The 144,179-nt window shown below is 46.2% G+C and overlaps 1 protein-coding gene across 1 annotated transcript; it reads right to left on the reverse strand.

Annotated features, from left to right (window-relative positions):
• Nucleotides 1-5,543: 5,543 nt before the first annotated feature.
• On the reverse strand, nt 5,544-89,988 carry RCOR1 (REST corepressor 1; the record flags this gene model as incomplete). The annotated part of the gene is made up of 12 exons (XM_082001057.1): nt 5,544-6,114; nt 8,681-8,910; nt 9,460-9,517; nt 10,227-10,304; nt 11,289-11,483; nt 16,164-16,242; nt 19,882-20,000; nt 22,615-22,776; nt 26,901-26,953; nt 48,096-48,179; nt 89,627-89,686; nt 89,805-89,988. 12 exons carry the CDS (start codon nt 89,986-89,988, stop codon nt 6,073-6,075), a joined length of 1,344 nt encoding a protein of 447 aa, XP_081857183.1. The 3' UTR covers nt 5,544-6,072.
• Nucleotides 89,989-144,179: the final 54,191 nt, after the last annotated feature.

Raw genomic sequence — 144,179 nt, forward strand, 5'->3', positions numbered from 1 at the left:
TCACACTCTGCAGCTTGCAGAGGTGGGAAAGGCCCGGAAGACACATGCATGTGTTCTGGAAACTAAGGTTTCCCCATATACACGTATTCCCATTCTTAGTTAAGGTCCAAAGCTTAATTAGAGGTCAGACCTTAAAGTCTAAACCATAGTAGCTGCTGGAGTGCTGATGCCTTAAGACTTCAACACTGGAAGTTATCAGATACGAATTTGCCTATGTAGGAAACAGGCTATCAGGAATATTAAGCACAGCATTTTTACTCAATTCAGCATTAACTCAACACTGCATTCCCATTTACAAATACATACCATTACTAGGCAGAAATGCAGCACCTGTGTTTTTAAAAACAGCATTGCCACTACTTTACCTGGGCTTCTGGACTCCTCAGGAGATTCCTCAGGTATGTGTTTGGGCAGATGAAGTTTCCTCACCTGCTTATGCTCCTCCACTGAAAGGAGGGGAAGTTCCTCCTTCTTTATTTGTTTTTCTTTTACTTTGGCTTGGGGGGCACATGGGCAGGAGGGATTGGTTCATGTTGAAGGTTAAGGGCTGAAAGATCTTCCAGTGAAAAAACTCCACTAAAAAAGTGGATCACTACCTTACAATACTGGTACCATGCTCTCCACCACCAGGGAAACTACAAAGATGCTTTCCAGTAAGGAAACACCCTCAACTCTTAAAAATGCCCTCTGTGCTTCCAAAACCCAAGCCCATCTCCTTCCCCACCCCCCTTGCTTTACAATACATGACTAATTCCTGCCCTCCGTACACCGCAGCACTGGAAACCACCACAGTATCTTGCTGTATTAGTTCTGCTGCATTTAACGCATGCGAGCAAAGCGGAAAACTACTCCTCATTTGTCCTGTGCTCACACTGAGACGCACACAGCACTGCCAGTACCCTACCTGTTGAATTTTAGAAGACAACACAAAGCAGTTTCCACCAAACTGTCCTATAATGTCTCATCTGTGCTTCTGCATTTAGTGCTTAGTTGCATCCAGCACACGAAGACAGAAAATATCCCAAAGTTCAACCCCAGCACAAAATTTCCTGCTGTTTTGTGCATCTGTGATAGCAACATCTACACACTGCTAAGCTTCAAGGGTGAGAGTTGCCTTTTCCTATATATTTTAAATTCACTTTCATTTGCAGGCCAAAGATGACGATCCTGGTAACTTGTGCAGCCAAGTGCTAGCTCTTTACAGGCAGCAGACAGCAGTTTATTCTTCAGGTCCTCACGATAACAGCGATGACTCTGTTGGCTAATCTCCCACCGCCTCCCAAACACGAGAGCGGTCTGCGACAGCGCTGCCGTTGGCTGAAGATTATGTCCATGCCGGCCGGGCTGCAGAGCGTGTGGCTGCACGGCCGGGGGACAGAATACGCCGCACCATCAAAAAAAGGAGCAGCGGTCCCTCCAGGGCCACTGGCACGAATTGCACCAGGCAGCCCCAGCTGGCAGCATCGTACTAGAGGCTGCTCCAGACCAGGGCTCTGCCAAACTGGCCCCAGCAGCAGACTGGAGACCTGCGCTCCCACGACACATACATGCAGACAACGCAATGCGGGAAGGAGCAAAACCCAGATGGGTCTCCTGACCAAAATCTGAAAAGTAGGGGATCAGTTACATATCAGAACCACATTTTAGATCAATAACATTTTACTACTTTTTTTTTTTTACATCAATGGCTTGAAAAAATTTTATTTGATGTCAGCAAACATTGGAAATCATAGAAAAATGAACTATGTAGAATTTCACAAAGGAATTTACCCCACTATAATTCCTCATACAGTAAAATAATTCAAAACCAAATGTTACTTTTCAGTGGCTAAGCAATTTTATAATGCTATGAACATTCATCACAGTAAGTGTGCTGAATAATAGAAAACAGGCAAAAAAGACATTTAAAATATTACTTACAACAGCATTATTACAACATACTTTCTTTAAAATCCCAACGAGTATTTTATCACTTCAAAAGCTATACAGCATTTCCATTATATTTGCAAACTTAACCTTATACATCTTTTAAAATCTTGAAAAAACTTCTTTTAAGCAATCTATAAGCAGTTAACAAAATTGATAAAATCTACATAATGGAATACTATACACTCCAGTATAAATTTTATTTTAGGAGAATATGAATGTAAACACTCATTATTATACAACATGCATAGACTATACTGACCTTCCATCTTCTGAACTGTAACTTTCACTGCAATTGTGCTTTACTATCAACAGGAAAAGCTGCATTAATCCAGGGAGTGGCAGAAAGTATTTGCTTTAGGGGCATTGCACAAGATCACTAGATTTTGACTTGCTGAATACAAGCTGGAGCTAATAAAAATAATTTTTCTTTTTTTTTCTGTAGAAGAGTAAATATCAGGCCACTCATCGCTGAATGGGCTATGCATAATTTTATACAGATTTGAAAAAAACACGCATTATCAGAAAAATCTTCTATGACATTTTTGCGCTTCATTGACTTGGAGATTTGTGTTCACAAATCCAGTGATCAAGTTAGTGTAATGCACTGTTTGGCTCATATTTGGTGTGCAAGAATACCAACAGTATATTAGCGATTTAGAGAATAAAAACTGAAATTTAAAGTGACAATGAGCATATTTTAATACATAATGTTTCAGATGTATTTGTACAGGAAAAAAATGTTTGTCAGGGCATTGCTTTAAGGGAATAAGAGTTTCACTCTTATATTAACTATTAAAAAAGTGTTCTAGTGGATACTTATGGGGTCTTCCTGGTTGCAAACTTGTAAAAATATATTAAGAATTCATTATCCCCATTGGTATTAAATATATCAAGACACAACCATTGTGGTTGCACTACCAGTTATGGCTACTATGGTCTTAAGCATCTGATTGTACATTGTTGCTATATTGTTAAGCACAACTGAGGCATGTATTTTTTTTCCCTTGGTTATAAGATTATATTACAAAAATTGATCACTGTTTCAAACCAGTTAAACACGAATATTCAAGTAACAAGGTTGTTTTAATGGATAAGCGAAAAAAGAAGTTACCTAGCACTTTACACAACTACATAAAAATTAAATAGAACAAATGAAATTTGTTTATGCATATGCAATACACTTTTATATCTTTAAGATTTCTAAAACTAAAACTTAAACTATCATTTTCTTTAACGATACCATATTTTGCACAATAACTTATACTTAGGAGAAATAATTTCCCATTTTCCACGAAATATATATAATTATGACATTCACATTGATAGTTTAAGAAACAAAATTTGAGTGAATATTCTATCTTATGCAGTTATCTTTGTGGACCCTTCTATTCAGAATGCAACCAGTTGATGTATCTAATGCTTGACCCATTTAAAAAAGAAAAAGAGGGTCTTCACCTAAACAAGACCAAACCATTTAAACTTTCAAAAGCTAAAATGATTTCATCGCATTTAAAAAGATAGTTAAAGAGAACGTAAAAAACTAAACGTTTAAAATACAGTGCTATTATATTGTATGTATCATCTACAATAAGATAGCAGTCAACTGAAAAGTAATTAAACAACTTTTTTCTTCCTAATATCATGAATTCTACATGTTTCCCCCTACCCCTTAGGGATGAAGCCAAAACACAACTTTTCTGATCATAAAGTGGATAGATTTGAGGGCAAAAACCAATGAGAAGTCCTCACAGGTAACTTCACTGGCCAGCAGAAGCCTCTCCTGCTGAGTTTCACCAGCTGGGATGGCAAGCTCACACAACCCCCTCACACTGGCGAGGATCTGTCTCCATGCATTGGTACTGGCAGGAGGCTTAATACTAGAGTATTTCTAATGAGCGGCATTGCTTTACACCAGAACCATCAGCTGAATTCACAGTGCTATTTGCCCATCTTTAATCCTAATTCACACTGGCTAACAACTAGTGTCCTTTCCCACAAGAGACTCCCAACTCCAACTGGCACAGGACTGAAGGGACATCTGCAGGGCCACCATCAGAGTTGCCAGTTCACATGAACAGCTGTAGAGATGCTGCCACAAAATTGGGATTACAAGTTTCCTATACAGAGGACAGGGAATAGCTCCCTTCCATCCTCCCATCACCTCAAAGGATCTCTCTGGAGCTACCAGAATGAAACTGCTCAGAAACAGTTTCAAAGTGTCTGAAACAGGCCCATTTGGGGCTCCACACTCTAGCTTGCCCTAAGAAATGCCCATCTGCTCCTTCGTCTGTGTGTTGTTGCTTGATTTCTGATGCTGAATTACCTCCCTCACACAAGGCCCAAGGAGAAGACCAACCTCACCAGTATGTGAGGCCACCTCCCCTGCCTTTCTTTGGGTTGTGTCTACACTGCAGGAGGTGCAGTCACAGCTGGCTCTGTTAGCCAGCTGGCATTAGCCTACCTCATTTAGCTGCAGAGAACAGAGCCATCACAACACACAACATGGCACAGCCCAGCAGCTCAAACATCAGCACCAAGTTCCAGGCTAAACTCCGAGCTACAGCACCTTAGCTGCAGGCCAGGACATGGACTAGCTCGTTTCAGGTTGTGTTAAGAGAGGCTGGTGCCATACATTGCTGTGAGCCATCTTGGCTTGAACCCTCTGTAGAGGAAGTGAGGCAAGGAAGGTCTTTTTTCCCACCTGCAAAGACACCTGGTGGTTTCTTCCAACATCATGAAATTAACCATTTTTAAATGCTTTGTGACTAGTGTTATTTTGCAGCTTTCCACTGGACAAGAAGTAATACTGCTGCTTCTAGCTTCTCTGAACACTGTGCTCAGCAGTCAGCAACTACCTTCTTCAAGGTGCAAAGTCCTCATACAGGACTTTCAAGAACAGCTCAAGTTCAAGCCAGCTAGATAGGCCACTGCACAGGTCATCTGAGCAGAGGGCTGGGGATCTGAAAGCTGCATGCACCAAGTATTTGGAAAAGCACCTCTTAGATTTTAAATTGCATATTTTGGTTCAAAACATGAAAGCAATGTGTGCTTCAGAAGGGTTAAAATGGCCAATGAAACTAACCCAGTTCTTCTCCATTAAACTTCTAAGAGACCAAACTACACGAAGGTTGAATTTTGTCCTCCAACCCTCATCCAGACATCCAGCGGGAGAATAGTTTGATGTCTTTGGCAAACAGAGCTCTGAAAAGGAATGAGACACTGGGACAGAAAGGGACCTATGATAGCCAAATGTAAAAAGGCACATATTCCAAAAGGAGAGGCACCAGATAAAGTTGTTTTGACTTAATCCCGCAGAGGATCAGGAAAAAGAAAGTTGTGTAGCACTCATTTAACAAGTTACAATGCAAATGCTGAATGCGAGGGGTTAAATAGCGTATCAAACAGTTTCAGGTTACGTATTCCCTTTTGCACTAAATAAAAGCCATTAAAATATACAGGAATAAAATGCTCAATTAGGGAGCTTTCTATGAAGCAAGAACACACAAATACAGTGGAAAGAATTGCACAAACCAGAAGTGTAATGAGTTACGTTTACAACCTTGGACTAACCAAACCTTAGAAATAACATTTCCTATCACTTTGCATTACTCAAGATTGCTTGTTAACATGCCCTGTCATTTCAGAACAAACCTGACACCACTGGCATGTGCACAGGCCTCTCCTTTATAGAAAGCTCACTAGTAATAGTGTCATCGTAAGAATACACAGGAAGCGGAGACCACAAGGCCATGCAGCAATACGTACTCATACCCTACGGACCAAGTATTATAAGAACTCCTAATGTGTAGAGTTACTGTGGGGCTGCTAAGGAGCTCCTTGTTTTGCAGGTTGGTCAAAATTTACAGACAGGTGTTACTGGTTCTAGAAATCCTCATGCTTAGCAGGACATTGATGAAATGGAGAGCTCAGCTACCTGGGTGCTTTTGAACGAAAGTGGAGGCAGTATGGAGGAATGAGGGGAGATTAAGGCAGATGTAGCACAGGACTGGAAGCGTTTGCCTTTTTTTGGTAATAGCTGCTTGTCCACAGATATGATGCAGATGGCTGTCTGAGGTTTGCTAATACCTGATATCCTGGATAACACAGTAGTCAACACAAATTGTTCTAGGCTACAGCACCTTCTCACGAAGCAGATGCATATCTGACATCAAGAACAGAAGTAGCCTGGAGGGAAGGGGGAAAGGGGAGAAAAAGGAGACATTTAGTTTAAAAATGAATACACACAGGCTTTCTTGCATCTCCAGACTTCACCCCAGATCCACAGTACTGAAACAGACAAGACAGACAACTCTGGAACATGGGAGGAATCGCAGCAGCTTTCCTTATTCTGAGCCACACTGGGGAAAAAAACCAAACAAACAAAACAAAAACAAACAAAAAAAAAAACACACACCAAAAAAAAAAACCAACCCAACTGCAGCCACTTGCTATGAAAACACACTGAAGGGGAAAGTCCAGAGCAGTGAGAGGGCTGATCAAGCTTTTACTAGGCTGGCAGCCAGATAGGCAAGGCATAGCAGGAAAGAGAGCACCCAGGGGACTTCAGTGTTAGGCCAACAAAGTCTTCTCCTGGTTACTGCTGACTGAGTCCACCTGATGACCAGTCACCTGTGCAAGTGCTCTCAAGAGCAGGCACCAGCTGCATGGTACTGAACAGCTCAGGAGGGACTAGGATCACCGCCTCCTAGCCCTTACAGATCACTTATGTGATAAGCCCAACAACATTTCACTTTACTCCCAGAACTGCTCAGACAAGCAAGTGCTGACTGGGTGCCCATGTTACATCTGAAGGCAGGAGCATCGCATTTACAGCCAATCTGATGTGCTCAGAGAGCATGGTGGCCATTAGATGTCCACTGTGTGACACTCCTGTGTCCCTTCCTTGTGCATTTTTATAAAAAGCTGCAGGCCTGATAGTTAAAAACCCCTCGATGCTGCCAGCACCCTCTTCCTCCCACCCATGACATATCAGTTCCTACTGTCCAGAATAGGCTTCATCAAGAACCACAAGCTAGTGTAAGGCATACATGGTATGTCATGGCTGGCAGCTCGCTGCCACCCTGCCTGGCTCCTGCCTGTGTCAGCCTGGTACAGGCAGGCTCTGCCCTCATCCCTTACTGTACTGCAGGGCGCAGTGAACCGCCTGATTCTCACAATAGCTGCCTTTTCTCTAGGCTCTGCAACTATTCCCAGCGGCCTATTGTTTTGGTCCCCTTTCCACCACTCAGCACTTGCTCAGTTCCAGCCTGGGCGCTTTCCAACACTACTTTGGGGATCACGACTGCTGCTCCACCAGCCATTTCACCAGACCTTGCTGTCATGCCTCCACTCTCCCTCCTCCTCTTCCTTTGCTAACTTGGCTGGGATCCTTATTGCTCCAGTATGCGCACACTTGGCCACATCAGAACACTCCAGTTCCTCCTGCAACCCAACATATTTTCTTCCTATCTTGAGAAGTGAGGGTGCATTTGAAGCCAGGAAGAATCTCAGAGGGCTCACAGAAAAAACGCTCTGCATTGCCAGCAGATACAACTCTACTGGTCAGAGGAAAAGACAGCGACATGAGCCACCTGTCTTTCAAATGGGTGGCTGTGTACTAGTACCACTGCTGCTTTGTTCTACCTCTCAATTCTGGAAGAATGGGACAATTTCATTCACACCCTTCTGAGAAGGCAAGTTTTTTGAGTTTGGTTTTGTTCATCTGTCATATGTTTGGACTTAGTCCCCAAATACCAGCATCTTTGATTAACACATTAGGATTTGCGAAGGAATGGTGTTCTGCTTTCTGAATGCCTGAACAGCGACGTACAAGTGAGCCAACCATAATCACGGCAACAAAAACATACAATACACTGAGAAGTCTTCACTCCATGCGAGACCAAAATTTGCCTTACACTGTTGACTGTGCTTGCATTGAGAAGATAGGGCTTTTGTGCCACACTGTCTTATAAAATTAGGCCAAAGGGAGCCCTAGATCAGACATTTTTAACAGGCAAATCTCTAGCGGGGTTTTCTTTTGCAAGACTCTGTTAATACTACATTTTTGTAACTAGCTTTCATATTTAAACACTCTACAGTCTCTTAGTTAACTTTAAACACACATTGTCTTTGGAGAAGTGTTATCTCCATGAAGCTCCATCAAGGAGATGCTGTTTCTAAAATTTTTGACTTCACAGAAACTGCTGTAAAATTAAGGAAACTTTGTCTCTAGGTAATTCCAGAGTGAACAGTTTCACACACTCGCCTTGTTTATAGCTTTCTTCCCCAAGTGAAACCACTCAGTTGTCAAAAATAAAAGAGCAAGCTTTGCCTCGGAAGACTGTACAGTCCTACAGAGCCAAACCTAGAACAGCTTGGAGAACTGAGTGCAGGGAAAACATCCAAGTGAGATAAAGGTGTATGGGATTTTGGCAGCAAGAGGCATTAAAACATCCATGTGCTGATGAGATACAGATACTGTCAGAGGGCTGCAAGTTAACTGTTCTCTTTCCACTTTCATATATGTCTGGAATTCCCAGTTCCCAATATCAGTACTGGAATCTGTATATCCAGAGGAAGTAAAATATGCTCAGATTGAAGATTGTCAAAAACGGCTTTTGCAAAGAGTGTGTGTGTGTGTGTATATATATCTGTGTGTGTGTGTGTATACACACACACACCCCCCCACACCCTCCCCCCCATTTGAATTGAGCTCAGATTGGGAATTTTGTGACTTTTAAATTGGATTTACCTCATCTTCCTCTTCAGACATTTTAGTGGAATTATCAGGGGATTTTACAGGCTTCTGGCTATTGGTTCCATTTGCCTCCTCTTTGCCATGCTCTGCCTCCCACTCCTGTAGAACTTCATCTATGTTGAAACGACGTCGATAATTTACAAAAAAGTTTTTCACTTGCACCACAGATTTGTTTCCAATCACATCAGAGATTGCCTGAAAGTCTCGGCCGTATTTCCGGATTGCTAAAAGCAATAAAAAGACAAACAAGAGCAATGTGTTACTTCCACAAAGACCACAAATCAGGCTCAAGTCATGGCATAAGGATCCAAAGCTGAACTTCTGTCAAGGTTTCAAGCCTTTCTCAGATTAATCCAGGAAGAAAAAAAGTCTAAATTGGGCAAGAGACACAGTTAAGACTAGCCCTGGAGAAGAAAATAGAGGTGTAGTAGAGATGGGCAGAGCCAAATCTAGAAGACCTGGGTAAATCTGCTTGTACTACTTGAGACATTACACAAGCAAAGAGCATAGCAGTAACTCAAGTGGAGTTTCACTTTCTGAAAAGCTTGGACAAGCAGAGATTATTTGCAAACATTGATATGGTGAAATTTATACTGCCCAGGGAGGGGAAAGAGGCAGGGGGAGTATTACTTCCTTGTTCAATTCTGTTCTTTGTGCATTAATACACAGCAATGTCAAAATCCTTCATTAGCCACTAAAGGGAAACACAGCTCTGAAATGCAGCAGTTTTGATTATCACTAGGTGAAGTACAGACAGACTTGTAGTGCCATACCTTGCACAGCAAGAAGCTGCTCATCTGTGGTCCAACGAGCATTAAATTTCTGAACGACCTAGACAAAAAAAAATTATATAAGCAAATATTTTCACTTGTATCTGAGCTCATAAAAGCCTCACAAAAACACAACACTGAATTAACTGCTAGTCAAACTCTGTAATTCCTTTTAGTAGCAACAATGCTTTCAACAAAAAATTGCATATGGCATCCATTCAGTTAACTGTGACATATGCTGCGCCTGTAAGTCACAGTAATACAGAAAGATAAGGAATGGTCCAAGCAGATAACCAACACCCACACTCTTCCAAAGCACCTACTTATTTTTATCACAGACACCCTCTGTAATCTCAGTCAAATTATTTCCAGCATGAGGTGCCAGAGTTGGAAGGAAAACAGCAAAAGCACCAAGTGCCAAGAGAAAGATGGGCCATTAACATCCTCTCCTACGTTTCTCAGTATTTAGAGCAAAGCAACTACCTGTCTCACAGGGGCATACAGATACACCACTGACAAAACATGGTATATCTGGGATATCTGTACTTCTGTTAGAAACCACTTTCACATGTTAAACACTGCTCTTTCTTCTTATCTCCCATCTGCCATTTCCATTACACAACAACAGTGAATATGGTAATGGCCTTGATTCACACAGACAACAGTGTAGGACATTGGTCCTAGTTGACTGGCAACAGGAATAGCCCTGGTATGTAAACACAGATTAGCATTTATCCCCACAAAAAACAAGGGTCAGAAAATGATCCTACCTCTGGAAGTCTGTATTGTTCTATACCACCTTCAAGTTTTTCTTTGAGTGCGCTGTTTGTCTGTTTGATATTCTGAATCTGAAAAGAAAGTTTCATCCCTTTACCAAGGACAAAAAGACTTCTTTGGACAAGCCTTCTTCCAGCAGCTCTGGCTGGAACCCCATAAGCTCAGAATTCCAGTTTTCCTCACAACCTCCCTTTTCCAAAAAGAAAGTTTCTTATATTGGAATAAAGGAATGCAGGAGCAGCTGGCACATCAGGAGACTCCACTTAATTTTATTCTATCCTGTCTGCAAGTTATTTGGAACAAGAACTGCCCCAACTTCCAGGTCTGTATAAAGCCCAGCATAAGCAGAAAGGCCCTGTTCACAGCAAGTAATGAATCAAAGACTGCTAGAGAGCTCTGCTTCTCCCAGAGTGCCAAGCAAAAGGCTTTAGGCCAAAATACCAATTCTATTAAGTTTAATAAAGGTCTCGAGCCAGATCTCTGCTTTAAAAAACAGTGAAAATGTTCAGATCTAGGAAAGAAACTCATGTAGTAAATCTGTCTTTACTAACAGATATTTGAAAAACGTTTAAAAGACAGATCCATCAGGGAAGCAGAAGGTATGTAGGGAAGTTTCTATGGTGCCTGAGAAAGAATGAACCAAACATATTTGCCTGTTTCAAAAGTAACATAGGAAAAAGCAAAGGAAACTGACTGCTGCAGATGGAAATCAGATACTGCTGAAACCAGTGTCTTCTGAGGGAAGTTCATAGTTAAAACAGGGAACGCTGAACTGCAGGAAACACTAAACACCAACAAATGTTCTTTCAAGCCAATGTTATGGACTTTTCCTTGCTTCCATTTAGGTAGAAAGTAGGCTTGCCCATAGAACTAAAGCATAAGAGATGCAAAACACAGGGCTGCATTAGTTTATAGCACAAGGCTAGCAGCTTGTCAATTCACCCACATAATGATGCGCATCATCACTCTCAAGCTACAAATTCCTGTAAACTCTGCAGACAGGACAGGCACTACCACCAAAAATAGCAGTTATTCTTGAACTATCCCATCCATACCTGTCGTTTGATTGAGACTAATTCCATGTCCAGTTGTCTGAGTACAGTGGTAGCAGCTGTTGCGTTGGCAGAAACGGCCTCCACATCTTCTTGGGAAAGGAACATTCCTTTGGGAGGTTTCCTCTTCGCTCTGTTCTTGGCCTGCGTACTGTGCTTCTCCTTCTTCACCTGAGGAACGGTTTCAGCGGGTGGCACCTGGCAAACAGCCATCATTTTACAAAACTAGATGATCTTTAAAGGTCCCTTCCAACCCAAACCGTTTTGCGATTCTATGACTTTTAGCCATCCTCAAAGCTTGGAGAATGAAAAAGGTAGCTTGCAAACAAGTAGACAGTTTTGCTTTAAGTGGCATGTCATACAAATACAGTCTTATACAAATCCCTCCTTTCTTCTAGGCAGCTTTCAATGTTTACGGAGATACTGGTTGTCTTCTCTGTCCATTCTCATTTTGGGAAACAAATGCCCAATTTTTCAGCAGTTATTCTGGTTATTTTCAAACGCTCCAAAACCTTTCTTCCGGCTTTCATCACCAGGCCTGAACATGCCAGTTTAACTGAGCACCAGAAGGAAACAAAGTGGAGTTTGGAGACAGGGGAAGAACACAACTAGAAGAGTTTACAGAGACTTGTTTTTCCTACATGCCAGACAGGAGAAGGAATAAACCAAATTTATTTAAAGGCTAAGGATAAAGGAGCGAAGTGACTACAAAGTAATTCTTAGATCGTTACACAGTTTCTTGGAAGCCAAGCTTTCTTGCATAGCACCAATATATCAACTGTTCTGTTAAACTAATGCAGTTTTGCCCACAAATAGAATTTAAGTCTCCTTTGGAAAAGGGAGTATTTCACACACCACTAATTATATTTATGCCTCCTCTCTAGAGCAAAGAATTAGGTGCACACCTCTAACAGGTAGATTAGCTAGGACACTATAGTACAGATTCTTCAAGAGCACATCTGATTCTCTAATACCAAAACAATTTCTTCCAGAAGTTATTTTCAACAAGCAACTCATACCCAAGATTTATTACCCAGTGGCTGGAGCCTGGCCAAGCACACAGAACAGAAGGGTGGCAGGGAGAGAAAAAGCAGAGAGGAGGCCGCACATATGAAATCCTCTACTTGATCACTGCCAGCTTTAAACATATTGGCTTCACTTAGCCCTATTGTTTCCCTCCTAATTTGCAGCTACATGTAGTTTCTACACAGTTTGCAGCACTTGCTCATTACTGAGCACTAAAACGCTCTCATTCAAACCCACACAAGGCTGAGCACAAAGCCCCATGTAAGCATGAGGTTCTGCCTCCCAAAGACTGGAGGACCCCAGCACAGCTGCTAGCAGATAAAAGTTTGCACCTTCTTCATGAGCTCAACAGCCAGAGCCACACAGAAGCAGTAATGTGGAAAATGACCTGCTCCCAATTTCTTTCTTCCTCCCTTTAGTGCAAAGGACTCCATGAGAGACAATGCCCAAGGCAAGCCTAGGGGCAAGAGATAACTACTGCAGGATGGATACTCTATCTCTTTTTGCAGAAGGGAGCGGGGAGGAAAAAACAGACTGGTTTAGCTATGAAAGTGTGAGGTAAGCTCTACACTCTGCTTCAGAAGTGAGCACTCTGGTAACTGAGCTGGGCAAATTATTCAACATGGATAGACATTGGAGATTTATTCATATTTCATCTACATACAAAATTTCACAGGATCATGCAGTAAAGTCTCACAACAGGTTCAGGCTGTAGGTTGACCAACATGCAATGCCGACGGTGCAAATATCCCAGAAACCTCAGTATTAAGGGAAAATGAAAGCAGTTTCAAATGGTTGTTTTACACAGTTCAAAGAATGTGAACTTTTTTTGTGTTGCGGACAAGCAGCCAGAGCTCCAGCAGAATGGCTTCTGACAGCTCCAAATGTCTCTAGGCCCCGGTGGTATTGCACAGGCTCTGAAAATCTGAACGTCTACCCTAGCTTGGAAACTCTTGCTTTCCTGGCCACACACATCTCTCTGTAGAATTAAATAAATTCATGAAAACCAGAGAGAATTAAAATGCAGGGATTTAGCAGTGTTTCTCAGTTTATTTAGATATTGCCACTGCTATCCAGCATACTTCAGTCTTACAAACCCTTTAATACAAAAAAGGTTCCCTTCCCTACACACTTCATGATGTAAAAAGAAAAGACCAAGCTATATCAAGACATGTAAAAGCAGAGGATGAAACGGGAGACATTTCCAGGAACAGGGAAGCTGTGGAGAAAGCAGCTCTAGTTCATGACCTCAGCGTTATGGAGTCACTATCTGAGGAAACCTGAACAGCTGCACTAACACTGAAAGTACCAAAAAAAAGGGAAGATTCCCCCTCCAATGATCCCCAAAAGAGGAAACAGACGAGAGATTTCAGATACTCTGAGAAACCCCAGTATTACTCGGCAAGTCATACAGTAACTGACATGTCTCAGAGCTGGAAAAACCACCTCTGCAGAACTGGGACAGGGAGGTTCTTTACGGTAAGAGTCCTGGGCTGGTGGTTATCCCCAACCCTGGCATGTCTGACCACATCATTAAAAGAAACGTTAACGATCAAGAAAGAACATATCCCCCTCCTGGATACCTGCTCGCTCTCTCAAGGTATTTTCAACCAGTCCCAGGCTCAGGTACTGCAAAATCAAATCAAATTAACTCTGAACAGGCTATGCAGCTTGTCAGCTTCATTTCAATCAGCAGTACAACCCCTGTCCACAAGAGCCCACACAAGGCTGCCCACCAATGCATGCACAGACAGACTGCACACGCTCCATGAGTTTTGGTGTCCCCTTTCAGATCGGTTAGTGTGCCATGGCCTGTATTAGTGTGACAGGGAGGGCAGGCAGCCTCCTCCCATACCAGATAATCTACAAAAATGTCTTGATGGTAGCTATCAGCCATCTGCTCTGGTTTGGCCTTACAACAGAGGAAGCCAATTTGGCGAAGAACTATCTTTCCCTCTTCTGCAGCAGGTTCAGAGCATGCCAGCATGGTAGGGAAGGAAGCAATAAGGGGGACTGAAGGGAGGTCTCTTACAGATGCAAGCTTTCAAAGAGCTTATGGAGAAATCCAAACTTGGAAATTTATTAAAATAATGGGAAATGAGATAATAGTATTAATTATTCACAAGACACACTGGAGAGCTGCGGTATGCAGCTCTAACTTAGCCAAGCGAGAACACTTCGAGTTTGTATGTTGCTGAGGCTTTTGAGAACTCAGCTTCTTGTAAGGGTGAACATGAATGGCCTCACATCCACTCTGCTCCTAGGAAGTCATCAGGGATGTCAGTTCCTTTGGTGGAAGTAACAGCTAGGCTTTTCTGTAAAGTCAAGAGAGCACCTTGGCGTGGCTGAAGAACAGACTAGAATGCTGTGATTCTTCAATTATTTCCACTCAAAAAAATTTATTAGAAGAATCAATCTCACTGACAGTGACTGACAAAGCAGCTGCTCTAGGCCCTTGTTTTTGCTCGTGTGCAATTGTGGTTTTACATAATTTGAGGTTTTTTTCCCCCTACGTATGTTCTTTAAAAAATTTTTTTTGAAAAATTGAAAGAGAATGACTGTGGGACAGAAATCAGGCTACGAGAAATCAGGAAAGGGAGCTCCTTCAAGGAAAGGCAACCTTCAGGTAAACATCTTCCTGTAGCACTCACACATACAATCCATGCTGCTGCTGAATGGCAAGGCTTTTTTATTTAGTAACAGACAACCAGCAGGTTATACACATGAAAATAAAGTATGCGCTTTCCTGTTAAGCATCACAGACTAGGTTTTCAAAATTGTTATATTTGTGTGGCTCTATTTTAATCTAAAATTGTATGCCCACTTAAAATGAAGTATTTGAAATGAGGTGCAAGTACTACGTTTTAAGTAGAGAAAATATTCTGTGCTTAACAGCAGATGAAGGCCCCTCTGCCAGACAAAATGAAATGGCCACACAAAAGCTTTCTCCTCTACTGTTCACCTCTGTAGTTGCAATCCTCGTGCCACATCAGAAATTTACCTTAGATTCTTATCTACACCTTAAATTCTAAGGTGTAGATAAAGATGCTCTTGCTAGTCTACCTACAACAGATTAAAGGATGTATTTCCCCTCCACCAAGCCATCTTAGTGGGGACAGAGAATCATAGAATAGTTTGGGTTGGAGGGGACCTTTAAAGCTCATCTAGTCCACCCCTCCTGCAATAAGCAGGGACACCTTCAACTACAGCAGGTTGCTCAGAGCCTCGTCCAACCCGATCTTGAATGTTTCCAGGGATGGGGCATCTATCACCTCTCTGGGCAACCTGGGCCAGTGTTTCACCACCCTCATTGGGAAAAATTTCTTCCTTCTATCTAATCGAAATCTGCTCTTTTAGTTTAAAAACATCACCCCTTGTCCTATTGCAACAGGGCCTGCTAAAAAGTCTGTCCCCATCTTTCTTAAGTACTGAAAGGCTGCAATAAGGTCTCCCCGGAGCTTTCTCTTCTCCAGGCTGAATAACCCCAACTCTCTCAGCCTTTAAGTGCAGATATAAGTGCTTTTACTCCATATGCACACAGTTAGGTTGATTTAAACCATCACTGAAGGTGATTCAAGCTAGCACAGACAACCTTGAATCAAAGGGACTAGAAACATTCACACAGTACATTATCATGGGATGGCAAAGTCTTAAATTTTCCCAGCTCCATCTATAACAACTTATTTGTCTATACTTGTCTTCATCTATGAGTAAATCTGAAGACAATTCTTCTTTTCTTGTATGACAACTATACAAAGCACAAATAAAGAAAATTAGATACTGTCAGCTTCTACATGAAGTAGCTGGTAAGTAAACACTTTTATTTGTACAGTAGTAAGAAAAGAATTATACCTCCTTTTTGCTCTCTTTGTTTTGTTCAACTTCAATATCAATAGGGTTATTTCCATTTGCTTCCTCCATTTCATCCTCACTGGAAGACAAAAGCAAACAGTACTGTATTAGTTTGTGAGGCTCTCTATAAATAACATGCTAAAAGAAATGCTTGGATGCAATAGCAAATCCAACAGCCTTCCTTAGTTTTATTCCCAGGGTGTTTTTTTTACAGGGTTGAGGTGATGTTTTTTTGGTTTGGGTTTTTCGTTTATTTTTGTTTTAAGTCAAGAAATTCTTAATTGTAAAGATATTGAGGACGACGTATTGGAAAGACAAACTTCTCATTAGTGTACTTAGGCAAAATAAGCCTGCTCAGATGAAGGCAAGATACAGGAAATTGATTACAAAGTTATCTTTTGAAGAACATGGAACATTGAGCATTTTAACTTTAGGCAAACTGAGACAGAAACAAAGACTTAGAATTACAGAAAGTAGCTAAAACACAGATTTCATACAATTCCTTAACATTTAGCAAAACAGACATGCACAAGATGAACTCTCTCAAGAACAAGCATAAAAAAGTTTGGTGTTTGGCGTTTTGGTTTTTGTGTGGGATTGTTTTTGTGGGTTTTTTTGTTTGTTGGGGTCTTTTTGTTTTTGTTTTTGCTTTTTGGGGTTTTTTCAGTGACAGCCTCACATTTCATTCTTCCCTGGAAAAGAAAAAGAGGTTATCAGTTACAGAATAGTAATAGGCATGAAATGGGGCCACACTGAAAGTGACCTTGACACACCTGGCCAGTTTGGCTTCATTGACATTTTAATCAGACATTGTATCGAATATATTTTCACCACTTAGAATTTTTGTACTGTACACAACTAAAGTTAATTGCACCATTTGGGATGATGTCCAGAAACAGAGAAATAAGCTGACCTAATCAAACCGCTTTTTTTTTTTCCTTTTTTTTTTTTTTTAAATAAAAAAAAAAAACTATTTTGTCACATCACACTTTATAGCTTGGGACGAGGAACTTCAGCAAGTGCAGGTACATAACAGTGCCAGCACACAGCAGGGCTGTGCAGAGAAACCCCAGCAGAAGCTGCGCTACGCTGCTGGGGTGCTGGAGCCAGCCAGGGTGCATCTGCACAGGAGCAGGGGATAGCAGGCACAGAGGGTGCTAGTGGGTGCTAGTGAATATGGCTGCAGTACCGGCACTCACTCACAGCTGTCTCCCTGCTGCAGCAACCTCCCGTGCAGACACAGTCTAAGGAGGAATGTACTGCTGGGTGGCTTGAGCTGGCATCCATCTCCACAACAGCAGTCACTTACACGCCATTCCTACTCTCCCAAGCCGCCTGGATCATGAGCCGATTCACAAGATATTTAGTTTGTGTAATCATGATTCCAGGGAATAAACTCACAATCACCCCTTCCCAGAGCTGCATACACAAAGCCCCTTGCATACAACTAAGGACAGCTACTGAAAACCTAGTCCCAAATGCACTGGGAGCTACAGTCTGAGGGGTTGGGGAATTTCCCTGTCTAGCCATAGAAGTGATATAGCAGTATTCAAGTGAGGTAACTCAGATTGCCTCACCTCTTAACCCCATCTCCAAAAGACCTTCCTTGTGTTCTCACCTAGGTTCATATTTCAGCCCTTCTACAAAGGCCAAAACCCCACAGGCTTCGCTGTGCTCGTAGTTTGTTCTTCTATTCCAGCAAGTTCCCTAGACATGAGCTAGATCAAAACTCACCCACTCATTTCTACAGTTTTAGACATTGATCACTATTAACTGAAGAACATTTCTGAAGTTCTGCCAACACCCATTGGCACAGTACAACCTCAAAATCTGGGCACCCCAGCATCACCCAGCTTTGCTTCCACACCTTGCATGGCTGCACTGACAAATCCTTTGGGGCTGTAGGGGTTTGACTATTTTACATAATGGAGGGGAAGAAGGGAAATAAACACCAAGCTCATGGCCTGGTGCTTAGCTTGCTGCAGATATAAACCAAAGTACGCATTTCCAACCCAGCTGCCTTTCTCAAAGGTTACAAAATTACAGCACATGGCAGCCCATACAGTTGTTTCGCATCGCCAGATGGTCTGGGGTGCTGCTTTTTCCAGCAAACAGGCATAAGTACCAGAGAGGTGTATTTGCAAATAGCAGTAATTTAATTTATGAGCACAGAACAAAAACAGAGAGGTAGTATTAAAAGATCCCAAACAACATAGTACAAGACAAACACATACCCCTTATAACAGATCTTTTCCTCCCTCATAACTTAGTAGGAAAATTAAAATAAATTTAAAAAAGCAGGACAGGGAGAAGAAAAACCAAGACAGCCTTTGCAGACAAGGGAAAAGAACAGAACGGAAAAAGCGACTCAGGTCAGAGAAAGCCAACCAAATACTGGACAAGTTGCCTGGTAGTATTCTCCCTGGCCCTGCCTGTTAAGCAAGCATGGTTGATCTAGTGGAGAGATGGGACAGGTTAAGTGAGTCAGTGGCATACTACAGCTTAACCCTGGAAAGACATTTCTTCCCTCTTCCCAAGCAGGGCTTGCTCACATGCACTGGAGCCACACAGCTCCCTGGGAAGTGCTAGAGCAGCAACTCCTTTCAGGGTAAAGCTTTTGCAGAATTTTGCCCAATTACGTTAGGAATCTTCTAAAGCCAGACACACCTCAAGTTTGGTCTGCAAAGACATTAACTGCATTTTAGAGCAGGTTGACAATGCACCTGCGTCAAGCAGATGGAGTTGCTGCTGTTCAGAGGGGTTTTATCACCACACACACCTGAGGGCACCACATCTCTGAGGCCATCACCTCCAGATCTAGGCAAAGTCACCAAGTGGCAGTTCTAACTGTACAGATAGTTCTAGCAACACACACAAGGCCACTGGCTGACCTATCTTCAAGCACTTGCATAAGTATCCAGGAGGGTGAACTTGCAAACAAAGCCAGACAAGCAGAGCCAAGCTCATCTGCTTAAGTTCAGTGGCTAGTGACCTCCCAAACACCACCACCCTCACCCAAATCCCAATGCACCCAGCACTCCTTGGGATACCTCTGCCAGAAAACTCATCCTAAGTTCCCCTATACTACCCTCTTCTCAGTCACTCAAAACCACAGCCTTCCCTTCATCCTTCTCAGGGAATAGAGCCTAGCCTGACAAGTCTTATAACAGTTTTCTAAGTAAAAGGCAGGGGAAGGGTCTGTGTGTGCATATGCACAGGCTGAGAGGTGCTGCACTGGATCCTGTTCCCCACCAGGTGCATGTTCTCACTCTACTGAGCATCACATGAAGGAAATAAAGGCAGATTTCTAGCTCTTTCATTACTTCCTTTTACTGTCCTGCTTATCAGCTTTTCTGGCTCTGCTGACAACAGTGCCAATCAGCTTGTAAACAGTTTTAATTTCATTTTCTCCACCCTCAAGCAGTATCAGAGAAAAAGCTTCTAGAGTGATGGGATGGTGACCACTGCACTAGAGGGCAATCAGGAATTGCACAGTGTTGAAAAAAGGAGCACACCTAATTGCCAACAGATTCCTTTTGGTTTTAAGCAAAGCAAAACATGCACAGCAGGGAAGAGGGGTGGGGAAAGAAAGTGTGGTACCAGGAAAGATTTTGGGGAAAATCCTACATCTAGTTTCTTACAAGCTGACAGGAATCTCTGGAATAGTCTGAAGAAATCAGTGTGCATCAATACACAGCCTTTCTGCTTGCAAACCTACCTTTCCTCACGTTCCCTTTTTTGTTTACGAGCATGACGGTCCATCACACTAGTTTTAGTCCTTGTCTTCTTCCAGGAGTAGTAAAATTTCACCAGGCTGGCTATTGATTTGTCAGGAAGCTGTAAATTAAACATGTATCCTTTTATATGTTTATATGTAAAGTATCCCCAGGAGTTCATATGCAATTGGTCTGTTTTTGTCAAGGAACATCTGACCTCTCTACATTGGATTCTCTCAAAGGCTCAAGCAAGGCAGTTCTGCAGCCTTTCAAAAAATTAGCTATGGGGGAGTGTTTCAGGTTAGTACCTACTATTTAGAACATCAAAATCTTAAAAGAACATCTCAGCAAGCCTCCACTCGCCAGCCAGGTAGCTGGTTTCCTTTAGAATAGGGGAATATAGCAGGAGCAAATCCAAAATGGGGTCTTGAAACTGAGATAACAGTTTTAAAAAGCCAACAGAGGCATGTGTAAGGAACCGCAGGAACTGCTGAATTGCAGGCTATATCCCAAGCATATCTTTGATGTTTGGTTAAAAAGGCTTATTCGCACCATTCACACGATGAAGTCTATTCAAAGGTCTCAACAAAATTGTTTTCAAAAGGTGAAACACTACTGCATGGTGAACTGAGGATATAGGAAAACATGAGTCTCAGATTTTTTTTTTTTTTTTTGTCCTATTCCACTAATGTCATTGCCCTGTAGCTATGAACGAAAAGACTGTCTCCAAAAAGTGTAAAACTCCATTAAGACTAACTCTCTACTTCCGAGGTACCCTGTATGGATTTTCTTACACAAGACTTCTACAACACAAAAGAGTCCAACCTTTCTTGCTGAATAAAACATGTTTTAGGTAAGTGTCTGATTCAGCTTGGAGGGCAGGATGGATGGGGAATAAAGCAAAACTGTGAGCAAGAGCCAGATCTCTCTTATTAAGATACTGCAGTTTAAGTCTTCACTTGAGATAAGCCTGGTTATCAGACTGCAGGTTGACTTTAAGGTCCTAATAATGGATCGCACCAGAACTACCACCCTGGCCCACAGCTGCACACAGGCATAAATCCATTTGTGCTGGCAAAGCACAGGTGCTAAGTCAATGTTGTGCTGCCAACAGCCATGCAGCAGGCTGGTATGATGGAATTGGAGAGTTCCACTGAACAAACTCAGTTCGTGACAAAGATCCACTTGGCTACGAACACATGCCAAGAGCACCAAAATATCAGAATCAGCTCTGGTAAATAACACAACTCACTTTTCATTCTCTGGCTTCGATGATTTCTCCCCTCAGTTCCAAGCTGCACTGGTGCTAATGGGGCAGCACATATAAACTAACAACTAATGTGCTCCTGAGCCATTGATTCCTGTCCCCTGCTAAACACAAAGCTTCATGCCATTTAATTCCTTTCATGCAGGATGGCTTTTCTGGGAGCAACAGTAAAAAAATATCATTACCTAGGGAACAGTGCATGAGCTTGGCATGCCTGTATTGGAATGCACTTCGGTGACAGAGTCATGCTTCTGCACATGAACAAAATAGAGAATTTCTTGCTTCAGTGTTTAACCAAGCAACAGGACAGGGTTTATATTCCCTTTTTTGCCAGGACATTGTCCACCCCCTTTTTTCCCCCCTATCTAAGAACAGAGAAATAAAGAAGAAAACAGCTTCACCCTTCAAGGGTCCACAACTTTCCAGTCTGTATCAGCTGTCCATAGGATGTGCAAGCCCTGTCATCTGACCCAAGCCAGTGGGAGACCCTAGGACTCCAAGAACATTTGGAAACGAACACCAGTGAAAGAACATTCAAGGAGGACATGAGGAGAACGAGCCTCTTCCTGCCACCCTTTTGAAAAGGGACCTGGCAGTTTTCCTGCACACTTGGAAGGCAAATTGCCTTTTGCTTTTCAGCAGGATCAGCACCACAGACCTTCACATGTGCTTTAAAGAGGCTGAACAGACTGCAACAGCCTAGGCTCACTTCAAAAAGGTCACAACCAACGTAACCAGGTCCTGCTGGAACTCTCGAGAGGCACTTTACTGAAGGAGAGCAAAGAACAAAGTCTGGTTCCCACCCAGATGAACCACTTGAAGAAACTCTCAAGATATAATTAATAACAATTTTTTACATCACATCCCCTCCCTCTTTCGCAAGAAAATTTATACACACCCCAGCAGTTCCCCTTCAGGCAGAAACCTACCCTGAAAGTTTTCAATCACAGTTTAAAAAAAATATATCACTACCAACCAAAAGCAAAGGACTGAATGCTTGCAATGATGTATAAACCTCCACCACAGCATGCACTGACCATCCCAAATTAAGCACAGACTTCATAGTCAAATAAAATGAGTTCCGAAAAAGCAGGCTGTAAGGAAATCAACTTTGCGCAGAGATATCTTTACTGGGTGGGTGGGTGGGCACGTGTGTATAGACCATGCCTGAACTCCAGCTGAGACAAACACTACCATAACACACAGGGGACTGAAAACTTTTAATTTCCAAGCAAAAAAATTGCACAGTCAAAGTTTATCCTGAACCAGTAACGCACTTCAAGGAAAACCCTTCTACACAGATTCTAGAAACAATGTTGTTTCTTTCTATTCATGGTAGTATTTTTCCTCTAACACCCCCTTGGCCTGTTCTCTCCCAAAAGCATTAGACAGGAGTTCAGCACAATCAGCACTGGAGACGACAGTCCAACCTCCTGTTCTATTTTTCCATTCTTCTGATACCACTTACCATCTGCTGGATCCTGTGAAAGGTTTTCCCATGGAAACTGAAGGCCTGTTCAAACAAGACCTTGTCTTCCACTGTCCACTCATCTGGGAATGGAGTGAAGTTTGGCAGATCTGCCAAAGACTTCTCAATGTTGTGCTTGTGCCAAAACAGCATCCCAAGGGCCTAGAAATAACAAAGACACCAAGGGGACAATTGTAATCTCAAGAAATATTATTATACACATGCAAAGGGAGAGACACAGCTTTTTTCTCACGCAACACATTAGACATAATTTTAACTCTCAGCTACATCAGACACTTTTCTGTGTGCAAGAAACCTGGAAACTAACCCTCACCCTGCTAGGTTTTGAAGACCAATTTGAAATTTATCCAAACCACACAGGTAGTAATGTAATAAGAGGGTAGCAACAGAAAGGGAAGAGAAGAAAATTGAAGAAATTACTCCAACTCTACTGATCATGGTATGCACAGGAAAGCTAAGCAAAGAATTGGGAAGACTACCTAAAAAACAAGCTGGACTAAAAGGAAGCTTCTTGACAGTGCTAAACTACCATCACTTCCCATGCAATTAGGAGGATAGTTTAGCTGATTGGGGGTTTTTATGGTTGTTTAGGGGCTCTTTTTGAGGGGAAGAGGAAGAGAGGGGGAAAGAGGGAGAGATGAGGGAAGAACTGGAAGAAGGAAAGGCAGAGAATATGCACAACTTTGACTTGCTGCTAAGATGTCCCTGGCCCAAAGGAGGAACAAATCTCACTCATTTTGGGGGCTGCTGATTTGCTCCCTTCAGAGATTCCTTGTTTCACTGTTGCAGTCTCCAGTTCTCAGTCCCACAGTCAAAGTGCATGCGCTGTGCTTCACCACCTGCAAACCGTCCTCCTCCCACCATCTGAGACGCATGCTTACAGCCACCCCTCTCCCAGGGGTGCGCAGCCCCTGTGCGTTATGACACTTCACTACACCTGCCATGCCAGAGACCACCACAAGTCATTTTGGGAAGGCCTGACTACGCAGAGCTAGAATCAGCCTTTTTCAAAGGCTGTAAAGTAAAAACAATCCCTAACATGCTGCATAAAACATCAGAATAACCTGCTCATCATATGCAAACTCAGCTCGGATTTTGCAGCCACAGTTACCCCCATCTAGTAGTTTTGCACTGGCTGCTCAGAGCTACAAAGTCTCTCAAAATTTGGGGGTTTCCTCATTGCGCTTTGCAAAAAGCAGTTCCTTTATAGGATCTTGCTCCCCTGAGATTCTGCCGAAAGTATGTCTATAAATATTAGTGTTATCCAAGATCTTGTCCTGACCCTACTGGTCTCTCAGTGCTGCCCAGGCACCCTCTCCTCCCTTTTGCCACCAAGCAACAATCTTGGTTGCAATCGAGGTGTCACAAGAGCCACACAGCCACTTATCTCCAGCCTCTCTGGCAAGCATGAGGCCAAAGAAACTATTTCGCAGTCATGAAGGAACAAGTTTTTTCTCCTGCTATCCCTTTTAGCTTCAGATACAAGTTCTACCAAATACGCCTGTGAGAAAGCAAGGGAAAAGCAAGGAGGGAGACATTTTGGGAGGGCAGGGTAGTGTTAAATATACCACTAAGGTGCTAGCAAGGGCTGAGGGGACAGCTGCTTACACAAAGCAAGAGGTAAACAAAAAGGTTTTCCTTATAGGCTTGTTTTAACAGGAGCGCAGTATTCCTCCTCCACCCACGCTGCCCTAGGAAAGCTCTGCACTCATACACAGGCGAATACACAACTTTTCCAGCCTCGCTTGTCCCAGGGCATCTGACCCAGCCTGGCAGAACAGCACAGCCCATGGCCAGACTTGCTGTAGTGCTCCCAAAAGCCTGTGACTGCTCCGGCTCAGCACAACCACCTACCGCAGTCTGCCAACGCCAGCTGAAGTGGGCTTGCCCTCCCAAGAGCTCACTCACCTGCCAGAGCCTGCCCTTTGCCTGCTCTCAAGCTGGCAAGGCTGCGGGGACTCTCACCAGCACAGTCCTGATCCTCCAGCCATCATCCCACAGCAGCACAGCCAACAACGGGGCACTAGGCCACAGGCAAGGGGAGAGAAAGGACAGACATACAGGAGCTGTACACAGCACAGATGCAGTCAGCTGGATGGGAAAGCCGCTGGGCAGAGGAGTGCTGGTGCACGCCCAGCCGTCCTGCCAGACAGCTCGCTACTCCCTTCAACAAACCGGCACGTCTTAGTCTGCAAAGGTAGGTTTTGGGCAGGGGACACAGATGGAAGAACAGGAATCTCTGTGCAATGACTGTCAGCCAAGCCATCTGCACAGAGGTCCAAAGAGACCGGTTGTCAGGGGGATACACACATGGGAAAGGGCTGCCTCGGCCAGCAAAGTCCAGAGACAGTGGCGAAATGCTAAAGCAAGCTCTGACTGGCTTCCAGGGAGTCTGTATCAGCTTGTCCACAGTTACGCAGCCAACAGCAGCTCTGACAATACCTGCTGAAGAGAGAGTGTCCCTTGGTGACATAAAAATCATACTGATTTGAAAGCCTTGACAGTTGTCCCTGTAAGACAAAATGAGTACGTGCCTTCCAGAGCAATGCAAGCTAGATCATCTCGTTATTACCTGGAAATGCCTAGCATAGCTGTCTAGGAAATCCCAAAGGACCTGGGAAACATATTTAACTCCAGAGTATTATGCAAGAGTGCTAGGGAAGGAATGAGAAAGTTTTTAGAAGGAGGGACATTTTTACAAGTTGCTCAGCCACTTTACATCCTGGTGTGGCAAGTCCTGTAACTTCTGCTTCCGTAAACGGAGGAAGGGAGAAAAACGGGGAGAAAGACTTCAAGGAATGGGTGGGAGGTCTCTGTTTCCAACATTTAAAATGAATGCAAATCTCTGTTAGCCAAATTTAAGTTTTGAAAAACACAAGAATTCACTGTTTTTTTAAAAATTGCAAGCTTCATTTTGATCAGTCTTCCAGATCAGTCTATAATCTCCAAGCAACACTTCTCCAATAAAATAATGAAACCCATTTTTATTACCATCCTTCTTGGCAAATAGTACCCATGCATCATTAGTACCCACAGTACCAATAGTACCCACAATATCCTACTATTGTAGGATATACCCATCTCAACTGAAGTAAGCTACCATCCTTATTTTCATTTAAGTTCTCAGCCTTTTGGTGCCTTTGTGTTCCTTCTGCTCTTAGAAACGATAATTATCAAGTCTGATCATTCCTGGGTTTGCTGGAAATTTTGCTGGTTATCTCAACTTCAGTGTTCTTGTTCCACATGAAGTCTTTTTGCGCACGAGTACCAACAACTGAAAGTCTGACTCAAAGATGACAGCAGAGTTATTTAAATGGAAACCCTTGCCCATGCAAATAATAATTGGTTTCTATGCTCATGTCCTTTGCCTGAACAATTTCATAAACTTTCAAGTTTTCATACTATCCTTTTGTAGATGCAGTACGTAATTTGCCAATACAGTAAATCATGAGATTCCTCACCTTCCCTTTCCAGGCAAGTATTAGTGCATAAGGAAACTCCATAGAATTCAGAAAAGCTTCCCAGGCACAGGTCTACTCGTCTCCTCAGATGAGTGTTGAAATCAATGTTAGTCAACCCAGGGAAGGTTAGTACACAATCCTATATCACATGGAGTAAGAGAGAGGTGTGCTCCTCAGAGCAGCTCCTCCTCCTCACAACACACTCCTAGGATTTCCATCTCTAGGCTAGAAGCACTGGCTAACCTCAGGTACAGCTGGTGAAGTTGTCCACCACTACTGCACCAACATCCAAGGTGCTCATCTATGAAATGCAAAATGATTTGCAGCACAACTTTGAGGTAAATAACTGTGGATATTGTTTGCTTCAGAAAAGCACACAAGGGTTCAATAGCTCGTTAATAACTGCCAAGAAATCCATGAAGCAAAGATGGAGCAGTCAACTGGAAACTGCAATGCAATCAGGCAGCTTCCCAAAGACAAGCCAATCTTTTTAACATTGTTTAGGGGTTCTGAAAATGTTCAAGAGGTAGTCGCCATAGGAAGCATAATACTCATGGCCAAACTCTGTTAAGTCACAATGGTTTTGTTTTTCTTCTTTTGACTCTTGATGTAAAACTAGAGGTGAACTCCGTATCCCCAAAGGACAGGTTACTTTTAGGAACAGTCAGTTCGGGAGAAATAGGAGGGGAGAAAGCATAGGTGGTACAGAAGGGAAGAAGCAGTTCTAGGCAGTCACTTTAAGTCATGTTTTAATATCTGATGAAAAAGATTTCAAAATAAAGTAAGTATTCAAAAAGTTGTTACCTGCTCCATATTGTATCCATGCTTCTCTTTAGCAATGGCAATATATTCGTCCACTGAAAAACAAAGAGAAGGCATAAGAGCATTCCATATAATGATCTCATCTTCCCTTCCTCTTTCCAGTCTAAAACTCAGTCCTGCAGCTCTGACTTCAGTCATGGTCATTGCATCCTCCTCAGAGAACTCTCATGAATAGCTGCAGTTTCCAACAATTCAGGAAAGGAAGGAAACGAAAGAAAAACAGTCACCAGACAAACTACTACACATTTTCCTTAACAAGCCTAAATGATGCATGATATCCAATCCAGTTCCAGTACTTCTGAAGCACAGCTTATAATATTTCAAAACTTGTTCACCAAAACTAAAGACATGACTGTCTCAGCTACTTTTTGGTTTGGTTTTTTGTTTCTTTTTGTTTGTTTGTTTGGGGTTTTTTTTAAATCCCCCAAAGTAGTTGTTTTCTTAAGAACAAAAATCCCCAGACACAATCCATACATTCCAATACAGCCAAGCTCCTACTGTTGCACAACCACTGCAGATATCCTGGCAAATTTTTCCACTCTTACGCCTCAGCAATTTTCATCTTGGACCAAACACCACCTCTATGTATTATTAGGCCCCCACAAGCTTTTAACCTTTACAATGTGAAGATGCCCTGAGGAGTTATATTTTGTATAGTCGGGACTAAAACCCAAATGTCTCTTTCAGTATGAGTGACTGAGCTTACATTACATCCAACAGCACTCATTTGAGAGGACTGGATCAAAGTCAGTAGCAGTGGTGGTGTTCTAAAGTCTGTGCCCTCGTGCTTGGTCATTATTAAACATAATGTAATGATAACAACACCCTTGAAAAACATACAAGCTAAAAGGTGAGACTCCTACTTCACCTAATAGAGTGGAAGATGCTGCAAGCATTAGTTGTCTGTAGGATCCCCAACAGGCTGGTATCCCAAACGACTTAGAAATGGTACGCACAGCCACAATTCTCATTCTTCTACGAATTTTGGACTTCAAAACAAGTCACTTAGCAATGAACTCAAAAATCATTCCCCTTTCTTTCTCTGCTAATACCCAGGGAAGGCTGTAAGCAAATTCCTGTGCTGAGTCCTCAACTCACGCAGAACGTGCACAGCACCTCCAGAAGGAAACAGTTCTGTGTGCACTGCAGCTAAGGAAGCCACATTTCACGTGGTTTTGGCCTCACAATTAATTTCAGCTCTCAAATATGCTTCTCCCATGCTTTCTGCCTTTATGTGGAGTCTTGCATGGAAGCTCTGGTGCCTTAAGGGCTTTCCTTTAAGCTGGGACACTTAACAATTCTTTCTTCAGCTGAGCAAACTAAGCAATGAACTCAAAAGGTATTGGGAAAACAGGATAGATCAGAAAATGCACAGCAGGAGAGCACCATCCTCTTATTTGCAGCTTGTCATCAATACAAAGAAATTAAATCTAGGTACTTAAAGTAGACATCCCATCTTACTAGACAATATGACATGATATCAATGCCAGCCCTTCATTTGGAAAGGAGATGCATTAATTAATTTTCACATTTGCAAAAGGATGTTGCAAAAAAGGGCTTTGTTAAGCGCTATGGAAAAGTCCATGAGAATATTAATACAGCCACATGTTGTGGCAAGAAAAGAGCATGCAGTAGATACAGGCACTGTTCCATGTTATCAAGGATTCTCCATGAGGTTCTTGCTCTTCCAAGCTCCCATCTGCATACAATGGGGACTCCCAAGGGGCTGACAAACCTGTTTGTTGGACCATGTTCTGGATACATTTGGTACAAGTTCTATTAGCTCTTTGGAGGAAGGCATAGCCACAACCATCCATTTGTACCCCTGCGGCACAAACACATCTGCCTCTCCAAGTCAACAAATTGTTTCTAAGGACCACACTGAACTGGGATGAAAACTATCCTTTCTTGCAAACAACCTTTTCTTGCACAAGGCAAACAAAATAGCTGCACAGACAGTGGAGGTGACTGGGACAGTGATAGAAACTTCTTAGGCTGAAATTCCTGCATTGCCTAATAGAACATCCTAAGGGTTGCCAAAGGCTAGGAACCTCGGAAATCAGCTTGCCATGGAAAAAAAACCCAACTTGCAAAACCACACCTAAAGGGGAGAACATGATCCAGGAGGACCACACAGGGGAAATGGGGACAGAGAAGTGAACTGCCGCCTCCCTACACACCATCCCTTCCCTCCACATGCCAAACAGGGCAGGGAACATCAGTAGGATGTGGACAGAAGAAGGCTTAGACGCTTCCAGACTTTAACACCATACCAAAAACAAAGGCTGCCAGGAAACCCCAAGTGCAGCATTTCCCTGTACTTCAGCTAAATGCTCTCAGCTTCCTTAGGACAGGTATAGCACATGCAGTGCTGTATTTTGTCTAAGGCAGAGGTAAAGGAAGGGGGAGAGAAAGGAGTTGAATTCTCTGAAGTCCAAGGCAGAATTAAGCTCTTGAATGCTAAGTACTGCTGCATTAACTAGCTTGCTTTCACTGTGGAAAGATCTACAGTTCCTGATTTGACTTCAGCATCTTATCATTTAATATATACAGAGAAGAGATGAGGTCGCTCTCCCTTCCAGCATATTACCTTTTTTATGCCAGATGCTATAAGCAATAAAAATATACTTCCTCTCCCTTGCTCCTCATCCAGCAAAAAAAAAAAAATCATTACAGCATTTTCTCTGATGAAGAAGAACATTAACAAGCCCCCCCCCCAATATCAGTAGGATTTCTCTTGAAGTCAATATACCACAGAGCCAAACAGTAGACTATGAGTGATCGAACACCATGAAAGGAAGCAGGATGCTTTTCTTGTCACAGTGGGGTCTGCAACACCTCAGTGTTACACCTCATATTACAGCGGAGGAAGAGAAAAGAAAAATAAGAAAAAGGCAATAAGGCAGTAAACTGACCATGAGCACACAGCAATGCTCCTTCTATACATTAAAAGAGCATTTGTGGATGAAGGAAGGACAAGGAGTACACCGTCGTAACTCTACTCTTGGCTTGTTCCCTGCCTGCTTACTGACAATCTAGCCCATTCTGCTTGTCATTTCTTGGCTAATTGCGGGCTCACTTGCTTTGATGCTTGCACCATAGGAGAGGTATGACAGTCCCTTGAGCAATCCTTCTGATTGCTCTCTCTTTACCATCCCCCTCCATATGAAGTGAGCAAGAAAGAGCATGGCACCAGCTGAGTCACAGGATCCCTTTAGTCTTCCATACCAGTAGATCCTGGAATTGCCACAAGTTTAGTGCTTCAAATGCCACACCAGATAAATAAGTGCCCTCTTCCATCTCTGACTTCCCTGCGCACCTCTAGCAAGCCTAGGGCAGCAGGCACGTGAAATTCTGCTCCACTGCGTTTCAGTGGCATTCAGTCACGCTCAGCGTGTAACCCAGCGATCTGTTTAGACATCAGAGTTCAGAGCCAGAGGAGCCTGGGGCAGAGCTCTGCTTACACCAGAGAAGAGAGTTTGCCAGCACGGCTCTTAGCAGCTTCCCAAAACAGAATAAGCAAGAGCTGCAAAGCAATGCCATCCCATTTCCCCCAGCATAAGCTGCGTCACCATGTGCTCTTTCCACCAGCATAACTTTTCCCTAAACAGGGCAGACAAGAGCATCCTCCCCTCCCATCCAATTCATTTCTCTATGCCGGAAAGATACTTCGTCACAGACCAGGCCAAAAAGACAACAATACTTGAATAGAGACAGTCGTGTGACACAGGAGATGTATTGCTCCTGTGAAGGCTCTTGTTGCTACTAGAAACCAGATGGGGGGAGGGTCAGAGAAGAGAATCATAAACTGGTATTTCTTTACCTATTTGGCTACATTTCTTCTCTTGCTTGCATTTTAGCTGTGTGGGTGAGCAGGACCCCCTGTCCACCCCAAACCCAAAATGGAGTGAGCACTGGCCCAAAGAGCCCCTTCCTATAGTTAGTCATGCTCAGGAAGGCAGAAATAGCACAAAAGGTAGGGACACAAAGGGAACAGAGCCCCACATACACATACAAACCCACATACACCAGCAAACAGGAGCACAGAGTGTTCAGATGCTGAAAAACACCTCTCCCTAATACAAGAAGTGAGGTCTGCAGTCAGATGACCAAAGGACCCCAGGTGTAGCACTAACACAGTCAAAAAGACAAGGAAGAAGGGAGTGGGACAGGAGTAAAGATGCTTCCCTTCCTGCCACATAGAGAGGAGTTTCTGACCAAAATGGTGCTGTCAAACCCCTCAATTTTGTGGTCTTGTTGCCAGCTGTCTTTCTCATACACCCTTTTCTTCTGCTAACCATCCTCCTGCAAGAAGAAGAAAAGGGACCCTCTTGCCTGACAGAGGGAGAGAGAGACAAGAGCAAACAACTGCATTGCTGATTTTCGGTCCTGCATCCTAGAACAACGAATTGAGATGTAAAACAGGAGCATTAATTTCAGGGGGGTGGGAGAACTCTGAAAAGAGAAATGTCTGAAAGCAGTGACTCCCCTCATCACCATTTGATCAGATTAAAACGATCTCTCTGAGCGGGTCTTTCGTGAGAATTTCTCCCCCCCTATCCAAATTGCTTCTTAATGACCCCACAAGCATCACATCATGTTTAGTGGACTCAGTGACTCTAAGGAGGGTTTGCAGCAGAAGTGAGTGTGCTAGAGCCTGTAGAAAGCAACAGGAATGCAGAGGTAGAGCTGTTGCTGCAACCTCAGTTCACCCCTATTACTGGGGTACTGCAGGAGCTCTGAACACTTTGCATATTACGTGATGCAATACCCTGACAGAACAGGGTGAAATGAGGACAAAAACAGCAGCCTTCACAGCCTCAGTAATGTGCTTCACAGGGTTTGATCAATGTTGGAACCTGTGAGGAATTCTGGATGTTGCTGTACATGTCCCCCTCCCCCACATTTCCCTTGAGAACAGGAGAGGGAAAAAAAGGTCAAGACCCAAAATGAATCAACATTATATAAAGAAAATAAGGAGCATGGATTAGACACATACATGTGAAATTCTTCCAAATTTCAAAACACAATTATGATGGTAACAAACAACTAAGCACAGTTTTTGCCTTGGCTATAAAAATGAGCAGCTGCATCGCTGTCCTGCCACCCTCGCAGCATCGGTGGAACAATCCTGCCACCTCGTGGTCCCAGCACAGGAGAGGACGCCGTAAAAAGCGCAAGAGGTTGGACAAGTGTCTCACTAAAGCCAGCTGCAACAGGAGGCAGGGGGGAGCAGGCAGAGATCAAAGCAAGGTGACCACTTCTTCTGGGCAGAAATCACTTAAAAGAAAATAAACCCCACCTATTTAAAAGTGTCTTCTGCCTTGGAAAAGCTATTTCTTCTTCCTGGCAAGATGTGATGTGTGTCACAGACAGGGGAGGAACAGAGAGCCAGAGCGCAGCCATGTTTTGTGCCCTGTGCTGCATCCACCTGGGCAGGCATACAGTCTCCTTCAACACTGTTTCTAGGAACAGAGCATGCTAGTTACACAAACACAAAGGCTATGTCACTTCATGCAACTGAAGACACGAAGGGATTTAGGCCTCAACTCCATTGCATCTGTAGCAGTTGAGGGAAAAGTCTGGATGTGACTGCAAGGCAAAGGAAAACCAACATTATCTGAAGAAGCTTACTTGAACAAGAGCAAGAGAAAACACCCTGCAGCAGGGCAGGGTATCTTGAGTCATGGGACTCCACAGTATATCTCAGCCTCCCACCCACTTACCTCCCTGTAGCTCAGATTTTACTTGTATACCGTCTTTTGTCCACGTACCAAGGACCGTAGGATACCATTGCATCAGAAGTCTCCTTTGTCAGCAGGGCCAGGTTAAGCACCCCTAGCCTCCAGCCACCTCTTCCCACCTGGGAGCACAACATTTGCCTGGATCCCCAGGGAACAGGACTGGGAAACTGTTCCGCATGAAAAACCACCTCCCTCACCCACGCGGCAGTGAAACCATAAAAGCACCAAGTGGTGGTGGTTGAAAGCATGGAAATGCTCTCGCCTGCCAGGAGGGGTATTCCCAGACTCTCCTATCACCAGCCCTAGCAAGGCAGGTTGCCCCCTTCTCTTGCACTAGCTCTGGAGCCACTCAAGGCACTGAACAGTTGACCACCACCAAAGCAGCATGCTATTCATAAAACAAGCAGTTTTACACTTTTTATATGGTTGCATACCATACAAAAATCACTTTACTGGGTGGTTACACAAGCCTGAGAAGAGATGAACCCACCTAGTTTCAGCGAAGGATAAGACTGGTTCAGCCAAAAGTACAACTCATTTCTTGCCCCAGCACAGCACAGTGACAGGGATGAGCAAGTGGGCAGGAACTGGCATGGCTACATAAACTTCACTGGTGAGGAAAGAGTTGCTCACAGAACCACACCTGGAGCCTGGAAACTGCAGCCTCAGAGAGCAGAAAACAAGGAATAAAATGGAGTGCCCCATTGCTGGGAGATTCATCCCTTTTATGGAGCAGATCATCTTGAGTGTCATTGTGTGGCACATACAGGACAAACAGGTGATCAGGCTCAGTCAGCATGGGTTTATGGAAGGCAGGTCCTGCTTGATCAACCTGGTCTCCTTCTATAACCAGGTGACCCACCTAGTAGATGAGTGAAAGGCTGTGAATGCTGTTTACCTGGACTTTAGTAAAGCCTTGGATGCTGTTTCCTACAGCATTCTCGTGGAGAAACTGGCTGCTCATGGCTTGGACAAGCATACTCTTCGCTGGGTAAAAACTGGCTGGGTAGCCAGGCCCAAAGAGTTGTGGGGAATGGAGTTAAATCCAGTTGGCAGCCAGTCACAAGTGGTGTCCCCCAGGGCTCAGTACTGGGGCCAGCTCAGTTTAATATCTTTATCAATGACCTGGACCGAGGGGATCAAGTGCACCCTCAGTAAGTTTGTAGACAACACCAAGCTGGACAGCAGTGCTGATCTGCTCGAGGGCAGGAAGGCTCTACAGAGGGATCTGGACAGGCTGGATCGATGGGCCAAGAGCAACTGTATGAGGTTCAACAAGGCTCAGTGCTGGGTCCTGCAATTGGGTCACAATGACCCCATGCAACACTACGGGCTTGGGGACGAGTAGCTGGAAAGCTGCCCAGCAGAAAAGGACCTGGGGCTGTTGGTCAACAGATAGCTGAACATGAGCCAGCAGTGTGCCCAGGTGGCCAGCAGCATCCTGGCTTGTCTCAGAAATAGTGTGGCTAGCAGCACTAGGGAAGTGATCGTGCCCCTGTACTCAGCACTGGTGAGGCCACACCTGGAATACTGTGTTCAGTTTTGGGCCCCTCAATACAAGAAAGGTGCTGGAGCACATCCAGAGAAGGGCAACAAAGCTGGTGAAGAGTCTAGAGCACAAGTCTTATGAGGAGCAGCTGAGGGAACTAGGATTGTTTAGCCTGGAGAAAAGGAGGCTGAGGGGAGACCTTATCACTCTCTACAAACTACCTGAAAGGAGGTTGTAGTGAGGTGACTGTCAGTCTCTCTTCCCAAGTAGCAAGTGCTAGGACAAGAGGAAATGGCCTCAGATTGCACTGAGGAGGTTTAGGTTGGATATTAGGAAAAATTTCTTCACCAAAAGTGTTGGCAGCCTATTCCAAAGCTTGACCAGTGAAGTGGTTGAGTGACCATCCCTGGAGGTATTTAAAAGACATGGTGCTTAGGGACATGGTTTAGTGGTAGCCTTGGCAGTGCTAGGTTAACAGTTGGACTTCATCACCCTAAAGGTCTTTTCCAACCTACGTAATTCTATGATTAAAAGCCCTGATACCTACCAAAAGCTTCCTTTCTCACACTTAAGCAACCAGTCCCCACCCAAGTAGTGCACACTAATAAGCTAGAGAACAGACACCCTATACCCCTCTCTTTTTTTTTATCATTATTATTTTTAATACTGCTCTTTACACAGCCTGCATCTAAGAGCAAGTCCAAAGTTGGAACTCCAGTGATGGTTAAAGACCTAAGTCTTCTGCCATTAGATTTTGCCATACTAGCAAGAAGGCTGCACTGCAGACACAGGTGTACTGACAAATCTAGCATAGGTTTCGTAGCTTGTCAAAACTATTTTAAACTGTTTACCAGGAAGGGCCTTTTGCTAGTAGACATGTGTTACTCCAAAAGTTTTTACCAACATATGCTCGTTCCTGAAGTTGCACCCTCAAGCTGACCCTTTCACATCAAAAGGCTCAACACGGTGTGTATATGTGTGGGGTGGCGTATCAGTCAGGATTACCGTAAGGAAAGCCAGCCGGCTGATTCTCTCTTGCCTCTCTTGCTCTCTGATGCTGCTGCTGCTCTCTCTCAGAAAGGCCATGTGGATGCCCAGTATAGGGACATCCAGAGAGGATGCTCTGGGAAGAAAGACTGCTTCTTACACATTCATCACATTTAACCTTCAGCCAGAAATTTCCTCTGCCATAGCACTGAATGCCACTTTACTGGAGGAGTGGCACAGCCTTCAGTATCTACAGAGCCCTGGCTACCACGAGTGCACATGTCTCCATACGTACCACAGAAGAGAAGGGGACAAGGGAGATCTGACAGGGCAGTAACAAAGAGGAAACACAGGGACCTAGCACAAAATAGGCAGAATCATATCAGATCACCTGGGGACCTGATCTGTGACCATACAGGATCTGAGCATGGCTGGATCATTCATCAGTGCAAACCTGATCTTAAACCAGACATGACACTGGACTGTATCAAATGTAGTTAGCCAGAGCACTTGATATTGGGTTTAAAGCCTGTGTGCTAATGTAAAACCAGCACACAGAGGCTTCTGACAGTGAAGGAATATTTGTTCCCACGTATGACCTTCCAAGACAGAGGGGAAGTTACAGACAGGATAAATGCACAAAGCACGTGCCCAAACAGAGTGAGTTTATAGCAGAACAGCTCTTTGCGTTATTCAGCACAGTGCTCTCAATTCAGTCCGAGGAGCCCTAAAGGCAGATTTATTCTGCTGTCAAACCGTGGCTTAAGTTTACTGACAGGTTATAGCCTTGGATTGTGTACTTCAACTACAGGCAGCACCATGCCCAAGCAATGCAAGTAGCAACATTATCAACACAGTTGTGACAAGGGGTAGAATACTAAAAAAATTATTTGAATCAGATGGTTCACTGCAGGAGATTGTAACTTGGATTAGAAGAAGCCTCCCTTGTGCAGATTTTCTTATGGAAATTATTTTTTGCACTCCTTGAGAATGTCTGATCCAGTGCATCCTTTCCAAAAGCCAGGTTCACTAATTCGAAAAAATAGTTTGACACACACTGATGACAGACTCAGTAATGGGAGACCACAGATTCAGACTACTAGCAGTCTGATACAAGGCTTTGGTACTCTACCTAGAAGCGTTCTCAGCTCTTCAATCACATCATGCTATATATGATGAAATTCTTGGTCTGTAAAATAGTGCAGACTACCATAAAGCTTGGTCAAACAACCTGCTATCAGCCAGCTTCAGAAGCCACCAGGGAATATCCAGATTGAAAGCCCTCTAAAGAGGGTGACACCTTCCACAAGGTCCATTTTCCACTCTCCACAAGATTTTGAAAGCTCCTGTCTAAAACCAGAACTGTTATATTCCCTGTTGTAGTAGCAATACAAACTAGTAAAAGTGCTGTATCAGAGCCAGGCTTCCTAAACAGCACGGGTAACTCCATTACTCCACAACAGAGCGTCTGTGTGCAGGATGAGGGTACACACACAAGGGGTGTGTGGGAGCAGAATAGCCATCAGGTTAAATTACAGCTCATTATTATTGTTACCAATAATAAAGCCTGTGACAAGAGAGTAGAGGCCTTGCTGACCGCCTTTATAATGAATACAAAAGCAAAAGAAGTGATCAATTTGTCCCCTAGCTACCTCCTGGAAAGATGTCACTTGGACAGAAAGGAAGTACTGGGCAAGACAGCAGGCAGCAAAAGGAAGGAGACAAGTCAGTCACACAGAGGAGCTTCCCTCAGCAGATGTGCCAAGAGCCAGAAGCTGCTCGCAGAGGGGAGAGAGCCTCCAGCTCTAATTGCCCACATCCAGCTCCTCAGCAGCTGGAATAGGAGAACCCTGTGATCCTGAATGGCAACTGGTCAGGTCACAAACACACCACTTCACTACTTCAGTTATTTTTTGCAACCAGCTCACTCACTTTCAAGCCCAGCTATATGAGTAACATAATAGTCTCAGCAACCCAGGCAGCCTCTGCACTCATGAACAAGTTGCACGAAGCTTGCTTCCAGCAAAATTAGATGAAGAATGATATGGACTAAATGAAGGCAGCTTGACATTGGAGGGGAACTAATACTTCAGTTGTATTTTCTTAAGTATTACTGAGATGCTTTTGTTCCTTCTACATCTACGGTTAAAAACCTGGTTTCAGATGTTTGGGGCTGGCCCCTTCTGAGAAGGCAAGGGCCTTCCCACAACTCTACTCATTGCACTGCTGCACCTGGGTGCCAAGAATGAAAAAATTAGGTCTCAAACTTGCTTTGAAAGACTCCATTTTCCTCACTTTCACATCAGCTGGATGTGAGCAAGGTAGTAGAACAACGGAGACAAGACAAACACTTCCAATGCACAAAGTGCTGCACAACCTAAAGCAAACAGCCTTGACTGCTCTCTTGACAGAGATAAGCTCTGCCCCAGCTGTCTGCCCCAGCCCTCTCCTGAAAGTTCCTATTCCTGCTTCCTGCAAGAACAGTTCAGCTGCTTGATTAAGCAGCTGCTTAATCACTTAATAAGGCAGGCCATGAACTAAGGCAACATAAACAGGCACCCACTGCAGGTTAAGGCACAGTGGTTCATGAAATTCCTGGTACCTTACCCCACACAAGATGAGAACCTGGGCAATAAACAGAGGTTTGGGTGAAGAGCCCTTTCTCTACCAGAGATCAGAAGCTACCTATGGACAAACTCATACGGATTGCCCTGCTGTAGGCAGGCCAGCCGTCGGGAGACACTAACACTCACTACATCCATTCTTGCACTTGTTTATTTACTATAGGTCTGAAACCAAATAGATGCCAAGAAATGTTTTTTACCCCTCCAAGAAGTCCATGCAGAAAGACGGCATGCTTACACATCCAGATCTTGGGCAACAATCTTTCTAGTAGCCTCTAAACCAAAGTATTAGTATTATGTTGACAGATATTAAGGTATTCAAAAATACATAAAATTAAGTCAATTTAGAAAGAGTCAAGTTGCAGATCCACACAGCACATGCTGAAACATGGATTACATACAGGCCCTCAGCCTTCAAGGTTGATCCTAAGAGACTGAGCAGAAAAGCCTACAATAAACCAATGTCACTAACTAGATCCTGGAGCATCAGTGGTAGGTGGTCACGCCTTTTAGCTAGGATTTAGAAGCCCAGTCCTTACTGAGAAGTTATTACGCATTACTACTGATGTTTGCAGTGCTAGAAAATTCACTCCGAGTCCATCATTAACATGAATCTGCATGAAAACAACATGATCAGGAAAGTAACTTAACATGGAGTGCAAAAGTAAGAGTACAGGAAAAATAACTAGTGGGAGTGGTTCCTAATTAGAGCAAATAATGCCACAGCAAACATATTACGGTGAGGGAAGCTCTGGCACACGTCCTTGAGAAAGCCTAGCTGTGCTGCCTCCTGCACTAGTACCTCTGTGAAGGTCACACTCAGCAGCATATGAACTCACCACAGCAAGCGGTTATGACCTTGACCTCTTCAAGCATTCCTCAGTGGAGGATATAGCCCACAAGAGCTCCTCCCTGCCTGTGCACAGCTCCCATCACATCCCTATAAACAGGCCCAAGTTGGTGCATTTGCTGACTAACCTTGCGCCAGCAGGGGGTAACCCTCCAGTTCCCTGACCCTTATTTTTCACTCACTGCTACAGTACGAGACAAGAGGTCAGGAAAAAAAGGCTTGGAGCCTTTCACAGGGCCAGGTCTTCTGTTCCCACCAAGATCAGCAAGACTGGAGCACACTCAGCCCGTCCCAGGGCTGGGTCCAAGCAGTGCCATGTAGCTGCAGCCTGCTAGTTCTTGTCATACTGGTCCTACAACTCACACAGTGCCTATCAGGCTGGCTAAGACTACTCCCAAACACGTTTCAGATCAAGGCTCACTGCCAGGGTAACTCTTAACACAGCTATCATCACTCTATTACATCCACATCACCTTGTCTCTAAACTTCTCTTAAGAAAAAAGCTTCTTCCTAGTGCCAGCACTACTTCAATCCCTGCAGCAGCAACAGTAGTGGCAGCCAGCATTTTCAAACTGGGTCATCTCGACACGTTCAGAGAAGGCCTGTTTCACGCTGCAGTAAAAGGAGGAACAAACAGGTGGCAGGAGAGAACAAGGCACATGAAACTGGTGACTGTCCCTCCCTGTGGTGGGTTGATGCTGGCTGGATGCCAGGTGCCCAAAGCTGCTCTATCACTCCCCTCCTCAGTTGGATGGGGAAGAGAAAATACAACAAGAAGCTTGTGGGTCAAGATAAGGACAGGAAGAGATCAATCAGCAGTTACTGTCATGGGCAAAACAGACTCAACCTGGGAAAAAATTAATTTGTTACAAATCAAATCAGAGTAGGGTAATGAGAAATAAAACCAAATCTTAAAAACACCCCCCCACACACTTTTTCCCAGGCTCAACTTCATTCACAAACTATCTCCTCCCTCCCCAGAGGTGCAGGAGGACAGGGGATGGGGGCTGAAGTGACTTCATCACACACTGTCTCTGCTGCTCCTTCCTCCTCAGGGGCAGGACTCCTCACATTGCCCCTGCTCCAGGCCTGGGGTGCCTCCCATTGGGAGACAGTCCTCCATGGACTTCTCCAACGGAGTCCTTCCCACGGGCTGCAGTTCTTCATGAACTGCACCAGCCTGGGTCCCCCCACGGGTGCCGTCCTTCAGAAACAGGCTGCTCCAGCCTGGGTCCCCCACAGGGTCACAAGTCCTGCCAGCAAACCTGCTCCAGCCGGGGCTCCTCTCCCCACGGGGCCACAGGCCCTCCCAGGAGCCTGCTCCAGCGTGGGCTGCCCATGGGGTCACGGCCTCCTTCGGGCATCCCCCTGCTCCGGCATGGGGTCCTCCCTGGGTGCAGGTGGAGATCTGCTCCCCCATGGAGCTCCATGGCTGCAGGGGCACAGCTGGCCTCACCATGGGCTTCCCCAGGGGCTGCTGGGGAATCTCTGCTCCGATGCCTGGAGCTCTCCTGCCCCTCCTTCTGCTCTGACCTGGGGGTCTGCAGCGCTCTTTCATATTTTCACTCCTCTTCCCAGCTGAAGTTGCCATTGCACCAGTTTTTTTCCCCCGCTTAAATATGTTATTCCAGAGGTGCTACCACCATCGCTGGTGGCCCCGGCCTTGGCCAGCAGTGGGTGCCTCTTGGAGCCAGCTGGCATTGGCTCTATTGGACACAGGGGAAGCTTCTATCAGCTTCTCACAGAAGCCACCCCTGCAAGCACACCCCCCACACCCCCAATCTTGCCACACAAACACAATACACTCCCCACCTCCCAGCAAAAAATCCTCCAGGATAACACAGCTACCTTAAAGACGACATCCTTTTCCTCGATACTCTCCAACATACCCTCTCCTTCAGATTTTTTGTTTGTGGGTTGTTTTATTGTTGTTTAAAAAAAACAAAAATAAAAACCACACACACCACAATCTACTGTGCCTTGGGTGAAATCCATCCCAAACACACATCCTAGTCCTTTCAAACTAAATTGCTTTCATAGCTCCAATACAAACCACTGCTGTGAAAGGGTTAAAACCTCATCTTAATTTAAATATGCATCCAGGATCCAGAAATATCAACCTGCAGCAATAATGATGAAAGAGTTGCTCTGAGATTTCCACACAGCATTGCAACAGCAACTAGCACAGCAGATGACAAACAAAGGGGAAACTGCAGCTAACTTTGAGGCAACTCAGCCATTTCTGGGATACACCCATAGCCTTTGAAGCCTGGTATGTTCTTTTTGCTGTTTGCAATATTGCTACTATAAGCATTAAAAATTGCTTCAGCTAAAATGAAAAACTGCATCCCTTCACCTTCATCTTTTGAGCATTTTCTGAAGTGCAGCAACTGCAGCTGCTTGGAGAAGTGGCCATGACTATTATTTCAACAGCTAAACTCAAGCAGAATCTTAAATTAAACACCAGTTCTCTCATTTCTGAATTCATGGAGTTGTATTCTTCAGCTACTGTATTTGCATCCAAGCTTCACAGCTGCCACGTTCACTGCATAATATGGAATTTGGATTAGGGAATAAACATAAACCCAATGCTGCTTTTCCATTAATCCTTTTTGCTGTTACTGGGGCAGCCAACAAACTGGTATTTCTAGGGCATACAAACAGCAAGATCATAAGTTTGGGTTTTTTTGCTATCTTGACTTGAGTGACAAAAAGGTAAGCACTTAGTTTCAGGTAAGAATTATAACCCCTGAAGTCCACCCCTCAGGGAGGTGGAAGTCTTGGCTCTACCTGGCAACTATTTTTTAAGGCTAACACTTTTCCTACTACCAAAATAAAAAATCACCTCAACAAAAAAGAAACTCAGATAAAAACAAGCAGAAAAATGCCAAACAAGGAAAGCACAATACATACACTCCATCTTTCAAAACCTCCCACAGCACTTCAGCCACAAAAAGGTATAAGCTAAGAGTTCAACAATACTTTTCTCTCTGGTGGCAAAGCCTAAGCAGCTCCCACCCTCCCATCCCTGACCAAGGTGGCTGCACTCTCACTGAGTACCAACGTAGCCTCTCGTGGGGCTGTGTTATAAACCAGGTCACAGAAACAATAGGGGTTGGAAGGGAGAGGGGACCAAAAATTAAACCACAACTCCAACTGTTTCAAAGATCCTGTTTACAGCGGGATGGAGAAGAGGGATTTAAAAAGCAGCTTTGTTGATGCTGAATACACACCGGACTACATCCTCTCCCTCACTGGTACTCCCCAGGGCAAGGGTGCCTGTACACCAGGGAGGGAGTGGCTCTTGGGTACCTCTGAAGCATTAATCCCTTCCATTGTAAATGCACCCTGTTAAATAGCGGCTTCATTTTCTGAAAGGGAGATTTTAAGATCAGCACTTTCCCACTCTCATTTATTTATTGCTAGGGCACCCTACACCCCAAGGAAAATGAGAACTGATGATGACAGTTGACGGAGTCGTATGTTCACAGAATTTACAGGCTGAAATAAGTGAGCTGAGGGGGAAAGGACATGTCCAGGCAGAAGTCCTTCTTAGAGGCTTCATGGCTTTTTCAAGCCCTTCATGGCTCTGCTACACACTGAAAACAGGCACTTGCCACACAAAGCATGATCAGACAAACTCAGCAACCTGAGATGAAGAACATTTTCCTGTCCTCTACTCTGGCAGTCATTTTAAGTTAGAAAATTCACACAAAGGCCATTTCCAAGCTTATTTAACATCCCCTTTAGAAGAGAAACTGAAGAATAATCATAGAATAGGCTATGCAAAGATTACGCCTTGAACTACAGCTGGAGACAGACTCTGGCCACTTAAAACTGCACCCTGCCCTCAGACATTTTGGCATTCACCCCACCTTCACAAGAGAGGACAGCTACCAAAACTCATTCTCATCCAAAGGCGGCTGTTGACACACTAATGACCAGGACACACTTAAAGACTTGGTTAGGACACAGGCTTCTGAGATCCTGAATGCCAACTCACAGCTTCTTAGGGTGGAACACTGCTGCTCCTCTCTCCCAAACCGTTACCCAGCCTGTGGCACAGTTAACTAAACCTTGCCTGTTCAGACACCACAGGGTTAATATCCTTAGTAACCATAGCAACCAGCACTTCTTCCTCCATCAGAGCCTCAGCTGGCACATTGCTGTCTTCCCAGCATCAGGTTTTGCTCTGGACCCCTCCCTTTCCCCCTAGCCATGGGATTTGGCCAAGCACATCAGGAGGATGTTGGAGCATTCACCGCTTCACCTACTTCTGGCATTCCTCTGTCCCCTGGGCACTTCTACCTTTGCTCTGCAGTGGGAAGAAGGCTGTCTAAATTCTCTCCAAGTGCACCAAGGCAGGCATAATACAAAGCAGGGAGGCAGCTGCAGCCTTGCACAGAGATATACCACAGGGTAAAGGAGGGAGTGACTGGTAAGCATCCAAAGCCGGCATGCCTATCAACCATCAAGTCAAACAGAAGCAGCACCGCAAGACCAGGGGACTCAGATGCCATCCACAACCCACTGCCCCGTGGGTATTAGGGATGGCACCTGCCTCTTCAGTGACACCCTATAAATCCACTGGCGACACCCACCAAGACATCAATAAGAAACCAAAACTCCCATCTAGCAGCACACGTATTCTGTCAGGAAGACAGCAGCAAAATGATTTTTAAAACAGAGCTTATCACTAGCAAAACAATACATCTTTCTCTTCTTGCAGTTCACCTTTGAACTGCAGATGCATAAAAACAATCATCACATCCTATCCTCCCCGCCTGGTTTCCATCCCTTGCTCCTGGCAGCTGCAGCATGCCAGCACTTGCTCATTTCTAAACCAACCCAGTATCATTTTTATGGTTCCACCCATTGGCGTACTTGGCACAGAGACACACACTGCTGTTTTATTAATAGCTTCATGCTGGCCCAGCTCTATCCTGTGCAGGATTTCCACAGCATCATTACAATGCATTTTTCACTTGTTTCCCCTGCTCCTTCCCCACATGCCACTCAAGGAGAACAGATGCCTGTCTTCCACCTGGCTGTTCCTGTTCCTCAATGTCACCTTGCTCAAGGCCTCGCTCCTCCTTCTCGCCCTCTGTCTCCTCTGCCCTCCATGACAGCATCCCAGCACAGCCAGAATAGTTGCCCTCAGTGGCACCAAGTCCTCAGAGAACCTCTCAGGAGTCTTATTCTGAAAGCAAGCTCTTTGTAAGAGGTGCGACACCAGCCACAGCACACAGGGTATTTGGAGCAGAGCTGGAAGGGGCGCACAGTTATTTTAAGTCCAAACATTCAGTTACTGTACAATGACAATTCTTTCTTTCCTTCTTCAAAAGAGACAGGACAACATTCTAGCTTTGGGCTAACTTTGCGAACTACTCACTAATGGTGGCAACTGCTATACAAGTGACCCCTCAAAGGCAAAAGTCTGGCAGTAGATGTGGAATATACTGGCAGCTTTCCACTTTGGTATTAGTATGGGCAAGGCAGTAAGAGGTCTGTACCCAGGATTAATGGCTAACAGGGCACAGAATAAAAAAGTGATCAATGTGCCACCACACACTTTTGTTTGTCTTAATCTTCTTTACAATATCCATCATTTCATGGCATCCAGGCAAAAGGCTTCTCCAACATGATTAAAACATTGCTTCAGCATATAGGGAGCATGGGACCCAACCAAGCTTTAACTAATTGTACGAGCCTGGAACATCAGGTATGCAGAAATCCACCAGGTCTTGGCTGACACACTGGTCTTTCCAGGATTCATTCCAGCAGCTCACAGAGGACCCAACCACCACCAGTGTGGCCAGCCCTCTGCCAAACCCACCAGCATGCCTTGCTCTGAGCATTGTCACATATCTGCTCACAGTGTTTTGTAACACACATCCACCTTTAACAGCAGTGGCTTCCAAGAGTTTCATTGATTGCACAGAACCATCCTGCTCACAAGAGCTACCAGTTCACTCCAAGCTGACAGCTAATGCGTGGTGCACTTAACTTCTGTCTTCACGTTGAGCCCCATCCACAGCAACAGAGAAGAGTCCTATGACTTTTAAAGAGTTCACCACAAGAACAGGCACAGGATGGATTAAAGTTTTTGGAGTACAAACGAAAGTAACTAGACACAGGTACCAACGTGCTGCTGATTGGAAGGATTTGTTCACCCACACTTCAACCTGAACAGCAATATTAAGAAGGGACATGCTAGCTAGGATTCACAGTTCTTAAAGCCCAAGGGGCTACACCAACTTCCTGGAGATCACAGCTCCTTCCACTTGCCATTTCACACTGACAATGACTCCTCCCACCAAAGTTAACACATACATCCCAAAAATCCATGGTTTCAAAAAAGGCATCAAGAAATTGACAGCCCATCACTTCCCTTGGTAATTTCCAATAGTCAATCACAAAAAAAAAAATCACACACACTCAAGGCATTTCATTCCAGTCCATGTGGACTTATTTTGTAGCCACTTATTTGTATTATTCACATCTCTCACTATGTCAAAATTTCCCTTTGAGAAAGTAATTGACAATAGTTACCTTACTGAAAAGAGACTGAAAGGTGAACAGATGGAGTTTGCTTCATCTTCAGTTTCCAAAATGTTTCAGCAGGTCCTGTCTCCATCCTTTTCTGAGTTTTTCAAAACTAAAGCCACTATTTGAGGTTCATTTTCCTGAATGCTGCTGGGTGCAGAGGCAGCAAACTGTTCCAGTGACTACCTCACTCTCTTTACATCCACACCATCCACTGGGTCAAGCAGGATACCAGGAAGCTTTGTCAAATTATCTGCCCACTGTGTCCCCAAAATCACTCTCCAAGCAACTTTTTTCCAAACATCAACCTTTATGCAGAAGATAAGGCCAGAGCTTTCAGTACTGAGATTCATAACCCTGCAGTTGGGTCATTAAGAGCCCATTGTGTTGGCATCAGTCCAGGTTAGGAGAAGACCCACAGCGCTCTACAAGACTATTGGTAACATTCATTTTATTTACTATCCTGTCAGTCTACAGCTAATCCTCAATTTCTCTCCAGAGCAATTCCGTATCAATTCTCATATCACTGAGGGAAATGTTGATCATCATCAGTCCTCTTACACATCCCCACAGATCCCATTTAATTAGGATTCACTATCAATGCCAAGACTCAGTGAACTCAAGAGTAGCTAGAGACCTCCTGTCCTCTGATGTTCTTTCTTCATAAACCATAAAACAGATTAGAGAATTCTGCTTGTAATACCTTTAGCAAGTGCTCTACAGCCATTGCAGAGCACTGGTGCTTTGGAGGGGGTTCCCATCCTTTGAGAGGAAGGGGGATTGAATCAGACTCATGCAGTAGCAAATCAATGCCTAACAGCTGGCTGAATACATTAGCACTATAAAGTTATTTCTACCGATCAATCCATTTCTAGTCTCAAAAAGAACAAAAGCAGCTACCTTCAGCAGGATTTGTTTTTCACAGTTTGTTTTTTTTTAAGTAATGCCAGGTAGAGACAGGAATAAGTGATATCTTTCAGTAGTGTCTCCTCAAAAACCAGCCCACTCTTACCCTGTTTTGTCATTCCCTGCACAGCTGCCCTCTCCCCATCTGCTGGAGTTTTCCTGCCACCCCAAGGTCCCCTCAGCCACTTCTCCCATGCTCCTTTGGGGTTTTTTATTACTACTAGATGTTGTATTTCACAACTCCATTCCTCTATATCGATTAGGTGCCTGGGAGATATTTTGTGCGTCATGTATGGTGCAAGAGCATCATACTTCTCTCCCCCAAACACCGCATGAAATATTTATTAAATTTTTTCTGTGTCTTTCTTGGAAGGTGAAATCACTGATGAGCCCACACTCTTACTAAAATTTTGAGTCTTTTGAGAAATTACTTCTTGCCCTCTTCTTATATTCGTATTATTTTCCCCAACTTTTTAATTGTACCAGCAACAGTCAACTGCCACCTAGTTTTTATTCATAATGTCATACTACATTTTCACAATTACCTCTTAGGTTCATGTCATCTTCTCAGCAGATATTATATCCTTTTTATGCTCTATCATATCCTTACATATTTTTGTGCCAATTGCCACAGAATACTCAGTCACAGGTTATTTTATGCAATTCCACATATCTTCACTCTCTTTCCTCCTCCATTCTCTCTTCCCTCTCCAAGAAACCTGTTTGCTATCAGGCAGAAGTTAAATGTTCCAAAGCTGAGCTGAGATTCAAAAGACTCTCAGACTTGAGAGGCAGCTACAGGAATCCTCTGTCACAGACTACCCATGAACAGTCATTCCTTTTGATGGAGCCAACAATTTCTTGCTGTTACACCTTTTTAGAGGTTTCTAGCTGTAGATAACTGTGAAATATATTCCTCTCCTCATCAGTCTTATTTAGTTCAGCACACAATAGCCAGCAGAGAGCAGACAAGACATCACTGGTAGGCGAGAAAGCAGACATGATCCTTGCAAAGTCCTTTTTATCTGTAGATCACAGTGCCATCATCCTTCTGTAATTTAAGGGATAGCTTGCTCAGTGGAACAAATGCCCCAAGGCAGAGCCCAGCCCTTTCATGACAGAGCCAGTTTGTACACAATCTCTGCTGCCTTAATTTGCAAATGCCACTACATCCTCACAAGTGTCTTGTAATGCATCTTAGCCCTTGGGACTAGGAAAAAAAACAGGTATCAACTTAATAGTGCCACACAAACAGCTGCAGAAGAACAGGAATGCAAGATTTTTATTCTTTGTGCCAGAATCAGAAAGGAGAAGAAAAAAAATAGGTATGAGCACAAAGTCAAAAATAGCTCCTTTCAGCTCCCTCCCCCAAAAGCACTTAGGTTTAGTTACTGCATTCAAACAGCAGCCCTTTAATCAAGGAGTCCTACTTATTCATGAGTAGAACTGTAGCTAGACAAACCTTTCAAACACTAGTTCTGCCATCTGGCAGCAGTACTGAGACTTGTTCCCAGACACACACAGAGCACTGGTAATTGCCCTCACGTGGAATTCCAAGGCACTGCAATTGTTCTGGCATTTAAACCTCCATGGGCTCCAGATGTGAATTTTATTTGTGTCTTTGTGGGAAAAAGGTACTACTGATTACCATATATTCCATACTCCACCCCAAATACTTTTCATTTTGCTCTCCCCAGTTATTTCTGTCATCTTCTTACAGTACCAGCAGCAAAAGAGCAGATCATGTTTGTCCCATGGATAAGTACCTTAAAGAATTCATACCAAGGAAGAAAGTGTGTCACATTTCTCCTGCTTTCCCTGCCTCTGTGGATTTGATGCTCTGAGCAGCTGCTCAGTGGGAAAGGAAGCTCTTCTGGGGGATTGCTTTGTAGGCTTTTCTTTTTTCAAGTTAATTTCAAATCATAATGGAAAGGTCACAGACATAACCTCTCTACTGAAAGTGGCAACTTTGCGTTCTTGAAGTGATATATGTAAGGGGAGGGGGGAATAAAAGTATTTTAAGAGACTTACATTTTGCTTCAGACAGATTCTGGTTAGGTGACCAGACCAGCATGCCGAGATTCTCTCTCTCCTGACTTCGCCGTGCGAGTTTGGCTTAAGAGAAAACAGATACAAACCAAGTTACAGAGAAAGTAATTTCAGATGCAAAACGGATACAAAAGTGACTTATCACACATCTGCAGCTTTTAATCAAGACACAAAACCCATCTGCAGAGTTAAAACCCCATCTTCCCATTCAGACCTGAGGCTTTTCCTTGTTTCTTCGATGCATCACCCCTATATAACATGACAGATACCGCACACTCACTCTTTCATGCAGTACACTAAGAAGCATACGTTAGATCTAAATTAAAAGTTAATTAATGTTTCTCTTACAGCATACTTGATTATTTTTCTTCCAGCCATCGTTAAATGAAAAAAGGTGGAGCTAGGCTCAGGCAGCAGGCTCCCAGCCCTTGACATCATGAGACTGCACTACTGTGCAGCTAGATGAATGCTTCAGGGTAGACACAGGCATGAACCTACCAGATTTCACTCCCGAGCACTTCCTCCACTGCCCTAGCAGCCCTTCTATGACTCCATCCCCCATACAGACAGGAATGCCCACCAAGTCGACACTGGGTCCCCCAGGTCAGAATCAGGCCCTCTGCTCAATTGCTCCAGAGAAATTCTTGTGCATTCACACCCACGCTGTGTACATGCACCCACGCTCAGAAAGCAACTCCAGTTTTAACCAACTTAACACCTGGCTGGCATGAGAGCTCTGAAAGTCTCAAGTGAAGAACCACAGCTGCACACAGTTTGAAAGAGCAACCTCAAGCTAAGGTGCATCTCAACAGTGAGTTCTTGTGAATCTGCTGTTGTTCAGTCAAAAGAGGAGGAGGACCAGAAGAGAAAGAAACTTGCTCTGTTGAGTCAGCACACACACAGCCAGCTCAACTATCCACCCTGGCCAAGAGGAACTTGCAGGTCTTGTTATGAACGAGTGCCTACAGTACTACTTCCACTACAAAACATCATATAACGCTGAAGTTTTATGCAATATTTCAACACAGCTATTTTCTCTGTGCTGTGCAATTAGACCTATAACCACCACTTCATGATGCATTAAACAAACAGGTCAGAAAAAGATCTAGTAACACGAAAGATGCAATGCCAGGACACTGTCTCATGGCACAGGGTATGGAATCAGAACATTATCTGCTCACATGTCTCCCTCGCAGCAGAAAGAGGCCTGCCAATATCCAACTCCTCCTCATCTGAACACATCAGAAAGCTACCTCCTTCCAGCCCCACATCCCCTCCCTATGAGCCGGGGTAAACCACTCCCTGGGCCTCACACCTAGAACAAGAACCCCCTAACAGATGCCAGGCTTCATGCAATTCTCAGGACCCCCCTCTGCACAGTTCCCACAGCCCAGCTTGTCCTCTGCCCCCCTCCAGCCTCTTCGGTAGCAACAACCACCAAAGTTACACTGCACTTGTGAACAGGTGTGAAGTAGCACCTCTGGTATTTCCACAACATCCCTCCCACCCTGCCTCTCCACCCAAGCCCACGCCTGTCCACCCTCAGCCCTCATTCCTCGACAGAGGTAGAGTCCAGCACAACACATGCAGTAGCGCTAAGTTAAAACTCACACTTCCCTGCAAAGGACAGAAGCACCTAAAGGCCAACACACATAGAAGGGTGGAGGGGTGGGGGGGCGTAGGTGGGTGCGTTCCTCAAACACCCACAGAGGCCAAGACTCCCTCCCTAAAATCCGAGGTGACTTAGCCTGCCACACAGCTCCTTCACCTTCCATCACCACATCCTCCCCATCAACCCTTCTCAAGCCTACAGCCCCCATGTTTACCATTCCCCACACGCAAGTCAGACATGACAGGCATTGTTCCGAGTCCAGTGTTGACTCCAACATAAATACATGCAGCACAAGTACTCTTGCTACACAGCAAGGAAGAGCTTAAAAGCTCTTGGAATTTGGAAGCACGTCGAAATGGTTATTTCAGAGCAACAGTCATGAGAGGAGAAAAGGAGGCTTACAGCAGTGGTTATTGCATCCCTTTCCTGCATCTTTCCAAGCACAGCTGCAAGGCTCACCAACATCAGGGACTTCCTTCCCCTGTCCCCTGCTTCTGGACAAAGGATACCAGGGTGAATACAAACACTCTACACTTCACTGACTAAGCTAAAAAGCTAATTCAATTTAATCCATTATATATTTCATATAATAGCAGCCACATAAGGAGGGCAAGGGTTACTCTTTTTTAGGGGAATGGAACAATTTAGGATCAATGGGGTTTGCTTGTTTAAGCAACTGCAGTTAAACCAGTGCAACCTGTGTTTAGAGAAGCTGTATATTGGCAGATGAGATCATCTGACATTTCAGTTAATCCTGCACTTTCATCTAGGCTACCTACCAGGTATTTGTAAAGTCTCTGCCATAGCCATTAGCTCCCTCTCACAGCTGCTGTGGGAGCAAACAGTCAGTAATCACTTTCCCACTGCTGGCTTTCCCATTTGTCCCAACTCTGGGAGGAATCATGGATGCTTCTTCCATCCCCAAGGGGAAGACCTTCTACTACAAGCAGCACTCCCTAAATTTTGCTCCACTGTCAGAATTCACAGGGGATGCAAGCTCCCATTGCCTTTACCCAAGCAGAGATGTACAGCCCCAACCAGGCACAGTATCGTGTTGTTTTCTCCACAGCAGTTCCCACCCCTCACTCTTCCCTTGTTCCCAGAACACACCCCTACCCTATGGACTATGTGCTGAAACACAGGAAGGAACTGATCCAGGTTAAAACTCACTTTGCGAATACAATGTTATTTTTAAAGTTGGTCCCGTTTACATATGCGGTTTACTGTATGAGCCCATACAGTTCAACTGTGCAAGGGAGGAGATGAGGCAGGGCAGAATACCTATATATCAGCATTATTCTAAAAAGAAGTTGTGGAGTCTTTGGTTTGTTTTGGTTTTTTTTCCCCTGGAGCTGTGTGGACACATCCCGACACCAGCACACAGCTGACCACACAGTGTGTAGGAATAGAGTGATTTGCACAGCAGAGAGACAACACCGCCACTGGAGTTCCTATCAGTCCTGGCCATAGGCTGAGGCTCTCCGTCCCTGGGGGCTCCCTGGGCTGCCCGTGCAAAGGCACAGGCCTGGCACATGCAAGAGCAGCATGATGCAAGATGTAAAACCCCAACCCGCAGCAGCTACAGTTCTTCCCCAACTTTTGGAAAGCTGTTGCAAGACTGCCCCACAGGAAAACAGGTAAGTTTCAATCAGCAGCAACAGTCGTTCAGACTCCCAAGAGGTATTAGGCTGATTGAAAAAAAAAAGTTAAAAAGTATCTTGACTGAGTCTCTAAAGCACATCTTTTCCCTGCTGTGAAGATTACTCACTCCCAAACATTTATCTGTCCAATTTTCACTTGCATACAGAAAGATGTCAGTCCTGCTCTCCCACTACCACCCACAAAGTTTAAAGCCTCTGGGGTAAATCCACCTTAGACCCCATACCTGAGTGATCCCAGCTCACACAGTAGGAGAACAAAGAATAAAGTGAGAGCAAAGAGATTTTTTTTTTGTCAATACAAAAAAAACCCCTCCCAAACCAAACCCCTTAAAACCCACTCCTTCCTCCTCAGAGCAACACTCCTCTGCTGCATTTACTTCAAGTCAGAGAGCAGAAGATCAACCCTGCCAGAACCCACTGCAGAAACAGAGGAGAAAGGTGGAACTTGCAAGTTCCTTGGCAAGGAACTTCTTAAAGGACACCAAGCCCTAAATACCCTTGTAAGTCCTCTGATGTATCTATTATCTTAAACCCCGGGCCTGGACCCCCTCTCTACACCAAGAAACTCACATTTACGTCTTCGCATCCAAGGGGTTCTTCTGCAGATATTGCAACTTATCTTAGGCAAACCAAAGTTGTACCAGTGCTGGAATCAGAACTGTATGAATAAGCTCAGTGTTGAATGTGCTGCAGAGTTTGTTATCACGAATACATTTGTGTTGACATGAAACCACAGACCTTTGTTCACGCTCACTCCAGAACGTCGCGAGAGTGCTGAGATACGCGCACATGCCCTGCAGGCTCCTCAGCCACCACGCTTGGCAGAGTTGCTGCCAAGCGACAACAAAGCAGGGCTGAAAGCAACAAGTGTGCTTCTCTCCCCTCCTCTGCCAGGGTACTGCGAAGTCAGGGACACCTGACAGGGAGAGGGAAAGGGGCACAGCCCCAAACAGAAACCACTAAAGGCCCCTGTACCACACACATGAAGTCCTCCCCTACAGAGGGACGGTCAGAGCATACCTTCCCCATCCTTTTTGACCCCTGCCCCCAATTTCAAGTTAGCCATGGAGCAGCTGGCATCAGTACAGAAGGAAAGCTGTGCCTGTCTAATACCACTCCCTTCACTCCACCTGAATATTGCCTTTTGGTGAGATGAACCAAGAGCCTCTGAAGAGCTGTGTCAAAAGGTCAAAGGGTGAAGCTTGCAATTCACAGCTTGAATGCGTCCAACACCCCACCACTTCTGAAGGGAGAGGACATCCTGCTCAGCCAGCACTTCTCTGCTCTCCTGACACATGCTCCCTGCCTCTCTCCCCCAGCCCTGTGTTGACTCTGGCATTTATCCCTCCAAGCCAAGCACATTCACTAAAAGTAACCTGGCAAAATAGAAAGTAAACAGCATTTTCCCCAGTTATCAAATCAAATCAAGTGGCTGCAAGATGAGACAAACAGCTGAGCGGGTGCACAGGGAGCAGCAAGCCCATGTGGACAGGGGCCTCTCTGCCTTCACCCTGCAGAGCTTCACCCCAACGCGATGGTTCAGCAGCACCATGGCAAAGAGAGGGAGAAAAGGAGGGAGGCTGTTTGCCTTTCCACCAGCACCAACACCTACTTGACAAACCGAAGCAGGGGATCTACCCAAGCTTTAAAAAAAAAAACAAAACCCTAAACCAACCAAAAAAGCAGTTAGCTTTTACTCATACAAATACCTAGTTTTCTACCACATATTCTAAGATATAAGGAAGGGGAATGAAGAAGCAGGGACAGGCAGGACACCTCCCTCAATCACAGCACCAGTTTAGGCTGTCTTAGGGACCACTGGTGGAATGACTATGTACATGAAGAGCACACAGGAAGGCAGCGGAGCCTGCTAGTGAGCAGGAGCCCAGCACTGCGCAGCTCCAGCCTGACGCATCCCATTTTATTTTTCTCTCCAAGTTAGAGAAGAAACGTGCCAGAATAAACTCAGTGGCAACCGAAGCTTCTCAAAGAGCCACCGATCACTGTCACCTATTATTTTGCTTCTGTGCAAGGCAGCGGTGCCAGCTCCCACTTGAGTTCTTGCACTTGAGGGAGCTGCTCCGTCTCACAGTTCTCCCCAAGGATGCCGCATGTTCCAGCCACGGCTGCAAGCCGTTCAAGAGTGCTTTACGCTTTGCTTTTGGCACCCGTACTGAACCCTCAGAGAGATGATCCTTGCCTCCTGCAGATGCCAAGACACACTTTGCCCCCAGATCCATCCCGCCCAAGTCAGGGTGAAGCTCTGCCAGGAGGCCTGCAGCATTTTTCCTTCTCCATGACCCTTTCAGTAGTTTCTGATGCGAGTTTTTGCCATTGCTGTTTGCACAAGGCATTTCAAAGCTATTGAAGCCTCTGAATTTCTAACACATGACTATGTGAGAGCACTGGAACACACACCATGAAGAGCTGGAACTTGCTGCGAATCAGTTCCTCTGTTATTTAGAGATGGCAAAAGGTAATATATGGGCAAATCAGAGTTGAAAAAGCACTTGCCATAGAAGTACAGGGAGTTCTTAAGGTAGTGATCTTTTTGCAAGGTAACAGGTAAGAAAAGATTTCCAGATCTAAACAACGTATTTCATGAAGTTATTAAAGTTTACACAACAACTCAAATCCCCAAGGTACAGGAGGGCAAGATTCCCATCTACAACAGCTACGGCATTACTAATAGCACTTACCGATCCCCCATAACTGGTACTAACTCATTTTCAAATCACATATTGGAGGTTTAAAAAGAAAGACTAAGAAACACCTCTTCCTTTTAATATGTAACCCTCAGCATTATATACAAAACATGCATTGTATAATACCCAAAGGTGAATAGATGTTTTTATTGTTTGGGGAAGAGCTGGAGCTGACATATAACAACTTAGCTGCTGAATGCTGCTTAAAGCAGTTTTGGACCAAGTGTAAATGTATTTACACCTAATGAAGTGAGATTAAACAAGTGCTCCCATTCCCAACCCTGCATTTTCTTTATCAATGCAGACCTTGTATTTATTGCACAGGATTAAAATCCCCTGTTTACAGTACCCATGATGACTGTTAACCAATATAAGACGAGGGAGGCACTGGCTCCCATAGTTTAAAAAACTCACTCTCACTGGTTCATTGATATTACTCAGGCTCACAGTGTAATTGTAAATGCACAGCTGCGATACAACAACAAAATACCTATGTGGCACAAGAGAATTCAAACAAAATTGAGAATCGGAAGAAAAGCTTTTTCCACCTTCCTTCCCCACTGCCAGCACTAGTTTCTCAAGCACCAACTCAAAGACATTTGAAGAACTTTGCTGCCCATCTCCACTTCCTTCTGCATGTGACTTCTCCCCGAGCCAGCAGATAATGCTTGTGTTCCCCTTTCATTCATGTTTTCTGAAGACTGCCTAAATATACTAGCTGGTACCTCATAGAAATACCATCTTTGTACACCCTATAGCAGCATTAAATGCAGCAGAACATTTTAGACTGGAATCCTGCAAGTTGAGGAATGTTTTTTAATTAAAAAGTTATAAATTAAGCAGCAGTTAGCTCTTCCCATACATGACTACACCCAGCTGGCACTATAATCTATATGCAAATAAAGTTCTGAGGGCATTTTTGTATCTGCCTAGGGAAACAAAGGCAACTATTTGTGTTTTTATACAGAGCAGCAGCACTGGAAACAGGCTGAAGGGCCTTACTGCCTCAGAATAACTGTAGGTGCTATGCTACAAAAACCCACGGTATCCCACATTACAACAGGTGTGGAAAATATTGCTTTTAAAATTACCCAGTTAAAGATTAATCATCCAGCAATGATTACAAAGGTCACTTTGCAGTGATAAAAATTATTACCATTAGAAGAACTGGAAAAGAAAATTAGAAAAAGCATGGCTAGCAATACAGTTTCCTTTTCTTTAAAGTAATTGAGTTCAACCCATACTAAGTCTGAACTTCACATCTTTGTATTTTTTGTATTTTATTTTAAACTTTTAAAAACATATCTGATCCAAAATGCCTTTCCAGTTTAGTGAAGCAAAAGCTGTGGCCTACATTTTGCCTACAGTCCAGGCCAGAACGAACAATGAAGCCAGAACAGATGCTGAGGCCTCGCCTTAATTTTTTTTTTTCCCCCTGAATAATAGGAGTCCACTCATTCTTTCCTACAAGCAGGTGGCACCAATGTGCAGCCATAGATGAGGTCTGAATAACTATATAAGCAAACAGCCTTTCAATATACACTTTAAGTGTGTAAAATTATTTTTTCTACATGCATGCAATTCCAATCTGAGCTCTGAACCGAGTTCTGCATACACAAACCCTGCAACCCGTACAGCAGGAAATACATTAACATAAAATCAGAAACATGAATATACACACACACTCAGTATTGAGAAGCACACCTCTGCTAATCACAACGGGCTTTTGTCTAGACATGGCTGGGGTTTTGTACTGAAACGTGAAAGGCTTGGAGTTTGTTTAAAGAAAAAGTTAAGTATAAAATTAAGAGGAGAAATAGAAATATGCATTTGATTAAGATTTTACCATAGATCTCTTGCAAGTCTTTGATAGAATATAAAAATTTGCACCATCCACTTTTTTTTTTTTTAAACAAGGAGGGCTAGTAACTACACTACAGTGATCCTGAATGCACAACCAAAAACAGGCAACCAGAACAAAGCAAAAGCCTGCAGTGCACACATCAGGTTGGAACTACAAGGCTCACCTCCCCTCTCCAGTGCACTTCTCCCCATTCAACATCACCAAGAGAATCCCTGGCCTCCCCAGGCTGTGGTTCAGAGTCACAGCAGCTCCAGAGCTCCATCATGAGAACTGGGATAGGACTGGACTGGATCCATGCTGCCCCAGTAGTCAGTAGCAACAAAAGTAAGCACCACACACATGGCCTCACAGGCCCCACACACCCTACGGCTACCACCCCACAACCCACGGCTGCCACGCTGGGCCCTACATCCTGCCACTGATCCTGGGAACCCCTGCACACTCACAGCTCTACAAAAAAAGACATCAGTGCAGGACATCCACAGAGCCCACAGTGAACCATTTTAAAGTTTGTTAAAAATAGGTAAATGCATGCACACGATTAGTTCTAAGAGCCAAGCTACAAGCTGAGCCAAGCTACAGTGAGCCAACTACTGTTGGTTTCTGTTCAAACCTCCATGATGCTGCTGCCCAACAAGAAGAGATTTCCTTCCCTCCATGCTATTTCCCTTCTGCTTTCATTAGGTGACCAAGTCGCCACACAAACATGCCTACATGTACACAAGATCCATATATAGAATTTAATACACAAAAAGTGACGAACAATAACATAGTACAGTTTCCTCAAGCGCCAACAAATGTCTAGGCACTGCCAAATCTATTTGAAGCCAAACAGTCTACTGACAGGGAAGCAAAGACAAGGCAAACACATCTTCCTCTCCTTCCATCATACGTCTTGATTCTGCTACCTCCCCTGTTCCTTGACAATCAGCAACTCCTACACATTCATACGGTCTCCCATTTCTTTACTAAGACAGCCAGCCCTCAGCTCTTCCCACCCACTGAATGGGATCCTCTGTTGTGTTCCCTTAACCCCAGCAAGAAGAGCCGTTTGGGCTCAGTCCTGCCCATTATTCACAGGTAACGCTTATGAATAACAAGACCAGGACCAGCAGAGACTTCCTGAGCCTGGCACTGGATCTGCATCATTCATGGGCAGCGGGGGGAAAGTCCATCAAATCATGTAATCCTTTCTGAACCATTTGTAATTTTGGCATCTACAACATCCTGTGGCAGAGTGCTACAATTTAATTATATGTTTGTTGTCTGAAGGAGAACAAAGAAAGCCCATGCACACACTCCCTTCTCAGCTCAGAAGCTGCTACCCAGTCAATGCATTTGGTGGCCCCCTTTCCTGCCTTATGAGAAGCAGAGAATAACTGCGCCCTGCTTACCTCCTCAGTGTCTTTTGCTGTTTTACAGACCCTCTACCATGCTCCTCTTGGTCATCTGTTTTCCAAGCTAGACAGTCTGGGCTTTTCTGCTTCTCCCTCATATGGAGACAAGCAACAAGAACAATTCCTGTACTTTATGTCATTGTCTTACAGCTCTGAGAAGCATATATGCATGGCGGAGGGATGGAAACGGGGCACAACCAGAACTGTACACAGTGTTCAAAATTAGGGTATGCCACAGGATTTACAAAACATGCTATAATGAGGTTCTGTTTTTTTCTCAGACGCTTTCATAACAGCTTTTAACAATACATTTGCCTTTTCACTATTACCACTGAGTTGATAAAAAACCACTATGACTCCCAAAATCTTAATCTGGAAAGGCAACAGCTAATTTAGAGACCACTACCATACGCATAGAGTTAAGGGCTCTTCCACCCTACCCTACAACCCTCTCCAAATATTACTTAGCACACAACAACTGTCACCTACCATTTTTATAGCCATGCTGTCACAGAACTGAACAGGTTGCCCATTCCCCCCCATCCAGCAGATACCCACGCTCCCCCTGTCTCTTTCTCCTGTTCACATACAGCCTTTACACACCAACAATGGGACAATCCAGCTCTTAGTAGTAAAAGTCAAAAGTGAGAAACAACAAGATACGTATGTCATTCGAAACGGCAAATACACAAGTGTCACTTTATTTGGAGAGTGAGGAGTGCACAGTGGCTCCTCTCCAGCCCCTGGCTCCAGAACACCTCTGGCTTCCCAAGGCTTCTTCCCCCAGGAGACATGACACAAGGAGCAAGAACCCAGTGTAGGATTTGTCAGACCTCACGGCTCCCCCTCCAGTCCCTTTCCCGTTAAAAAACAATGCTGTTTAGACCACCAACCCAAGTACGCCCACTCCCTGGCTCTAGCCACCCTTTCCCATTCCCCAGCACCCTTTGGGGAATGAGGAGAGGAACAAAAAGCGGGAAAGAAGGACCAGCGCTTTTGCCTCTGCTCAGAAGAGCCACTCCTACCACCCCAGCTTTAGAAAGCACTTAACCTTCTTACTTATAGAGCAGACCTCATTTCCCCTGCAAAGCTTCAAACTTATCTTCATAGGCCTGCACAAGCACTGGCAACCCAAACAAGCAGCATTTTACTCGTCTTTCCCACACACTAAGGACCAGCTGGCCTGTTTCTATTGCCCACAATGCAAGGAGGAAGGGGGAAAAAAAAGTGTCTCAAGTGTTCACAAAGCAGAGAGATTACTTTTCGATATATTTATCAATACCTCTTCCCTTCCCACAAATCCAAAGTTCACATGACAGCATCCTTTTAAGATCACTTACACTGATTAGTGGAAATAAGGAATGCCTCAAAAGCACCAGTGATATAAAAATGTAGATTCTTTGTTAACAAAAGTAACTGCCTTATTTTTTTCCACCACGCTTCAAAAACCCTTGCGAAGAGGTAGTCAAGAACAGATCTGACTAACTAGAACCTGGTTTCCAATGAGTATGGGGTATGGGTACTTCTCACCCTACATCTCTGGAGTTCAGAAAAAAAAAGATTCACAGAAAACCAGCTATGCTCAATGGTTTATGAACTAAGGCAGTGACCACATCACTGCTTGCTGATACAGTACTGAGAGGCATGCAGATAGGACACACTGGTGTCTCCATCCAGACCAAAAGTCCACTCAAAAGGTCAAATGAGAGGAAAATTCCATTTTACTGTACTCTTGCAGTAACAAATCATTTTACACAGAAGAATGAATCAATCAGCAACAGCTAAGCACAGTCAGCTCTCAACGACAGTAAAGATTTCTCACATTATTCTTTAAGCCTGGGTCAAACACGAACACTTTTCAAGGCTGTAAGCAGACAAGCCCATCACATTACAGCAGCAGACACACATCTTCCAAACCCAGCTGGATGCTGTGGAGAGGCTGGACATCCAGGAACGTTCCAGCACTGCACCTCCCTGCTGGAGGTGGTCCTCCAACAGCAGCAGAATCAGGCTCTGCCAGCACACTGTTCGACTTCTGCGCTGAAGTTACCTAAACTAACCCACTCACTACTACCCAAAGATGGTTTTGTAGAGGTTATGTGAGCAGCCCAGCTGGCAGAGCAGCAGAGATAGCAACCTCCGAAAAGAGGGCACAGCTTCCTCTCCCGATGCAGCCATCTCCAGCAGCAGACACCTGTCCTCAGGCCAACATGAGCATATGAGAAGCTTATATATCAAATCCCACCCAGCACTGAGTCATGCACCAATGTGGTGTGCAACTGCAATCAACAGGCTGCGAGCATGCCCAGTTTAACCCACACAAATCCGACTTCTAAACGTCTGCAACGGTTGCATATCCTCCTCTCACCCCCATCCATGACAGCCTTCCAGGTCCTTATCCTCACAGCACCCCTACCAGCAGCTGAGAGCTTTTATCAACACACACACGCAAAGCAATGAGTGCCAGGCTCACAGTTAAGCCAGGTTTCCCAGGCCCCATGTTACAGCCCCAACTGTGGGTCATCCTTCCCCATCATCCCACTCTCAGAAATGCTGAAACCAAATAGGAGCCCATAAATAACACATCTGTAATATTTCAAAGCAGATCTTGAAAACTCAGTCTACTTCCAGCTCTCCTTGGAGCTGACTGCTGTATTCATTAGACCACAAGCTCCCCAAGACAACAGAGTCCCTCTCCTCCTGTCTGCACGGGGCTTCGCTTAACAGCGTGCTCTAGGGATAATATTCATACCCAAAAACATAAAGTCAGATTTAACATGCCCTTGAAATGCAGGCAGCTCCTGGATACATTTTTCTGACAGATTTCACAAGTCAGTTTGGTTTTTTCCATTTTTGCCAAACTCGGGGGCACAGTAAGAACTATATTTAAAATGTAACTAACAATCACGGTAAATCTTAAAATTTTGTTTTTAACATTCAACTTTTAGTAAAAGACTATCCAAAACAAGTTATCTGGTTCCTCTCCTTCCTCTGCCTTCAAAAGAGTCTCAGAACTAGTTTGTCTTGCATCTACAGTAATAATTTCAGAGCAAGAAAGCAGTATAACTATGAGAGGCTAAACTTAATTCAACATTGCTCCACACCAAGCACTTCCATGCACTCATTCTGCACTACTGTTCTGCCCATACTCCCACTTTACACTAAAGGTAACCGACCCTAAAAGGTGCCAAGTAACAGCAAACCAAACCTGGAGAGACAGGCTGTCAGCAATAAGCAGCAGCAAATACACTTGCAGCCCAGAGGAACAAAACAGGGGCACAGTGCTGCAAAGATGTTGGATTTTCCTGAGCTGCCTCCGCTTTGGGATTACAAATGCTCCTTCTGCAGCGCCAGCATTTGCATACCACAGCATATTTACAAAGAAATCAATCGGGACACAAGCACAAAGGTGAACACAGAGAAGAGGCTCGTAGTGCTTGGGGCACCCCACAGAAAAGCACACAGCTTTCTGCTCTCCTTAGATGCTTCAGAGAAAACCAAACCCGTTATGACCTATCCATGTCTAAAGCACAATCGCTTTCCCCACCTCGTTTAACAAAGAGAAGTTTGCAGGCGCAAGGCCTTACAAGCTCTCTAAAACGCAACCACCACGTGGCAAGCATCAGGAGCGGAGCTCACACAAAGAGCAGAGAGGCAGCAGGAGACAGAGGGGAGAGGGCTGGGAACGGGAAAGCCTCCGCAGCCAGGAGACGGGGAGAGGGGAGACTGAGCCATGTTCCCCAGCCATCACCACAAGGAAGTGAGCACAAAGGGGACGGTGAGGCTAAGCAGATAAGGAGAAGCCAGCCGAACGCCAGCCTGGCAGCATAGATAAATGGAAAAGCCAAGACCCTGCTGGAAGGAGAAGAGTGTAGTTTGGTAGAGCGCTGAGGGAGGAACTTGGTGCTGCCCCGGGAGGGGAAGGAGGAGATGCTTCCCGGCAAGGCAGAGGCAGGCAGTCTGCCCTGTAGCACGTCCCTCGTACCACACACACTGGCACGGTCCTCCTCTCACACACAGATACACAGCTACAAAACTAACTTAATTTGACTGTGTTCAGGGCCATTAGTCTTTCCAATCTGAGGACCAAGATCCTATTCAGCACATAAATGCCTCTTTATTTAGAGGCTGAAAATTCTTCTGTTTTCTCAAATTTAAAAAAAAGTAAAAAAAAAAAATCCCTTTTAGATATCATTAATGCTCAGGGCAAAACATCCCCTTTCTCCCTTCCTCCCAAAAACCACCATCACAGTGAAAGCAGACAGAACATCTCTGCCCATGTTGAGCCCAGAGGTCTCATTTTTTCCTTCCCACAAATTATATAGTGGAAAAAAAATGCAGTGGCCAGACCTCCCAGCTGTTTGATAGGAATACAGCTGTGTCTCCTCACACCTTGATTACGCTGCCCCAGCACTGCACTGGACAAATTCAAAATGTGGCTGCCAAACTAATTTTCTTTACCCAGTGATCACTGGATATCTCCTTAAAAGCAACCAGCAGCTCTCTGCAGGGCACCATACCACATCCCAGCCTCATAAGGAGGCATTAAGCAATCATCCCGTCCTCCTACATCCAGTGCTACCACCCTAGCCACTCTGGAGCACTGTCTCCACACTATCATCTTCTGAGCATCAGTGACCCAATGCAGCCTCTTGTTCTGCCACCAGGTTGCTTCAAATCCAAACCTCAGCTCCCCAGCTTGTGGGAAAGTGCTTAATGGGGCTTATACACATCTGTACAGGAGGAAAAAAAAAGAGCAGCAACAAGAACAAGGCAGCAAGGGAAACAAAACAGACAAGGACATAAGAAGGACAGAGAGCCTCAGGGAAGGGGCAGTATTTAGAAGAGCAAAGTTATTAGAAACTGAGAAGCTAAACCATGCTAAGGCTGCTGGGCCTTCAAAAGAAAAAAAAAGTCTGTGCAGACCATCAGAGCATCTTGGAGAACACAACAGCCTTACAGGTGCATATGTGGGCCAGAGCAGAGAAAAGCTGAGACACACTGGCACCACAGAGGAAAGCAGACTGTCAAAGAAAACTACAAGGCAAGGCAGGCCTGGGAATCCACACCATTTACCCATAGCAAGGGGCTCTGCCAAGCATTCTGAGACACTTGCAACTTCCTCAGCAGAAAAGCTGCGTGTCCTCTTCATTTCTACCCTGGCCTGCACTTTCTCTGTAACTTTCCCAGCACTATTTATTGCATTTACTGAAAGATGACCATTTTTCCAGGTTGCCATTTTATAAAAGTTTGCTACCTTAAAGGACCACCAATGCCCATTCTTAGGGCAACTGAGCTCTGATCTGCAACTGGGAGCTGTAGGTACTGCTGCAACACTGATTTCACCCTGTGCATTTGAAAGTCTTGAGTCTTCTGCTCTGTGCCACCACTCAAATACAAATTGCTACAAGTCCAGATCTATCTACCTAGAAGGGAAAGAACGAGTGTCAAAATAATTCAGGGTAAGCTGACTCCACAGACCTCTCTCTTCTACTATTCCTCCTACCCCAGAAAAGCCCTCAGCATCACCTCCCCCTCCTTGCATGCACACAGCCCCTCAGAAAAAGCTCTGCACACACTAAACTTGTTAGCACAGCCAGGGACCCTGCTGAAAGTCTCAGCTCCCTTTGAGACATGCTCAGATTGGTCCAACTTTCTAACAATAAAACTATTTGTAGGCCGATACTCATAATACTGGCAGTAATTCTCAGTATAATTCCATTCATTAATACCTAGCCTGAATGTACAACAGCAAAGGAGGGAGAGTCCACAGCCTGTAGAAGACACGAAGCAATAATCAAAAAAATAAAGTAAAATAAAAAAAACACTTAAACTTTAATCAGCATCAAACAAGACTACTAAGGCTCTTTTCCTATGGCAGTTTTCTGCAGCATGCATTTACTGTGCAGAGTGACAAGAACATCTTATTCTACTTGTTCATAAGATGCCATCCAAGCGATGCCTACAGAAGGCACTGGCTGTCTGTACTGGGCCCAAATGCAAGCAAGACTCCAAGCTCACTCCCATCAACGCTTCCAGTCTCCCCGCGCCCTGTGTGAGGGCATCCAGCTGCAGCACTGACACGCTCGCCCTCCCACACCTCTGCAGACAGCTCTCCACAATGCGACAGCTGTGGCAGCTTCCTGCAGGAGCAGTCCTGACATGTGTCACTGCACAAGACAGAAGCAGCAGGGAAACGGGGCTCTCTGAAACCCCAGAAAAACCCCATCTTCAAAAATTGTCGCTCAGCAAGAATATGGCCCAGGCTTTCTCAACAGCTGGATGCTAGATCTTTGCACGGGTATTTTTTTATGGTATAACCAGCATAAGCTACAAACACCAGCTCTTCTGCTCCAGCAAGGCCTGAATACCAGCAATGCTTGTGACACCTTGGCACAAGGCAGGGAGACAGAGACATCCCTGACAAGCTCCAAGAAATCTGGGATGTTAATTTCCTCAAGGTCCTGTTTATCACAGGTACCAGCATTGTGTCCAGGCTGGTAAACCACATGCTACACCAGCTCATATGGCCTCCAGGAACACAGTCCTAACAACATCAGTCTTAGACCTGTAGCTGCCTTCTGCACAGTAGTTCAGACTGCCAAGCTGCTGACTGCTTGGCCTTACTTGTCTCTGGGCCTCCACAGAGAAAGGAAGAATGAAGCTGCTTACAAAACTCCTTAAAAGACCACTTTCTCATAGCGATGTTCCAGATCCGTTGCCAGCTGTTCCAAGCTTGCAGAACAAGATGACACCATCACATCTGGTGGTGCCCTGAACCAGAGGCATCAATTTACATGTAGGACAGTTTAGATGCCTGTTGCTGCAAGTCTGAACTTGCAAATGGAGTATCCTTCAAAAGACGCCATTCTCCCCCTCTCACAGAACACAGCTCAGCCACAAGTATGAACAGGTTCATCAAAAGACATTATCAGTCCACTAGCAGTTCAATGATGAGTCCCAGAGCCCTGGCATGTCCCCCCACAACCTCAGCACCTCCCAATGCAACTGCCCAGTCAGTATGTAGAAGAGTCATATGAGACTATCACAGATGCTGGGAGAGCAGGTTTTAAGTTATTCCTGCACAAGAAAGAGGAGTAATAATCAAGCAATGCCTAATAAGATGCCTGGGCTCTACCTGATTGAGAATCCTTGCACACTTGACTACAGCAACACATCAAGAAAACAGCACTCCTTCGACGCAGTTTGTTTAAATACCTGTGCTGTCTCTAGTAGAGAAGTCTGCAGCAATTTCTAGGAAAGATGACACCAGAGCACGGCAGTTTCCATATCTTTGGCTTACTGCCCTTGGATAGTTCTTTTTGTGCAGAGTCAGTAAGGCTGGAAAACTTGTTTCCATCTGACACCAGCTGGTGATGCAACATGACATCCTAACTGTGAGCAAAGCCCTTCTGAAGAAGCCACCCAGTGGTCTACAGGAACAGACTACCCAGACCTTTTTCTTCCAAGCCCCACTTTGCCAGGGTGATGCTACCAGAAAGCTAAAGCTTTCACAATGAGCTTCTAGGTTGCTTCTTGATTCCTAAAACTGAAGGTGTGACCAGCAGGCTCAGCAAGTGCCCTGCAGTAATGCTTCACGTAAGGCAAGGGCACCATGCCTTTGCTCTACTGCACCACCTGCACAAAAGAATGTCCCCTGTAGGAAGAGGGGAAGAGACAAAAGGGACAGGGAACACACCAGGCTCTGGTATGTAGAAACAAAATGTAAGCATTTGTTTCTTACAGCCATCTCCTGACAGAAGGATACTGCAGAGTAGATCCTCCCCACAAGCTGTATGCACATAGGCTAGGTGGTCAGCAGTTGTTGTCTCATCAAGTTTAATATTGGTCATGTCCAAGTGATGCTGGCACCTTACTGAACAGAGGTTTCAATTCAAATGTACAGGGCAAAGTCATGCTACCAACACCACTAGGAAAGTGGATTTTTCTGCTTCCAGAAGCCCTTCCTCTGCTGTTCCTACAGAATCAATTTTGGCCACTAGAAACCATGCTACAAGGAAAAAAATTCTTTTTTTTTTTTTTAATAGAAGCAGCAATTATCATCCCTGGGTTTGCCATTTAGCTATACTAACAATCTCTTCCCTGTCTCCCTCGGCTCTTCCATAGAAAACTCACTTGAAACCACACAACCCTACCACTTCTGCTGTTGTTCAAAAAACATGGCGAGTTTCCCTTGTTCCTCCTGTTTCTTCATTCAGGTGATTTCAAGGCCATCTACAATAGCATCATTCTCAGCACTGCCACTGAAAGCAACACTTGAGTTAGAATGGTAACTTCCCCAGCCACCTAAATCCTTGGTAGAACAAGGCACACAAGCAGAGGACAGAGGGAAAGGTCTGTGCCGTGCCCTGTGTTCTTACTGGTTGTACACTGTCCTGTCTCATTACATCCTAACGTAAAGATGATCAGTCTTGTTCACCTCATGCATTACCCGGAGATACAGTGTTTCCTGAAGTTTTGAAACACAGGGAGTGAAAACTAGTTCTCTTTTCTTTCTACCTGCCCTTTCCCAGAAGTTTTCTTCTGGGAAAAGAAGTCAACTGTAGGAACTTGGAACTTCATTTGCTCATCTAGGAATGAGAAACACGTCATGCCTAATTGACTTAGCCCATAAATTTCCATCAGCTATGCTTTCACATCAGCTCTTTAATACAAGGTACATTTATCACCATTCAGAAGTGAGGCTAGAACGTCACAGCACACTACAGTAACAAGCGTATTTGTTGCCTGTTGGCTTATCTCTAAAATGAGACAAAGGAGGGAGGAAAAGTGTCAGAAATAGAAAGTATCAATATTGTTAACTCAAACAGAAGGTTATATATCCTGGGGGCTCTGAAATGGTACATAAATAAAGACCTAGTCATAATGCAAATGTAAAGAAAAAAGTACAACAGCCCAGTCTACCTGAAAGTGTCCTTCATTGTGACATGGAAACAGCAAGGACAAAAAGTAAATCTGATCCCACGTTACCACTAACTAAATTAATACATACCAATTTTTTTTAAGTGAAGCAAACATATCTGAATTCATTAGTGACAGAAAACATTCTGAATAACTTAAGTGCAGCAGTCATCTCCATTCCAAACTTGCCACTTTTAATTCTAAATGTTTCTTAAGAATATCCCTTTTGATTTTTCCACGTTGGACTTGGAGAGGAGAAAGCAGATTCTGAGAGTTAATGACTTACTCTTTTTCCCTATCGAGTCCTCACATCCTGTACATCGCATCCGTGGCCTTTGCATAGAGATTAAGTGTTGTTTCATGTACTGAATCTTGCCCTAGAGAACAATCTAGCCTTCATGAGACACGCTATCATCCATGAACCAGTCACAGGTATCATTTGCTTCTGGTTATGAGGATCTGTGTTCGTCTGACCTTCTGACTTTTAGCCCAGAGTTCACAAGACACCCATAAAACCACTTTATTAATTTATTAAAACAAACAAAAAACCCGAGGAAACTATTTTCTTCTCATAGACCTAAAAGATCTGTTCCTTGGAATGGACTCTCTGCACTGCATTACTGATTCATGAAGACCTTACCCTGCTAATCTGCTTTGCAGCCAGAAGCCCTACGTTTTCTCCTCTCAAGCACTGTTACAACAAAAGCTTAGATCGTCTGCTAGGATGCTTATGCACTGCAGTTCTCAAGAAAGGCTGTATGAAAATGGATTTATTTCTGACTACCACAGAAAGTGACGGAACATGGAACAGGGATACTATGTGGGAAATCAGGTTTTGTTCCCTGGAGCAGAAGCAAGTCATTTTACCTCAGGACCTTGATTTCCTCCCGCCTTCAACTCACAGCAATACTTAGCGCTTTGCAGACACACATGCAGAGGACTAGAAAGTCTGAAGGCCATTATCAGGACAGTGTTCTGGGCTCCATGGCTGAAAGCATTGCCACACATGCGCAAGCCAGGCAAAGACAGACTTTGGGGGAATTTTTACCACAGTGCATTTCAAAGTGAGAAGACCACAAAAGTCAATTCAAGTTACCTCCTGGAGGTAATGGTGGCCATAGGAGGCTTCTATCCATCACATCCAAAGAATGAATCTCCCAGTACTAACAGCTTACCAACACAGGCAGATCACCATGCCTGCTGAAAAACAACTTCCACAACAGACTGAACTACAAAAATGACTTTTCTGAGGGGGTTGGGGGGAAAGTAGAGTGCTGCAGGAGAGCTACTGTGCTTTGCAGTCATACCCTCAACTATTTAGTAACTTTTCCAGTGTAGACACCAGGAGCACTTGCACACCTGGTTCCAGTGCCAATGGGAGCAGACACCAGCATCAGGCCAGTAACCTGCACAAGTCTCTTGGCAGCTGTCCCCCTTTTGCTTCAGGCACAGGCCTTTCAGGGATCTAGATATCAGAGATCTCCATGAAATGGTTCTTGGCCTGAGGAGGCAAAGCAAGAGCAAAAACCAATCACTCCAGCAGGACAAAAGGAAGATGTCCTTGGGCTGACAGCCTCAGAGTGGTGTCTAGTAGGATATGAGATGCCTTGTCTACCTAGGAAAGTCTGCAGCTTCCCAAATACCATTTAAGGTTTCACAAACCCCCTTTCTAAATAGGAGACCCCACTGGGAAGGAGAAGAAAGGAAGGAGAAAGCAAGCTATTCACAACTGACTGGAGTTCCTCCATAAGGGTTATACAGCCTTAACTACAGCAGATTAAGTTCGTACCCTAGCTCAGCTCATACAGGAAAAGCTTTTTAGTACAGACAAAGAGTAAGTCAGAACCCTACATTTCTGCAGATCTGTAGCCAGCATTGTGCTACACAGCTTAAGCCTTACTTAAACTAGTAAAAGAACATAGCAGGAGTATGGTACCCATAAACCTGAGCTATCAAAAGGAGTTCCTGAAGTTCTTACACCCAGGAATCTCACTGCAGAGTACAGTTAGCCTACCTATAGCTGCTACGCCAAGCAGGGACAGTCATGACATAACCCAAATCTCTGTACAGACATGGAAGACGAGAGCAAGTTAAACTGAGCAGTTATCAGTGAAAAAGTAGTTACACCACACTATGTTCAACCCTTGCAGTGGAAGGAGGCTTCTCCACGGTTATACTGGTACGACTGAATCAATTCAGCAGCAGAACTTCACCAGGAAATCAAAATCCTCTGTGTCCATCTGGTGTGCCCCTCCTCAGAGGTTGCCGAACTAAGCCTCCTTTTCCTACAGTCAGGCTAAGACAGACAGCAACCTTCAGGCCAAGTCCAAGGACACTCTGACATTCTGCAGTGTCTTCACGTACGGTACCTTTGCAGGGAATATTGCCAAAATGCAACAGAAGGGCAAGGTAGGACCAACCCCACTCTCCCTCAAATCCCACATGTTACTCCATAATGAAACTTGATAGGTTATTATGTGCTGAGAGAAAGTCTAGCCCTAGCTCAGGATAACTGATGCCAATAAAAAGAAATTTTATCTCTGATTGGTAAAATGTCGGATGGAAAAAAAAAAAAATCAGACTGAACCACCCAGTTATTTACAGCACTGCAGACTTCCTGTTTTGATGCAAGTCAGCAAGATCTTCTGGAAAACCCAGGAACAAAAAGCAGTAGTTAAGAAGGGTAAGTTAGTAACAGAGAAGCTTATGATCCCTCCCTGTTAGACTTCAGAACAGAGGAAATTGCATCTATGCTTATCCTTTTCTAGCAGTATTTCCAAGACTAATGCACAGGAAAATGAAGGAATAAATTAGTGATCTAGAAAGAAAAGCAAGCTACTAGCAATAAGAAAGGAGGTTATGTATGCCTTTGCAGTTTCAGATACAAGTCTTCTCCCCTACTTCCCCAGTCCATCCTTCCTCACGTGCCACATCAGTTTATTCTAACCAGGCACTGCAACGACAGGTACCAAGTACAGAGCCTTTAGAAGGCAGGCAGGCAGAAGTGATTCTGAAAAGTTCAGAACAGCAAGTTTTACCTCCACACCAGGTGAACTGCCTGAAAAAGATCACTGGAGACAGCTATTAAAAAGAAAAGCTAAACAAATGAGGACAAGACATTTAGGTTCTAGAAATCTGGTTGTTCTTATCATAAAAGCTCCTAGAGTACTGAAGAAGATTTCAACATATTGCTAAGCCTTAATCAAGTCTCTTGCCAATTTACAATTTTGGAGAACCACAGGTGATAGGATAAGACAATATTGTGGATTAAAACTAGTTACACAAAAGGGAGAGTGGAGGAAAAAAACACACCCAAACAAAACCACACCACAATTCTTTCACATCATAAATTGGGAGAAAGGAGAAATGGCAATACAAGGCCCAGCCTACAGTCCTCCAACCCAAAGGGACCTGTTCTACTGACCTAGCTGGGCTCTGGTTCATGGCATTTATACTCTGAAGTATAAATGATATACTCCATAGCAGTTAAGTACAAAATCATCCCCAGAGCGTTCCCAGTATGTAACCTGCTACATTGGCAGAGCTGTGCTTTGTACAGCTAAAGCTAACTGTCTCCCAGCAAGTTCTGCTGGTAGAAAGAGGGGGCTTGCTGGCCACACAGCACCTACAATAGGGATTTCTGCCTGCCAGCAGCTGACCCACACCTCTTATCTCAAACATCAACTAACAGCGAATCCCAGTATCGCAAGCATGCACACAACCAACAATTCCAAGTTTATTTTTAAAGCTGTAGTTGATAAAGCCACGAGAAAAGAGCTTTGAAAACTAGCAACAGAGCCACCCTGCAAGACTTCAATCAGAGCCAGTTCAGAGTGTACTTAAGAATGATGGGCCTCAAGGTCTGCTCTCAAAATACCAGCAACACTGTGCTCCGCTCGTCTACAAGCAGCTCTGCAAGCAGGACATGGTGCTGCACACCTCTTTCTTCCAAGCCCCAGTACCAATTACTGAGAAAGATCATTCACTTAAAACTTCACAGAGCTGAGACAACACAAGCAGCAGGCAGCCAGGCTTCCAGCGACTGCTCTTGAACCCAGGGGCTCCACCCGAGTACCCTTGCACATAATGCACCAAGCAGGGACCAAGCCAGCACCACACACTTCAGACTTACTGCTTAGCCCAGAGCGTTCACATGGACAATTCAAAAGCAAGTTTCAAGGAATAGGTAGTAGGGATTTTGGTCACTAGACAGATGGATGATTTATATTAGTGTGATAGACACATCCTGCAAAAGGTCTTATGGTAACCGAGGTACAGCTACAGACCATTTTGTCCAAGACACAAATTGCTCTGCATAGCTGGTAATACACCTTAAAGAAATAAATTTTCAAAAGGCTTGGGTGCACACTAGCAAGCAGGTTGCTGAGACAGTGTTTGTTTCATTCTCCTCTCCGCAAGCCATTCCCACAATGTGCTGATAAGGACAATGGCTGTTTAGCTGCTAGATCCAGGAAAAGCTCTTCTAGCTACTCTGACCTCTTACCCTCTTTGCTCACCTGCATCTGTCATAACACCCATGTCAAACTACAGCAAGGCATAGTTGGTCATAGCCTTGGACCAGCTTCTGCTTGTCCATGTCATGATAGCATCTCTTCACGGTAAAGCAGGTCACCAGGAGGCCTTGAACCCTGAGAAAGGCCTCCTTAAACTATGCCTCCACATCAGAGTAACAAGAGCCTATTCCCCTCAGGATGCCCTAAGGCTCCGTTATAACTGGGCCCAGGAAGATAATTTCACCATCCAATAGAGCGTGGTTTTCACAGACCACAGCAGACACATTTAGGACCTGCTTTTAATCTCTCCCTTCCAAGAGCTGACTGAACATGAGTTCTGTTAAGATTTCCAAACAACCCGCATTTGCCTATTGTACAGACGCACCTTGCACAGAGCGGGCTGGAACAAACCTGAGCTCCGCTACACCAAGGACTTCTGATGGACGTGGGCAAGCACTCACCACCCTCTGGCTACCTTGCTCATGGCCAAGGGACAAATGCTGTGGCATCTCCATAGACCAGCTGTCCTCTCATTGCTTAGCAGGGGATAGTGCTGGAGCTGTCATTTAGTAAAGATTTGGAATTCATTTCCTGTTTTACACCTCATGAGGAAAATTAGCTTAGCTCAGAGGCATGAGACAATGGTGTGACTGATGCAGAGGGTGTTTATTTAGCCAGGCAGCTAGAGAGGAATCTGGGAGAACTGAACAAGTTTCTATTAGCATCACTTGGCATTCACTTCTCCAGCTTTTGCAGTAGATGAAGCCTTCGAGGGTGGGAAATTCTGGGCTTCAGGCACTTGCTTGAATCCAGCATGTCAGAACACACTGCTTCAAGAGTTTCCCTACTTTCTCCAGTATCTTGTATTCCCCTCCCAGATTTTCAGGGGACAGGCCTCCAGATTCTCAGAAATGCTCAGAAAAAAGCATGGAAGAGAAACTGCCAGGAAACATCCTCCAAACCCTTTGTTTAGGGGTGAAGAGGGTTTCTCCTGAGCCAAGGAAATCCCCCTGCTCCAGGGCTGTGGCTACTCCACCACAGAAGTGACGCACACACACTCCACACACAGAAGTGACATTCCAGAAACAGGGACAACGCCAAAGCAGTGATAGCAGAGGACTCCAACTCCAGTGGACCCTGGGAACAGTTTTTCTTGCATGCACAAGCAAGAGAGGCAGCATCACGAACTTGAAGTTAAGGTAACCCAGAGAAATACGCCCTTACATGAGCAGCACTGGACAGTCCAGGAAACCTTCCAGTCCCTCATCATTCCATTATACACAGAGGGAAGGAATTACACTTTGAGACACCTCAACACTGCTCGTAAGGCACAGCACAGGTCTGTTACAACAGAGTCTAACACCAACATACATTTATTTGCTATATATTTCTCTTCCTTCCAAGCAACCTGAAAGGGAAATGTGTAAATTTAACTTCTGCCTTCCCTGCTGGAGATATCTGTCCCTCCCCCCAGTGCACAAATGCAGACTCCTCCCTGAGATGGCCAGGCAAGCCAAGCAGTGGCTGCACCTGCTTTACTTTGCAGTAAAGCCAGAGCAAGCACACTGTCTCCACAAGGAATTCACAGCAGAATAGTTAATGCACCCTTAGTTATCCTGCAGCCAGAAACACTTTTGACTTTTGGAAGACAAATTACAAAGGAAAATTTCTTCCTGTTTTACCTTCAGAACATGAATTAGTCTGCTGCAGTCAGACCAGACTCCAGATGCATCAATTCTGTTAATAAGACAGACCACAAACACTGACACCTCCTCTCCCCATCTTACTTGCTCACCAAATCAGACAGGGGGGATTCCAGTCCTGCCTCATAAAGCACTAGCTCTGCTCAGGCTGCTGGTTTCTGCTCTAATGTCTCTAGGTACACACACACTTGTCCCCTCCACTCTCATCCCCATATTGAACACAGATAGATTTAATGTAAAACAGAGAAAGCTAAAAGGTTCAGCTTTCTGCCCAAGGTCACACTGGAAATCAAGCAATGAGTTTCCTATGGTGAAACACCTGTCACAGTCTATGCCAAGTGGAAATGATTCTCACATGTCAAGATTTTAGGTGACTTTGCTTAATGAAACCAAGCTCTTTACTTAGAGTCTTCTCCCCTCCACCACCTCTTACCTTCAAACATCAGTGTTCGCTGTAGGGCAAAGTAATCTAAACCAAGCTTACTCTCCCTTATTAGAAAAAGTATCCCCTGTTTCCCCATTTGAAAAATCAACTGGAGGAATGCTTTTTTCAGAACAAGGTTTTAAACCACTAGGCCAAAAGGGGGAGGAAAAGGAAGAAATATCTGCATACCGAGCTGGCTCACCTCCCAATTGGTTTCTCATTCATTCAAGTCCAGCCTCCATTGTGCAAAGAGAGGTGACCCAGATAGGGGCTAACAGAAGAAGGAATACAAGATCTTGATGAAGGCTTAGCTATGGAGAATGCACATGCAAAGTGGAGGTGCTAATTACTCATCTTAGTACCTGGATTAACTGTGCACCAAAAGTCATGCCTTAAATGGGAAGAGTGGCTACTTTCCCTGTGGCACTCAAATGTCCCAAGCTCCTCTGTATGGAAGGAAGTAGGTACCAAAAGCCATGAATGCTGCAGGCAATAGTGTTCATTTTGCCCAATCCCAGCACAACCTTGTACTCTTACAGACCAAATGACTGAAGGGAGGAACAGGTTATTTTTTTCTTCCCCTGCCACAGCCCACCTTCTCTTGTTACTACACATCTAAACCCTGGAAGGAACCTATCAGCCAGCTTCACAAGCCACCTCCAGCAGCCAGATGTGCCCCAGAAAGCCCTTCAGAGGCTAGCGTCAAATCCCAGCATGCTACGTGCTTTTTCCCCCACACTGCCAATTAGTCACACAACTACACAGAAAGGCCATTTTTGGTGTGCTGACAGCTTCCCCTGTCCAGTTCATTCCAGGATCTGTCCACGATCATTACTTCATTCCTTCACTTCACTAATGCTCTAGCTGTGCTTGGCCACAACCAAAGACTATGTATTTATGGCTATTTGGAGGCAGTATTCCCACCAGAGTGTCCACACTCCTACTCCGCTCAATTGTAGTTGCACGGAGATAGTTCACTATAATGCAAGTTAAGTAGTCACTTAAACTGACAAGAATATATTTGTCACCCTACAGTTATGTGGCATGGACACATCTGTGAAACAACAGGGTGTAACTGTACTATGATCCAAGTACGACAGGGATCTCACGCCTGCCTAACAACAGCACCAGCATAAACTGCCTGCTCTTACTGAACAGCATCCTGGGCACACCTGGCCAAATTCAGCTGTGGCAAGGACACCCCAATTGCAGAGGACTGTCCTGCTCTGAACACATGGCACAGGAACAGCACATGAGTGACTGCAATATTGCTTGCTTTTGAGAGCAGGGAGGTTGGGCTGCTGCATGGCACAAGGAACAGGAATTGGCATGACCCAGGAGATCTGAGTTAGGCAAGGCCTGTCCCAGCCTCAGAGAGGTCTAGGAATGCAGGTAGTAACAGTATTTACACCTCTGAAAGAGATACAGTGCTTTGTGCAGCTCAGGGTTGAAACAAGAAGTCTAGAAAGAAGGGAGGTTAAAAGTGGAAAGACAAAGACCTTAAACCAAACAAATATTTAACCAAGAACCTATATGGAGGAACGAGACCTGTACTGTAAAACTCAAGCCTGAACAGAAGTAACAAGACTTGAGAAGATCCACTCAGAGGTGAATTCAGACTCTGGACCCTGCAAAGCACATGTCTGGCAACTTTACTCAGCTGAATACTGTGCCAAGAGCCAGCCTGCACAGTAACTTACAGTGTTTGGCTCTTCCTGCATTCCCCAGAGCCAGCAGTTCATTTGGCTCGCTTGCACTTCCAGTGGCCTGCTACAGTCCAGCGTAAGGTAATCACCCACGAGGTCCCCATGCCCCAACGGTAGTGTATAGTGATGCTGCAGGGCTTCAAAGGACAGGCAGGACAACCAACAGGAGAAGTAAAATACGCTGACAGGATTGCTGAAACACTCACTTGCAATCCCCCCACAACTTCATCACCGGTTATGCCAAGCAAGTCATTAGCTCCATGGTGACCAAGCTTCACCAAGCCCAGCACAGCAGGGCCTAGTAAACAGTATGCTGTGGGGACAGCACACTTCACTGATGGTTACAGGAAATCACAAGTGACAGAGCACCAACAGCAGGTGCCGCACACAACTTGGATCCCACTATTTAAGTCCTCAATTTCCGAGCAAACTGTTTTTGGGTAAGGTAGAACAAAAGTCACAGCAAAGAAGAGTTTCAGCTGAATGGCCTGAGCAGCTGTGGGGCTGGCAGAGAGCATGTGAGCATGAGAGAAAGCCATAGCCCTCCTTCCCTGGGAGGAAAGACAGACAGGCCTGCTCTGACTCTCCCATCACCATGAAAGCTGCATATTTGCCCAGGTTGCCAGAGCAGTACCCAGCCATGTAAGTAAGTCCCTAACACAGACAAGAACAGCTGCTGTGGGCAGAAGCAGCAGCTCAGCTCAATGTGGATGTTTAAGGCCTTCAGATACTAGCCAAAGGCTGCTGTAAGATACTGTCAGGAATGTAGCTTCCCTTCCAGCACCCCTCCACCTGCCTGGTTGTCTCCTGATCACAGGAATTCAATTCAAGACCATATTCTTCCAAGTGTAGGAAGGGCAGATTTGCACTCACATGAACTGGCAACTGTATGTTTAATCTATAAAATAATAAAACAACATAAAGAATCGCCAAACATCTTTAGGACTATCAGCATGAGATTTTTTTTTTTCTTTTAATTAAGATTTTCCCCACTGCCACTTTTCAGCCCTTCTCAGTTGGTTCTCTCCCTATTCCCCTCTCCTATCTAAGACACTTAGCTTCCAGCTCTGCTGACCTCGCAAGTCCTTCTCGCATGACTCTTGCATCTTCACTGATTTCTTTGTCCTCACACTTGCCCTCCAAGACTAGAGTCTTGCCAAAATGCAGCAGATAAAACACATTCTTGTTGTCAAGTCTGCTTGTCCTTTTAACATATGGCACACAGAGTTTTGTTTCATCTTAAACTCAAAGCAACAAAGTTTAGCAGCCAGCTCTCATTATTGTATTACAGAAGTTGAAATTTTAGGTTTATTAAAAAATAGTGTGTTTAAAATTCTATATAGATTCAAGAACATTGGAAGCTATTTAAAAAAAAAAAAATCAAAGGCAACAGAAAGACATGAGTTCCATACAGCCTGGAAGCAATTCTGCCATTTGTTTTAAGCTTTCTAGTAACATAACATGGCCTTTCAGTTAACATTTCATTTCAAACCACTTTAAAAATATACGATTGCTCTGTGATTGTTCTGCTCCCGTGGACATTTTCATTGGAAATAGTAAAGCCCAGATATGTTCTCTAGTCAGTGCTCACTGATTCAATAAAACAAAGGGCAAAAAAACCAAGGGCATCAAAAGATGTTTCTAATTACTTTTACACTATTGAGGAGAAGCAGATACTTACTCCCTGCTGTATAATCCCCATATGCCAGGTACATTGGCACATGCCAGGTACACCAGGACATTCTCTTCCAAACTTGCTTAAAACAAGCTTTTGTATTTTGACCATGCTCTCTACCAAGCCTGTACAATAGTTATTAACCAAACAGGGAGAAAATGACACATAATAGAATGGTTCTATTGAAATTCATTACAACTGTCATTGCTAAAAATTCCAGGTACTTTCTGAAAACATCTCCCCTCTTCATTCCCATCAGATGTATCTCATCCATCTCAATGCACCCCTGCTAAGGAAACTTCACAAGTAAGCCTTACCCAGGTGTTAACTATCACTTAGTCACAAAAGAGAATTTTAGTTAGAATGATTATGCCCAGAAAGATATGGAAAGATGGGTTTCTTTTGAAGGCAGTATCCCGTATCAAATCCATTTCCACCTAGAGAACAGCTACTTAGAACATTTTGTTCAAACTGAAAAATTTCCAGCCCTTTGATTACAAAGGCAACCTGCCAAGTGAGAGTATAAAATTAGCACATTAGTGCAGTAGTGTCTTCCTTAGTCTGAAGACAGCTTTCAGTGCCTCAACTGCATGCCATAGTTTTAGAGAGGTAAAACTGAGCTAAGACTAGCTAGATTCATTCTTTACTATCCCAGAGGTTCAGAATCACTTGAACAGCAGTGAAATACGGGTAACAAGCCAAATTATGTCTACTGATGAAAGAGCAAGAACCAAGTAGCAGTAAAACTGTAAAGGCAACCCTAGCACACAAGGAGAAGACCACTACAACAGCCAACAAACACCACAGTATGGGAGCAGCACCCAACCATTTTATCCCTTCCTGCTGCAGGGCAGATTGCAGCACAGGTGTTTCCCACTGTGGCTTGCAAGCGCCAAGTCAATTTTTCAAACCCTGGTTGTAACTGTTACTCACTTTAGAAATGTAAGTTATTTTTAAAATGCTTAAAAAAAGGTTAAATACAACCCTTTTCCTTTCATTGTCATGTTTGATAAACACTTCAGCAGGCATCTATCCAATTTAAGCAAGTTCTGGGTGTGCACCTGCTCCAAGCTTTGTCCCAGCTCTGGCAGCATGAATTAAACTCGTTGCCTTTATTTACACAGGCACTATCTAGTCACTGGAAAGGGTTCTCCTACCCATCCCTTCCAGAGACCTCATAACATCTCCTCCTGCCACCTCCCCCAGCAGACACTGAAATCCCTTTGCAAACAATGCTACTGCACCCAGTAGTTTCCTTCTCTTGAGCTGAAACAGGAGGATACACTGCTGCTCAGGAGGTACTGCTCTGGGCAACGCAGCAGCCACTGCGATAACCAGACAGGGCAGCATTCCTCCGAACTGAGCTGGAGATGGTTGGTTTCAAGACGAGACCAGTGTTTTATCCCAGAGCCTCTTTGCAAGGGCTCAGGTAAGAGGACATGAAAACAGTCCCCTTCCCAGCAAGTTTCAGAGCCATAAGGACTGCTTCCAAGCCTAATTCCCCTAACACCTCATTTATTTGTTTTCATGACCTCTAAAAATATTCTTACTAGGGGTTTGAGAAGTTCTGTCTTTATTTTTCCCCCATCCTCCAAAGTAACCTCAGCAAGATAGGTACAATAAAAGGCATTAATCTGCCTGATGTTCAAAGCGTGTGTGAGAATACTTACATGTTAAACATTTATAAAGGTCCTCTCCATATACATCCACCCTTTCAAACCAGTAGCAGCCAGTCTTGGATTGTCAGGCAGTGCTGCCCATTTCTGCTCCTGGACAAGCACATGGATGTTCCCCACTAACTAGCTACACCAGAGCAAACTGCAACACGTCCCACCTTCGCTTCTGCTCGAACAGAAAAAGTCTTTTTTTGCCCAAATCCACAAATATACCCTTAGACCCTTGCCAATTTTCAGGTTGCTGGCGGGATAGCTGGATTTGTGCCTGCCCTATTTGCACCACAAAGACCACATCTGACCTGCACGTGGAGGACAGCTTGCTGTTTCACCTGAAATTGCCCAAAAAAAGAAACAAAAGAAACTGATTCCATGCACTTACACTCTGAAGCAAATATGGAGGGCAACCATCTTAAGAACCAAATCAAGAGGACTAAAAACACACCCAAAACACAGAAGGAGCTAGAGCACAATGCAGCAGTTTCCCAGAGAGCAGACCCCATTCTCAGAGACAGTATGCACAGGAGGAAACAATTTGCCAAGTAACTCAGATCTTGGGCTGAAAGCCAGAGGACAGCTCTGAAAAATCTTCCTTCTGCCACCAAGCTCCCACCAGCAAGCCTCTCCCCCAAGTCATTCAATACTTGTACAAAACCTAAAAGGAGACGGGAGGCGATGAGAACTTCAGATGAGATCCAGCTGTACTCTTCCCCACTCCCTTCAGCACCACCCAACCCAGCAAACCCAACAATGAGCCCAAGGCTGAGTCTACAGCAAAAAGACAAGCAGAAAAGCTCTTCAGAGCACTTGCCCATCCTCCCTGCATCACAACTCAGGGCTTACAGATTTGAGTGAGCCAGGAACACCGAGGCTTGCTTTATTCACAAAACTGGAGAGGAGACTTCCCGTCCCTTCTCTCCAAACTCATAGGATAGGCTTCAGAGCTATTCACAGCAATTCAGCCTCACTGCCCAGCAGGCAGGGGCCAGCTAGAGGCTCCAGCCAAGCACTCGGCCCATCCCCAGGGCAGCCCTGGCTGCAGGAGAGATCAACTCTCCCACCTTTCTCACACACCTGTTTGCTGGTAGCAGCAGCAGTTCAGAAGAGTGACACTACTAGCCAAAGAGAAGGATGCTCTACCAGACTAAAGTGGGAGGAAGCATTTGCTCCTACAAGAGCAAGTTGCACCTTGAGGCTTCCACAGGAGAAGCTGAGGCACAAATTCTTCAGTGACGCAAAAAAGCCTTAAGAAAGGAGCCTGAAAAGGCAAAAATACCACTGCTATTTAAATGCTTGAAAAGCAGGCAGACCCCATACCCAGAGACACATGCAAGTTTTAATCTAGGTTGTTATGGGGCAGAGTTCTGCTACATTTTCCCCTCTTTTAGAGCAAAAGTATAACAAAGTAAAAATCATGACCACTTTCTTCCAGCCGGAGAGGGAACTTGGGAGAACAACTACAATGTTGCTCAGGCACAGAGAAGGTATCCCTCCTGGAGGGGCAAAGCACAGTGAAAGAGGGCTCAGGAGAAGAGAGAGGAGCACCGAAATCCGAGCAGGGCTGGGTTAGTAAGAGGGTGGACAGATAGGGTCTAGAAGCTGTACACAAATTATAATGAAAGTGGGAGAACCACAAATAGCAACTTGGGAAATGAAGGGAAAAAAAAAAAGGGCTGAGCCATATTAAAGGAAAGCAATGTTTTCTTACAAAAGTTGAGTACAAAAACATTTGGGGCAAACCAAGCAAGCAGTTTTTCCCCCCAGAAGTAGGTAATTTCTGGAAGGACAAGCAAGAACAATTGCAGTTTGTTAGGGTGGTCAGAGGGGAAAGGGACAGCAGTGAGCCAAGGTGCAGAGAGAAAACGACTTCAAAGCAGTTGCTATAGGAGGTTAAATTAGGTAAGAGTGTACTTTGCTAAGAAAGAAAAAGAGCAGGTGGTAATTGGGAGCATCGCTATAAATGGCCTTATTCCAACAGGAATGACAGTTACTGCACAACAAATGTTTATAAAATAAAAAAGATCCATTTAAACCAGTGGCCAGAGCACAACCAATTACTGCTGTGATACAGGAAGCCAACAGCTGCAGAGACAAAGGCATGCTGGACTCAGCTCTCAAGAAGCACACAAGGCTCATCTCTCCCTTAGAGTTTGGGTTTCCAGTTCCCTTCAGGCCCCTATAATTTGCCATACATCCTTTGTCAGGCATTGACAACAAAAATAACACAAGGGAACAGGTTGCCCTTACTTCTTGAAGAAGAAGTGCCAAACACAAGCTTGGGACAAAGCAACTTATCAACAAGAGATTGCCCAAGTTAAAAGGTCTAACACAGCTCGTTTGGCACATACCAGCATCCTATGCTAACAGTATGCAAAAGCATTGCAAGTTTTGAAGGCGTTTACCTTGCCTTAGTCATAATTTTAACTTTTTACAGCCAGAGTTTAGAGGTGATATTGTGATATTTTAAGCCAGTGACCTTTGTTTAGAGTGTATGTCACTTTTAGCAGTATCTATTTTAATTCAGGCTACAACTTTTAGACTATACGAGCAGCTCAATCGTTTTGCATTGGATGGCACATCGCTTTACTTCACAGCGCTTTGTTTTTAAGAAAAGGTTGTGTCAGAACCTACCTGTTGAAACTCCCACTCCCCCAACTACCACGTACTCATTATTCAGATGGGCAAGAGGGGTTTCCCCCAAGGCTGGCTGGTGTCAGGGGACTCTTTTGGGGCCAGTTTCATTCTGCCAGCCTAAAGACAAAGACCCAGAATTTGGGGCAAGCTGAACTATCTTCCTCCATGAAAGAGGTAGGGTATCAGAACAGGGTTGTTTCTGTTGTTGTTAAGACTACTTAATCCACACATTGAGCTGGGTCTGCCTAGCAACAAGTTGGAGTTTTAAACTTGTATCATCCTACTTGTGTTCCCATGGCTACTGTCATGAACAGTGCAGTGGCAGCTGCACAGATCAGCACAAGGGTCCCAGGAGGGACATCTTTAAGATTCCCAGACAGAAAACAGTACCAAGAAAGTACAAATGCTACACCTGGTACACCTGCTTGCCTTTACAGCCCTTTACCGCCCACAAAAGCACCCAGAGCAGCCCCCTCCTAGGGACAGAGAGATGTCAGGCGGGGGAAGAGATGTGCATGCTGATCATTTGCACTGTTTAGCACAAAAAAAAAAAAAAGCTCGTATTACAGATGCAGCACTTTTAGGTTCTCACACAGCTGTTAGCAACCTAAACATGTAACTCCAGCCAACAGCACCTGCTACATGGGGCAGCTAGCTCTCAACACAAAGTGGGGAGTAGGAGAAAAATCCTCCCCCATCCACATGTGGCCAAGACTCAAACTGATGTTATTGATGAGAACAGAGGGACAAGTTTAGACCCCCCAAAGAGGGCAAGAGAAGTCAGAGGGAAGAGAAAAAACTCCACTTTTCAACACATTTCAAGTTGCAAGTAAAGAGTTGCTTCGAAAGCAATGCTGTTATGTAAACCAGACTTTCCCAGTCCTGCCGCTTCAGTTCCTCAAGAGGGGAGGCCATTTCCTACTCAGCAGAGGTTTTTCTTAGCCATTATCCATCCCTGATCCCCCTGTGGAACTAGAAGCTCTCTGTGTCCTCTCCAGTGACTCCCACCAGGGAGCAGTTAAGAGAGGAGAGGCATTGTGCCCCTGCGTGCAAGCCTTGTTTATACGTATTCCTTAGGGATTTCTGAACCCAGAAGCCACAACTATGATTACACATTTGTTACGTTGTGCTTTCATACTACAGTTATAAAGTCTAGGACACCAATTCAAGGTCACACACCCTAATAATTATTTTCAATACCCAACTCTCAAATCAAAGTCTCTAGATGAACTAAACCCCAACCTGATAAGACATCTAGTCACTTAAAAGTACATGCACTTGCTATCACAATGGGCTATCACAGATACCTACAGACAGCAGAACTGAAAAGCTGCAACGGACAGCCACGTGGTTAGACTCCTGTAATTAGACAGCTACACTATGAAAACAAGCCGTAGGCTCTCTCAGATTGTTATTTGTGAAATCCATCCAAGTGAAGAGCACAGAGATAAGAGTGAAGAGCACAGAAGTGGCAAGGAAGATGAAATAACTTTAAGGACAAAAACCTCACAACCTTATCCTCCTGCCCCTAATGGGGGAGAGGAATATTTTTCTAGAGATATACTTAGTTACACACACAGAGAACGTATGAGACCCTGCTGATGTCCCCTAGAGGTACCTGCATAACAGGACAGGGCTGAAGTGGGAAGCATAGACTAGAATTTCCTCCCAAGAGGGGATTTTTGCAATTTTATCACACTGCTGCAGCCTCCTCCCACTAGAGAGGCAACATTTACCAATACTTCCTTTACGAAGTTCAAAGAGCAAGCTGCTGCATAGAGCTGAATTTAAGATACTTGGAAAGGCAGGTTAAGCACACTTGCTCAGTCTCAAAACCTTATATGAGAAGTGAAGCAAATTGAGTTTGGCCTACAATACTTAAAGGCGGTCATAACACAATCTCTTGCACTTCAAAACAAACAGCAAGGGGAGCACAAAAGCAGCCCAATTCTAGAATATGCTGGAGAAACTTTCACCGCCTTCACCAAGGCTGAGCACATCCTCTTGCACTTTCGAAAAGCACAAAGAAGTCAAAACTTTCATATGGAACTATAAATTAAAAGCTTGTAAAACTTAAAGGAGACACCTCATCTAACATTCCTTACAAAAGCATTTTTTAAGACCAAGTTTAGTTTACAAATCAACTTTGTATTTTCAAGAACTGAATTTCAAACTGTGTTTTTCAAGTTTCGACACTTAAGAACGTGAGATTGCTCATCGTGTTATAGTGTCAAGTCAAAGCCTCAAAAGACAAGGTCATTCAGTGCAGAAAGAGGTACACAATTCCTAGGAAGGGAGCACGCTCTTTCTAACTACCCCGAAGTTTTCTTTTTGATTCAGTCCCTACACTCAATCAGCCACTAGTCATCATGTCTCAATCTTACCTTACACTTGTAATGGGTAAGGCAAGCCTTGGCCATGACCAGAAATTGTTATACCTGAGGGAAGCAGGGACTAGCATCAACCACAAGTTTCTGAGGAGCCAGTTACTTCAGATTTACCTGCCTGGTGCATATTAAAAAGGTGTATTAAAGTTACAACACAGTTTAAAAAAATATATATGGATGTCCAACAAAGCATTGTCATTTATACTACTCTGAAAGTAGGTGACAGGACTAGAGCCCACTGTAAGCCGCATTATACAGTGCACCTTGATCACAGACGCAAAGATTTCCAAGCTAATTATAATGACTAATCACAGGGAGCTCTAAGCCTTCACTTGGCCAAGTCACAGACCTAACTAGGGCTGAAAACAAGAGTTTTAAGAGCAACTCATTAAGCAGCAGGAACCAGCTATGAAGAACAAAGCATTCACTCTACCTAGTATTAATTCCAGTCCAGCCATTAATACATTTGTCAGTACATGAGACAGCTATTACCTCCACATACAAACACTGCATATGCCAGGCAGGGAAGGAAGCCACAGGCTTTGGCTGCACCGAGACTTGTTTGTTTACTACAGCATTCAGGTTTGAGAAGGATGTTCTCAGTACTATTTGAATACCGAGAAAGCTCCGAAGCCATGTCTTTAAATTAGTTGGAGCAGGAGCTCTGCTCACCACCAGCAGCCTCTGCACCCCTTCACAGGATGAGTGAACAGACCAGGTGAAAGCAAACTACTGTGCTGAGCCAAGCAGGCTTAAAAATGGTGTCCCTCAGGCAAGCAGCCCAGAGGTAAGGAAGGTATGGCTTCTCTGTGCTCCTGCTGAGGTGCCAGAGATATGGATAATGAAGTCTCCAACTTGAGCACTACTGTTCTTTTTCTCCAAGGTGGATTTAAAAAACAGACTGCACCTTCTCCTACTTCAGTGACTGGACCAGCAGTAAGTACTGGTGACAGAACAAGACTGAGACTCACCCACACACCAGCAGAGTTGCCAGCATGGTAAGGAGGCGACAGGAGTCATCCCCCCCTCCCCTAGGGCTGCTGGGGACCAGCCTGGCCTTGAGAACCTCCTTCACTTGTACCTAAATGTCTGTGGGGTTGAGACAGCTGAAAAAACAAGGTTTCAGCAACAGCTTTTGGTGGAGCACTGGTTGAGGAACTTCTCATCTGCTCTGCAGTACAGCACATGCAGAGGCTGTGACTTGTGGAAGAAGGAGGGCAAGACAAATCACAGAATCAAAAAGGTTGGAAAAGACCTTTAAGATCACCAAGTCCAACCATCAACCCAACACCACCATGCCCACTAAACCACATCCTGAAGTGCCACGTCCACAAGTTTTTTGAATACTTCCAGTGATGGCGACTCCACCACCTCCCTGGCTCACAAGGGCAAGGGGCTAAGCACACTACAACTAGGAGGAAAAGCTCCTCTTCTCCCACCAGAAAGTTTAACAGAAAACCCACAGTACCTAAATTTTCCACCACCTAACTAGGAAAACACACTCTTGTTGGGGACAATGCACATCTCAGACAACAGTGAAAGGACTTAGAAGCACCTGGTTTATTATCCAGATACTAGTCAGCCTCTGTCAGCCCAAACACATTGGGCATTAGTACATTAGGGTTTGGTATTTCTGATTAGATCAAACATCCTCGTAACTCTCCCTTCTCTTCCAGAGGCTGTTGCACTAAGGGAGTTCCTGTCTGTTGCGTTTAAGGCAAAGTCATCTGAGGAGATGAGATAGCTTTCCAGGATACCAGTATTTCCAGTTTCAGGAGCTTGGTTTTGACTTTTCCACTTGCTTAGATAGAGGTCCCAACGCCTCATCTGAAAAGCACACTTTTTTTCCCACCCCCGTTCTGATGAGGCGTTCATCTAAACCCCATTTTCTCTTACACTCAGACTATTTGCAAACTATTAGCACTGTTAGGAGCAGGACCATTTGCAAACAAAGAAACAGAACAAGCTAGCTGGGAGTTGGACTTGCCAAGTGCAAGTCATAAGGGGGCTTTTAACAACCTCTCGTTAAAGGGTCACAGTCCCTATTGTGTAGGCCAATAGGTGCTTCTTGACAAGAACCCCATGAAGCAGCTGAAGGCACAACCTAATGAAATCTGGCCTTTACAACCACCAGAGAAATACAGCTATTCTAGGAGAATCAGCTACCCAGGGGCTGTCCCATTATTATACTTTCACCTTTGATCCTAAATAGACAGAGGGTGGGCACATTTTAACTGGCAGAGTTGGATGAATGGATGCACCAGCTTTCTCCCCTAGGACACAGCCACACCACCACTTCCCTATCAGAGATAGCAGACTGTATTTTTTAATTTTTTTTTTCCCCCTTCTTAGACACAACTACACTGACAGAGTTTCTGACTACATTGAAAAGGGTTGTTGGCTCCCCCCCACACTTCATTTTTGGTAGCACTGAAACAACACAGTCTTGGCCGTGAAAGGCAGCCAGGGAGTATCAAGTCTTTTTGTAGGAGCACACAGAGCACAGCTAGCACTGCAGACCAGAGAAAGAGCTCCTCAAGGATTGGTGAGGTTCTGGCAGTAGGCTTTTCTGCACCTAAAGGCGAAAGCACTACAGAGTACTTCCTTCCACCATTTTTACTTTAACTGTTACAGCACAATAACAAAAAAGCTAGGAAGAGAGCAGCACTGCAAACAAGGGATTGAAGTCTCCCAAGCTGACACACATCCCAGCTTTGGATCTCTAAAAGAAGACACTATTGAGTCAAACCAGCTTTTGTTCATCTGTTTCCACTGGAAATAGCCCCAGAAGCTGCTTTCCAAAGATGACCAACACAACCAACATCCAAAGGTACAAGATGTGACTTGTATTTTTACTGCCATCACAACAAATGAGGGAATCTAAAGTTGTAGTGCTACAAAAGAGAAAGAAAAACTCACCTGCCTCCAGTGCATGTCAATTTGGGAGAGACTGTTCTCTTCAGGGAGTTACTTATCACTCCTCAAAATTATGGAAGTTTTCATCTTTTCTTAAATTCACTGGCTGTGTTAAAGTGCTCACTAATGTTTTCTTCCTGCTATTTTCAATGTTCCAATAGCATAAATTAATAAGCAACAAGTAAAATGGTCAAATACAGTATCAGTGCTTCCCCACAGGAAAGATTTTTCTTTAGCTTTAGGATATTGCAATGTTTCCTTTCACTGAGTTTTTCCATTAACAGGACATGTGAGTTTCATTTGTATGGATTAAAAGAACCATAATAGTTTTCCCCTCTTCAAAATCTTCAATGTCTCAGACCAAGAACTCACAAGAAATGCTGACCTACCGATACCAGCCTTTGTTTAACGCACAGAATTTTCAGATGGCAAATATGTGACTCTGAGGTCTAGTAAGAAATACAAGAGACAACAGTAATTTTCACATCACATCTATGAAATCAAGGCCAGTGAAACACAGTTTTACTGATTCTAGCGAGCTCTGGCATGGGATTTTCAGCCCAAAAAGTTTTGCCTGTTGTGGGATCAATGCAGTGAGAACTTACTTTCCCAAAGTAAGTGGAGATTGGGATAGGTAATCAAAGATAGCAACATTAACTTTGGCAAAGAACCTATAGGCTCTGCCAGCACATGGAATAGGCATTGCCACTGTGAAGAGATTTACTAAAGGTTCTGTGAGTAAGGACCACCTCTGACAGAGGATTCCGGCCACAAGCATTTTTAGAGTCAAAGAATCACATCAGGCCCTTCCTTGGCCACTGCCACAGCAAGTTTTATCCACAAGGAATACTAAAAACTTGCACCAAGATATTTTAGTCCAGAATAAGAACTTGTTATTTTCTCATTCTAAGGATTAAGCAAAAACAACAAAGCACAACTCTTAATTTTCCACAGACTCTGCTCGAACAAGGGACACACAAGCACACTCCATCCCCCTCCATGCTAACCGAAAGGTGCCGAGGTCCCTTCCTAAACCTAGGCAATCATTGAGCAGACATTCTCTTCACTTTCAGGCCATACCATTGTGTACTTTTTTGCTCTTCTCTGGCTATTTAATTCATGAAACCCAAGCCAACATCCCACCACTGCCTTGCTCTACCGCTCTTTTCTCCCGTAGTCTCATGGATAAGGATTTCAGCAAAGCTTTCCTAATTTTACTGCTCTTTGCTATAGCTTGCATGTGGCTGAGAAGTGAAACAAAATTAAACGCTTTCTCTGCCCCTATGCATGGGGACAGAGGAACGCCCCTGTAAGAATGCTGATGTAAGAATCAGCAGTTACAGATATACCTCAGCCAAACCCGAGGTATAATTGAACATTACATTAAAAAAAAAAAAAATACACCCAAGGCCTAGACTGTGCCATTTTCCCCTCAGACACAGCTAGAGCAGCATGAGCCCTCCACATTTTACCAGAGAGCTAATCTGAAGGTGAAAGCCTCCGCAACACGACACCAAACAACCTTCAAGCTTTAGGATCCTTTGACCAACCAGTCCCTAAAATTTCTAGTGAGAAATAGACACAGTATCTGTGTACTCTATAATGCTATTCCACCGATTTAACTTCGAAATTACCAGTGAGATGGGACAATTTAACAGTTTCAGGCAAAAGGTCTTAGTTCAGTGTCCCAGGCTTATTTAGGGTTTTCTTTCTTAAACCGGGAAACAAAAGAGGCATGACAAATAAACACAACGTGGCTATTTAGCCTTCAGGACCGAGAAGAGATCACAAAATTCAGGGAACAACTTTGAACAATTTCAAAATTATTCCTGAGTAATTCCGCAGGCCGGGAAACCAACTCTTCAATACGCAAGCAGTCAAAAGTTCATTTCAAACTTGTTAAATAAAAAGCATACTTTTAAGAAAAAAAAGAAAAAAGAGACCAGTAAAGGGGTATCCGATGCCCATTCAGGTCACCAGAAGACTGATCACTTAGTTCGAGTGAATCTACTAACAGCTTGCTATATTACACTGTGTACTCAAACAAGAGCGCCTGCTGATGCTGTGTTAGGGTACATATTACTCAAAAAAATGTGTTTCTCCACACCACACATTTCCCCCTCCCTTCCACTCCACGCAGCACAGAAAGCAGTAACCTTTGTATAGGTCACTGTACGTCTGTAAGTTAAAACCAGAACAATGTGTAACTGAGCACATAATAGTGAGGAAGGGGCACACGGTATTTTTTTTTCACCGCCATCTATTATGTTAGAGAAATGAATTGCACAAAAGAGTGTAATTCACAGGGGTGACCGAAAAGCCCAAGTATTGTTGTGATACCTGGCTAATAGCCAGTGTGATGCGCGCTGTGTTACAGAAACGTTGCGTTTGACCTACAGATTGAAAAACAGTGTCAACTGCTGCCTAACTAACAGCTCCCCCTCCCCCCCCCCACTTTTTCTCCTCCTCCTTTCTCCCCCTCCTCCCTTCCTCCTCCTGGTCAACCAAGAAATGGAGTTCCCATGTGCCAAGACCTTGTATCTTATTTTGTAAAGAAAATAAGAGGGAAAGAGTGAGGGGAAAATGATTCTGTAAATAAATACAAGTAATATTGAACTTAAGAAAAAAATCTTCTTCGCCACCGCCCGCCTCTGAGACCTAAACAGTTAAGAACAACCATATATATTTAACAACAAAAAAGGCATCCAACATATTAGTGCAGAGTCTGAGGACGATCCACGAGAAACCTTTTTCCTGAATCCACACAACAGCAACTCTCAGGATTATTCGATAAGGAGACATCGTGTCTTTCCACACCATTCTTTTTGTTTTAAGGCAAGAGGTGCGGAGGATTCAATTAAGTTTGGGCTGGGCAAAGGGACAACTCCAAACGCCAGGATCTCCAGACAGGAGGAGGGTTTTCGCTGGCTTCAACCTCCACTTACAAAGGAATAATACCCTCCCCCCAAAAAAATGCTTACATTTCAAACTAAGGAGGTCAACAGCCTGTCTTTCTATACACGACATACATCAGTACTAACATGCTTCCAGCACCTGCCTTTCAGCACAGCCCCAATTCCTTTGTTTGCTCAAAATTTGCTTCCATACCACTTTAAATTAGCTTACAAAGAACCGCAGCAGAATAGCTGGAATGTGAAACATTTTTTTTTTTTTTTGGAGGGGGGAGGCGAGCAGCTTCTTAGGAAGAGAGAAAATTAACACACAGACTCAAGTCCCTTCTAAATATCTTCGAAAAAGATTTATATTTACAACTTGAGGTCTTGTAGCTCTAGCCCTACCATCGAGCGCACAGACACACGAGTCCAGGAAAGGGTAAAGAAAAAAAAAAAAAAAGAGCGAGGGAAAAAAAAAGAAAGAAAGAAAAAAAACCACCCAACTGCCATCTCCTGCCTCCTCCAGCCCTGCCAGCTTCCCTGTTCCTCCCTGCCTGCAAAGCGCCCTCTGGAAAGCATCGAGACTTCTTTTATCAACCGTGTGTGCTGGGGGGGAGAAAGGGGGAGTCCTTGTTCTTGCGCTGGGTGTTTGGGACTGGAATCAAGGGGGATAATGTTTGGACACCTCCCACGATCAGCGGAGCCCCCTCCCCCCCGGAGGGGGTACCCCCTCGGGGGGGGGGGGGGGTGCTCCGCTGATCGTGAGGGGTGTCCAAAGCAACAGACGGAAGGATTCACCCCTCGTAAAAAAATAATAAAGGCTTACCAGGGTCGAAATCAGGGACCACCGCCTGGTACTGCGGCCCGACCCTCATACCGCCGCCAGCTGAGGGAGGCAGAGGGAGAAGCGTTACACGCGTGGGCCCGCCCGGCCCCTACACTGCCCCCCCCTCCCCCCGCCAGTTACCACACGCCACCACCACCACCCCCCCTTCGCTTCTCACCGTGCTCCTCATCGCTGGAGGACCCCGAGCTACCCTCCTCCCAGGAGTTGCCGCTGCTGTTGCCGTTGGGGGCGGTGGATAAACTTTTGCTACCACCGTTGTTATTATTCGCGCCGGCGGCGTTGTGGTTCCTGCCCCGCCGTTTCCCCGAGACCTCCGGGCCCTTCTCGATCATGGCTGGCATTTAGGGGAGGAAGGGGGGGGGGGGGTGGAGAAGAAGGGGGGGGAGGGAGGTCAGAGTTTAAAAACTGCGGGGGGGGGGTTGGGGGAGGCGCCGAGGGCGGGCGGGAGCCGGGGCGGGCCGGTGCGCGGCGGCGGCGGCGCTCCTACATCCCCCACCACGATCGCCCCGAAGTTTGAGGCTCATCCCAGCCCTGCGCTGGGACTCCGTTCAACCTGCGCTGCTGCCTGAGACCGGCCCCGCCTCCCCCCGCTCCCTCCCTTTCCATTGGCTAAACCTACATTTTGGGAGGCCAGCCCGCCTGCCCATTGGACGGCGTTTCCTGTCCATCGTGGCGGCCCAGCGCTTCCGTTTGCTGGGTTAGGTGGAGGCGTATCGCCGGGCCGAATGTGTGAGGGCTCCGCGATCTCTCCGCCCAGCGATACCTCTGCTCCGACGGGAGAGGCGGGTTTGCACGCCCCCGCTGGAGCAGCGCTCCCAGGCCTGGCCCGGCCCGGCCCGGCCCGCGGAGGGGACGGCTGCGGGGTCCCCCCGCCCCGCTGTGAACTCAACCCCAGGAGGATGGTGGCGAGGGACTACTTTCCCCCCCTCCCTCCTTCGTGGCGGAAGGTTACGGCGTGGTTTGAATGGGATTCTATACAAAGCCCCCGTTGCCCAGCGGTTGGGGGTGTCGGGCTGGTGGTGCTCGTGGGGCGCTTGGTGCTGGGGCTTTGTGTCCGACCCGGTCGGGATGGGTCCCGCCGGCGGGGGCGGCTGCTCCGGGCCGGGAGGCGGGCGGGAAAAGCCCTCCGAGGGGCTGGGGGAGCCCAGGGGCCAGGAGTGCCCGGCGGGGAGCGGGGGGGGCCGGCCCGGTCCGCCGGGAGCGGCGGTGAGGGTATGGGACAGCGTCGGCGGCGGGGGGTTTGGCTCTTACCGGGGGCGGAGCGGGGATGAGAGCAGCTAGCCGGGAAGCAGGCACCACAGGGACGGGGCCCCCGGGCCGCAGCCCAAAGCAGGATCGGGCCCTGTCCGCAGGGTGCTGCCGGCTCCCCCCCCGCCCCCGGCGCCAGAGCTCCCCGCCGGGGTGTCTCCCAGCCTGCGCCCCAGGCTGCGGCGGTGGCCGCCCCGAGGTCGTCTCAAGGAACTCCTGAGCCCCCCCCTTCCCTTCGAGGGCCTCTTCTGCCAAGTGAAGATCCACTTTTTGTGCCCAGCACGAGCAACAGACCCCAGTGCCCCGAATTGCCACAGCTTGTCCCCCGATAGCGGGGCCTGCCTGGGGCTTGGCCAGGGGGCCCAGGCCATGGAGGAGACCGGGGGGCCTCCGGGGGCCTGTGAAGGCCTGGCATGGCCCAGAAACCCTCCCCACGTGGCTGCCGTTGTAAGATCAGGCTTTCAGCGTCAGGTACGGCATCACCCTGCATGTTTGTGCCTTCCCCGAGTCCAATGCAGGAGCGTGTGTGCTGCCCTGCCGTCAACCTCCAACAGCTGCCCTCCCAAAAAGCTGGAAGGAGCTGGGGCGAGGGGCAAGGGAAGGAAACAAAAGGGGAAGTGAGACCGCTTTTCCTTTCCTTGTCACACCAGGGTGCTGTCGGCAAACCCTGTATGCTTCAGGGGAGGCATCGTGTGGGGCAGAGGACGGGGACAGGAGCTCCAGGCCCGTCCTGGCAAAATTGGGCAAGAAAAGTATACAAACTCCTTGCTTTTATTCACGATTTGAACTGTACAGCACGGTGAGGGAAAACAATACGTAATCATGGAAAGCAGCTTGAGGGGTGTGTCTAGTATTTTCATTCAAATTAACTTCTGTAGCAAGGTTTTTTTATTGGCCCGTGCAATTAAAAGTGCAATTTGACTCGAAGCGGTTATCTCATATCGGACGAACTGTCCCCAGCCACTCCCCTCCTCCCTCTGCCATTTTAATCCAAGAGAATTTGCACAGGGGGAGGGGGAAAGAGCTGCTGAGGGAGAGCTAGTCTCTAGTACTGGGTTTACCATTCCTTCTCTACACTGTGCTTAAGATTATCAAAATGATTTCACTTCTAGGTAGTAGTTTGGAAAGGGTCCTCCTTAATTTTCACACACCGTTTGCTCCATCAAAATTAGGGGAAGAGCTACCTTTCTTGAAACGCGTGGTGGCTTCTTTCAGCATACTGACCTCTCTACAATGTTTACTTTCCCCTCTATACTCAGTGTATGTGTTGTGTGTATATACTGACAGATGCATAATCAGTTCCCTTCATGTACACATGCATGTACCTGTGAATATTTATTCACCACAGTTATTTATTTACAGCACAAAAAATAAGTTTATTTACGCTACATAAAAATAACTTTCTGTCTCACAAAGCTAGATTTTGTGACAGTGACTCTTGATGCCACACTCTTTGAAAATATCAATTCTAAATCAGGGAAATAATTAGCGATGCTCTTAAACCCTAGCACTGACAGCCACAAATACTTCCCGGTGTGAAGTGTATTAGTTCTTTAGCGCAGAATACATTTTCATGATAGACAGGAACGCAAACATGGCAGAATGTTCATTATCCTTCTCTGTAATCCAGAAATGCAAGGGCAGGAAGGGAACACACGATTTTTCATTTAAAAATGAGCTTGAGTGAAATTCAAAAGGTTTTTCAATCTGCTTTGCAGGCCTTGGCCCTGAAAAAAAACCAACCTGGTTCACCCAAGAATTAGACCGAAGCACACCTGAGTAGTCAACTTGAACTTGAACCTGAGACCACAGATGTGCTTACACCAAGACACGTTTGTACGGCTTTGCAAATCAGGGCCTAATTTTGGTCGTCCTTCACTTCCTCTCCCTCCCTCCTCCCTCTTCACAGCCGTTACCCACTTAGGCCCCAGGATTAAAATCTAAGTCAACCTTCTGAAATATTTTTAACACAACTGCACTCTTTTAAACTGTTGAAACAACATTTTACTGCCGGCTCTTCACAACTGTTTGCCTGTCCTGAAGCTGTGGCCCCAGCCCGGCCCTTCCCAGGAGCGGGCTGGAGCAGCACCATCCCGTAGGAGCGGGCTGGAGGAGCGGCGCGTCCCCACCTCTGCTTGGCAGCGCCGCCACAGATGCCACCCGTGCCGAAGCCCTCCCCTGGGACGGCGGGGCACGCTCTGCCGTTCCTGCCCCCTCGCCGGGCCGCCCCTTATCCCCCGCAGGAGATGAGGAGATGCCCAGGATCAGGAGCGGGTCAGTGCCTTCTCCCCTGGGTGCGCGTCCCCCCAGAGCAGGAAGCCTCGGGGCTGTCACCGCCATGTCACAGCTGTTGTCCCAGGCCAACGCCACCCTCTTCAACCCTGGCGGGGCTGCTTTTCATTTTCAAACCTTTCTGCAGAAACTTCATGAGCCTTGAACAGAACATCTCTGATGCTGACGGAGCTTTTTTGTTTCTAGCCATTAAGAAAATTTTCTGTGTTTGTTTCTGCTTCCTTAATGGTGGCGTTGGGTTTCTTTCTGCTTTAGTCTAAAAGCCTGCAGTTTTGGGAGTGTCCCAACACAGCACTACAGATTTTGGTGGTGTTCTTGAAGGAAACTGAAAAATTCTTTTCCGGCCATAAAGAAAACTCTTCGCAGAGTGTAGGTGAGTGTGTACACAGAGACTTACACAAAATGCAGAACTGTATTTTTCAGCAGCAACAGTGTGTGCACTTTTTGCAACCTCTGACTACTGCGAATGCCAAAAGAGCAACAAATTCTATTCTGCTGGCTCACACCGCTTGCTCTGGAGAAACCCAATGCTAAAACTTCATTATCATTTAAGTTCTGCTAGGTGGGACAGATGAGGAGGAAACCCCATGAGCACTAAAAGAGCCTCTGGTGGGTACAGGGTCTTGTTTACCTGCATCAACACTTCATTTAGACATGTTAGGCCGTGACTGCACACACCCGAATGTCCTGCTGAGGCTCATCAAGCTATGTGTAGGATCAGGGGAGTTTCATATACAATCTGTAGCAGACTGAGTCACATCAAGCTAGGTGTTTTTTCTAGCCCCTGAGCTTGACCGCAACTTCTGGACGTTACTGTAAGGTAATGGTTAACCTGTTCAGCTCTTTAGATATCAGAGCAAAAGGGGGGGTTTAAAAAAAGACCTTTCCTTGCAAAGACAGTGTCACTGTTACGTATTTGCTGTAGCCTCACAGACTGGACCAGGCAGGACTGTCTTTTTAAATAATTTTTTGAAATTTGGTTATCTTTGTCAAGGGAAAAGCACCTCTCATTGCCAACTTTTAAATGAAAACTTTTTATTGTCATTAACCCTGTAAGTCCCACAAGTAATATACAGATGAAGTAGAAATGAGCCAGGATGCCAAGAAAACTGAGCAGCCTTCATTCCCTGGATGAAAAGCAACGTGTCTTCTGCCTCTCTCTTGGTCTCCTCCCTGCCCACGTGAGTGTTTTTTTGCCTTTCACCAGGACAGCAATGCTCGCGGCGCATCCCTGGGGCTGCCAGTTCTTGCCACAAAGGGTTACAAGAGCTAAAACCCTTCCCATTTGGCCAAGCTGTAAAAAGCAGCTCTCACCTCCTGCGTATTGTATTTTCCTTGAAAACAGACACACTAAAAATGCTTACCCTGGTGAGAATGTGCCTGTATTTACACAAGTGTGTATGTATGTATGTATGTATGTATACATATATTTGGTTACTAGTAGTAAAAGGGAAAATTAATCATGCTCTAGACTGACTGTTTTTAATACTGAAAGGCTATTAGTCAGGAAAATGTTACCCTTTGAACAAGATGTTTATACAGTCAACACTATGGGTTGTTGTTTTTTTTTTTTCCCTGGTGCTGAGCTGCCTGCTAAAGCAGAGTGGAAATTGTGTTTATAATCTCCTACATTAGAACTTCACGCTCCAAGTTCGACAACAATTTTGGCTGGAATTTGGAAGGAATGTACGGGAGTTGATGCCTGGCTCTCTTTGGCTTCAAGGGGACTTAGGTGTTCAAAGCTCAAATCTCTGGAAGCATTTTGATGCCTAAAGACATAAACAGACGTAATATGCAAATTTCTAAAACACTTCCTTCTGCTGAAAAAATCCCAAGGGGCATTTAATTTCATTTTAATGTAACTAAAAGACCTTAAAAATCTGTCCCTAAATCTCCTGCACTCCTTTGGAAACTTGTCCTTGGAGCTTTTCAGCCTGAAAGCTGCTTTTAGAGAAGGAATAATAACGGCAAATTTTAATCCAAACTTTTATTTCCCACTGGAGAGAATGGCTCATATCCTGTAGTGAGTGGGAGGCCAGTGAAGAAATACAGGGAGAGCCATGGTGGGAGTGCGAGGGTGCGGAGAGGCAGCTGGGGTTGGATCAGCGGTGGGAGGCAGGAGAAGGGCTGCTGGCAGCTGCAGGGTGAGCATGGCGGAGCCAGGGGAGCTGCAGCAGCGGAGGAAACCCCGGCTGGGCCTGAGCAGGGCGCCTGGCTGGCCCAGAGGGGAGGTACTAAGGACTGGCCTTGGGAGGAAGGAGAGGATGGGATTGAAATCCTGCACAGGCAGAGGCTGGCGATGCCAGGGAGAGCAGTGGGACAAACACACGACAGACATCTGGGTGCGGGCAGAGTTGCGGAGAGCACCCTGTCTATCCCAGCGAAGTGTGAACGCAGACCCCAGTGGGTTTGTTTCAGTGTCCACGCTAGAAGCTATTTCACAGCTTGTGAAGCTGAGGGGAGCAGAAGTCACCCATCTGTATAGGCTACTGCCAGCACCCCCTTAGCAGGGATTCGGCTCCTGGGGCATATGGGCTTCTCCACCATCCCGCGTTCTTCCCACAGGACTCCCCTCTCTCCTCTTCCTCCTGGGAGCTTCTCTCAGCTAACTAAATGGAAGGCTGTTGGGGAGCCCTCTTCCCCCTCAGCTCCCCTACCTCCCCAGCCAGCAGGGCTCCGGAGCCCAGGCACCCCCCAGCAGGCAGCACCCAGAGCGGGCAGCCCCTCTCTGCCCTGCACCCTGCACCCCTGAGCAGCCCTGTAGAAGAGCTCAGGAGGAGAAAGTGGGAAGGGAGAGCAGTGAGAGGGGGTGAGACAGGAGATAGGCTCTGGTGTTGTTAACCCCTCCATAGCTGGTGCCTTCTCACAGAAACCAAGCCTTGTACGAGGTGGGACAGGCACCTTCCCCTTCCTGAGGGTGAGGAGAAGGCACATAGCAAAATCAGAGTAGAAAGCCCCAGAGAGCTGGTGAGTTTGTTCCACTCAGTTCTGTGTTTAAGTAGAAAATCTCCATATCAGAAGAGAAGCACAAGATGCGAAGAGATTCATCACTCCTTAAAAAATCAAATGGGGGAAAAAAGGTTTCCTTTTCGGGAGCCACTTCATCACAGGGGCAATTGCAGTTAGCACAGCACTTACCTGGGAAGATACCACTCTCTTTTTATAAACTTCTTTCATTTCACTTCTCTCCATCATCACCATCTCGGCAGTGTGGCAGCCAGCGCACAATGCTGCTGTCTCTGAGGGGAGATGGAGTTGCCGGGGACAGCTGGCATTGTTTTTGGGGTGACCAGGTGTACAATAACTTAATTTTTATCAGAGGAGATATGAAACAAGAAATGCACACAATCCCTTCGGGGAGCTGTTTGTCACAAGACCTAATGGGACAAAGATTGGATGCTGTACATTAAGAGATCCAGGGGTTTAACAGTAGATATTAATTTTTAGAGTTTTGCAAGGAATACAATCCCTTGCACTTCAGCATTTAAATCAATCTCTTTTTTTTTTTTTTTTTGAGTGAGGGAGGAAGCTTTCCCCAGGGGCAGCTACTCGCACAGTGCTGCGGCATTACCTTTGAAGAATGCTGCTAGCGGCAAGGCTTAACGGACTAAAAGAAGCAGTGGCCAGATCCAGCAGGACAACTCCTCCATGTGAGACCCTCCACGGCGGCAGCTTTCCAGGGACCCACGTCGCTGGGATCCACCGGTGGGTGCAGAAAAGGCAGCCTGGAGAGAGGTGTCCCACCTTTGCAACCCCGGCCTGTACCCTCCCACGGAGGCACACTGGTGTCCGGGCTCCAAGGGAAATCCTGCAGCGAAGTCCCTCAGGTCTCCTGCCTCCCTGGGGGTCCTCTTCACTTGCCTTGCTGCTATTGTGGTAATCCCAGCAACGGGGAAGAGAGGTCCTACTCAGAGGCAGCTGCTTGCTCCTGAAATCCTACCGAAAAATCCCTGGTTTGATTTTCTGCCAACACAGCCCCCTTTACTGCACCATTCACCCCAATCTCTTCCCGTGATATAGGATGATCTTAGGGAAGTTCAGCCAGGGGTACCCTACAGGGCCTCTGACCACTGACATTCCCACAGGAAACGGAACTGTTAGAAAGAAATTAATCTGAAATAGCCCTCAAAACATGTAGTCGTAGGTTCAAGCAAACTTTTCTAAAAGAGTAAAAATATATGTCTGTACACAGATGTGGGAGTGGAGAAAATCATCTTATTCATATCATTCTAATGTATTGTGGGGATCACTCTGCTGAAATCCCTGGAAATTCCCTTTGTTATAAAACCAGTACAAGAAGGCTCAGGCGCAGTGTTTCTGTGAACACACCCCTAAGGCATAGCACAACTCCTCAGGACTCTGGTGCCAACCTTTGATTTTACACTCTCCCTTCCATTCATTCCAAATATAATCTGGAAATCTCAAATGCTAGTGATATCAGGGGGAGGAGAGAGAAATCAAAGGTAGCTCCTCATGGCTATTGATCTTAAGAAAACCTGCAACAGATGAATCCTGGAAAGAAAAGAAAAAAAAAATCAACAAAACCTCAATTTGGTGTCGAGGAATTGATCACCAACTAAAAGAATTCTAGACAATGCCATGACCTCATATCTCTTAAAATCACAATTAAAATAAGAGCTACATTCCTATCTGCCCCAGGCTTTTCCCTTATTAAACACCAACAGCAGTGAATACAGGATGCATTTCCCCTACCAACTCTGCTAGCATTGAGCAAAGGGGATGGATGGTGTTTCTGAACAGACAACTTGCTGGTAGCCTCTCACAACCATCTGCACTGATGGGATTCATCTGAGGACACCAGAAACCCTGCCCCAAACTCTTCACTCATCAGACAAAATCTTTATACAGTGGTCGTCATCTTCCCAGTTACATTGGTGTAAATCTAGAGTTTACACTGATCCAAACCTGCTCAGAAGCACTGGAAGGCTCTGGATGAATATCAAGCATGGGCATCTGCCTCCTGCTGTTTCTGTGCCTGTGGTATCAATAGTCATTTTGAAAATTATTGTTTCTGTACGGGCTATAATGTCTTAGAAGGAACAGTTACAGCCTGTTGTGCAAATGTGAACAATACTTGCTTTTTTAAAGCGTGGATTTTTCATACGACAGGAACTAATGGCCCTTTCAGAGCAGTTATGGTCTATCTTGTCAATTTGGTTTCTATTCATGCATGCTAAGTGATTTTTTATAGCCAAACTAGGAGTCCTTAAAAATGGGCCTTATACTGGAAATGTAGATGTGACTTAACTGTGAGTTGTGCTAGGAGAGCATCCCTGCCCCTGGGGAGCCAGAGCCAGTAAATCAGAATTCCCTTTCTTCGTGCACATAACATGGCTCGCAGGCACTTTCATCCGCACTGAGAGGCAGGAAGGAGAGGCAGAATTAGCCCCTCATTACAATAATGTTTCTCACACTTTCTCCAGCTACTCTCTGCAGGCATTAGTAGAGGGGCCCCAGCTGCCAGAAATGCTGAACACCTACATCTCCAGTTAAAAGAAATCAGAGAGCAGGGTGCGCAGCGACTCTGAAAATCAGACCCACAGAGCTTTAAACAAAAGCTTTTATACTATTTGAATAAAAAAGAAAACAGACAGACTCACCTTAACTTTACCCTTTACCGTGAGACCTTTATTGTGAAAGAAAATTGAATATTTTCCAGACTATCTGATTTCTCTTACGGCTTCCCCACTGTAAACTGTACTGCATACATACTCACATCAATACATTTACCTGCCTGCTTCACAGCTGGAAAGAAAATGAAGCCATCTCAATCATCTTCACATTCAGCAACAGAGAAAACTGACTCTTTTCCCATTCAGCACCAATTAAAACGTGAAATGTGGATAATCTGATCTCCACTAAATATTCCAATCACCTGCATTGTCCACAGTGGATACACCACCACACTCAGTGGCAACCTGAACCTTTTCTAAGACTGGAAAAAGCAAGAGGATAGAGGCTATATAATCTTATTACTTATTTATTTAAAATGTTGTAGCTGTGCCTTCCTTCATCTCTTGGCTCCTTACCCAAAACCCGTGTAATGAGCAACATCACAGGACCTGACCATCAGCAGGCACGACAGCTCTGCTAAAATGAATGCATTTATACCGATTTACGGCAGCGGAGGACCTGGCACAGCATATCCAGGGAATACCTACCTTTCCAGAAAATAGATACACCTCTGACAACGTCTTCCCAAGGTATTTCTCACAGATCCCATGCCGAGGTGGAGTAGGCATCCCCACTCCAGCTTCCCCTCCTGACTCCATTGCTGCACCGAGTGCCTAACCACCTTGTCCTCATCAGAGGCTCTCGTCTGAAACAGCATGGAGCCAAACCTGGCACGAACCGATCAGATATGTACAAAGGAAAATCTTGACAGCATCTGTGAATAGAGTTTAAGAGAAAGGAACAAAATAATACCACATATGTTAACAGATTGAAATGGTAGCTATGGTGACCATGGACAGACAAAGAACAAACCATTTTGACTGAATTCAGCCAATTCTTTCCGACAACAAACTGCAAGTATAAAGCAAACTTCTAAAAATCCCTAATAAAATCATTATAACAAATCCATTCGTCTCTGTTTGCCTTGTTTGCTTTTTAAATTTCAGTTGCGGCTATTACATTAAACCTGTTAATCATTGGTGTAGTCAAATACTTTCCACCGATTAAAAATGGGGATTTTCTTACTGTAAAAAAAAAAACACCTCATTGTTTGCATTTTCAAAAAACAAAAAGGAAAGAGTAGTTATTGTAAAATGACAGGCATTCATAATTCAGAGCATTTTCTTGTGCATGAGAGAGTGTCTGGGTTTTGTAGAAGAAAGGCTTGTTTATAAAAGTTGGATTACTTTCCCTCTCCTGATATGCATCGTAGCTATGAAAAATTACTGCCCTGTTTATTGTGTATTAGAGTGTCAGACGTCTCAGAGTCTCTTTCCTCTACTGTGCCAGCCATTTTTTTCAGCCCTGCAGAGGAGCTGAGGTTCGGTGCTCTCCCATCCAGGGGTGGCCGGTTGTGCCTAGGGGAATTGAGCCAAAGACAACGCGGGAGAGCACAGAGCCAGGCTATTGAGGGACGGAAAAGCTGCCTACTGAGAGCCGGCGCTGGACGTATGCAGGCGGGAGATGGGGAAGACTACTCCGGTGCCAGCACGGCATAAGGCTGCTCAAAGTGATGCGTGGCTGCTTTCTTGCTTGCTTGCAAACTCCCACCCCAAGAGGCTTGAAGGGGCCGGAGGAAGCTCCACAGTGAATGTCACGATGGAGGCTCTGGCATATCGCCTGCTGTGGAGCATCCCAGGCAGACGCGGACAGAGACCCTGCTGCCTGCGGCCGCTTGGATTTAGCCTGGAGACTGCTTCAGTGCGACCAAAACAAGTGATGCTGCCCCTGCAGCCACGCTTGCTGGGTATAGTTTCAGAGCACAACACAAAATTTTACTTCTAATATGTAGAAAAGCTGCTGTCATTTCCCTGGGTGCTTCGTATTTAACTCGGTGTGTTCAGTACTTTCTGCAGACTGTAAAAATCATAACAATAGAGATTTGCAATGTGGCTGTGCTTTTGATGCTCCAGTAACTTAAAATTTCTGTAGTGAACAGACAATCTCAGCTGTACTCTTGCATTTTCGTCTGCTGAAGTTCATTGTTCGTTAAAGAATAAAACAACAAAAAAAGCAAACTAGCATGGAAATGCCCACCATTCAAACACCACTCTCTTTCTCCCTCTGCTGACTGAGGCTCTGGCTTAGCCTTCTGTGAATTGAGATAAGTCCCCGGCTGCACCATCGCTGCCTGCATGACGAGGGGCTCTTCACCATCCCTCTCTGTTCTTCTGCTCCCCGTACGCTAAAATGGGAGCAGCTTTAAGGCCTTTCACTTCTGCCTGGCACGGCCCTTCCCTGTATTCTCCACCCACTCATTCCGCTTTCATTCTTGCCAGTGCAGAGGGCAAGTCCTTCGGGACTCCTCCTCACTCCGTGTGGGCACCCCAAGAGTAGAGCTGAGTGAGGGTGAGCACGTGTGCTCCCTGTTTTTTGGAAAGGGATGGCTGGAAGAATAAGCACTCCATCCCACAGAGCCTCACCTGCTCAAGCTGTTTGCATTAGCTGTGGCTCAAGTGCAGCAGGAGCGCATGGAAGGGGGAAAGAGGAAAGAAAACCCGCACTTTTTCTTTCAGTATTGCCTGGAAACAGTAAAGAAACCGTTACTTTGATTTTATGTGCAGTAAACCCTCACTAGATGGCTCCTTACAGCAAGTAAATATATTCCCCGCAGAAAGAACACTGATGTGGCATAATCTGTGCGAGAGCAGAGATAGCGTGATGCTAACCGGGCTTTATCGCTGGCTGAGCGTTTTGCGTGGAAAAGCAGTGTCTAACATGGCTGTGGGTGGATGAGCAAGTGAGCATTTACATGAATTACGAATGACACTGCTCTGCGAGTACCGAGCTGTGAGTCAGATGGGCACGGGTATCTCAGGAACATCAAAAATGCCACTTGCCCTTTTCTGTATGTTTTTAAGTTAATCTGTTTCACATTCAGCTTTCTAATTCAGAAGGCAGAACTGGGCTGTGATCGGTTGTACCAGCAGTGGAGATCTGGGGAGTAAGCAGCTGATACCAGCAGCCAAGGCGATGGATGTTGTTAAGGCTGAAACCCCAAATGTCAGGCACTCACTCCTGAGCAAAAAAGAGGCACTCACTTCTGAAATGCTCCCCCCTTGCCATCACAAGTACGCATTATTTATAATGTGTGTATTGGCAGGATGTTCTGGGTAGAAGAACAAAAAGAAATGAGCTGTCATCTGCAGTTAACCTCTCATTCATACATCACTGTGTGCACTCAGTGGTTCAAGGTTATGCGAGTTGATTGTGCCCTCATTAACGAGCAGTGTTAATTGGTGTCTATCTTGCATTGAGATAAACATGTATATTACATGTTAAAAGTACTGCAGGCTGTGAAGGAGCTGTATGACATACAAACGTATCCAGGCCCTGCGTAGGGAGCTACAGGGAGGGATTGCGTTGCGAAATGCTAGATCTGATTTAAATCCACCAGCGATTCCAATCTGGGCAGCCCACGTCCCCACAAGACAGCCTGGCGCTGACTTGAGGGCCAGGTGACTTCTGCTGGCACAGCTCTGCCGCTGTCCCTCCGGCTCCCCATGCTGGCTCCTGCTGCACCCCTGAGCTCTCTGCCTACAGCACCCGTTTCAAGGTGGATCAGCAGTGATTTTCATTTCCCTTAAACCACCAGGCTGCAAGCTCTGGCCATCAGCAGCTCGCAGACGATTTCACCATCCATGTGGCAGGGCAAGCAGATGCAACAGGAGATGTTTTCCATCCCCATATAAACTGCCTCGGCTCAGGAGTCAGTGGCAGAGGAGTCAGGTTGGCTCCTGGTCTCCCTGTCTCCTGCCCCAATGGCTTTATCCAGCCTCTTCCCTCTCGCTCTCCCCTCTGCCCACGTGCTGGTGTGGTGTGCCAACTCGGAATGAGCTCAAGCACGCAGATGACCACCTCAGCTCTCCTGGCGAGTGACAGAAAACAAGGTCTGAAAACGGTAGCAAACTTGCATATCGTGAAAAGACCTTTTATTTTTTTTCCTGAGAGCTGCTGAAAATCAGCACGGATAAATACCCTGAACCAAGTCATAATCAACATGCAACATTGATGCAAATATATGGATTAGAGAACTACAGCAATTACATTAAATAACTTATTGGAATATTAAAAATGCTCAAGAGTCACATGTCTCATAAACAAGCGCAAGCCATGCCAGACCAATGCAAGAATTTACTAATAAAGTAATACTTGATCACCTAATTAACAGAGCTGTTATCTCCCCATAACAACTCGTGGTTTAGAGCTTTTAGACTGTTAAACATTTCGTCTCATCATTTAAAAAAGAGAGCACCCGACAGACATTTCTTTCCTTAGTAGCATTCCCTTGAATGAGGTTGTTTACTTCAGGCCTTGAAGGCTGGATTAACAGCAGAGGTTGTTTGCCTTAAATTATACACACAAATTTTATTGTCACCGCTTGTGCCACTAACAAGCTATTTAATAAATGTCAAAGTGGCAGAGCTCACTAGCTGCAAAAGTGAAAGAGTCAAATCACCAAATCCAGAAATAATATTGAGATTTTTCTATCTTTTCATTAAATGAACTTGCAGCAGGCAGCTTTAAAGTGCTTCCAACTTTCATAGCAACCAGGAGGAGCAGCTTACAAGTCCACCCAAAGAGGAAATACGTCATCACCCAGTGAGTCTTCAACATATGCAAAACCATCCATGTGTCTACAGCACCCAAGGAGGAATTTTTATAATATTGGTTGTAGTCAGCAGTTTATTGCCATAGTCCTGGGTGTGGGCAGGTATCTCAGTGACTAAGACTGTGATTGCCCCCAACACCACTGAGTGTTTCATAGTACAGCTCTCATGCTCCTCTTCAAAACAGGAAAGAGACGAGACAGGGTTTTTTTTGACAGCAGCTGGGAAGACCCAACTAAGTCCTCATGTTTGTACCTTGAGTTCCTCTCCATCCTCCATATCATGCTCACCACACCAGGGTAGGGCTCTCCTCTCAGCTTTCTGGAGTTCCAGCTCTTCTGCAACTGAAAGAAAACAAACAGAAAGGAGAAAATCATCAGCTTCATACGTTTTCTTGCCTGTGAGTTATATGCATAACACTCATTATAGGAAGAAGGAAGATGCAGATTTGGAAAGCAGTTGTGGGTTCCTCCATTTTTCTTACAATCATGCAAGTGTTAAAGCTGTATACACAGAGGACTTTTTTCATAGAACTTTACACCAAAATAAAGGCCTCAGTTGTTCTAGCTGGTGCTTATGCTCAATGTTATGCCTCTGGGAATGGGAAGCACAGGGACTCAGAGGAACAGAAAACTTAATGAGTTCTTTATCTGAAGAAAGGAAAATTTTTCAAAATGTTTTCCAGAGCTCCTCCAGGAAGGATTCAGAGGCTCCTCCCTCTTCAGGAAGATGCAGCTCTTCCAGCTGAAAAAATGATAACCCTTGTCTGCTTAGCAGCAGCCCCTCACTAAAGTTTTCCTTGCCCTCTGAGCCCACAGGTGAGTTGCGATGCACATATTGTCTCACTGGCTAAAGTGAAGTTGTCTATGCTTTTACTAGATCTTTTTACTAATATGGCTCATACTGGCATGTCTCCCTCCAGGACTTAGGATGCGCTGGGATCACTCGGAAACCAATCTTCAGTTGCATAACAAGCTCCAGAAAGACAAGGAATATGTCCAGAGAATTTGCATGCACTGAGCTTGGAGTGGAGCTTGCAAGTGACCCATGAACCAGGCTTAGGAGGCCCCTATTTTGGATAGGCTCCTGTAGCCAGGACTGACCCAAGAACAATGGAGCTCAAAATGGAAACTGCTGCACCTTCACCGAAGGGCCAAGGACCCTGCCTGGCAGGAGCAAATGGAAAATAATTGCTCTCTGGAAATATCTTCGGGTGTTGTGGGGTTTTGGTTTTTTTCCAAATTCAAATATTTTATGTAATGGAATAAATAAAACAGAAACCCAACCTCAGAATTGCTTACAGAGCAACAGGGCAGCTGGCAGAGCATCAGTGAGGCTGGTCAGCAGCTCCCCACTGTCACCCCGAGGCAGAGCCTCCCCATGCTGCCGGGTCTGCAACACCTACCCAGGGAAAACACTGCAGAGTCCAGAAACCCCGGAGCCAGCTGGCCCAGCACTGGAGCCATGGGCCAGCCCCAGCTCCAAAGCAGCTCTGCTAACAGCATCCCCTGCATCCCAGGACCCTGCTGCTGCCTGGAGACAGTACTTCCAACCCTGAGGCTCCTTTGGTAGGGCCACCCCTGGGCATCTGTTGAAGATGACCCTACTGCCAGGTCTGTCTACACTAGGAGGTAAAGGCATGATGGTAAAAGCTATGGGCTATCTTATTTTATCCCAGTTCAGATGTGCCTAAATGAGTGAGCTGTGCCTGGTGCTTCTAAGTGTATTCAAGCCTGCACATAAAAGAGGACAGGTGAAATAATAACGTTGCACAATGCTGAGAATAATAGAAGTGGTCACCCAGTGTATCTGGGCTGCTAAGAATGCTCTCTTGATTAAATGAAACAAGGAGCACAAGAAAAATGCACACATCATACGTGATAGTGTCTCCTGGGCTGCTTTACACCAAGATGAAAAAAAATCACCCATGTGAAACCCACATCATCTATAACCTGCAAGGCATTTGGACAGAGGGAGGCCAGCCTTAACCCAAAACCTGTGTGTTTGCCTTTAAAACGAGCATTACCGAGGCTCAGCCAGCCTGTGTGCCATCCTGCCTGTCCTGGATTCAGTGTTTCTCTCCCTGTTTGCAGCTGAATCACTCTCGCATCAACAGCATCGCCATGGGCAGCGTTCGCGTTCCCTCTCCAGGACGGGCAAGCAGCGAGACCTCCAACCCAGCTCCGCTCCAGCCGGCAGCGATGCAGGATCTCTTCCAGAACGCCATGTCAGACTTCTGCAGGGCCTTCTGCAACTTTTTTTTTTTTTTTTTAAATCCCGAATTAAAACTTAAGCTTCAAAAGCATAGATCTAGGGGGGGTTCTCTTCAGGCGGATACTGTATTTCCTGGAACAGATCCTTTAATTTTGTGGTGAGATGGAGTTGAAGACATTTGTATTCAAATCCTTATTTAGGCTCTAATGCTTTTTAGTATTGGATACAGGGATTTTAGACTAGAAATGGCACTCTTGACTTTACTATCACCCCAACCAGACAATCAAAACTTAAGCTGCTATTTCTTTTCCAGCCTTCTTATGCTGTTCCCAACACTCTCCCAGAAACTGTAATTATTCTGCAGCATCTACTTTACTAATAAAATTTATTCTGCTCTGTGTTTTCCCCCCCATTTTATTCTCAAGTCTTACACCATCAAATAAAATCAAGGTTTTCATTTGTAAAGTGGTTATCAGCAGCTCAGGTTTTACTTACAGTTCTTTGAACAGGCTGCAGGAATGCTAGATGGGTAGAAATGTAACATAATGGCGTATATTATGGTACAACCTCCAAGCATCATTTTGTATGGGATGTCCCATAGTAACTCTATCTTTTTAGGGATTTTTATCCTTGCTGATGATAATAGTAGTGGTTCTAATAATTTTTTTGGATGTTAAAAATAGACATGATTTAGTTGCTGTTCATGTCACTCTTGCTGCCTCACCTCACTGTTTGCAATCCTGTCTGAACACAACAGGACTCTCTAATCTCAACGGGCCCTTGTAGAACAGCCCTCGCTTAGGGATCTCTCAGGGCTTTACAAGCCCAAGTTATGCTGTTGTGTGCCAGCTTTAGGTATGAAATAGCTAAAAACCATGGAGATGTACATCACTGGGCTCCTACAGAGGCAAGGGCAGAAGGCACCAGCAGGTTCCAGTCCTGGCTCAAGACCCTCTAAAAATGCACCTTCAAAGGATCAAATGCATTTAAATTCTTAACTATGCACAAAAGATACGTTGAATGTGCACAAAAGACATGTTGAATAAGCACAAATAATTTATTTGAATCTCAGTTTATTCCCCAATTTGCTCATCTACTTTTGCTGGTGGCTCTAGGAGCAGCAGCTTTTGTAAGCTATCCAGCAAAGGATTCGTTCTCAAGCGTACCTTCTGTGCAGGTGTGCCTTTGGTGTCCATAGGGTGCCATGCATCTCCTCTGTCTCCAGGTGTGCAGGTTTTTCCCCCCAAATCTTTGCACCTGAACTGGGATGCACGGGCAGAGCATCAACAAACACTTCATTCCCAGGCCTGGGAGAGTTGTTTCGTAGCCTGGTATTGACCTTGAAAGAAAAACCAAACCCATGTTAAGGATGAGCTGGAAATTGGCTGTATGTTGCCTTTGCAGAAAACAGGGACCACTGGAGAAGGGGGGCTGGAAATCAAATGTCATTCCCAAAAGGCAACACACAACAGCTGTTTACAAGATCTCACATTCCCTCATCTAAAAATAATAACGAACACCCCCAAATAAATAAAACAGACAAGTCCATTCAATGCTTTTAGATCTAAGGAATACCGCAAAAATAGTTAGGAATAATTTTTCATAGTTTTAGAGTGTGGATGCACATTGCTTTGGTAGCAGCTTTCTGTGAGCACTCCAGCTAACAAGGTTGCTACAGAATGATCTTTGAGCAGTGAATTTTAAAAGGAGTGCTAGAAAATACTCTCCAGAAGACAATTTGGAGTAATTAGTCATTAAAAAAAATACACTGGACACCTAATTTAGGAGTTCCGATCCTCCCTTCAACAGCTAGGTATATAATACTTCATCTGTTTGTCCAGTCAGAACAAACGTGTGCAACCCACAGCTAACTGCTCGGTAAGTTATTGCTCACCAATATCATGTGCTGAAGGTCAGGGTTTGCTTGCAGAAAAGTCATAAGTGAGAACAAGCGGGTGTGTGTTGACAGGTTCCCTTGAGTACATTATCTACTATGAATTACTTACCCAGCCCCAGATTTTAATTGATAATTTTTTCCTCAGTGTGCTCCGTATAAAGGAAATGTTAGCATTAACCAAAGCTAATCCACAGTGCAATTGGGAAGGGGATTATTTTGCCAATGATTACTTCCTTTAAACATGGAATTGTGATCAAAGCAATATGGTTCTGATTTTTTCCCTCTATTTTTAGCTTTGTAGTATGGTTCTTCTTAATAGTAAGTTACCGCTATAAGCATGCTGTGAATCTCCAATATAGCAAAGCTTTAATAATTTGCAGCCATAATTGTTCCTGCTTCAGTCTCCAATTCAATTTGGTGTGGAATTCCCATCTCCCAGCACAAAGCTTAACTCGATGGTGTCTGTGTGAGACAGACTATGAAACTAGTCTGGTATAATGGACTTCATTAAGGGATAGGCAAATTATTTTCATCTGTAATCTATTTTAAATGGAAAAAAAGGGCTTTTGAATAAATACTTTTTCTTCAGAAGTTATTAATTTCTGTGGGAAAAGGGGGATGGTTGTTGTTGCACTTTTTTTTTCTTTGTTTTTATAAAAGATTTGAAAATTATTTTTCTGGTCGAATCATTTCTTTGGTTGAAATAACAAATATTTAAGCCAGGAATGGAAACACTACCTTTTTAGTTTACAGAAGAATCAAAATGTGCTAGGAGCTTTCACTTTTTTGCCTGCCCAGCTGTAACCTCTTCTGATGCTAAAAGTGGAGCTCCTGGGCTGACATGACGAACATCACCCATATCCAGGCCTCGGTGGCCATCTGTCTGCCTAAGTGCAGATTTGGTAGCCTCAAACCATTTTTTAGTCCAGCCTCAAAGTAATGAGCTACTTGATGCTAGCAGAGAGATCTGTTTTTAAGAGGTAGCCTGCGTTGGCACAAGACCCATTAACCCTAACCTGAACTGCATACACGCACAGACTAATAACAGGTTGGTGGAGAGTCTTATTCAAGCCCTGCACACGAGAGTAAATTACTCCCTTGATGAATAAAAGCCATTACTTAGTATTTAGCATCATAGCAAGAAGCCTCTTCGGCCTGTTCCTAACAGAGATGTTACAGTTAATTTAGTGTAAAATTATCACCTGCTGTACAATAAAACAACAAACTGCAGTCAAATAATCTCTTAATAAATGAAACTGTGTAATAAACTGTGTCAGCACCGCAGAGACTTGGCAAGGCTGAATACCCTAAAGGTACCAATCCAAACAAATTCACCATACAATATATGGCCTGTGTCATTTCTGGTTCTTATCAGAGATGAGTCATCTGGGAATCCTTGGCACTGAATTTTACCTCTAAAGGCCAGGCAGTTATTACAATGATATAATTTCTGCCACATTAATTAAATATAACGCCTGTAAGCCCCTTTATAGGGGTCTACAAATTCGTTGTAAACATATGCTGTAGATGGGCATATGTAATCTACAAAATGTAATAAACATTCAGTCAGCTTCCTCGCCATTGCAGAGCCGGGAGAGAGGTCAAACGATTGCTGTGCCAAAAACCCCACAACCACCCAAAGGTAAGCCTAACATTGCTTCTGCCACGCATTAAATATATATACATATGGACAGAAACCCGGGTCTCGGACAGAGAGGAAAAGGCGGAGGGAGCACAAGCACAGGGTGCATCAGTCGGCTGCAGCAGGCAGAAGGACAAGCGGCTGCTCTCGCTGCCTGTGAGCTGCCGGCTCCAACCATGGCATACGCGGACAGTAAAGGCACCCCAAGACGCCGCAGTTCAGCACAGTTCCTCTGCTGGCTTCGCAGAGCAGCGGATATGTCCAGTGCTGCTAAAAATCTATCTTGCACTAGCTTGCTGGGGATTCAAATGCTCCCCCTCTACCCGGTGTGAAGAAAAATAAGAGGGGAGAACAAAGCCAAGCAAACAAGAGCCGAGTAACACTTCTCGCAGTCAACAAGACCCAGACTTGGAGTAGTTTGTCTGAGGTCTAGGCTGAGCAGAAATAACAGGCTCTCTGCTGCATTATGTGAGAAGGTTAAAGAAGAGCTTCCCCAGCCCCGTGCTGCGCTGGCGAGGGGAAGGCAGGCGGCTCAGTGGGCAGGAGCAGCAGCGGTGTTGCTTTGCTCAGAAGTCCAGCCCATCCTTTTGGAAACCACGAAGAGACCTTCAGGCTTTGCCTTTCTGTGCCCTGACCCACACTGGCTGCTTTAGTGAGCCCCAGGAGCTTGGTGCCCCTCAGCCACGCAGGTGAGAGGCTGTCTGCTAGCATGCAGAGCAAGTGGTCTTCTCCTGGAGCTTGCCCAGGGCATGTCTCCAGAGCCACTGACTCCTGGCCTCTGTTCTTGGAAGGAGCCTGAGGGAGGTCTGCAGCACAGGCTGTTCACACTTTAACACTGTTCTTGTTTTGTTTCTCTTAGTTCACAAGCCAAGAGCAAGGGGCAGCTGGTGACAGCTGAAAATGATGTAGGGTCAGGGCAGGACACAGCAGGATGCAGCTACCTAGCAGGAACTTTAGATATAAATCACCATTGGGAGCCTTCTTTTCCCCAGAAATACTAGTCAAACTGTGAAAAACTGAAAAATTACTTTTGTTTGTGTGCAGTGTCTCCTATATAGGCGTTTCTGATCCTATTCCCACTAACGCAGCAAACCCCATACTATATAATAGAGTCCAGCTAGAATAACGGCTTCACTGGGGACAAATTGAGAGCTGACTGGCCCCTCTTCAGTGGATGGACTGCATGCGGTGCGGGGCAGCACTGAATTCCGTCCTTTGTGTTAAGCATCCATCTGGTAGCCCCTTTATATAATGCAGCCCTCACTGGTACAAATGACCCTGGTCCATCAATATTCCCAACGTCATTCCAGCAGGAATGACCCTTCCAGTCTACTGGCTCACACCTATATTCCAAACCGTTGTTGGTGTCTTTACACAGGGAATTGTGTCCCAAAACTTCTTAGGTCCCCACTTCTCCACGGTGCCTTCTGCAGAAGAGCTATGGAGCATTTTCTCTAGGGCTTTCAAGTTGGCGAAGGAAGCTGTGCTGATGCATAAATTTCGCTGGGCATCTGGATTTAAAATAGCACTATTCCAGCCCCTGCCTCCAAAAAGACAGCCGGCATCTCTTTGTGGATCCAAGTTCCTGGCTAGCAGGTTGACATGACACCACTGGAGACCTGTAAGAGGTTTGGGTGCTGGTAACAGGGCTAGGTCCAAACAACTCATGGGTGTGAGTGGGGAAGAAGGTGCAGGAGCCCATGGGTAACCACATCAACCGCCCTAAAGCTCCTATGGGGTACATATCACACTAGGCAGCACTAGAGGTGGAACAAGTCCCTCACATTGCTGATATGTCCCTCCTCATTTTTAAACTGAAGGGGCCTTCCCATGGGTGGCTGTTTTCCAAAGACAGGACCACCCAACCCATGGCAGATGCTGGGCTTCTGAGTTGTGAGGGCTTCCATGAGCGGGGCTGCACACATCAGTTTATTCACATCATGCCACCATGATGGCAAAGCACAGATCCAACACAGATTGCCCCTGTATTCCCTCTAAAAAGCTGAAACTGATAATTTAAAAACAGAAAATTAAAATGACAACTGGAGAAGACAGCTCCTCTGCCCAGCTCCCTCCTTGGGAAACTCCATTCCCGTATAAACATTCTCTGTCATTAACCTTTCTGGACAACATCCTTGCCAAGCAACAAGAACAGAGCCTTTTCTTCAAACTGAGTTAAGATGAGCAAAAGATAAATACAGCATTTTTCCTCAATTACATCAAGCGTTTTTAACAGACGGGATTATCAGGACACGCCAGCACCTTCTGGTAGCAGGAAGGGGCTGTGCAGCCGCAGGGCTGGAGGCTCCCGACATCTGCCCTGCCGGAAGGTCTTAGCCCAGGCCTGCCTCTGCTACAGGGGCCAGCTGGTGCCTAAGATGGCCTCCGAGGCAAACTGAAACATGAAATGCTCTGCGCATCTAGTCAATACTGAGGTTTTCCTTGCTTTTAAGAATGCTTTTGATCAAAATAGTGAAAGATTTTGAGCAGTTTAACAGCCGCGCCTCACCGTGCAGCCTGTGTCCTGTCATACTGCCCCATGGCTGTGCACACCCGCAAAGGTAACAACAAAAATAAAAATAAGCAGTGCAGTGAAAATCTTCCCCCCCATAAGGCCAGGAACAGTCTATATATCCATTGTTATTCATCCAGTGTTTGAGAGGGATCCTGCCCGGCCAGCAGTTTGAGCGGGCAGGCTGCCGGCCACTGGTTCTCGGAGACAGAGCAAAGAGACAGGCCCGAGCCACCTCCAGCAGGTTTTGCTCAGAGCGACACTGTCTGAAGGAGCGGAGAAAGACAACTGGATAGTGAAGGACATAATCCTTCAGCCTCTAGCTCTAAAAGAGCTGGGGAAGCACCCCGCCAGCAGCGGGCCGGGCCGAGGCAGCGTTGATGCCCTGCCGCTGCAGCGAGGTGGTGGGCTCTGCCCTGGCTCCCAGGCCGGTGTGGCAGCTGGGCCCAGGCGGGTAATTCTGGTAACTTCTTCATATGTTTTGCAACACCAGGTGTTTTTTTCTTCAGGTCTCACCTCTCAAATGCATGTGGGATAACCGAGCTTTCAATAAACATCATGTTGCCAGGAAAAGACAGAGAACAACCCAAGCGTAACCTTGTAGCTCAAACCTGTAATGTGCAGAAAAGGACTTGGAAACATGTTTTGGCCTTTACAAATCATTTTCCTTCTAAAGATGGGAAGGGGAAAAGTAATTGTGTTTTACAGTGATTCTAGAGCAGAAAACCAGAGAGGTCTTTGGGTGCCCAGGAGGGGACCCTGACACCCCGCAGTGGCTGTGGTCTTCACTTGGCTGTGCAGATTTGCATAGGGCAGATATCTATAGTGGCTTCTCCTGCGGCAGATGAAAACCAACAAGTCTATTGTCTGCATCTGACACAAAGCAGAAGTTGCCAATAACGGGATGTTATAGAAAACTTTGATGTTTCTGAGACAGGCCAAGCCTGACTCAGCCTGATACCTCCAGCCAAGGGCAGCTGATACGACAACGGTGGGATCTGGCCACCAAGACGCCACGCTAATCAAAGGGACATCACAGCGGTGCAACTATTGATCCGGCTCACTTTGTGGCCCCTGACTGGTGTCTGACAGGAAGCACTGCCTGTGAACCCATCCACCACAACACAGGAAACAAAAATGCTAAAAGTGAAGCCAACAGGCAGAGCCGAAGGGGAGACTGCTGCCGGTCACTGCTCTCTGCTCGTGCCTGTGGGAAGAGGAGGTTGGGGACGCACCAGCTCATCATGCTGATCACAGGCTCGGTCTTTACAGGCAGCAGGGCTATATGTACATCGCCACATCCTTCCACGCTGCTGCATCTGCCTGCTAAAACAGTCAAACCGCCCAAGCCTGTATGGTTTCAGTTTATCATGTACAGACCTCTCACTGCTTGCTCCCTGATGACGATTGCTTTCCTCAAAACATCACCCTATGAAAAATACTTATATCAGCTGGGGGAGGGAGCTTGCTATTTTTTCTGGGGCTTTGGGGTTGTTTTTTTTCACCAAACACGATCACTTTAGTCTCCTGTACTTGGAAGGAGAGAAGGAAGGGGATCAGTGTGGTCCAAAGCCTGAACTGCTGTTAAAGGCAGAAAAGGAGGGACTGTAGTTCCCCTATTCCTTGCCAGAAGGGCCACTCTGTCTGTAAGGCCAGTGACTGTAAGATTTGACTGTATGATCTTACTCTGGCAGTGAAAGGGGTGGATCACAGCATCCACTTTGTGTCCTTGCTGCCGCCCAGGGTGCAATGCAGTGCATCCTCTGCAGCCTTTGCCCACCACGCTCCCCTTCCATACAAGATCTCCAGCCTCAGCATGTCCTTTTCTTTGTATTACAAAAATGGTTATTCATATGATTATTATTGCTACCGGTGCTTCGGTTTGATGTAAAATTAAATACCTGATTTGGTACTGAACCACAGTGTCAAGGTTTTTAATTAAAATTAATTCAAATTGAATAAAAATAGAATAAATGTTTTAAACAAAGTGGGCTTTGAAATTTTTAGAAAAGCAGGAGACTGTTCAGTTTTAATTTTTCTTTAGCTTTCAGCCATTTCAATGTCATTGAATTTTTGCATTTTTTGTGGAAGATACCCAGCCACTCCAGTTATAAGCTATAAAGCTAAGTAAAACAAACAAGAAAAGTTTCACTTAACCTTTATCTGTTTCCAAATCAGGCTGTGCCTTTTGCCTGAAGCACATTTATATTATGGCAGAGATGCCCACGTAAGAAGGATTTTCTCATAATGCCCATGGCCATTGCCATCACTTATGTCCTCAGACAGGATTCACTTTGCTCATCCAGGAACACCTTGCTTTCTGTTTTTCCCAGTCCTGGATTATTCCTTCCCCCATGAAAGGCAAAGCTCTGTTTGCACAGTGGCATACATTTTGCATCAAGGGCATGCAACAAGGGCAGCAAAACAGCATCACTTTGCTGGGGGATAGCTGCAGGGGCACGGGGACCCCCCACCCCTGCCATCCTGCCAGGCACAAACACCACCGGGAACGATTCCCCCTTGGCTGCTGGAGTCCTGCCCGGGGTGCTGTCATATGTAGGAACACACCATACTCTTACCCTTGACTTCACAGCTCATAGCATGCCTTCCCCCTTTTTGGAAACACCTGCTGAAGGACAAGTGTGGAAGGGTGATGCTGGCAGCTGTTTTGGAGTCACTGCTGATTTACACCACCCCTACAGCTGATCTAGAGATTTCTATAGGAATGTCTGTTTACTCCTGGTTGCATTTGGTCCAGCATGACTGCTTGAGTGATGAAAAGGAGCAGGATTTGGGCCTGTGTTATAGCTGCTTCACACTGAACCAAGAGCTATCCAGAAGTGCATTAAAATGCAAAACTATTTATACTTCACAGAAGGACCCTTTCCAAGAGCATCTTTGATAGGCTACATGGATAGTTTTCATTCCATTTTACAGACCCTGTTACAGTAAAGGAAAAGGGGGATGTGTTTTAAATGATGTGAAAGCTATTAAACGTTTTCACCAGGTCTGTAAAAAATTCACATACGTAAAATGAACTGGGGGGAAAAAAACAAAACAAAAACTCCCACATACTTAAAAAAACCCTATAATCCAGTTCCCAGGCTTCCCGGTGCTGTTTTGCACACATCCAGCTGTCAGGTACAGGCATAGCCTGTACTGTTCAGCCGATAACTATTTCTTGAATCAGATCTGAGTTTCCTCTGCCTGTGGCAGCACACCAGTATTGCTGTACAACTGGGCAAGAACAGCAACGGAGACTTCTATACATGATACATCTATGTAACCAGAATTATGGAGGGTGGATATTGCAGAAAGAAATCAAGCAGCAGGATAGACCTACATGCACCCTGGTCTTAACCTCTGCCAACAAACAGGATGCTCCCACCACAGCCACGTCCAAAGGGTCACTACTGGTGCTGCAGTTTGGGCTTCTCCCTGGTTTGAGTTTCTTCCCCAGCTGCATATTTTTGGGTGTCACAGGTGCACCCAGGGACTCAGCATCCCAGGCACTGCACGCCAGCACAGCTCAATGGCGGTGGCCATCAGGGCTGCAGACCCAGGCGCAGCCGCTGCCCTCACCCAGCACTGCTGGGGCAGCCCCCAGGGCAGGCCTGGAAATGAAAAACAGCCCCATGGACAAGCCCTGCTCACATGGGCACAGAGTGGATGTAACCCAACAGCAGCGAAATCAACAGAGCAACAGCAAAACAGTTGCCCCAGGGTCGCTCCAGAGAGAGAAAGGGAACTGAACCCACTTTTACACTGCTTAGCAGGGAAAAGAAAATCCAATTGCAGTGTCTCTGCAATAAACACCTATACAGTTTGCTTTTGTTCCTTCGTTCTTTCTCCATTCCTTATGGAACGTGGTCCACTTTCTTTGCTTTGACTGTCCAGGTTTTCCTCTCAGTGTAACCAAGTGCATAGCTACCCTAAAACCAATTTCTCCTCTCCCAGGATGGGAGACATAAAAACACATATTTTCCTGCCTCATTTCACCTCTCCTCTGTCTCATCCCTTTACTTTCCACAGATTCCTATTTCCCACCACCCTAATTTTCTTCTGCTGAAAAAGTCCCTTGAAACAACTAATCCTCCCGCCCCGCCACTCTCCCTCCCACCTCCTGTTTTCCCATCCCTGCTCCTCTCCTGCTTCAGGTCTCTTCCCTTTCATCTGTGTTCTCTCCACCAGTTGGACTCTCCATACACACAGCTCTCCCTTCCGCTCCAGCCTCTCTTCTCGGTTCACCTATCATCATTTTTCCACTCCATGCTACTTAGGCCGTTGGCAAACACCCTTTCTCTGCCTCCCTTCCCCCTCACTCCATTTCCATGCTTTCCTACTCTCCCCATCCTGGCATTTTTCCCTTCCGAGGTTGCCCTTAGTACCCTCCTGGGATAAAGAGGCCACCCAGGACTTCCAGAGGTCTGCATGGGCTTTGGCAACCCACATGGAAACACTCTTGCTCAGAAAGCTGACCCAGCCCCACGCTACCTGCGTGTCTGCCACCCTGCGCCGCCCAGCATGAATGAGGAGCTGCCATAATTACGATCGCCCCGACCGGGGCCCACCAGTTAAGAGAAAGAGTTCAAATCATTACCAACAGGTCGGCCCGCCAGCACCGGCTCCGCAAGCACAGCCGTGCCGGCTGCCTTCCTCCCCCAGCATCCCCAGCTCTGCATGCAAACTCCTGCGCTGTGGTCCCAAATCACGACCGGCTGGAGTCAGACACGCGCAGCCGGACTGCACCTGAAATGCCGACCACCGGGAAGGGCTGCCGAGGCACTGCACAGCTCTCCCTGTGGAGGGGAACAGAGCCACACAGGAGCATTTCATGTCAGAGCCGCTGTTCGTGCCACTTGCCCTCAAGGACGTATGTTACAGCAGCAGTGTAACTTATAAACAGAGGCTTGCTCTGCATCCCGGTGGCAAGTTCCCAAGTCTCTAAATGGCTCAGGTCACCCACAAATTGTATGATTCAGATGCCAAAAGCCTGGTATCTGGGCCGGCTCTAGTCAAGCAGGGAGGAGAGGAAGGCTTGCAGCTCCTGAGGAACGCAGACCTTTGCTGAGAGAGGAGATGGAGAGAGAGGTCAGAGCGATTTTCTCTGTACTCCTACACCTGTGTGTGCTTTTGCCAAAGCTGGGCTGGAAGAAAGTTTCCCCTCCCAAAAACACCTTTGAGCTGCTTGTTCCAGGGCTATTTGTCCCAGCACAGGATCCCCAGGCAAAGATTTCTGCAACTGTCAGAAAAGAAAATGCTTGCAAAGAAGACAGGTCCGTTTTTCAAAGAAAACCATTTTTGTTTCAACATCACTCCATTTTTACTTTTAGTCATCACAGATTTTCTGTACCACCAGATCAACCAAAGCCCTGCTACTGGGATAGACCCTGACTGCACCCAACACAGAAAGATGAACTCTCTGGTGCAAGGGCAATCACCTAGACTATTAGCTCGTTTTTTAAAATAATTTGGAACAAGAAAAGTAGATTTTTTTAAACTTTGAAAACATTGAGACATCACTTATCTGCCAATAGCAGGAGTTCTCCAGTCACATCACTCATACACATGATCCACCTGAGGATGCGGAAGGCAAACGCAGGCACTTAGAGCGTGTGTGCTTGAGGCTGGCTCTTGGCCAGCACCGCCTGTAACACCGGGCTTTGCCTCTTTCCAGACTGCCTATAAAGGCTATAGGGGATAGCAGGTATGTCTTTTACAGGAGGTAACCGAGGAACAGGGGGTTGAGATATATGTACACGCACGGTCCATGTGCATGGACGTGGACTCCACCACAGCAGCACCCAAAGTGCTGTTTTGCTGAGAACAGCCCCCAGCAGACTCACGCCTTCAGAGACTCACTGCCACGGGCGCCGGGCTGTGTGTACCCTTCAGAGGGTTTGCCCTGGCTCATGACAGTCTCTCCTGAAACCACAAGGAGAACACATGGAGCCCATGGGACCAAGGTCCGGAGAAGGGCTCTGCTGAACGTATATGAGAGCTGGCACAGGGACACTACTGTCCCTCCCCAGCCCTGCGGGGCCTTTCCGAGGACAATGGGCCACTGAGCGCAGAAGCATCTCTGCGCTGCAGCTCTCCCCGCTTGGAGGAACACCCGCTTGGGATGTGTTTGACCCCACATGAACTTCTCCCTCCTCCCCTTGCCAACTGCAAATGCGTCACTGAGGGACATTGCCAGAGCCAACCCCGGTGAGGAGTCGGGTGCTTTTTATTGCAAAAAAAATCAATGAAAATGAGGCCGTTTGCATATGAAACCTTCTCAAAAAAATATTTTGACAGGGATGCAGTTATTCACATTTTTTGCATCGCCACATCTAAAGGATTTTATTTTAAATTTTAAAAAAGTTTCAGTTGATCTCTTTCCCTCTCTCCTCTTCGATTTAAAAAATACATTAGCAAACTCCACAATGCATCAGCAGTGCTGTATGCTCCCAAAGAGCCTCCTCATTAACCTCACAGCACAGGCAGGCAAACGAATACTAGAGGATTCCTTTAAATTTCTCTCTGATTTTCCCTTTTTGACTCACTCCCTGCTCCCCAGGACTCAGCTTCCCCTGGGTCCACCAAGCAAACACAGACCATCTCCACCTCCCCAAATATCGTACTTCCATATGCAGAGAGGATAAACCCTCCAGGCTCAGGCTGTGCCCTCTTAGCTGTCTCTGGGTCTAGGACCATCCAATCTCCTCCTCAGATCAGGGCCAATGGGCCACCCCACAGCAGAGCTTTGCCTGGGCTGGGTTACCCCAGCACATCATCAGTCCCCTGCAGTCTGCATCCCTGCCCCCCTAAAACATTGTTCTTTTGCCAGTATCCCCCAGCTGCAGGGTGGAACAAGCATGCCCATCCCCAGCCATGGCTTCACCTTCACCCTTGCCAGATGTGAACACCAGCTGGTCACCCGCAGCACAAAATTGGTGCTGGTCAGGTGCAAGCACAGGCTGAATCACCCCAAGCGCTGCAGTTAGCTGGGTGCTACGTGCCAGGGCTCTGCCAGCTGCGGGAAGATGGGTAATCTCCAATGAACCATGAAGCTGGAGCAGCCCTGACAAATACTATCTGATCTTGCATCAAGCCAGCCAATAGTTTACTTGTCAGAATGTTTTAAGCCTATTTGGACACGCAGCAGGATCTTGTGCTGCACCAAGGCTCTGCAGCAAGGGGGTTACAACAGCAGCGATCCGATCTCCAGGAGCAAGTATTCACTGCATCAGCAAACCAAGCTCACGGGTCTCCTCTTGTCCAGCTCCTGATGTTGAAATCAGACAAATCTGCATTGCAGCATGAAGCAAAATGCAGCAGCACCTTTTAACTGTGCTAATAAAGAGTAGCAGAAGCCCCATCCAGCCAAAAAGGGAGTATTTTAAGGCAGTGACTGGCTTCAGACAGGATTAATGGCACATGTTCTGGAGATGAGGTACTGGTGTAAGATGAAGCGATAGGGACAAGACCAGCAGTGCAGCGATTCATCCAAGAAAGTTAACAAAGTGGTTTTTTCCAAAAAACAGAATAAGGTTTGTCCCTGCAATTAAAAGTTTTCTTTAAAAAAAAAAAAAAACCACACAAAAAAAAAGGGTTGTTTCTAAATTTTCCTTTGAGCGTCAGCGTTTCCTTGGCCGCTCTTCTCAGGAAAACCTTTAGAAATGTTGAGGGGGAAGGGGGGATGACAAGAGAAAGCTATTAAAGGATGTCTGTGAGTTAATAAACAAAAATCAGTATGCAGTGCTGTTCTGTGACAAAAAATTTGATCACCTGATCTTCTAAGGACTCGACACTACTTTTTTGCTTTATTGATTTTTAAGAAATTTGGGCATATTTCCATTTGGGCATATTTCCAAGCAGCTGTAGTGTTAGTTTTACACACCTTCTCCGTCAGGCAGGCCTAATATTATTTCTGACATGGAAATTGCTCTTGGGGAGATGCAGGTGAGGAGCAGCTTCCCCTCCCACCCCCATGGCCAGTGCTGGGCAGGGCGCTGGTAGCACATTTAGGGCTCTGAGGGCCATAGCTGACCTGGAACAGGTAGCAGCCAGGAATGGGCCCTTGTGCAGTGTCTCGGGGCTTTTAAAAACACTTGCTCCCTGCTGTGCTCTGCCAAGAGCTGCCTGAGCCCCAACACTGGAGTAGAGGAACAGGACAGACATGCAGGGTCAGAGTCAGCACTGTCAACTCACGACAGACACAGACTTCCCACCCCGATGGTGGGCAACAGCAGGCACCGAACGCAATAAAAGCAGGCCTTTTAAATCAACCTCCTAAAACCCAACAGGCTGCATCCCAGTTCACAAGGGGAACACTGAAAAAGTGGGTTTTCCCCCTCTGAGCCTTGGCAGGGGGCAAATACCCCACACCAGCTTAGATAAAGCACCTCTCAGCCTGGTGGCTTTCTCCTTGCCTCTCTGTGCTGCTCCACAAAGGAGCTTGGCATATTTGTAACTGGAGGGTCCCCACAGCTCCAACCCTTCGTGCCTCCTGACCATGGGAGCCCACCTGGGCTGCTGCCGTGGCCCTGCGGCCCCTGGGGACAGCTCTGTCCCAAGGGGCTGCTGAGGGCAGATGCCCAAATGCTCCCCAAGTTATACTGGCAGCCCCATGGAGGTAGGAATTGGAGAGCGAGGAATCAAGGCTGGAGGTAGAAACATGCTTGGAGAAAGTATCAGGCTTTCCATGGTGGGTCTGATTCATTGTGTCCCCTCCAGCTCTCCACATGGCTGGTGCAAACCCAGCCTGGACCAGGCTCCTGGAAGGGAAACCAGAGTTTTCTCCTCATCCATCCCCTTCAGCACCTGCACACCCATCATTTGCCACCACTACACTACATACTGAACCCCCACTAAAACATCACCCATCGGGCTGGCTTCCTCTGCCACCCATAGGTTTTGAGCATCCAGCAACTGCAGGGCTGTGGGCATGGTGGGCACTCACCGCACCTTCTGCTGCCCACATTGCTCCACTTACCCTTTCCCTATGGCTTTTGGGCTGAGGAACTCCCCTGCCCTGCCCAGCATCTCCGCTATTAAGCATTAGGAGATTACAAAAACTAATGCCCCCCTGCTACTGACAGACATCTGTCATAGGCTTTGGTTACTGAAGGGAGGGAAATGCATTTTCAGGGGCTTTTTATGCTTTTGTGAGCTTCCACCACAAAAAGAAAAGGGGGTTCAAGTGCCCTATTTCCACAACCAGCAATAAAATATTAGATACCCATGAAACCGAACCCGAGATGATAAAGTAAGCCTAAGTTGAAATTTAGTACTTTTGCCTTTGTTTGAGAGGTTGCATTTTCAGTGGAACCTTAATTACTTCTTCCAGCTGTATGTCTTAAATAAGCCTGTCTGTCAAAACCTCACAGGTTGGGTTTAAGTGGAAATTTCTACGTAGCTAAATTTGGAGCAGATGAAATTAAAGAAAAATAAACCACAGAGGAAAACCAAAATGACATCATATACTGAACTGGAATTAATTTTGCTTTCTTGCCAGCCTTCTGGAAGGAGTCACCGAGTCCCGCACACCTGTGCCCAAGGGGTTGGGCAGCAGCAGAAGGGAGCTGCTACAGCATTAACGCAGTCAAGACCATCTACCAAAAGGTGAAGAAAACCTAGAATAACTAAAGTCAAACTTCATTAGGTTACTCCTCAGTACAGCTGCATTTTATCATCTCCCAAGGTCAGTTTTCCTGCAAGAGAATGTCAAAGTCAGCAATTCACTTTTTTTTTTTTTCTTGATGGGCCATCTTGCAGCAGGTTCCACATTAAATTTAACAGGTACAATTTCCTGCAGGGTGGGCAGCCATTGTGGTGTGCCACCTCCCCCGGGGGGAGCCCTTATCCCTGGCTGTGGCTACCCCAGGAGCCAGCTTGGGGCAGAGCCAGGGCCACCCTGGGCTCAAAAGGTATTTGGCCACCCTGGGGTCAAAAGGTATTTGGCCACCCAGAGCCATGGAGCAGGGTAGGGTCCCAAAACCCAAAACCACACTTGGAACAGAAAAAGACTCCCTCGGGTGATCTTCCTTCTCACTTTTTCCTTACAGACAAGGAGTGTGTTGCTCACCCACCACTGCGGTTGGGAGATGAACCATTTGGGGCAGCATTTGGCCCTGGAAGAAGAGGACCCTCTGCCGAGGAAGGGGTGTGGGAAGGAGCGCCTGCAGCAAAGGCAAGGAGTCTCTGCCCACAGGAGGGATCAGCTTGCAGCCAACAAGGCATATTTGAAGGTGTGTGCGCTTTATAGGCATGGCACACAGCTGCTGGCCAGCTGCCACAGCCGCTTACCAAGCCTGCCCTTGCTGTTGGCAAAGCCCAGAGCTTTTCTTTGATGAAGGCACCCCGTGACCCTCACCCCTCCACCCAGCCAGCCCTGTGCACCCCCAGTCCTCCCCACAGCTGGGCTGGTCACCTGGCTGGAGCATCCCCCTGCCTCCATCCCCCTCTGGGCCCATCCCTGCAGGGGCTGGTCTGCCTGATTGTGTAACAAACACAGATCACCAGCTAACCTCCATGCCCTTAAAAAGCAAACAGAAAAAGACGACCACAACGAAACTCAGTTTTTACAGCTTTCCAGGCCCCCAGCAGCAGCCACACTGCATCACATGCATTCTCAAAACCAAGTGGTGTGATGTTATAACAAACCTTACCCACCTAGACCAGGCAAGGAAGCCAACCCTCTGTTTTATATTCAATATATTGAGTAAGATACAATCCCCAGACCCTCTGAAAACAGAGTGCCCCCTGCACCTGCCTCCCCCCAGGGAAGGACAGCAGAACAGACAACTCGTGACAGGCACAGTCGCCTTGTGCCGCACCTGGTGGTGCCCAAAGCACAGAGCAACCATCCTCGGCATCTCCAGAGAAGGAAGGATGTGTCCAGAACAGGCTCCTCTACTCACAGCAGGAACACGTACTTGTGCATGTCATCCATCCCCCCACCCACACATTTTCTTTGCCATTTCAGAAGCACTTGGTGTTACTTTGGGCTTTCCCCCCCTCCCCCTGCTTTTCGGTGACATTTCATTGACTGTCAAGTTTATTTCCTGTCTCTGCACCAACCAGCAAGCCTCACGCTCCATGGGTTAGCAGCAACACGGAGGTGCTCTCACTGCAACACTGGGGTCTCGCTTGGGGATAAACCGAACCCTTTACTCAGCCCCTCACCAGGCCAGTGGCCACAGTGGTCCGCCACCATCACATCCATACCTGCACATTGTGGCATGTACTCACCAGCTCGCTCCCTTCCCCACACCACATCACATTGCCCTCTAGTGGAGTTGAATTTATGAAAAGCCATCAGCCAGCAGTGACAGTGATGGGGGAAATTAAAAAAAAATAGAAAATCCAAACCCAGCAGAGCGGTTCCCAGCCAAGCTCCTCCGATGCGCGAGGAGCTGCTGTCTGAAGTCGACGAGATCCAACAGGCTGCAACCCCAGTGCACCCAATGCTGAGCTGTGGGGGGTATCAAAGCCCCCCAGCGCAGGGAGCCGCTGGCCGTGTAATAAGAAACACCAGAGCCAAGTGCCTGCCCCTCTGCGCTGCTCAGTCCCGTGAAAAGCAGAGCAGGCTTTACAGAGCTGACGGGCGCAGTTTACAGCCATCCCACACGGCCACATCCCACATTTTACCCACCACCTGGTTCCTCTTTGCACCCAGGGCTGAAGCCTGCTGCGTTTTGTACGAACAAGCAACAAGAGATGCTTTCAAGAGACATCTCTCCTCTCGGGAGGCAGGAATCTAAGCAAACAGCTAGAAACCTCTAAAATGCAGATGCACCCCAACTAGTCAAACGAGGTGGCAGGTTAGGAACGAAGTGATTGCTGCAAGCTGCTCCAGCCTGCCAGCAGGCTAATTGCATCGCTCCCACACTGGCATCCGAAGAGAAAAAGAGAGGTCGAATATCCTCACTTACAACAAGATTCCAAAGCATCTTGCGCGACCCATGAGCTATCAGCACAGCAGCCTGTCACTTCAGAAGTGCGGGCAGCACAGCTGGGGGCTGCCAGCCTTGCAGTGACAAACGGGGTGCCCTATGCCAAGCCCTTAAAATATGGTTAGGTCCTGAGGTATGGGCACCCCCCAAAGCTCAGGGGAGGCTGGAGCAGCCCCTTTTCCCAAGCAGCAGTTTCAGGGTGAATCCCTACAAGCCCCTGCAGGGCAGAAGCACAGGAGAAGCTTCCAGGGCAGCCACAAAAAAAAACAGGAGGCATCACTAACTGCTATGAAAGCTGCCCACCCTCCCAAGGGATTGATTTTCATTGGCATCCTGACTCCAGATCCAGTAAGCGAGGACTAGCATGAGACCTGGTGTGTTCATTGCAATAAGTCTGGGGGCTTTGGCACAGCAGGTCAGGCCAACATCAAGACAGCTCTTCCAGTGCACCGGCACAAGCCAGACTCTTGCCAGGACTTGGTGGAAAACCAGCCCATATGAGAAGAGAATCGGGCTTTCATGCCACTCCCACACCATAAAACAGTTAAAGTTAAAACAAGCATGGCTATTTTTGCCTTACAGATCGGCACAGACCAGCCTCACCCTGTGCTCCCTATCAGGTTTCACCCACCCCAGGATGCCACCAGCCACCCCAGGAGCTTGGGGCCCCGTTGGGTCAGGGCATTGTCCCACTTAGCCTCGGAGACATGGTCCCAAGCAGAGTACTTTGGGCCTTTTGCAGGTCTCCCCCTTGGGGCTGTTCTGCAACTTCTGTTTAAAGTTTCTGTTGCTTTGTGGTTTGTGGGGCGGGATGGCTGCGCCGCATGACTGCGCTGCATTGTCTGAGGGGAAGCTCATCCGGGCTCAGATGCTGACCGGAGCCTCCCAGGGCCGGCATCCACCTCAGGCGCTCATGCCCACAGAAGGACATCCCCCATGCTCTTCCTGGGGTGACTCTGGGCATCACCAACCACCGGGCAGGGCAGGTTTGTGTGTTGAAGCACACAGATCCTCATGTCTCCCAGCCAGCAGCACCTGGTCAGGATGCAGGGCAGATTGCTGCACCCCAGCAGGGACCCACATGCAGAGAGCAGCAAAAGTCTTCCCCCTCTCATGATCCACTTCAACAAGGAAGGCTCACACCCTCCCAGTTAGCCAGCATCCCTCCATACAGGAGTTTCAGGGGTCCCTATGCTACTAACACACAGCAAGGATTGGGCACATGGTGTCCATAGCTGCTTTTTGGGTTTAGTTTCTCCTTCTGTGCCCCTTACAACCATGGTTCAAGTGTGAAGGCCCTGCAGGAGAGGTCCTGTCACTAGAGGTGTACCCAGCTCTTGCAGGACATGCCCAGAGCAGCACCAACACCGTCCAAGATGGGGCAGAAAAGGAAGGGAAAGGAGGTCAGTGCACAGGAGGTTACGGTGCTCCTTCCTCCAGGCCTGGGTCAGTGGACAACAGCCTGGCCATCCCTGCTGAAGGCAGAGCTGCAGAGGCAAATGGCACTCTTTTCCCACCCCCAATATTTCTGTTCATGTTGCTCTGCCAACAATCAACATTTTCATAATTTCTCCTGAGTGCCTGTGCACGCTTGCCTGGTTCACAAGGCTAAACAAGCTTTAGTCAGACACCACATAGATGCAGGAATATATTATAAGCCATCTATAGTATGTCTTACTGACCTAATCCATCTTTTTATTTCAAAGGGAAGCAGATGTTGTGCAGGACACTGGACTGAAGCGCACAATCCCCTTCTGCTAGGCAGCGGGATGCAGCTGATCACCCGCCTTTGGTGAGGATATACTGTTGGGCTCCACAGCACATTTTGCATGCCCCTCAGACACAGGCCCATTAGTCAGATCCTTCTCTTTCCCACTCTTTTCCCAGTTTTACTCCTATGCCTTTCTCACACATCCACCCAGGTCCTCCCAGTCATCAGCCAGCAAACATGCATGCTCCTCTGCTGCCCAGGGCAGACCACACTGGGAAATGAGTATATTTTCCAATATACTCATAATAATAATAAACAATATATTAACCCTGACCTGCTCAGCCGTCCTGCTAGTGCCAAACGGGGACAGCATTTACCTTCAAATGTCCTGAAACACAGCATCCTGAGAGCAAGATTTCTCAGAGGCCATGAATAGACAGAGAAGGAATTCAGCAGACTTATGCTATTTGGGATGTTGAATCTAAATTTGGAATCAAGCAGTCGCCTTCCTGTTAGCCCTTAGCCATCTGCTTTCCCAGAAGTAGCTGCCTGTGTTTCCAAGACATTTGGCAACTTTTCTGTCTCTTGCTCACATCACGACAACTTCCATTGGCTTCTGTAAAAGGTCTTTGAAGGAAAGGAAAAGGCTATAGAAAGGTCGAGTGTCCCCTTTCAATACAGGTTACAGAGGGCACAATCGTCTTTTGCCAACCTCACAGGTTGAGAGCAAAAGTTGTTTTAGTTCCAAGTGCATTTTCAATGAAAAAAACACACATTTGATGAAAAAGCTTCAAACAATTTTTTCATAATTACTAACAACAACTTTCATATGTGTTCAACTAGTGCCAAGTCAAGCCTTTTAAACCATTGGTAGAGCCTTATTTCATCTGATCATTAGTTACAAAATTTGTTCTTTGGGAATACTGTCTCCTTGGAGAATCAGACAAGTTGAGAAAATTTCCCTCTGGGGAATCGCTGGTTTAATGTTCGGATTCAATTTCTGGTCTGACACTCTGGTACAGTTTGAGTATATAGTTGAAGATATTTAGTAGAATATACTTTATGGTCAAGCTGGAATTGTAGGGAACCTGTAGGCTGAGCTGCTAGAAGTGGAAACATATTTTTCCTTCCCACCTCACTCTGAGGCCGTTCCCCCATCCAGGATATGTCGCACTGGGCACCGTTACACGTAAGGCTGATTTTGCAACGCAGAGGTGCTTTGTAGCACCACTCCCCACGTGAGCGCAGCTGCTCAGACGCAAAGGTCCGTGCCCCAGAGCCCCACATGGCAAATGCCCTCACGGACAGCCTGCTTCCCTGCCGGGATGAAGCAACTCGGCAATGGCCGATCGGCTCAAAGGGCGGAAACCCACGTCAGAGGAGTCCCTGACGCAACCAGCACCAGGAGCTAAGGGTGGTGGGAGCAGAACAAAATGCCTTTTCACACCTAAAAGGAGGCCAACACGGGGGGAAGGTGTACACCAGCAGCTGCTGGAGGAAGGGAAACTTCACCCACCGGTGCCACGGCACTTGCTGGTGCCCCTGCGAGAGGGAGGATTCCAGTCCCTGGGGCTCTTAATCAGGCATTTAAAATAATAAATCTTATTACACTAAGCATATTACTGTTAAGCCTTCAGCTGTTAATATTCAGCCGCTGTTGGAAGGGCCGGACCCAGACACAAATCAGCCTAAAAGCGACATGTCCGAAGTGGCAAGATGATACTTCTGAGAGAAATAATTACTCGGGCCAAGGAGACACAGAGCCAGTGCAGCGACCGCTGCTCCCACGGGCATCACCAGCACCACAGAAGCACGGACTAGTTGTCTTGAGGGACCTTTGGGAGACATCCCCTGTGGCCAGTTGCCTACAGACGTGCCTTCCTCCAGCCTCACACTGCAAACCACCCCCACACACACACCCCCCCAGGACCCACCTCCTCCATGGGTCCCAGCTCAGAACAACTTCGATGGGCAGGCTTTTCCATCCCAGGGAGCAGCCCACACTGAACTCACAATTGTTAAGGCACACAGAGCTCTCTAGCCCTTGAATATCACACAGGCTCCACTCCTCCATCCTCCAAAACACACATGAGCCTCATTAGCCCCCAGCCCAGCTCATACACCCTCCAGGGAGGCGGGAACCCACCTTCATCTCCCAAGGCAGGGGAAGGCTCCTTGTAGGCACTGCTCAACCCCCAGTAGAAAGCTTAAAAACCCAAGCTTCCCTCCAGCCCAAACCCCAAGACTACCACACCTCTACTGAACATACAAGCAAAGATCAACACCTCCTTTCTGGGATTCCCAAAACCAGACCTCCCAGCTTCTAAGAGCTCTTTCTAGTCAGCATTAAATAGCTAACAGCAATCACCTGAAGGCCAATCTGCAGGAACTATAGGTTTTTAAAGGGTTTTTTTTCTGTCTGAATGAAAGCTTTAAACCCCCATCTGGTGAAGGGCTTAGCAATCTAGGTGGTTTCTGTGGGTACCTGGGCATTGATGGTGTACAAGGGGTTGGAGGCAAGCAAGCTGTGCTGGGTCTGCACCCACCCAGCATTCTGTGGGACCAGGCAGAAACCGTGCTGGGTTGCATCATACCACCTATTTTTCTTTGTGTCGCAGGGTTTTTTCAAGAGGTTTTAATATTGGTCAGCTCCTTACGTATTATATGTTTAAAAGGGACCTTATCTTGAATACTCTACTTTTGACATTATCAGCTGTGATTCCAGCACTTAAAGATAATACCAGTCTCAAACTACCTAATGTAAAAACCATGCATTTGGGAGTGTCTTTTAATGTCTTCATTTTCCCAAGCCTTTCTAGGGCAAAATTTTAAGTTAGAAGTTGAGAGCTGGAACAGAATTTAAAATAAAATAAAAGCTAGGGTTTGACTCTAATACCAGGAACACAGACCTGGGGCTCTAAAATGTTCCTGGAATATTTGAAATTTGAATTTTATTTTTTTATTACATTTTTTACAAGTATTACAAGAACCAGCTGTGCTAAAACTATTCATCTCACTGGTTTTACACAGGAGGTGGAAATCTGTATTTCCAAAGTATTGCATGGATTTGAGGACCCAACAGGAACTGAGTAAGAAAAATTCAACCCTGAAGATTTGGTTTCTTTAACGTAAATAACTGAAAACAGAGTCTGCCGATTCATTCGGTTTGTGATGGATTCTGTCATCGCTGTCACTTGTCACACTTCCTGCTCTGTTCATACCTCCGTGTTTCACAAGGGGCAGAGAAGACAGCATGCACGGGGGGCCTTGGGAGCCATTAGTCGTCAGTGAGCTCAGATCTGCGACTGAAAGCTGCGGAAGCCCCACTGGCTTCAAGCAAGGACTCAGCGTAAGACACGGCTGGCTCCTTGAGCTGCTGGTGGGTAGGAAACGGGCGGGTGAAACAAGATCTGTGGCACAGAAGAAAACCCCAGGTCCGATGCTTCAGGATGCTTCCGTCCAGCCGTCCTAACGAACGGGCTGGGAAGCCCTCGTTCGCTGCTAAGGCTATCCTGCACCCGGCTGGGGGAACTGGGGGGGGGGGTCCCCAATGGCAAAGGATTCCCAAAAATGTTCTCCCAATGCACGCATGCCTTTCTCCCATCTGAGGGAAAGGACGCCTGCCAGACCGGGCCGGGCAGAGGCAGGCAAGGGCGGGCCTGGCCCCCGAGCCTGCTGCCCTCCCTCCAGCCCTGCTGCGGCGGCAGAGGCAGCTGCGCGGGGACCGCCCGCCATGGGTTTGCTCCTGGCAGGCCTTTCCCAGGCCACTGGGGACAGCAACATGAACAAAACCAGTTGAAGGCCCATTAAGTATGTCATGCATCCTGTGACAGCCTTTGCACGGGGGGACTAAACACTAGGAAACGCCATCTCCCACTGGTTCCTGGCGTTCCTCCGGACCAGTGCCACCCAGTTCAGCACAGAGAGCACATTCTGCCCTGCAACTTGTACTGGTTCCTTAATGGAGTTTCTTGGCCCCAATTAAATTAGTCACCCAGCAGAGCCCAGCCATGCAGTACTCTCACCAACAGCTCGTTTCATACGGCCTCGGTCCTGCTAGGGAAAACCAATGCTAGCGTAGGAAGCCTGACGTCCCATAGCCCAGGGGCTTGCAGCCCAGGTTTGAGGTACACCCTCTCATTTCTGAGATGCAATCTGAAACATTATCCATGGTTCGTTAATACGACCTGCTCTGAGCAGCCTGCAGAGCACAAAACTATTTTATTGGAAAGTCCTCGGCTGTTGGAGACGAACTAGGAAATCAGATGGGATGAAATAAAACAGCTCCACTGAATGTGGCGCTCCACCGTGTTATCCCATTTGGAAAGGCTGAACTAAATCCAGCGGTGAGAAAAATCTTGATTTCACTCCTGATTTAGCATTTTAAAAACTAACACGAGAATACATTTACACAAACATGCCGTTACTAAATTAGCTGACTTCAGGCCCTCCCCAGCTCCATAAGCGGTTGGACGCCACAGCTGCGTTTTGCTCTTCGCTGCACCAGGCTTCCGGCTGACTCCACGTGAGGCCGGGAGGCCACTGTGCTTGGCAGCAGGAAGGTATAATTTCACTCTCCTATTTCTGCACGTTTGGGGCCAAAACTGCTCTTCTGCCCTTCTATGCTTAGGCACAGAGATCTAGACAAGGACATCTCAGCACCATTAGTGAAGACCATCTCCAGACCAACACTCAGGTTCTAACAGGCCAGGAGAGACAAGACCTTCACTTTCCAATTTCTGTCTCCACTTTCTTTATATTGTTTCTCTTCTCACCATTCCTTTCTCCAGAAAGTCCCCCAGCATCAAGATCAAATCAATACCTGCAAAGAGTGTCACATCAGACTGCAAACGCCGCTGCTCTTTGTCCTGAAATAATCCTCATGTGAGTGACTAGAATATAGACTCCCTAAACTGCGATTTGTTTTACCTTAGCCCAAGTGTGGGACTTAAAATTATTAAGACTTTTAAAAGTGGCCGGAGAGTTCCCAGAAGTGCCGTTTGCTCCTAGAGCGATGCGTGACCTCTGCAGGGCACGGCTGTGTCCTCCGTCGCTCCCGGGGGTGGCTGTCCCGCCCTGAGCACTGGGGATGGACTCAGAGCTCTGATAAGTCTTTTTTGATGCTGTTGCTCTCTTTGATCCCAGGAAGAGCTGCGTTTGTATCAGATAACGGCTCAGGGTGATATTTGAAGCTGGCAGATCCATGCTGAGCTGGCAGGGAGGTGGCAGCTCGCCCTGGGTGATTTTCATGTTTCCAGAGGATGGAGAGGCAGCGCTGGGCACAGGGACATAGTCCCGCTAGCTGCAGAGGGACCAGGGCAGCTTTTGTCTCAGCAGATCTAATTTGTCACCTGCAGGTATCTTCTTGCCAGACATGACGCTGAATTTGATCTTACACATACACGTGCACATGTGTTCCCATCAGCGGGGTCGCTGATCTCTCTCCTACGCTGCCACTAGGTTGAACACTTTAAATTAGTCAGCCAACAGTTAAAATACACTACAAAGTGATCTGTGGGGGAAGTGGAAATGCTAATCTCCAGTCTGGGGGGCCCCTGCCAAACATACCCACGTACCCCAAACACAGCGGCTCACATAGCCCAGAGTCCAAAGAGACTTTTGGGATCAGAGTCAGGACTACACGACAAAGCCCAGCTTCCCAGTCATCCAAGACATCCAAGGCAGCAACCAGATCAAATCCAACATTTGCATCGAGCATATCAGCAGGCCTGTGTACAGCATGCCAAAATCTCAACTCCAAAAGCACTAAATCTGAGGGGAGTTTAAATCCAGAAACAAAACACTTACACTAAAATCAGATGGTATTTACAGAGTGTGTGTGCACGGGTAGGAGTTTATATTTGCATCCTATGTACACACATTTGTATGTACACATTAACCACTTCCATGTTTAACAAAAACTAAAATCTAAGTTAGATCTCGAGAAAAAAGAATTGCTCATCGTACTTCAGTTTTTTGTAGGCAAAATCACAGCTCAGGCTGGCACCACGATCTGCTTTCGCTCAGCTCTTTTCCCACAAACAGCATTTTGGGGCACAAATGACCCAGTTTAGTGAAGCTGCAGAGAGCCAGCCCATGCCAGGGGCAAATTCCAGGCCTGGCCTAAATGGGTGTAATTCACATTCAAATCAGTTGAAGTTATGCCAGCCAGCTCCAGGACTGGCCCTGCTCCTGAGGCTTTTCTCCTGAGCTTTGTTCCCAGCCTGTCACTGCAACGAGCACACGCGCCCAGGGTTTTGGCACAGAAGGGAGGCGAGGACAGCTCTGGCCACGACGATCGACCACAAAGCTTTATGCTGGACAGAGCTGAAATCAGTCACCGGTTACCGACTCTCAGCCTGGTGAGGCCCGTGATGATCAGGAGCATTTGGGGATACATATTCATATTCCCAGAAATGAAAACGCAGGGAGTTATTAATAGACAAATCTAAAAGCATCCCCGAGACTGTGTAAGGTCTCATCATTCAGCGACACTTTGCTATACTCGCTGCTGGGAACGTAATCATGTACGTTGTCATCATGCTCCCGCCGTCGTCAGCAGCAGCACGAGCTCAGCCCCGCTTTGGGGCCAGCTCAGTCTCCACAAAAGGGGCAGCAGCGTTTTAACACCCCTCCAAGGCACTTGCAGAGGGAATGGGTGCCAGAGCTGGGGCACAGACAGGCAGGGCTGGATTTTCCTCTTACCAGCTCAGCTGTTTCCACCTTCCCTTGGGAGATGTTCCTTTTCCTCTCTTCCCGAACAGACTGAGGGAAAGCCTGGAGCCACCCTCTGGTTTAATGACAAAGGTACACTTGGGAGCAGGAGGGCACCAGCTCAGGATGCTCCTCTCCTGAGGGCAATGACGAAGGACAATCCAGAACTTAACCTTGCTCTTACCTTGGAATAGGACCTGGCTGGCCGGAATGGCTGGACCAGTCTCAGCTTCATGCCTAGAATTTATCGGCAGGCGAAGTGGGAGGCTGGAAGTACTTCTCACCTGCATCCAGTGGGGCCAGAGGATCAGGTAGGACTTGGCCGCACAGGCCAGGTGTTCAACGCGCTCTGTCACTATTCAGCACAAGGAACAGAAACGCAACACCCTTGTCGCTTTGTTTCTATGTCCGCTCCTCTACTTCCCCTCACCACGAGTTTCCCTTGAAACGGCAGACACAAAAGACTTTGCTTCCCAGCGCTGAGCGAGCTGTTGTGCAAAGAGACGGGGCAGGACAAGAGGGTACTGTCCTTTTCCAGTAACCTCTGCTATGGCTCTGTAGAGATGGAGGTGCTGGCAGGAGGTCCCCCCCCCTCCTGGGGGACCCGCTGCTAGGAGGTGAAAGGCGGGAGAGGAAGGTGGTGTAGCCAACTGATCCCCGGTTCCAGTGCTTCCAGGGTCCTGGGCACGGCAGGGTGCTGAGCACCTCGGAGGAAAAGATTGTGTAAAGCCAAATACATTAAATACCTGAACAATTTCACTTTTTTTTTTTTCCTAGGAGCCTAGGAGTTTTCTAGGAAAAACTTTTCTGAACGTGTTAAAATACAGGTATGTTCTGTTCTCATCCTTTAGTGCGGTCATCTGGTACCCCGTTGTAAAGCTCTATTTCTAGAAGGTCACTCTACTATAATGTGGTTTCAAACATCTTAAAATTAATTACAGATTTATAAACAACCACATATTTATGTAAGGAGAGGGGTTATTTTTTAATACACATTTAATAAGACATCCAGAATATGAACTGGCTGTGTTTTGGGATTTTATTCATTTTTATGGTGTTTCTACCCATTTATTTTATGGGCTCTGGGGAGTGGAGGCTAAAATTGAGAGTTTATAAGAGGTTATAAAAGAAAAGAACGGACATATTTTTCATGGCAGTTTGAATCGCCAGGCTGGAAAAGAAAAAAAAAAAAAAAAGAAAAAAAAACAGCAAAGCTTTTTATTCACATCTTAGACAACACTTTTCAGCCAAAGGTAGAAATGAAAAGACACACACATAGAGCCCTAGACTGAGCAGTCCTTGCTCAGCCTGAGCTCAGCATCATTTTTTCTTAGCGCTGGACTCGGGCACAGAGATCTGTATTTTTTTCTCACGGGCTTTGCTCCAGAGCACCTCGAAGAAAAGCGCTTGAGAGCTTTTCTTCAGCTCCAGCGCTGTGAGAGCAGTTGCTTTAACTGCAGCCCGAGGAGCGGAGGGCTGCAGCTATCCCCACCTTAGGGGCTGGGTCACGCCAAGGAGAGGCTGCCAACGGCCAGGAACTGCAGGGGCCCATGCGGAAAGCCCCAAGACGGGGGTTGTTGGGGTACGTGGCACTGTGAAACGCTCGGTATGTTTAAAGCATCACCCCTACTAATGTCTGTCAAAGCTGCAGGCACCTGGCATTTCTGTAAGTCAGATTTTCAGGCCTTCATCAGGTGTCAGGAGAGAGAAAAAAACACATTCATGTACCACCCGCGGTCAAACGCCGCAGAGGTCCAGACACAGATTTGCACAAACCAGGAGGTGTCCATGACCAGGATGGACGGAGGAGCCAAAAGCTCAAACTCCTTGTGTGTGGCTGGTTACACATCTCACACGCACCACTTCTGGCCCCTGGATTTACAGCAAACTTTTTGAAACAGCTGGAGAATAATTCGATGTGCACCCTTGCGGTTGTACGGCAGCCTCTCTGCTCATCTGCTGTACCACCATGACCCATTCCCCCAGCGCTGCTGGAAACAAAGGCTCCCTTTTTGCAGCTGTATCCAAAGGACGTAGAGGGGGATGCAGGAGGAGGTGGGGAAATAGCAGTGGTCGGAGATCCCACCCAGCAAGGTCCCTCCTCAAGAGGCAGAGGTACCTCCAGGCAAGGAGAGCTTGGGACTCACAGCCACATCCCGGGTTTATGTGCCGGCTCCGTTCCCCTCACCACCAAGCCTTCTCCCAGCTTACTAAGGATAACGACCCATCCTCCCATATCAGAAAGGTTAATTCTCAAGTTGGTAATGAAACCGAGGTTGTGAAAATTAAAGAATTAAGGAAATTAATTAGTACAGTAAGGGAAGGCGGCTCCAAGAACATTTTGGAGGGTGAAGAGCAGGGCTGGGTGCAGGACAGATTCCCAGTGGGAGCTGGGGCTGTGCTGAAAAGTTGAGCAGAAGTATGGTGCCTCTTCGAAATGTCGTAGTGCTCGGGCACATACCAGCACCCTCCAGCTGGAGTTTGGTGGCACAGAGCAGCCCTGGGAGATGTGCCAACAGGGGTGCTAGCTCCAGGCAGGGTTTTCTGGGGAAACACCCCAAGTGGAGATGGGCCATTCCCCAGGACAGGGCTGCCAGCTGGGGTAACCACGCTGCACGTCTTCTGCTGAGGACCCCAGCCATCATCTCACTTCCAGCTCATCCTGAACCAGTAGAAAGTTATGATACTTACTGTACCTCCCAGTCCATAACTCACACATCTATTAGTCAGCAGCACTCACTGTTGGGGGCACTTTTTTCCCATCACTCAAAGCGCTTTAGATGTTGCCAGAATCTGGCTTGGGGAGCGTTTCTCCAACATGCCTTTAGACATAATGGAAAAAGGACTCTCTTATCAGCTGGCCACCCAGTTAGCCTGCAGCATGGAGACCGTGCAGAGGTTTTGCAAGCATTTTTTACGAAATTGCACTAAAAAATTGTTTCCTCTGACATCTAAGAAGTTTCCTGCGGGAGCGAGCCGGGTGCAGCCACGACACCACGTGGAGGGTCGCAGGCTCCATCTCCAGACATCACTGCTTTGGGCAGGGGGTGAGGGGAGGTGGGCACACAGCCTCTCAGTGCTCCCCTCTGGCCTGAGCCCATCTCCCCTGTGGAAGGCCGGGGGAACAGCCCATTTCCAGACCCCAGCCGCCAGCCAACGCTGCTCTTTGTGAGCTGCACAGATGCAGCGGGAGGGAGAATATTGGTTGAATCCTGTAGTCCTTATGCTAATTCACCAAAGAGCATTTTAGACCATACACAGACCCTTAATCGAGTGGGAGAGACAGCAGTGAGCACGACATTTAATTATGGGAAAGAAAAACGAAGTCTTTTACCCTGTATTTGGCATTCTCCCAACACACAGAGTTAATTGTTAGGAGGGTATATTAGAAGGCAATGAAGGAGAAGATTGAAAACCCTGATTATGCCAAGGTCCTGAAAATGCTGAATTTATTGAATTTCACATGAGAAAACACAAGCTGTGCCATGCTGAGGGCTGTGCCAGCAGCCAGCTAAGAGCTCAGGGGGTCTGTATGTGCATGTTAGAGGTGGACAAAGCACTCGGGGGTCTATATGTGCATGTTAGAGGGGGAAAAAGCACTCCAATCTCCTTATGAGCCCCTGCCAACTGCTGGCCAAGCCCCATGGGGCAGGTCAATATAATGGGGTAGATGCACCTGAAGTGTGGGCAGACCTTGCTGTAGGTGATGCACAAGGCCAGCACGTTTTTGCAGGAGCTCAATTTTCCTTTGGAAAAGGATCTAAGCAGGTAAAGCTGGAAAGGATGTTTCAGCTGTGACCTCCATGTAATACATTCAGCTGCATTTGCCTAAATTTGGCAACAGTCTGCAGCAAAAGCAAGCCCGAACCGCTTAGGGAAGAGCTGGCACAGATGCCCATGAGAGCAGGGGTGGATCATGCGAGGGTCCATCGGTCCCAGGTGCAGCCAGAGGACGGGGTACTACAAGAACAGAGAATTGACAGAAATGCTTCCCCCCCAAAATCCCCACTGCCTCCAACAGTTTGATTCTTAGGCTTGTCCTTGGGCTGCGATGTAGCTTTAGCATCCCTCAGCACGTTTCCCCATGAGTATTCTCAGTCGTCCCTTGAACCACATAAACTTTTAACCCCTTTTTTATTTCTGCCTGGTCATGGGCGAGGGGCAAAACTGTGGCTGGAGCTGACCTGTGGATTTAGTCATTACCACACAATCCTTGGCCTAACACATCTCCCTGGGAGACTCTCCCTGTTGGGTCCCAGGAAGAAGAAAAACGCTAATAATTGCCAATTCCTCCATGTCGTTAACAACTCCACCCGTGTTTGCTCAAGTCGGTAGAACGGACTTCGGATTTCAGTGGAGCAAGCTGCTTTTTTCTGCCTTTTTTTTTTTTTTAAAGAAAAACAAACATGAAAATCTGCACCGATAAATTAAATCCGGCTGGTGTAACACCTGCAGTAGCCTTAGGTGTACTGCAGGGGGGAACCTTTGGCTGCCGATACACTCGCGGCTGCAGCAAGGCAAGTGCAACGGGCACCACAAGGCTGCTGCGGGCCTGAGGAAACTCCCGTGGCAGGAGCCCTGGTGATTTGTACCGTGGTCCCGATTTAATTACAGCAAGCTTCTGGTTTTCCTAGTTCTAAATAGCCTAGGAAAATTAGCCCTAATGATATATTTTTTAAAAAATAATTAAAAGAAGACAGAAAGACTCTGACATTTGGGGTAAGGAAAATTATTATTTTGCTTCTCTCCGATCACATAATTTTTGTGCGTGACCAACGTCACCGGAGGCACCCAAAGCGAATGCCGGCATCTACCTCACGGACACAGAGCCAGGCTGCCACCGCAGAGGGGGAAGTCCAGCGGAAAATGTTATTTTCTAGCTCCTAACAAAGCGCAGTAAACAGGAGGGAGCCTAAAAGGCTTCTGCAACAGAGCAACTCCCTCTTCACACCAGCCGTTGAGCAGGCATCCCAGTTCAGAGCACTGGGCTCAGGCCGGGCTTTGAGGTGAGCGCCAGCAGGAGTTAAGCTAATTCTCGAGTCAGGTCCCAAGCCACTGCTCTGGGTGGCCATGCGTCCCCGCCAGACACCCAAGGGTGCTGCAACATGCCTCCCAGGACAGGGAGCAAAGGCAGAACTGTGTGACACCAAGCACCTATTCATTGATGGAGATCTCAGGGTGAAACTCCACTGAGCTGGGAAGAAAAAAACCCCAAAAAAACCCACAAAACAAAACAAAAACCAAACAATTGACAGCAGGTCTGCCCACAGCAGCCAAACACACTTTGATTTTGGCTTTTGTTTACCTGGCCCAGCTAGCGCGCAGCAGCAAGCACGAGCCAGGCAGTGGTCACAGGGCCGGCGGCGGGCAGGAACTCCCTGGCCAGCGCAGGATCGGCCAGGCAGAGTGGGGCCAGCGGCCACGGGCCCTGCCGAGAGGCAAGACCCAGCAGCTCTGGCTCAGCCCTGCCTGCCTCATGCTGGCAGCCTCCACCCCTCACGATACAGCATTTAGGTAAATAATTAAGATGGGCTCTTTTTTAATGAGTCAAGAATAAATCTTAACTAAAACATCCAATATGCTGTTAAAATTTGATTGAAACGTTTCACACCGTTTTTATAATACTTGGCCCTCTCTGTGGGATTTTTTTTTTTGGTGAAGCAATTTTCCCCTTTAAGCCCTACAAACATTTTCTCCTGAGGAGCTCTTTGAGGAAGGGGCTGGTTGATCATTTGCAAGAGGGCTGTTTCCCTGGGCCATTTCCAGCGCTGCTCGGTAATGCTCCAGGAGACCTGGCAGTAATTCACCCCCAAGCTGTGCATGTCCCCAGCCACATCGGATTTTCAAGAAACATGTCAGTACGGAACCGCACACCAGGCACCCGATGCCCTGCCTGGGTTAGCAGGAGGAATGTGTGAGCCCACACCTATGGAAAGGTCACACAAGTGGAAACGAGGGTTAGAAAAGTGCCAAAGCTAGACAGCAGTGAAACATGGCCGAGCAGATTCCTCCTTTTGCAAGGATTGATTTGAATCGTTTGCCTTTAGTCTGCAACAGCAACCGCTGCCTCAGATCCCTTGTTGTCCTACCAACGCAAGTGTCCTTGGAGAAACCTGGGGAGACCTCTGGATGTGAGGAAGAGGGAAAGGTCTCAAGACAGCATGGGCTCATCAGCAGAAAATCAGGGAGACAAACCCAGACCTCACTGCAAAAGAAAGGGGAAAAACAAACAAACAAACATTTTTTTAATTGTAAAAAAAAAAAAGAAAATAACTCAGAGCAAAGCCACCTTATCTACAACACTTTAAAAATGGAAGTCAAACTGAAAATTGAAAGACCGGCCTGTGCAAGAAGTGCATTTTCCCGTGTCCCCCACATGACAAGCAGAGGGTGGTTTCGTTCATCAGTGGTTGAGCTGTTGCACAACACAACTTGCTGATGAATGAGATACTTTAAAAGCAACGGAGCTTTGTCCTCTTGGTGGCTCAGCTTCTCCGGTGTCTCCAAAATATTTGTTTATAAGTGGGAAATGACTAACAGGCCCTTGCAGAACCGAAGGCAGCTGAGGCTCCAGCTTTGGGAAGTTAGCCATGGCGTCAGGCGGACGGAGCCGGGGAAGCCCTGTGAGAGCCGGGGCTGGAAAGCAGCAGAGCAGAGTGGATGCAGCTCCATCCTCACCACTGCAGGCAACCCACAGAGTTCAGCTCCTGGTGACTGGTTCAGCCCTCTGGAGCCCTGAGAACAAGCCTGAATGTCACCATTCTGCTGCTCTGAACCCACCTCCCTTCTCCCCACACCATCATTCTTATGCTCCTCCTAAAAATAATCCAACCCTCAGACACACCTAGTTTTTGAGAGCACATCAGAGAACCAGTCCCATCTTCCCCAGATGATAAAAAGTTGGAAGCAGCAGCACCAAGAGGCTTGCCTTGCCTTTACTTCTCCACAGGCTGTCAACTCTGAAACCTAATGACAGTGCTAAAAGAGCAGCCATCCTTGGCTTGCTTCCAGGGACCACTGCAGTAGGCTACCAGCTACAGTGGGCTTGTGCCACCATCCCACACTTCTCCCACAAAGCCCCAGCCCCTCAGAAGGAGCATCCAGCTTACCCCAAATGCTTGCCACAGTATAGCCACTGCAGCATGCCAGAGACTGGAAGCTCACCTCTGGTGTAGGACAAACTACAACCCAACCAGCACAACCTTGTTGTATTCACCAAAAACAGCCCATACACCAGGAACAACAGAGAAAAGTGCTTGAACCCTCACCAAAGTGGTTTTTTTCCTGCTCCACAGAACACATGAATTGCAAGAGCAGCCTGTCTCCAGGAGTACTTGTGCCTCCAAGACAGCAGCAAGATTTCCAGGTAAGCTGATTTGAAATCTTATGTTTCCTGCAGACTCAACACAATCATAAGTATAAGGGATCTCAAATGCTGACACCATTAAAAAAAAAAAAAAACCAACCCACAAAAAAAACCCAAAACCCAACCCAACCCAATAGCATTACTTCTCCTGAGCACAGACATTACTCCAAAACCTACACCTCTTCATCACACCACACTGATATATTAGCCCAGACCCACTTTCCTCAATAGTTCAAGCTGAAATACCTGGCTGCAAACTGGGGCACAGGCACTTCTTATTCTGTCATCCCTGGTTTGGGGGCAGAAGAGTGGGGCTAAAGGCTGGCAGCATCCAAGCAGAGGTGTGAATAGGGGAGCTGCAGTGTTTTGTCTGTCTCCTGCAATGCTTCTTAGCATGAGCTGTAAGACTGTAAAGTTTCATTATTTGTACACATTTCCAGCCCCTGGAGCCGCATATAACTCACCGTGCGTAGAACTTTCCTCCTGCTTGTGTTACCTGCCTTCCTACTGGATTTAGTAAAAATTCCCATTTTATTGAAGTGCAATTCCCACCTGCATTGTCAGGCGCTTCAGGAGATGCTGCCGTACCCAGCTCCGGCTGAGCTGCCAAACGGCAGCGCTCCCGAGAGCCCGTCAAACAACCCCCGTCTGCGATGGACCATGTTGGCGTGCGTGGGGTACGGACAGGCTGCGTGACTGGCGTGGGCACTGGTCCTGCCCAGCTTCTGCAGCATGCCACGTTCCTTGGTCCCAGCAGCAGCGGGCTCTGCGAAAACATCTGAAAGAAGCCCAAGACCTTGCCTAAGTGCGCTTTGCACCTTTCTGCAATAAAACACTCACGCGTGCTCCAAACACGTTCATGTCAACAGTGGCTGCTGTTCCAGCCCTGCCGCGGGCAGCCCCGCTGCCGAGATGGAAGGCGACGGTGAGCCAGTTCCAGCCCCCGCATCCGAGCAGGAGAGGTCTGGGGAGCAGAGCCGAGGTGGAGCAGCCGCAGCCCGCTGGGACCCCTGCGCTCGCCCCGCACGGCTCCGGCGGCGGCAGGGAGGAAGCCGACCTTTCTGCCATGCTTAGCAGCTGGGCTCGGGTGTTTCTCAGCCTCACTATTTATACCTGTCTTGTTTTTTCATCTCCCCACTACCTTACATCATCTTTTTAGCCAAACAAAACAAAAAATTTGTTTTCTGGGCTGGAGGCACAGTGGAAAGCGAAGATTGTCACAACACCTGGAAACATCAGCCCTCCCATTTCACTAAAACGCTTGTGCAGGAGCAGAGGGGAATCCACCCTCATCCCCCAGCCACTTACCAAACCATGAAGAGACATACTGATGGGCAAATCTGATCAGGCAGTGACAATAACTTCAGTGCAGAAGATACACTTCCAAATGGAGAACTGCATAAAACGACGCTAGTGCCGAATCCTGAGGGTAACAGGCATTGCCACCCTGATTTGAACACCCTGGAAGTGTTCACGGCCAGGTTGGATGGGGCTTTGAGCAACCTGGTCTAGTGAAAGGTGTCCCTGCCCACAGCGGGGGATGGAACGAGATGATCTTCAAGGTCCCTTCCAACCCAAACCATTCTGTGATTCTATGATTCTGTGATTTTTGGTGCCCTTATATGGACCAAATTATCTCATCGCCTCTACGTAGAGGATAGGTACTGAGTTAGAGAAAGGAAAAGCAAACTGAAAAACCCTACTGTGAACTTGCTATGGTCAAACCTCCTGATTATACTCAGATTTGAAAATTTCATTAGAAAATAATTACAGAGAAACCGGAAATATTACAGAGGCCTCATCACCAGACCTGGGAGGTTTTCTTGGCAGCAGAGCAGCTTCAGGCAGAACTAGAAGATTTCTGACTATTTTTTACAAAATGAAAGGGAAAGACAGACTCTTTCTAAACACCGCTTTGCAGCAAAAAGGCTCTTGACTGATAATCCAATCTTTTTCAGGAAAAAAACAGGTTTCCTATTGGGATGTGGATGACAGATGAACATCTGCCTCTTGAGGTGGCCGTTGCCGTTAGAGTTAACTGCCGTAACGCGGCTGCTTCCCACCGAAGGAAGCTCATGACAGAGCTGCCCTCTTTCCTCATCCCTGTTTGTTATTTCAACAGACCCAGCGGCAGCCAAGAGCAGAAAGAATGAACAAATGGGAATAAAAATAAGTCCTCAAAGACATGCAAAGCATTAGCCAATTTTTTTTTTTTATCTTTCTGCTTGGCCTTATATCTATCACGTCTTACGACTCAAATGGCAGAGGGATTTATATGGTAAAACCAGATCAAACACAACCCTTGGGTAAGCATTATACTATATGTACCTGCTTCTAAAGAAAAGTGAGGAGGCTGCTTTGCTTTTTCTCAGATAGGAGGAGTTTGCCTTGCGATGAGCTACGAGGTCAGAACAGTTTCACCCTGAACAACAGGGTCTGAACAGCCACACACGTCACCAAAATTAAATATACACTAATCACAGGTGAAATTGAACCGTTTAGGCCCAATGGTTGAATGGGTAATTTCTGAGTCGCAGAGCCCTGCTCACATCCCAGCTGTAAATACCTTGGGGGGGAAAAAGGATGGTTCGGGTAACACTCCCTGTGGCAACGCCAGCATCTCCACGGTGATGCCTCTGCCTTGCTCCGTCCCCCCAGACCTCATCTAGAGAAGGGGATCTACACCACCCTGGCAGGTACAGCCTGCTCCAGGAACCGGGAGCCTGTGAACGTACGGCTCACACTAGGTACCTACGCATCCCCCAGCTTTATGCAGAGCCATCTCGGCATCCCCGGCGGCATCCCCTGGCATGAGGGTGCTGCTGTCAGCAGTCCCGGGGCCCTAACGGCCCGAGTGCCACAAGTTTCACTCAAGCCAAGTATAGCGCAGTATAAATAGAGGATGCTGCTTCTTTTGGAAGTGGCAAATAGCGAGTGGCAGGTTCTGCTTCCGCGAATAGCCCGGGGGGCTGGTAAGGCCAGGCTCATGTCAGCTGGCCTGAGAAGTGCTGGGGTTAAAATGACACCAGTCGGGAGCAGGGAGGAGCCCCCCGGCCCGGCCAGAAACTGGGGTGCAGAAGCCTGGGCACCGATCACCAGCTGAGTCAGGCTCTGCTTTAGCAAAGCCTTTACTTATCTGCAGAAAAACGGAGCTTTCATCCTATGCCCTCTTCGAGCCTTTTAAATCAGCACACTTTAATAATGACAGATACACTTTTATAGACAAACAGATGCTTTTGTAATGATTTTAGGCATGTGCATGATATACGATGCAAAAAGCAGGTACCTCATTGGTTCATTACCTATTCTTAAGGAGCCAGAGGGCAAGAAATTCACACTGAATTCCATCAGGCACCTGCTCAGAGCAATTCCCAAATGGGGAAGGCATCTCATTCTCTAATTGTAAAACACTGCATAATTTTTCTAACCTTTGAATATTATTGAATTTTTTTTTTTTCAGGTGAGGAGAGAGAAATGCCAAGCGTGATGTCAGCAGATGGCGGTACGTGGCACAACTTCTCTTTCCAAAAGTGGAGCACCAAATGCCAACTGGATATCCACCGGCTGGATATTGCATGGTAACAGAGACAAGCTACACTGTGCACCTTTGGGGCAAGGGAGGCAAAGGTTTGACCCCTCAAGCCCTTGGGGTTTGCTCTGCCAAGGCCAGGTTGCTATATCATTATGATAAGGGTAATCCTGTTAGGCAAACACATCAAACAAATAGTCATTCCCGATTGCAGACTTTGTCTAAGCAAATCTAACCCTGGGTTAAAAATGTGCTGAGCGCACAGTCCTGTGGCACAGCACGCTAGGGGCTGAGCGCGGGACACACCGGGGCTTCTGTGCACCAGGACCCCCGCGCAGGCACCCTCCGAGGCTAAGGCTAATGCCTGGAAGTGTCTAAAAATTGCCACAGAGTAAGCTCCCTCTCTTTCCCCTTCACTTCTTCTGTAGAAGAGGACAGATGACTCTTATGTCAGGCTGTTTTGATTCTATATTTATGTCCTGCCTTAGGCTCACAATGTTCAGCTCAGATGCAATCCAGTCTGGTCATATTAATACATCTGGGATAATATTTTTAACAACCAACATCAAGCTGAAGGCCACAATCCTCCGCTAGCGCCAGTAGCTCTCTGACCCTTCTCATCCGCTTGCTTATGAAACAGAAAGGCTCCCCAAAAGGTACCTTTTCGGCTTCTAAGGGACAAGTACACTTTTCAGCTTCCCCCTGTAACATACCGGACCAAATTTAATCTTTGATGCAGCTCTGGGAGTTTCCCTAGGTTTCCGAAAGGATGGGTGTAGCTCATTTACTACAGGTGCCAAAATTAAGGCATAATGAGGGGTGGCCTGTGAACCTAGCCAAAATGAAGAGGACGCTGTTGATAGCCTGTGATCAACCCTGAGGGCTTGTGAGATACCTATAGCTGAAGGACCTTATCACCTTGCTGCGCACCTCACTTCTGCCAGAACACTTTTCCATGCCCTCTGTCAAGGAACCAGATTAAAAAATAAGATTCAAAGTCTAAAAATCGGGTTATCCCACCAGCGGACACTGACAGCCTGTGACACCAGTTGCACCATTTATTCAGCCTCCCATCAGCCAGCACTGATGTTCAGCAGCGGTCAACCCTCACGTTACGTACTTCCTGTAGAGCCGGTGGAGAGATTTCATTTCCAAAATGGA

Source organism: Phaethon aethereus, assembly GCF_964289735.1.
Source record: "Phaethon aethereus genome assembly, chromosome: 5".
In the NCBI taxonomy this organism is placed as follows: domain Eukaryota; kingdom Metazoa; phylum Chordata; class Aves; order Phaethontiformes; family Phaethontidae; genus Phaethon; species Phaethon aethereus.